Here is a 144,179-nt window from a genome sequence, read left to right as displayed (position 1 = left end):
TTTCAGAAGGGTAATTGGAGACCGGAAACGCAGCTTCACACGGTTTAATAATCAGACTGGGAACAAGTAACTTGACCGTTGGTGTGAATATTTGACATAACTTCTCGTCCAGAACATACCTCATCATCACCATGAGATAAATGTTGCCAGAAAACAGAAATATAAAATAGTCAAACTCAAAGATGTAGTTTGACATGAATTCATTCTAAAAACCTGTAATATTACTATATCTCATAATATCTAAAAACAAGACAACTGTGATTAAAAATAATAATGAATAAAACTAAAATAAACTCTTTGGATAGAGGAGTGCATGGATCAATGTCCTGGAGGAAGCAATGAGCATAGCCTTTGTCTTTAGTAATATAATCTATCCTTCACACAGACAGCTCAGATTAGCTAGCGGAGGATGAGCACAAATTCAATTTTTCAATTGAGGCTATTGGGTGGGGCCTTGCAGCTATGTTCAGTGGCCCAGATCCACAAGGCAGAGGCTGAGACTGCTGACATCCCAGGAAACTCACTTCTGCATTCTAAATGGTACACTATTCCCTTTGTAGTGCACTACTTTTGACCAGGGACCAGAAGTAGTGCATTATGTAATAGGGTTCCATTTGGAATGGAGGGTAATAGACTTTCACATTGGAGAGTATGTCACTTTCAAAGTACTATTGTAGGTGTATTCATTGTCACATTTCACTTCTCTGGGTATTACTTCTGCATCCCATGTGTTATTTCAGTGCAGTTATAATAACTTCAGCATTCCATTGTGTCTTTGTGAAGGGGGATTGCCTCATACAAAACCATGGGGCGATAAAGACAAAGGTATTGGAAGGTATATGAATATTAATAATTGCATTAGGATTCTTTATCTGAAATAATACATTAGCATATGTTCAAAGTGGGAGAGAAAGAGAGAGAGAAAGCAACAGCGAGAGAGAGAGAGAGACAAGGAGACAGAGAGAGACAGAGAGAGAGACATAGGGAGACAGAGAGAGGGAGACAGAGGGATAGAGAGAGACAGAGACAAGGAGACAGAGAGAGAGAGACAGAGACAAGGAGACAGAGAGAGACAGAGAGAGACAAGGAGACAGAGAGAGAAAGACAGAGAGAGTCCCCTCCAGTACTCCCTGTTCACCCACGACTGCGTGGCAAGGCACGACTCCAACACCATCATTAAGTTTGCTGACGATGCAATGGTAGGCCTGACCACCGACAACGACGAGACAGCCTATAGGGAGGTCAGAGACCTGGCCGTGTGGTGCCAGAAAAACAACCTATCCCTCAACATAACCAAGACTAAGGAGATGATTGTGGACTACAGGAAAAGGAGGACTGAGCATGACCTCATTCTTATCCACGGGGCTGTAATGGAGCAGGTTGAGAGCTTCAAGTTCCTTGGTGTCCACATCACCAACAAACTAGAATGGTCCAAAAACACCAAGACAATCGTGAAGAGGGCACGACAAAACCTATTCCCCTCAGGAAACTAAAAGATTTGGTCCTCAGATCCTCAAAAAGTTATACAGCTTCTGTTATCAAGGCAAAGGATGGCTACTTTGAAGAATCTCAAATTTCAAATATATTTTCATTAATTTAACACTTTTTTGGTTACTACATGATTCCATATGTGTTATTTAATAGTTTTGATGTCTTCACTATTATTCTACAATGTAGAAAATATTAAAAATAACTAAAAACCTTGAATGAGTAGGTGTGTCCAAACATTAAGTTGTACTTAAATCAAATCAAAGTTTATTGGTCACATACACATATTTAGCAGATGTTATTACGGGTGTAGCGAACCGCTTGTAAATAAGGCGAGAACCGGGTGCATTTGAATGAATTCAAAGTTTTATGAAAATGTTAGTTTTTCTGTCTTGAATAAAAGTAATAATAGAAACAAATTATGGCTGGATCTTCACTTAATTATTTAATGGTATTATATAGTCCAAGTTTGTGTAGCCAGGAGGCTCACGTTTTATTTATTTTATGCTGTGACATAAATAAACATTTTTAAAACAAGACCTTGAGAGGTAATCATTGATTTTTTTGGCTAGAAATGCCATAGATTTTTAGGCTAATGAATGATAACTGATAAATGTTAGCTTTTACGTAAAATATAGCCTAACTTAGAATGGCACATGATTCACCTCAGGTTTAGATTCGCAGGCAATGATCAACTGCAGTACTATCCATGGTGCTGAATCGCCACAACAGCTTATCTGTTTGATTAGCAGAGAATCAGATATGTTCAGATATGTTCTCTCTGACAGAATCACCACAATAAGCGGGTTAAAAACAACCACAACATTCTGAAATTCTCCCGATAGCCATGTGCAATGGGAGAGAAAAGGACCAAGCTGCATCTTTCAGTCAAAGGTAGGCTAAAACTAAAGTCATTTTCACTAGACTGCAATAACCTCATAATATTTTGAGTCGGCCAACAGGCCAATAAGGCTACGTCAACGAAATAGTTTGGTGACTTTGAGAGAACTTTCAGTTGAGTAAATTGCAACAAATACAGCAAGAAACTGTTGAGATTCATGTGCATATTGTGGCAGCTGGCAGGGAGTGGTGATTGGAGGAAGATATCTTACAGCCCGCTGGCTCCATCCCCAAGCCTTATATGGACTTCCTGACCCAATGAGGCAAGGCGGTGGATCATTAAGCCATTGAGTGCTTGGGGATAAAAGAGGAAGCGGACTGCAGGGGGAAAGGACCGAGAGGGAAACGCCCGTTATGGAGTGTGTGCGGAAAAGGAGAATGATCTGTATGATCACCTGTTGTGAACTGGTTGCTGGAATCTCCCCCTTTCCTACCATGTGCAAATATCCCTAATAAATTCCCCATTTGCATTCTAGTTGTGCTCCCTGTGCGTGTTTGGTTATTGAACTTGGTGATGTGGAAACCCCACACCCTTGAGCCTGCTACATATGGTGGAGAATGCGGGCACCCCAAACCAGGCTCAATAACTAAACAGAAACGGAGCACAATGGAAGCATTTGTGAAACAGCTGGTGGAGGCGAACATAGCGCAGCAGGCTATGCATCTGGAGCCACTGGAGGAACAGCGTCAGCAGCTGCGAGCTGAACTCAACCAGGCGCAGCAGTTTCTCGTCCCTAACTCAGTATGTTTATACTGAAACTGACAGAGGCTGACGACATCGAGGATTACCTCCAAGCCTTCGAGAGGACGGCAGCTAGGGAGAAATGGCCCCATGACCAGTTAGCCAGCTTGCTAGCACCCTTCCTGCCAGGCAAAGAAAACCTATCAGAATCTGACGGCTGACCAGGCGATGCATCCTGCGCTGGGATGGTTACACCCTGATTAGGAGAGCGCAAAGATTCCATTATTGGGCGTATGACACCACAGCGTCCCCCAGATCGCAAATGCATGATCTGATTAGGCTGGCTAATTGCTGAACCACTGATGATCACGGCCATCGAGAAAGTGGTCATAGATACATTTCTACGCTCTCTCCAGTTCGAAGCTAAAACGTTAGCAAGCCAAGCAAACACGCAGAGCGCGGATCAGCTGGTGGAACTGGTGGAAGGTCAACAGGGGGTTTTGGAGGTCCTGCGCAGGGGACAACCACGGAAGGCTGAACCCTCCACTCGCCCAAAAGAGCAAAAAACGACATAGGACCCCGGACAAGGATGGGGGGGACACAAACAGCCAGCTCCCCGAGACGATGCCCCGCCCTGAACCCGGACAGCAGGAAGTGCAACGAGTGTGGCGAGCCGGGACACATTGCCTGGAACTGTCCAAACCTGCGATGTCCCAATGCCTTTGGCCTCAGCCAGTGAGGTTGCCACTGGGCGTCCCTGCGGCTTGCTGATGACAGGCTGGGCTAAGAAGAGTGGTCCTTCCCATCCCCCCAGTAAGAGCCAATGGAAAGGACACCACAACAACTTTCACCCAATCCCAGAAACTGACTGACACTGTGGCCATCACGTGCATACACGGTGAGATCAAGGACTACCCTACCACACTCCTCCACCTACAGACCACAAAGAGACAACACAAGTAGCCAGTGGGAGTCGTCCCGAACCTGCCAGTGCCGGTCCTTATCGGGAGGGATTTCCCAATGTTCTGCCAACTGTGGACCTGTATTTTCGGAGACGAGGGAACCAGAAGGGAAGAGGAGGCCGGAGAGGCGGGCGGGACCCCAGAAGGAGGGATGCTCGGATGTGTGGATTCCAGGAAGTGGACCCACAGGCGTCAACAGAACCCCTTTCTGAGGGTGACTCGGGTGAAGCAAGACTGGAGGAAGGTGAGGCGAGTCTGGGCGGCATGTTCCCGATGGACCATGAGGTGGAGCCAGAGCCCGCCTCTCTTTTGGGCCGGTCCAGCACGGCCCAATTGGAGGATCTCAACCTGGCCAGCGCTCTCCAGCAGGTGACCGTGGTAGATGGAAAGCCCATGGAGGGGGGGGGGTAAGTCAGATCTCCTACCCCCATTTCTTATATAGAAGAAATTGATGTATCAGGTCGTGAAGAAGAATGACGAATGTATGGATTTGTTGTTGGTGCCCCGTCCCGTTGTACAATCTGTCCTGCAGTTGGTGTGCTCCCACCTTCTTGGGGCTCACCTAGGGGTGGAGAAGACCTTTAACAGGATCAAGGCACGATTTTACTAGCTGGGTGTGAAGAGAGCAGTGGAGGATTACTGCCACAGTTGCCCGGAGTGCCAGCAGGTGGTGCCAAAACTGCACTTTCAGTCCCTTTCAGCAGGATCGCAATGGACCTGGTGGGACCTCTACCCAAGAGCTACCGAGGGCACCAATACATCCTGGTGATTCTGGATTATGCCACAGGGTACCCAGAAGCCATTCCCATGTGCAACATGTCTACCAAGGGAATCACATGTGAGTTAGTCATGCTATTCTCCCTAGTCGGCATTCCCGACGAGATATTAACTGACCAAGGAAACCGATTCATGTTGCGAATCATGAATGATCTCTGCAAACTAATGAAAATAACCCAGTTGCGCACCTCAGTGTATCACACACACACCGATGGATTGGTGGAAAGATTCAATAGAAACCTGAAGCAGAAGCTAAAGAAGGTGATGGAGGTGGACTGAGAAGTACCAAAAGCTTCAACAGGGTTCTCTCCCTTTGAATTCCTGTATGGGAGACGACCCCGAGGACTGCTGGCTAAAGAAGCCTTGGGAACAGCAGCCGTTGCCCCATCGAACAATGGTGGAACACATGAGAGACCGGATGGCAACCCTGTGGCCCCTGGTACGGGAAACACATGTTGGAGCCCAGGATGCCCAAGCGTGGGTGTACAACAGAGGGGCCCAACAAAGAAACTTCTAGCCAGGAGACAAAGTGTTGGTGTTTTTATAAACAAGCTTTTTATTTTATTTCACTTCACTAATTTAGATTATTTTGTGTATGTCCATTACATGAAATCCAAATCTAAATCAATTTAAATTACAGGCTGTAATGCAAAATAATAGGAAAAACAGCAATGCGGATTAAACATTTTGTAAGGCACTGTAAGTAGGAGCAAGGAGACAGAAGGAAGAGTAATATAATGTTAGACATGTAAAGTCAGAGGAGCTCTCTCTCGAGACCACAGCGGAATCAACCTTTATAACTAATCTTGATCCTTTAGGCCAGAGGCGTCCATCAACCTCTGTTCTCTGTCAGTACAAAGCATACATAAACTCAGCTAAAAAAAATAAAGGTCCTCTCACTGTCAACTGCATGTATTTTCAGCAAACTTAAAATGTATAAATATTTGTATGAACATAACAAGATTCAACAACTTAGACAAACTAATATGTGACTAACAGAAATTGAATAATGTGTTCCTGAACAAAGTGGGGTGTGAATCAGAAGTAACAGTCAGTATCTGGTGTGGCCACCAGCTGCATTAAGTACTGCAGTGCATCTCCTTCTCATGGACTGCACCAGATTTGCCAGTTCTTGCTGTGAGATGTTACCCCACTCTTCCACCAAGGCACCTGCAAGTTCCCAGACATTTCTGGGGGGAATGGCCCTAGCCCTCACCCTCCGATCCAACAGGTCCCAGACGTGCTCAATGGGATTGAGATCCGGGCTCTTCGCTGGCCATGGCAGAACACTGACATTCCTGTCTTGCAGGAAATCATGAACAGAATGAGAAGTATAGCTGGTGGCATTGTCATGCTGCAGGGTCATGTCAGGATGAGCCTGCAGGAAGGGTACCACATGAGGGAGGAGGATGTCTTCCCTGTAACGCACAGTGTTGAGATTGCCTGCAATGACAACAAGCTCAGACAATGACGGACCCTCCACCTCCAAATCGTTCCCGCTCCAGAGAACAGGCCTCGGTGTAACGCTCAATCCTTCGATAATAAACGCAAATCCGACCATCACCCCTGGTGAGACAACCGCGACTCGTCAGTGAAGAGCACTTTTTGCGAGTCCTGTCTGGTCTAGCGAGGGTGGGTTTGTGCCCATAGGCAATGTTGTTGCTGGTGATTTCTGGTGAGGACCTTCTTTACAACAGGCCTACAAGTCCTCAGTCCAGCCTCTCTCAGCCTATTGCGGACAGTCTGAGCACTGATGGAGAGATTGTCCGTTCCTGGAGTAACTCGGGCAGTTGATGTTGCCATCCTGTACCTGTCCCGCAGGTGTGATGTTCGGATGTACTGATCCTGTGCAGGTGTTGTTACATGTGGTCTGCCACTGCAAGGACGATCAGCTGTCCGTCCTGTCTCCCTGTAGTGCTGTCTTAGGCGTCTCATAATACGTACATTGCAATGTATTGCCCTGGCCACATCTGCAGTCCTCATGCCTCCTTGCACCATGCCTAAGGCACGTTCACGCAGATGAGCAGGGACCCTGGGCATTTTTTTTGTGTTTTTCAGAGTTAGTAGAACGGCCTCTTTAGTGCCCTAAGTTTTCATAACTGTGACCTTAACAGCCTACCGTAGGTAAGCTGTTAGTGTCTTAACGACAGTTCCACAGGTGTATATTCATTTATTGTTTATGGTTCATTGAACAAGCATGGGAAACAATGTTTCTTTTTTTGGTGAGTTTATTATCTCACACATAAATGAACACTCATGCATGTACGCACATACAGTACACGGTCAGTGGGCTGCTTCTGGAGTACCCCACACACTCAAGTATTCTCTTCAATCTATCTACACTACAGGTCAAAAGATTTAGAACACCTACTCATTCAAGTTTTTTTTTTCTACCATTTTCCACATTGTAAAATAATAATGAAGACATCAAAACTATGAAATAACTCATATGGAATCATTTAGTAACCAAAAAAGTGTGAAACAAATCAAAACGTATTCTATATTTGAGATTCGTCAAATAGCCACCCTTTGCCTTGATGACAGCTTTGCACACTCTTGGCATTCTCTCAACCAGCTTCACCTGGAATGCTTTCCTACAGCCTTGAAGGAGTTCCCACATATGCTGAGCACTTGTTGGTTGCTTTTTCTACACTCTGCGGTCCAACTCATCCCAAAACATCTCAATGTGGTTGAGGTTGGGGGATTGTGGAGGCCTGGTCATCTGATGCAGCACTCCATCACTCTAATTATTGGTAAAATAGCTTATACACAGCCTGGAGGTGTGTTGGGTCATTGTCCTGTTGAAAAACAAATGATAGTCCCACTAAGCCAAACCAGATGGAATGGTGTAATGCTGCAGAGTGCTATGGTAGCCATGCTGGTTAAGTGTGCCTTGAATTCTAAATAAATCTCAGACAGTTTCACCAGCAAAGCACCCCCACACCATAACACCTCCTCCATACTTTACAGTGGGAAATATACATACGGAGAGCATCCGTTCACCCACACCACATCTCACAAGGAAAGTTCTTGAAATGTTCCATATTGACTCACCTCATGTCTTAAAGTAATGATGAACTGTCGTTTCTCTTTGCTTATTTGAGCTGTTCTTGCCATAATATGGACTTGTTTTTTTACCAAGTAGGGCTATCTTCTGTATACCCCCCACCTTGTCCCAACACAACCGATTGGCTCAAACGCATTAATTTAATTCCACAAATGAACTTTTAACAAGGCATTCCAGGTGACTACCTCATGAATCTGGTTGAGAGAATGCGAAGACTGCAAAGCTGTTTTCATGGTATTTGATGAATCTCTTGTTTTACACTTTTTTGGTTACTACACGATTCCATATGTGTTATTTCATCGTTTTGATGTCTTCACTATTATTCTACAATGTAGAAAATAGTATAAATAAAGAAAAACCCTTGAATGAGTAGCTGTTCTAAAACTTTTTGACTGGTAGTGTGGTTCTAGTGACACATTCCAAATGCTCTTGTAGACTGTGGTATCCACACTCCAACACCTCCTCTCACAATGATAACTTCAAACTGTGTTGGGTCAGGCAGGGCTTTCTCCTATAGAGCTCCATTTTTATGGAATGGTCCGCCTACCCATGTAAAAGACGCAAACTCGGTCTCAACCTTTAAGTCTTTACTGAAGACTCATCTCTTCAGTGGGTCATATGATTGAGTGTAGTCTGGCCCAGGAGTGGGAAGGTGAACGGAAAGGCTCTCGAGCAACGAAACGCCCTTGCTGTCTCTGCCTGGCCGGTTCCCCTCTTTCCACTGGGATTCTCTGCCTCTAACCCTATTATAGGGGCTGAGTCACTGGCTTACTGGGGCTCTTTCATACCGTCCCTAGGAGGGGTGCGTCACTTGAGTGGGTTGAGTCACTGATGTGATCTTCCTGTCTGGGTTGGCACCCCCCCTTGGGTTGTGCCGTGGCGGAGATCTTTGTGGGCTATACTCGGCCTTGTCTCAGGATGGTAAGTTGGTGGTTGAAGATATCCCTCTAGTGGTGTGGGGGCTGTGCTTTGGCAAAGTGGGTGGGGTTATATCCTTCCTGTTTGGCCCTGTCCGGGGGTGTCCTCGGATGGGGCCACAGTGTCTCCTGACCCCTCCTGTCTCAGCCTCCAGTATTTATGCTGCAGTAGTTCATGTGTCGGGGGCTAGGGTCAGTTTGTTATATCTGGAGTACTTCTCCTGTCCTATTCGGTGTCCTGTGTGAATTTAAGTGTGCTCTCTCTAATTCTCTCTTTCTCTCTTTCTTTCTCTCTCTTGGAGGACCTGAGCCCTAGGACCATGCCTCAGGACTACCTGACATGATGACTCCTTGCTGTCCCCAGTCCACCTGGCCGTGCTGCTGTTCCAGTTTCAACTGTTCTGTTATGAAAAATGAAGAACCTATTTTGTTAAAATAGGAATGTGATTTTAGTCCTCTAACGAGATCATTGTTTTCATGTCCTTTGCAAATTAACCATGCCACGCCCCGAATGAGGTCAGAAGAGCGTGTCAGTGTGATGTAACCGCCCTTTTGACCAGAGTGCTTAAAAGGACTCGCCATGAATGAACATACCAGACCAGCAGACGTGAAGCGTGAGCTAAACTTTACAAATGGTTGAAACTCCCAGACCAGAAACCGTGCAGCTGTGGCTACACGTTAAAATGGTTGGAGACTCTGAAACTCATCATGAGGTGAAGAAGATAAACACACTAGACCAGAACATTTGACAGTCTGCAGCTGTGCATGTAGAGAGATCTAGAACTTTGACTAGCTACCTGAAAAAGAGGCAAAAAGCTAACATCAAACAATCACGGGTGCATCTATGTAACTGCGCTGAAGAAACACTCCACTCCAAGCCAGGGCAACCAGAGCCTTACACCCAACGAGCCCTTCCCATAGAAGGATTGTTTGGTTTCAACAGAGAGACGATGAGCAAAGACATCTACACCTAAATACATTACATTTATTACCCAAATGGGCGGTGGTTGGTGAGCAAAGTTTTATTGTTACTTTGAGGGTAGTTTCCAAATGTACGATTGTCTCTCCCCCTCTTTATCTACCCCTCCCTCTCCATATGTGTAACAAGCCATCATATCTTGTCAGTCCACTAGGGACTTTTGTCTCATGTAAGTGTGTATGTGTATTCTGTGTTATTATTTAGTTAGTAAATAAATCAATGAAATACATTTGTGTAGTACTGAATAATCAGAAAAGGCTGGGGTTCTTGCGGATTCATGAAGTCTGCGACATTCAGAATTGAGACTGAAATGACGTAATGATTAATAAGTGACTTTTATCGATATATAACATATATGCATGTATATCTTTTAGAGTTGAATTCGGGAGATGGTAACTCTATAAAAAACTTCTGTTGTGCCCCAAATTCCTAATGAGCTAATTGTTACATGATTCATTTAAATCAGGTAACAATTAAACATAGTTAGTTGATTAGATAAATAACAGTCATCAGATTAATGAAAGTCCCGACAGTATCAAGCAAACCAGATGGTACAATTTCGTTTAATTTTTTTTTACTAACCGCCAGCAGCACACTCCGACACTCCGACATAGTTTACAAACAAATAATTTGTGTTTAGTGAGTCTGCCAGGCAGTAGGGATGACCAGGGATGTTCTGTTGATAAGTGCGTGAATTAGACCATTTTACTGTCCTGCTAAGCATTCAAAATGTAACAAGTATTTTTGGGTGTCAGGGGAAATGTAGTAAAAATACATTATGTTCAAAAATATAAATAGTAAAGTACCCCCAAAAACTACTTAAGAACTACTTTAAATTATTTTTACTTGAGTGCTTTAAACCACATTGTCACGCCCTGGTCAAAGTATTTTGTGTTCATCTTTATGTATTTGGTCAGGCCAGGGTGTGGCATGGGGTTTTTGTAATTGTGGTGTGTTTGTCTTGGGGTTTTGGTGGTGGTATTGGGATTGTAGCTTAGTGGGTTGTCTAGCAAAGTCTATGGCTGTCTGGAGTGGTTCTCAATCAGAGGCAGATGCTTATCGTTGTCTCTGATTGGGAACCATATTTAGGCAGCCATATTCTTTGAGTTTGTCGTGGGTGATTGTCCTTAGTGTCCTATGTGTACTCGTTGTTAGTTTGCACCAGATAGGCTGTTTCGGTTTCGTTTATTGTTTTTTGTAAGTTCGTGTTTTTTGTTATATTAAACATGGATCGCAATCGACACGCTGCAGTTTGGTCCGACTCTCTTTCATCACCACTAGAAAACCGTTACAGAATCACCCACCACCAACGGACCAAGCGGCGTGTCAACAGGCAGGAGCAGCCGAAAAGGAGATGCTCACCAAGGATTTCTGGTCATGGGAGGAGATCTTCGACGGGAGAGGACCCTGGGCTAAACCAGGGGAGTGTAGCCGCCAAAGGAGCAACAGGAGAAGAGGCAACAGAGGCAGCAGCAGCAGGAGCAGCAGCAGCTACAGTGGGAGAGGTTGCACCACCTGGAGTTATGGACATGGGAGGAGGAATTGGACGGTAAAGGACCCTGGAATGAGCCTGGAGATTATTGTCGCCCCAAAGCCGAGCTGGAGGCAGCAAAAGCAGAGAGGCGGCATTATGAGGAGCTAGCACGGCAGAGCGGATGGAAGCCCGAGAGTCAGCCCCAAAAATTTCTTGGGGGCTTACAGGGAGTATGGCTATGCCAGGTAGGAGACCTGCGCAAACTCCCTGTGCTTACCGGGGGCTGGAGAGACCGGGCAGGCACCGTGTTATGCTGTGGAGCGCACGGTGTCTCCAGTGCGGGTGCACAGCCCGGTTCGGTATATTCCAGCTCCGCGTATCGGCCGGGCTAGATTGAGCGTCGAGCCAAATGCCATGAAGCCGGCTCTACGCATCTGGTCCCCAGTGCGTCTCCTTGGGCCGGCTTACATGGCACCAGCCTTGCGCTCGGTGTCTCCGGTTCGCCTGCATAGCCCAGTGCAGGCTATTCCACCTCGCCGCACTGGCAGGGCAACCGGGAGCATTCAACCAGGTAAGGTTGGGCAGGCTCGGTGCTCAAGAGCTCCAGTGCGCCTGCACGGTCCGGTCTATCCAGTACCACCTCCACACCCCAGCCCTCCGGTAGCAGCTCCCCGCACCAGGCTTCCTGTGCGTGTCCTCGGTCCAGTACCACCAGTACCAGCACCACGCATCAGGCCTACAGTGCGCCTCGCCTCTCCAGCGCTGTCGGAGCCTTTCTCCTGTCCTGCGCTGCCGAAGTCTCCCGCCTATCTAGCGCTGTCGGAGCTTTCCTCATCTCCAGCGCTGCCGGAGTCTCCCGCCTGTTCAGCGCAGCCAGAGCTGCCAGTCTGCATGAAGCAGCCAGAGCTGTCAGTCTACATGAAGCAGCCCGCGCTGCCAGTCTGCATGAAGCAGCCAGTCTACATGGAGCAGCCAGAGCTGTCAGTCTGCATGGAGCAGCCAGAGCTGTCAGTCCCTTTAAATGCATGGAGCAGCCAGAGCTGTCAGTCCGCATGGAGCAGCCAGAGCTGTCAGTCCGCATGGAGCAGCCAGAGCTGTCAGTCCGCATGGAGCAGCCAGAGCTGTCAGTCCGCATGGAGCAGCCAGAGCTGTCAGTCTACATGAAGCAGCCCGAGCTGCCAGTCTGCATGAAGCAGTCAGTCTACATGGAGCAGCCAGAGCTGTCAGTCCGCATGGAGCAGCCAGAGCTGTCAGTCTACATGAAGCAGCCCGAGCTGCCAGTCTGCATGAAGCAGCCAGTCTACATGGAGCAGCCAGAGCTGTCAGTCTGCATGAAGCAGCCAGAGATGTCAGTCTGCATAGAGCAGCCAGTCTGCATGGAGCAGCCAGTCTGCATGGAGCTGCCAGTCTGCATGGAGCTGCCAGTCTGCACGGAGCTGCCAGTCTGCACGGAGCTGTCAGTCTGCACGGAGCTGTCAGTCTGCACGGAGCTGTCAGTCTGTAAGGAGCTGCCAGTCTGCAAGGAGCTGCCAGTCAGCACGGAGCCGCCAGAGCGGTCAGTCTGTAAAAGAGCTGTCAGCCTATATGGGGCAGCTAGTGCCGCCAGTCTGCCCAGCGCCGCCAGTGCCCCCAGTCTGCCCAGCGCCGCCAGTCTGTCCAGCGTCGCCAGTCTGCCCAGCGTCGCCAGTCTGCCCAGCGTCGCCAGTCTGCCCAGCGTCGCCAGTCTGCCCAGCACCGCCAGTCTGCCCAGCACCGCCAGTCTGCCCAGCGCCGCCAGTCTGCCCAGCGCCGTCAGTCTGCCCAGCGCCGCCAGTCTGCCCAGCGCCGCCAGTCTGCCCAGCGCCGCCAGTCTGCCCAGCATCGCCAGTCTGCCCAGCGCCGCCAGTCTGCCCAGCGCCGCCAGATCTGCCAGTCTGCCCAGCGCCGCCAGATCTGCCAGTCAGCCAGACTCTTCCAGATCTGCCAGTCAACCAGACTCTTCCAGATCTGCCAGTCAGCCAGACTCTTCCAGATCTGCCAGTCAGCCAGACTCTTCCAGATCTGCCAGTCAACCAGACTCTTCCAGATCTGCCAGTCAACCAGACTCTTCCAGATCTGCCAGTCAACCAGACTCTTCCAGATCTGCCAGTCAGCCAGGATCTGCCAGTCAGCCAGGATCTGCCAGTCAGCCAGGATCTGCTGAGACCACCAGCCAGCCAGGAGCTGGTAGATCTATTTACCGGCCTGAGCTTCCTCTCACTCCTGAGCTTCCTCTCACTCCTGAGCTTCCTCTCACTCCTGAGCTTCCTCTCACTCCTGAGCTTCCTCTCACTCCTGAGCTTCCTCTCACTCCTGAGCTTCCTCTCACTCCTGAGCTTCCTCTCACTCCTGAGCTTCCTCTCACTCCTGAGCTTTCTCTCACTCCTGAGCTTTCTCTCACTCCCGAGCTTCCCCTCAGTCCCGAGCTGCCTCGGTCCCGAGCTGTCCTTCAGTCCCGATCTGCTCCTCAGTCCAGTGGGGTTCTGGGTGAGGACACTACTAGGCCATGGTCGGCGGCGTTTTTGTGGACTATCCAGGGACGAAGGGAGAGGGGACTAAGACATTAAAGGAGTGGGGTCCACGTCCCGCGCCGGAGCCGCCACCATGGACAGACGCCCACCCGGACCCTCCCTATTGTTTTGAGGTGCGTTCGGGAGTCCGCACCTTAGGGGGGTTCTGTCACGCCCTGGTCAAAGTATTTTGTGTTCATCTTTATGTATTTGGTCAGGCCAGGGTGTGGCATGGGGTTTTTGTAATTGTGGTGTGTTTGTCTTGGGGTTTTGGTGGTGGTATTGGGATTGTAGCTTAGTGGGTTGTCTAGCAAAGTCTATGGCTGTCTGGAGTGGTTCTCAATCAGAGGCAGATGCTTATCGTTGTCTCTGATTGGGAACCATATTTAGGCAGCCATATTCTTGAGTTTGTCGTGGGTGATTGTCCTTAGTGTCCTATGTGTACTCGTTGTTAGTTTGCACCAGATAGGCTGTTTCGGTTTCGTTTATTGTTTTTTGTAAGTTCGTGTTTTTTTGTTATATTAAACATGGATCGCAATCGACACGCTGCAGTTTGGTCCGACTCTCTTTCATCACCACTAGAAAACCGTTACACACATGGCCATTGTAACCCACAGCTCTACTTTACTTCCTTGCTACAGGGAGAAAGATTTCATTCAAGTGTCTCGGTGCCCATTTAACCTCCACATTGTTTCCTCTACCCAAATCCCCACTATATTTCCTCTGTTTAAATTGACTTCGCCAATAGCTGTTTGTTTGAAGGAAGTCTAATCTCTCCACAATGCCTCCCACATGTGGAATAAATGTGTGGGTTTATTTTCCCTCACTGTCTCATTACATGTGGGTGACTTTGATGAGATGAAGAGAAAGAACCTGAGTAACTGGAGATTGGGTGAAGGGAAGCATCCAGGTTGGTCGCTGCATGAGCTGACAAATCACAAAGACAACTTTCTCCATGAGGAACATAACCCATCATTGGTCATCTATTAGCCATATTGCCCAGTCAATACTTATACTTTCATGCACAGATTAACCATGAAAAAAAAAAATAACATTCACTGCTTCAGTGACCCTTTTCCAAAGACATCTAAGCATTGGTGTCGAAGGGTAAAGTAGCAGGAACTCATAGAGTTGGACCCAGTCCCAACAGCTCAGTATAAACTAGTAAAGTGGTTATTTTATCCTGGGGAGGCTGAAACGGCAGTCAGAACACAAATGGAAATAGCTAACCTTTCCTCGCTAATGCATTTCATGTATGCACACACCTCACTACATAATCCCCCAGTGATTTATGGGCTGTTTCCTGGCTGCTGTCGGACCGCTGGGGGCCAGGGAAGGTCACGGAGGGGCGTATCGATCTCCGCCCGGCTCATATTACACCTGCTCAGCACTTGCCATTGGTGGCGACCCCTAACCCTATCATATTACACCTGCTCAGCTCTTCCCTGTGGTGGCGAACCCGACGGTGGTGTGAGGAATACAGTGTCCCCTTTCCCTGTGCTTAACTTTAAAGCAGAAAAGGCAAGCTTTAACATTTTTAAAGACATGCCATATATTGGTGTTTCTTGGGATGGATACATGTGAGTGCTGTGGCAAAGGAGTCCCTTTAAATGGGCAATTTACCACTCAACCAACCACTGGACAGAAGACAAGAGAGGACAAAACCCTACACTCAGGTATGGTCACTGTGCATGCCGCTGGGGCTCCGGATCAACCTATGACACCGGGAAGGAGAACCCTTACCTCCACTTGGTCCGGAAGGATGTCAACACTCAGGTGTGAAGTCCAACCCCTGGCCTGTGCCTTATTGCTACAGCATGTCTGTCAATGGCTATAAGAGGCTATGATGAACATTAGGTAACATAAGGGTAGATGGATTACGGAAGCCTCTTGTTTGCCCTGGTAGTGTCTCCGGCAGACAGCTTATAGCAAGATTTATAATGCATTATAAGTACACTGTATCACTAGGCCTTAAAAATGCATTTATAAAAGGCATTTTGTGTGTGACTTATTTTCCCTTTCCAAGGTATGGCACACGGTCTCCTCTCCTGACCTGAGTGCTCTCAGTAAGAACAGTTTACACAGCTCGCTCCCAAAAGTCTGTGTCCTCTGTAAAAGCAGCTACTGCGTGCCTAGGAATAATTCAGTGTTTTTTTTTTTTACAGAGGCATAATGACCATGTCTTTAAATACATCAAGTTTTATTGGGGTATTTTCTGTCTGAAAGGTTAACCTGTGAATCAAGGACCACAGAGACGATGCTGCAGAAATTTAGTACAATAAAAAACACTGCCAACTTTAGGACTTGAACATTACCAGTGTCAATACCTTAAATGGGTAAATAGTTTGGTTCTAAAGCAATGCAGTTTAAACTTCAAACAGAACAGATTCATGATTGATGCAGACACCAGTGTTAAATGCTACATGTAAAGAGTTGAGCTTATGTTTCCTGAGTCTAAATAAAATATCCCAGAAATGTTCCATACACACAAAAAGCTTATTTTGCTCAAATTTGTTAGTGAGCATTTCTCCTTTGTCAAGATAATCTATCCACCTTACAGATTTGGTATCTCAATAAGCTGATTAAACAACATGATCATTACACAGGTGCACCTTGTGCTGGGTACAATAAAAGGCCACTAAATATGAAGTTTTGTCACACAACATAATGCCACAGATGCCTCAAGTTGAGGGAGCGTGCAATTTGCATGCTGACTTCAGAAATGTCCACCAGGGCTGTTGCCAGAAAATTGAGTGTTCACTTCTCCACCATAAACTGTGTCCAATGTCCAATGTCATTTTAGAGAATTTGTCAGTACAGCCAACCGGCCGCACAACCATAGACCACGTGTAACCACGCCAGCCTAGGACCTCCACATCCATCTTCTCCACCTGCGGGATTGTCTGAGACCAGCCACCTGGACAGCTGATGAAACTGTGGGTTTGCACAAACAAAGAATTTCTGCACAAACTGTCAGAAAGCATCACATGGAAGCTGATCTGCGTGGTCGTCATCCTCACCAGGGTCTTGACCTGACTGCAGTTCGGCGTTGTAACCGACTTCAGTGGGCAAATGCTCACCTTCAATGGTCACTGGCACGCTGGAGAAGTGTGCTCTTCATGGATAAATCCCGGTTTCAACTGTACCGGGGAGATGGCAGACAGCGTGTATGGCGTTGTGTGGGCAAGCGGTTTGCTGATGTCAACATTGTGAACAGAGTGCCCCATGGTCGCTGTGGGGTTATGGTATGAGCAGGCATAAGCTACGGACAACGAACACAATTGCATTTTATCGATGGCAATTTGAATGGACAGAGATACTGTGATGAGATCCTGAGGCCCATTGTCGTGCCATTCATTCGCTGCCATCATCTTGTGTTTCAGCATAATGAATGGCCCCATGTCTCAAGGATCTGTCCACAATTCCTGGAAGCTGAAAATGTTCCTTCCTGGCCTGCATTTATCACCAGACATGTCACACATTGAGCATGTTTGGGTTGTTCTGGATAGACGTGTATGACAGCGTGTTCCAGTTCCCGCCACTATCCAGCAACTTCACACAGGCATTGAAGAGGAGTGGGACAGCATTCTACAGGCCACAGTCAACAGCCTGATCAATTCCATGCAAAGGAGATGTCGCACTCCATGAGGAAAATGATGTTCACACCAGATACGGACTGGTTTTCTGATCCATGCCCCTACTTTTTTTAAAGTACGGTATCTGTGACCAACAGATTCATAATTGTATTCCCAGTCATGTGAAATCCATAGAATGGAGCCTAATGAATGTATTTCAATTCACTGATTTCCTTAAACTGTAACTCAGTAAAATCTGTTAAATTATTGCATATTGTATTTATATATTTGTTCAGCGTACCATCACATCTGTACTAGAAAAGAGGAGGGAATCGTTGTTCTGCTCCTGCTGTGAAAAAATGGCTACATCTGTCATTCCTTTTTCTGGGTTAGTGTGTGTGGGTAGATTATCATCAAAGACGATTCTCCTATTTTTCTTGTGAAATGAGTGTACATGTCATGTTGAAAGCAGATAATGATGTAACAACACACTGTGCACTACAGACAGGCTGTGGTTGGTCATTAGTGCTGGGTTTGGATGTGGTTGATGAGGATGATGGCTACCTACAGATTTGACTAATGACTCATCCTACCACAATCGTCATTGTACTGTTTTTAGAAAGGAGAGAGTGGGTGAGTGAGTGAGGGAGGGACATGGGTTTGTACGGGTGTGGGCACAATGAAAAACACTTTCCGGCAGGCTGACTGATGTAATCTGAGAAGTTTATTCCATTGCGCCAGATGTTATTCATTTCATTGGGGACCGTCCAGAAAAGTGGCATCGCAGCGCACACTTGCTGTTGAAGGTTCCGTTGGGAAACAGATACAGCATCATTTCAAATTTTCCAAACTTTGCGTCATCTTTAGTGCAGCCAGATTCCGTCAACAGAACAGCAAGTTACCAAACCACAGAATGAGATGAAAATTTGTTTCGGCAGAATGGGATAGCTAGCGAGTAATATTTTATATAAATGTCAATACACATTGGCTGTTAAGCCAATTATATATGACTGTTGCTTTCCATTTTTATTTATTTTGATGGTAATGACGTTTGTAACGATAATGGCTCTCCTCCATCTTGTCTTGTGTTGTGAAACCCTCCCTATGCTCTCAATCCAGTAGCGGAAGGAAATGCATGAAGATGACGTATGGTGTAACATGAAGATGACGTGTGGTGTAACATGAAGATGACGTATGGTGTAACATATGGTGTAACATGAAGATGACGTATGGTGTAACATGAAGATGACGTATGGTGTAACATGAAGATGACGTATGGTGTAACATGAAGATGACGTATGGTGTAACATGAAGATGACGTGTGGTGTAACATATGGTGTAACATATGGTGTAACATGAAGATGACGTATGGTGTAACATGAAGATGACGTATGGTGTAACATGAAGATGACGTGTGGTGTAACATATGGTGTAACATATGGTGTAACATGAAGATGACGTATGGTGTAACATGAAGATGACGTATGGTGTAACATGAAGATGACGTGTGGTGTAACATATGGTGTAACATATGGTGTAACATGAAGATGACGTATGGTGTAACATGAAGATGACGTATGGTGTAACATGAAGATGACGTATGGTGTAACATGAAGATGACGTATGGTGTAACATGAAGATGACGTATGGTGTAACATGAAGATGACGTGTGGTGTAACATGAAGATGACATATGGTGTAACATATGGTGTAACATGAAGATGACGTATGGTGTAACATGAAGATGACGTATGGTGTAACATGAAGATGACGTATGGTGTAACATGAAGATGACGTGTGGTGTAACATGAAGATGACGTATGGTGTAACATGAAGATGACGTATGGTGTAACATGAAGATGACGTATGGTGTAACATGAAGAAGACGTGTGGTGTAACATGAAGAAGACGTATGGTGTAACATGAAGAAGACATGTGGTGTAACATGAAGATGGCGTATGGTGTAACATATGGTGTAACATGAAGATGACGTATGGTGTAACATATGGTGTAACATGAAGATGACGTATGGTGTAACATATGGTGTAACATGAAGATGGCGTATGGTGTAACATATGGTGTAACATGAAGATGACGTATGGTGTAACATATGGTGTAACATGAAGATGACGTGTGGTGTAACATATGGTGTAACATGAAGATGGCATATGGTGTAACATGAAGATGACGTATGGTGTAACATATGGTGTAACATGAAGATGGCGTATGGTGTAACGTATGGTGTAACATGAAGATGACGTATGGTGTAACATATGGTGTAACATGAAGATGACGTATGGTGTAACATATGGTGTAACATGAAGATGACGTATGGTGTAACATATGGTGTAACATGAAGATGACGTATGGTGTAACATATGGTGTAACATGAAGATGACGTATGGTAACGTATGGTGTACGTATGGTGTAACATGAAGATGACGTATGGTGTGTAACATGAAGATGACGTATGGTGTAACATGAAGATGACGTGTGGTGTAACATGAAGATGACGTATGGTGTAACATATGGTGTAACATGAAGATGACGTGTGGTGTAACATGAAGATGACGTATGGTGTAACATGAAGATGACGTATGGTGTAACATGAAGATGACGTATGGTGTAACATATGGTGTAACATGAAGATGGCGTATGGTGTAAAAAAATACTTTGCGATGTAAACGGGTCATGACTGATCAGAGCCCATGATCTCCTATTTTAACACAACATGGAGAGTTGTCCTGCTTTGTTCGCGTAAGACCTTCACTTCTCATTATCAAAACACTCACTGGAGCGAAGTGACAATCAATAAACAATAACATAATGGTATTCATTGAGTACATGAGCACCTCTTTAATGCTAAGAGCCTGGATTTGAATCACAAGCGAAAATGGAAACTACACCGAGTGTACAAAATATTAAGAACACCTGCTCTTTCAATGACACTGACCAGGTGAATCCAGGTGAAAGCTATGATTCCTTATTGATGTCACTTGTTAATAACTTATTTGGGATAGGGGGCAGAATTTTCACTTTTGGATGAATAGCGTGCCCAGAGTGAACTGCCTCCTACTCAATCCCAGATGCTAATATATGCATATTATTATTATAATTGGATAGAAAAAACTCTGATGTTCCTAAAACTGTTTGAATGATGTCTGTGAGTATAACAGAACTCATATGGCAGGCAAAAACCTGAGAAAAAAATCAAGGTTTGTAGGTTTTGAACTCACCCCTATTGAATACACAGTGGGATATTGGTTATGTTGCACTTCCTAAGGCTTCCACTAGATGTCAACCGTCATTAGAACGTTGTTTCAGGCTGCTACTGTGATGTGGGACCGAATGGGAGCTCTTTGAGTCAGTGGTCTGCCAACAGCCTCGTTTTCAGTCACGCACGTTCACTTGAGAGGTAGCTCTTGTTCCATTCAAATCAAATCAAATCAAATTGATTTATATAGCCCTTCGTACATCAGCTGATATCTCAAAGTGCTGTACAGAAACCCAGCCTAAAACCCCAAACGTTCCATTGCTTTTCTACAGACAATGGAATTCTCCGGTTGGAACATTGTTTAACTTTTATGATAAAAACATCCTAAAGATTGATTCTATACTTCGTTTTACAAGTTTCTTCGACCTGTAATATAACTTTTTGAACGTGTCGTCCGAATGGACCAGATCTGCCCATTTGGATTTGTTTACCAAACACCCTAACAAAAGAAGCTATTGGACATAAATGGACATAAATGATGGACATTATCTAACAAAACAAGCCTTTATTGTGGAACTGCGATTCCTGGGAGTGCATTCTGATGAAGATCATCAAAGGTAATTGAATATTTATAATGCTATTTATGAATAATGTTGACTACCCAACATGGCAAATATTGCTCTGGCTGGCTTGGGCTCTGAGCGCCGTTCTCAGATTATGCTTTTTCCGTAAAGGTAAAAAAAAATCTGAGACAGCGGGGGCATTAAGGAGAAGTGTATCTATATTTCCATGTCTAACAATTGTATTTTCATCTACATTTATAATGAGTATTTCTGTGAATTCATGTGGCTCTCTGCAATATCACTGCATGTTTTGGAACTACTGAACGTAACACGCCAATGTAAAATAAGATTTTTGGATATAAATATGAACTTTACCGAACAAAACATACATGTATTGTGTAACATGAAGTTCTATGAGTGTCATCTGATGAAGATCATCAAAGGTTAGTGATTCATTTTATCTCTATTTGTGCTTTTTGTGACTCCTCTCTTTGGCTGGAAAAATGGCTGGGTTTTTCTGTGAGTTGGTGGTGACCTAACATAATAGTTTGTGGAGCTTTCGCTGTAAATCATTTTTGAAATTAGACACTGTGGCTGGATTAACGAGAATTTTATCTTTAAAATGGTACCTAATACTTGTATGTTTGAGAATTTTGATTTATGAGATTTCTGTTGATTTGTATTTGGCGCCCTGCAATTTCATTGGCTGTTGGCGAGGGGTTCCGCTAGCGGAATGGGGTTCAGGTTAAAGGATTTTTAAGCCTAGAGGCATGGATTGTGTATTTGTGCCATTCAGAGGGTGAATGGGCCAGACAACATGTTTAAGTGCCTTTGGGGTATGGTAGTAGTTGCCAGGCGCACCGGTTTGTGTCCAGAACTGCAACGCTGCTGAGTTTTTCACACTCCACAATTTCCTGTCTATCAAGAATGGTCCACCACCCAAAGGACATCCAGTCAACTTGACACAACTGTGGGAAGCATTGGAGTCAACATGGGCCAGCATCCCTGTGGAACACTTGACACCTTGTAGAGTGATGAATGAAGTGAGGCTGTTCGGAGGGTAAAAGGGGAGGGGTGCAACTCAATATTAGGAAGGTGTTCTTAATGTTTTGTGAACATTGTATTTATTATGTTTATTCTGATTCCCCTGATAAATACAATCTCTCCACTCTGCTTTGTTATGCTCCATTAAGTGCTGATTCATACTATGGAAATAAACTAAATACTACATTTAGTTCATATCAGGGCTTTGCAAGGATCCAAATAGTCATATTTTGAATAAGGAGGATTACAGTTAGTGGGTTGATACATCTTCGAGAGAAATCTTCCTGACTCTGGTCTCTTTAAGGACACTCTCTGTGTGCGAGTACCTAATCTACCGACTGTCTGATTACCCACTGTCAGCGGTCCAGAGGAACCTTCATTCAGCCACTCTGCACATGGCAGGTAGGGAGACGCGCTGCCAGTGTCATTGTGTGGACAGATAGTCAGCCAGCCAGCCAGTCAATAAATCAGCCAGAAAGCGTGGAGATTAGTACAACACTTAACAGATAAATAGATACCATCTCCTTCAGATGGCCGTGGACAAAGGAGCCACAAAAGGTTGGGGGAATCAGCTCTTTTGGTCAATTAAAACCTTGTCCCCGAGGTTGCAGTGTTGTAAAGAAGTTAAGGTCTACGTGCAGAGGAAGAGAAGGTGTCTGGGTTTATAGTTCTGGGTGTACACCCCTAGTTAAGGAGGCAGTAGCAATGAGAGGAATCTTTCATGGGGAAAGGAAGAAGCTTCGACCCAATGATGGTAAAGTGGATGTCTCAGGCTCAGGCAAGATGGCCGTAGTCCAACTGCTCCATCTGCCTGCTTCAGTACAGCAGTCTCCCCCTCGTTAGAAGAGAGCGTGGGGCGGTACAGCAGTCTCCCCCTCGTTAGAAGACAGAGTGGGGCGGTACAGCAGTCTCCCCCTCGTTAGAAGAGAGCGTGGGGCGGTACAGCAGTCTCCCCCTCGTTAGAAGACAGCGTGGGGCGGTACAGCAGTCTCCCCTCGTTAGAAGAGAGCGTGGGGCGGTACAGCAGTCTCCCCCTCGTTAGAAGACAGCGTGGGGCGGTACAGCAGTCTCCCCCTCGTTAGAAGAGAGCGTGGGGCGGTACAACAGTCTACAGCGTCTATGCCAGCCAGGCCAGAAGTCGGCTGAAGAAGTGCGTGAGAGAAGGGAGGGGAGTTTGTCCAGGCTGCTGACATTCTGACTGCCCTGTCTCTCAGGACACTGACTATCTGACAGCCTATGTTAACATTCTGCTATGGTCGTCACTTTCTATAGCACAGACCTAGTGGACACTAACCAGAGCTAGTGGACACTAACCAGAGCTAGTGGACACTAACCAGAGCTAGTGGACACTAACCAGAGCGAGTAGACACTAACCAGAGCGAGTGGACACTAACCAGAGCTAGTGGACACTAACCAGAGCTAGTGGACACTAACCAGACCTAGTGGACACTAACCAGAGCTAGTGGACACTAACCAGAGCTAGTGGACACTAACCAGAGCTAGTGGACACTAACCAGAGCTAGTGGACACTAACCAAATCAAATCAAATTTTATTTGTCACATACACATGGTTAGCAGATATTAATGCGAGTGTAGCGAAATGCTTGTGCTTCTAGTTCCGACAATGCAGTAATAACGAGCAAGTAATCTAACTAACAATTCCAAAAAAAAAAAAAACTACTGTCTTATACACAGTGTAAGGGGATAAAGAATATGTACATAAGGATATATGAATGAGTGATGGTACAGAGCAGCATAGGCAAGATACAGTAGATGATATCGAGTACAGTATATACATATGAGATAAGTATGTAAACCAAGTGGCATAGTTAAAGTGGCTAGTGATACATGTATTACATAAGGATGCAGTCGATGATATAGAGTACAGTATCAACGTATGCATATGAGATGAACAATGTAGGGTAAGTAACATTATATAAGGTAGCATTGTTTAAAGTGGCTAGTGATATATTTACATCATTTCCCATCAATTCCCATGATTAAAGTGGCTGGAGTAGAGTCAGTGTCATTGACAGTGTGTTGGCAGTAGCCACTCAATGTTAGTGGTGGCTGTTTAACAGTCTGATGGCCTTGAGATAGAAGCTGTTTTTCAGTCTCTCGGTCCCAGCTTTGATGCACCTGTACTGACCTCGCCTTCTGGATGACAGCGGGGTGAACAGGCAGTGGCTCGGGTGGTTGATGTCCTTGATGATCTTTATGGCCTTCCTGTAGCATCGGGTGGTGTAGGTGTCCTGGAGGGCAGGTAGTTTGTCCCCGGTGATGCGTTGTGCAGACCTCACTACCCTCTGGAGAGCCTTACGGTTGAGGGCGGTGCAGTTGCCATACCAGGCGGTGATACAGCCCGCCAGGATGCTCTCGATTGTGCATCTGTAGAAGTTTGTGAGTGCTTTTGGTGACAAGCTGAATTTCTTCAGCCTCCTGAGGTTGAAGAGGCGCTGCTGCGCCTTCCTCACGATGCTGTCTGTGTGAGTGGACCAATTCAGTTTGTCTATGATGTGTATGCCGAGGAACTTAAAACTTGCTACCCTCTCCACTACTGTTCCATCGATGTGGATGGGGGTGTTCCCTCTGCTGTTTCCTGAAGTCCACAATCATCTCCTTAGTTTTGTTGACGTTGAGTGTGAGGTTATTTTCCTGACACCACACTCCGAGGGCCCTCACCTCCTCCCTGTAGGCCGTCTCGTCGTTGTTGGTAATCAAGCCTACCACTGTTGTGTCGTCCGCAAACTTGATGATTGAGCTGGAGGCGTGCATGGCCACGCAGTCGTGGGTGAACAGGGAGTACAGGAGAGGGCTCAGAACGCACCCTTGTGGGGCCCCAGTGTTGAGGATCAGCGGGGAGGAGATGTTGTTGCCTACCCTCACCACCTGGGGGCGGCCCGTCAGGAAGTCCAGTACCCAGTTGCACAGGGCGGGGTCGAGACCCAGGGTCTCGAGCTTGATGACGAGCTTGGAGGGTACTATGGTGTTGAATGCCGAGCTGTAGTCGATGAACAGCATTCTCACATAGGTATTCCTCTTGTCCAGATGGGTTAGGGCAGTGTGCAGTGTGGTTGAGATTGCATCGTCTGTGGACCTATTTGGGCGGTAAGCAAATTGGAGTGGGTCAAGGGTGTCAGGTAGGGTGGAGGTGATATGGTCCTTGACTAGTCTCTCAAAGCACTTCATGATGACGGATGTGAGTGCTACGGGGCGGTAGTCGTTTAGCTCAGTTACCTTAGCTTTCTTGGGAACAGGAACAATGGTGGCCCTCTTGAAGCATGTGGGAACAGCAGACTGGTATAGGGATTGATTGAATATGTCCGTAAACACACCGGCCAGCTGGTCTGCACATGCTCTGAGGGCGCGGATGGGGATGCCGTCTGGGCCTGCAGCCTTGCGAGGGTTAACACGTTTAAATGTCTTACTCACTTCGGCTGCAGTGAAGGAGAGACCGCATGTTTTCGTTGCAGGCCGTGTCAGTGGCACTGTATTGTCCTCAAAGCGGGCAAAAAGTGATTTAGTCTGCCTGGGAGCAAGACATCCTGGTCCGTGACTGGGCTGGGTTTCTTCCTGTAGTCCGTGATTGACTGTAGACCCTGCCACATGCCTCTTGTGTCTGAGCCGTTGAATTGAGATTCTACTTTGTCTCTGTACTGGCGCTTAGCTTGTTTGATAGCCTTGCGGAGGGAATAGCTGCACTGTTTGTATTCAGTCATGTTACCAGACACCTTGCCCTGATTAAAAGCAGTGGTTCGTGCCTTCAGTTTCACACGAATGCTGCCATCAATCCACGGTTTCTGGTTAGGGAATGTTTTAATCGTTGCTATGGGAACGACATCTTCAACGCACGTTCTAATGAACTCGCACACCGTATCAGCGTATTCGTCAATGTTGTTGTCTGACGCAATACGAAACATCTCCCAGTCCACGTGATGGAAGCAGTCTTGGAGTGTGGAGTCAGCTTGGTCGGACCAGCGTTGGACAGACCTCAGCGTGGGAGCTTCTTGTTTTAGTTTCTGTCTGTAGGCAGGGATCAACAAAATGGAGTCGTGGTCAGCTTTTCCGAAAGGGGGGCGGGGCAGGGCCTTATATGCGTCGCGGAAGTTTGAGTAACAATGATCCAGGGTCTTTCCACCCCTGGTTGCGCAATCGATATGCTGATAAAATTTAGGGAGTCTTGTTTTCAGATTAGCCTTGTTAAAATCCCCAGCTACAATGAATGCAGCCTCCGGATAAATCGTTTCCAGTTTGCTGAGAGTTAAATAAAGTTCGTTCAGAGCCATCGATGTGTCTGCTTGGGGGGATATATACGGCTGTGATTATAATCGAAGAGAATTCTCTTGGTAGATAATGCGGTCTACATTTGATTGTGAGGAATTCTAAATCAGGTGAACAGAAGGATTTGAGTTCCTGTATGTTTCTTTCATCACACCATGTCACGTTGGCCATAAGGCATACGCCCCCGCCCGTCTTCTTACCAGAAAGATGTTTGTTTCTGTCGGCGCGATGCGTGGAGAAACCCGCTGGCTGCACCGCTTCGGATAGCGTCTCTCCAGTTAGCCATGTTTCCGTGAAGCAGAGAACGTTACAGTCTCTGATGTCCCTCTGGAATGCTACCCTTGCTCGGATTTCATCAACCTTGTTGTCAAGAGACTGGACATTGGCAAGAAGAATGCTAGGGAGTGGTGCACGATGTGCCCGTCTCCGGAGTCTGACCAGAAGACCGCTTCGTTTCCCTCTTTTTCTGAGTCGTTTTTTTTTTTGGTCGCTGCATGTGATCCACTCGGTTACACTGGTTGTAAGGCAGAACACAGGATCCGCATCGCGAAAAACATATTCTTGGTCGTACTGATGGTGAGTTGACGCTGATCTTATATTCAGTAGTTCTTCTCGGCTGTATGTAATGAAACCTAAGATGACCTGGGGTACTAGTGTAAGAAATAACACGTAAAAAAACAAAAAACCGCATAGTTTCCTAGGAACGCGAAGCTAGGCGGCCATCTCTGTCGGCGCCGGAAGTAACAACAACCAGAGCTAGTGGACACTAACCAGAGCTAGTGGACACTAACCAGAGCTAGTGGACACTAACCAGAGCTAGTGGACACTAACCAGAGCTAGTGGACACTAACCAGTACTGTGTGAGACCTGAGGACTAGTGTACCATGATGAGTAATTAACTTAAAATGTCACATTGTTGTAAATACAGTAATAACATTGTAGTTGAATCAACATTGATGGCAACAATCCCAACCCATGAATATGACAGGGACACTGACTATAGAATAAAATACAGGTTCATTTTCCTTATTACATCCTCTTTAATATATCTTTAAAAACGATATACAATCTGAAAGCAAAGGAGGATTTGAACTGAGGGACAGACCCTCCTGAGCCTCCCAGGAAACTAGGCTAGCTGGGCCAGTAAAACAAGGAGTGTGGGGCTAGGAACCAGAGCATGCTAACAAGTCAAATCTGAACTTGTTCATTTGAAAGCACGCGCACACGCGCTCACACACACTAAAATACACCACCTCCTGATCACATACACTTTGCCTCATGGAAACGTAAATACAATGTTTAATACAGTGATGACACTGAATGTTATGTTCCAATGTGCATACAGGCACAAAGCCAGCCCAGGCAAAGCAACACACACACACACACACACACACACACACACACACACACACACACACACACACACACACACACACACACACACACACACACACACACACACACACACACACACACACACACACACAGGGAGGGTCAGACGAGAGCGAGACCACAGGCCCTCCCTTTAGACAACTAATCAGAGGACTCATACACAACCTAGGAGAGGGAGAGCGCCCTGGTATTCCCCTACCTTGGGGGCAGAGGAGAACACTGAGGTGGGTGGGGCCTAAGAGGTGTGGAGGGAAAAGCAGCAGGATAGAGGGATGAAAAACAGCAGGCTTCGGCCCACGTAGGGTCAGAGTTGAATAACACTGCCCTATATAATGCACTCACTACTTTTGACCAGAGCCTATAGGGTTGGGATTATTGGGATCATTAGGGTGCCTTTTCAGACATATCCAGAGTGAAATGGACAATATGGGGACTGACTGGAATGGGGACTGACTGGAATGGGGACTGACTGGAATGGGGACTGGGTTGGTGGCACTTGTCATTCACATGCTGTCTGGTGAGTTGGGGGTGGGCAGTAACGAGTGACATAACAGATATGTCCTTTTTCCAGCTGTGTGTTTGCATGCACAGCCAAGTGCTGTGTGTTGTGAGCAGCTAGTTGAGTATGTTCGTTTCTCAATGTGCATGAAGGGATTGTGTGTGCGTGTGCGTGTGAGCTCGCGTGCATTTTCTTTACAACACAAACATGGCAGGCACTAGAACTGAGAAAAACTAACAGATCGTCTTTCTCTTTGATTCGCCGATTCATAAATAACAGATAACTGGATTGATTAAATCCCGGGTCCTCACTACCACCGGCGCCCACTCTGATTGGCTCAGACACAACGAGAAGCCCAGTCATTGGACAATCCCTGTTGTGACGGATGATTACTCTGGTCCAATAAACAAGTCCCTCCTCAAACTTTAAAAAAACGTGTTTAATCTTTCCTTCTTCCAGCGACGTCTTATTGCAGTCGGGGGCGTGTCAGCGGTGCGCAGCGGTTAGTTGGTTGATGAGACATTAGGGACGGGGTTCAGCTGCGCAGTCACAGACGGGGGAGGGGGGCAGGCAGCTGGCGCAGCTGATGCAGTCATCACCTGGCGTAGTGCTTGATGTAATCCTGAACCTTATTCCGGAAATCCTCCTAGAGCAAGACACACAAAAAACATCAGTGATCTTTTCTCTATCAATATCCTTGTTTCATTTTTTACAAACATCTAACCCCCAATTGAACTGCTCTGAAAATCCTTAGGCCAATATACAGTGTGTTCATCAGTTGTATTACGTTTATGGAGATATTCAATTTTTAAAAATGCAGTAAGCACCATCAGAGAGTTGATGCCAGTGATACAGTGGGATGAAAACATTACCCATAAACCACGCACACTTCATGACAGCAAAACATGACATCCACTGCTCTGGCATCAGAGAACTATGAAAGAAATGGACCGCAGAGCGTCAGTTCAGCCGGCTAGGGAATACAGTCACCTAGACTGTGGAGATGGAGGTAGATGTGGAGGCCACAAGAGCAGCTCTGGCTCCCTCCGAGTAAACAGCCTCCAGCAACAAGATGTCAGAGCCTGAATGGAACCCAGGAGGACTCGGGATTCTTCACACAGCTCTGCTGGCCCGTTGCTCCATAACAAATACCAGGCTGTAAATAACCCCAGTCTACATGGAGTCCTGAGGCACACAGTGAATGGCCCGCCTTTGCTCTGATCTGTCTGTGACCACCTCTTTTCCCCCAGCTGGCGCATCGGTCTGAATGGTGTTGGACACTTCAGTGAAGTACCTCCATTACAGGTCACGAATGGAGAGCTGAATGGAGAGCTGAATGGAGAGCTGAATGGAGAGCTGAATGGAGTGCTGAATGGAGAGCTGAATGGAGAGCCGGGGAGTTATAGCCTGGGTCCCAGTGAGTGTGTGTGCATGATATAGAGAGAGTGCGTGTACTCTGTGTGTGTGCAGGGTTTAAATAAAATGAAGTCAAATCAATTCCCATGACCCCTCTGGGGACAGTGTTCCATGGCGCAGCTTGATGATGGATGGAGAGCAAAGGTGGAGCCAAGTTGGCATGGATGAAAGGGAGAGAGAGAAGTGGAGGCAGGTTGGCATGGCAGTTTGATGATGGATGAAAGGGAGAGAGAGAAGTGGAGACAGGTTGGCATGGCAGTTTGATGATGGATGAAAGGGAGAGAGAGAAGTGGAGACAGATGGCATGGCAGTTTGATGATGGATGAAAGGGAGAGAGAGTGGAGACAGATGGCATGGCAGTTTGATGATGGATGAAAGGGAGAGAGAGAAGTGGAGACAGGTTGGCATGGCAGTTTGATGATGGATGAAAGGGAGAGAGAGAAGTTGGCATGGCAGTTTGATGATGGATGAAAGGGAGAGAGAGGTTGGCATGGCAGTTTGATGATGGATGAAAGGGAGAGAGAGAAGTGGAGACAGGTTGGCATGGCAGTTTGATGATGGATGAAAGGGAGAGAGAGAAGTGGAGACAGGTTGGCATGGCAGTTTGATGATGGATGAAAGGGAGAGAGAGAAGTGGAGACAGGTTGGCATGGCAGTTTGATGATGGATGAAAGGGAGAGAGAGAAGTGGAGACAGGTTGGCATGGCAGTTTGATGATGGATGAAAGGGAGAGAGAGAAGTGGAGACAGGTTGGCATGGCAGTTTGATGATGGATGAAAGGGAGAGAGAGAAGTGGAGACAGGTTGGCATGGCAGTTTGATGATGGATGAAAGGGTGAGAGAGAAGTGGAGACAGGTTGGCATGGCAGTTTGATGATGGATGAAAGGGAGAGAGAGAAGTGGAGACAGGTTGGCATGGCAGTTTGATGATGGATGAAAGGCAGAGAGAGAAGTGGAGACAGGTTGGCATGGCAGTTTGATGATGGATGAAAGGGAGATAGAGAGAAGTGGAGACAGGTTGGCATGGCAACGTATGTAGTGGATGGCGGCGGGCAGTAACTCAAAGCGGTTGACATACTCTGTTTGTCCCTCCTGTGTCAGCTTGCCCCCTGCCCTTTCCCTTTTCCATGGCCAGCTATACTAAACCACACCAGCACAGCAAAGCTCAGCACAGCAACAAACACATAAAACAAAAGCCTACTTCTTTTCTCACTGGTGGTCCAGGTTTTGGGTTCGATTGGACAGGGGTAGGAAGGGGGTGGAGCCTGCTAAAAGACTACACAGCCCTGGTGTCAGGAGCCAAGGGAAGTGGAGGGAGCAGCAACAGTAAACCCTCCTCCAATCTGCACAGAAACCTCCTATTGACATCAATGCATTATTTACCCATAAGCTTCAGTTTCACAGATGCATGTTTCCCAAGATGGGATTCAGTTCTTAAGAGAATATGCTCAGGAGGAGGCCTGGCCAGGGCTGGAAAAGGTCAGGTGACTCTCAGCCAAGAACAACAAAGATGCCAACCATGACGACAACTTGATGTAAAAAGGGCTTTATAAATACATTTGATCGATGTGATTTAACTTAAGGAGATAAGACCAAGACATACTGCTTTGAAATGGAGACTACTTTAGGACAAATGTGTGTGGCTGACTTAGTTCTTCGCATAGCATATAAAGAGCCTGGGCCTGCTACTCTACAGCTTACTTTACCCTCATGGAAAGTCGATTAGCACTGCAGATCTCTTTCTCTCTCCGTCCAACATTGTTTTTTTTTTAAATTGATTTGAAATGTAACCTTTATTTAACTAGCAAGTTAGTTAAGAACAAATTCCTATTTACAATGACGGCCTACACCGGCCAAACTATCCTATGGGACTCCCAATTACGGCCAGTTGTGATACAGCCTGGAATCGAACCATGGTGTCTGTAGTGACGCCTCTAGCACTGCGATGTAGGGCCTTAGACCGCCCCTCCAAAGGGGAGCTATTGCACAAAAAGCTAATACAGTGCCTACAGAAAGTATTCAAACCACATTTTGTTGTTACGGACTGATTTTAAATATAGATTTTTGGTCACTGCCTACACACAATACCCCATGATGTCAAAGTGGAATTATGATTTTAGATTTTTTTGTAATACAAATTAATAAAAAAATGAAAAGCTGTAATATCTTGAGTCAATAAGTATACAACCTCTTTGTTATGGTAAGCCTAAATAAGTTCAGGAGAAAAATGATAGTGTTAAACATGATTTTTGAATGACTACCTTATTCCTGTACCCCACACATACAATTATCTGAAAGGTCCCCTAGTCGAGCAGTGCATTTCAGACACAGATTCAACCACAAAGACCAGGGACAATTTCCAATGCTCGCAAAGGGCACGTATTGGTAGATCGAAAATTAAAAATGACATTGAATATCCCGTTGAGCATGGTGAAGTTATTAATTACACTTTTGATGGTGTATCAATACACCAAGTCACTACAAAGATACAAATGACACTACATGTTATAGCTGGGACCCTTTGGATGACAATTCAGAGGAAGATTTTCCAAAAGTGAATATTTAAAATCGGTATTAAGAAACCTGTGCCGGTGGAAAAATATTTTGATGTGGGGCTCCGTCCTCAAACAATCACATGGCATGTTTTAGCTGTAATAGCTACTGTAAATGGGACAGTGCAGTTAGATTAACAAGAATTGAAGCTTTCAGCAGATATAAGACCTTTATTTAACCAGGCAAGTCAGTTAAGAACAAATTCTTACTTATATGTACCGAAATGTTTAATATACATCATTTTTATGAGGTAGTTGTTGTGAAATTGTTAGATTACTTGTTAGATATTACTGCACTCTCACAATTATTTGAATTGCGCGCCCTCCAGTTTCACTGGAAGTTGTCCCGCTAGCGGGACGCCTAGCCCTTTAACAAAGTTAACCATTTCCACTGTAGTGTGAAAAGCTGTCAGGTATTCCCTTGGCAGCAAGAGCCTCTCGGTGGATGCTGTAGTGTACCCAAGTGGCGTCGGGAGCAACTGCTTGCACACGCAAGCACTCCACTGTCTCCCTGTCATGGCTTTTGCACTATCAGTACAGATACCAACACATTTTTTTTTAACCTTTATTTAACCAGGCAAGTCAGTTAAGAACAAATTCTTATTTTCAATGACGGCCTAGGAACAGTGGGTTAACTGCCTGTTCAGGGGCAGAACGACAGATTTGTACCTTGTCAGCTCGGGGGTTTGAACTTGCAACCTTCCGGTTACTAGTCCAACGCTCTAACCACTAGGCTACCCTGCCGCCCCTCGACCACCAAAGTCCATTTGACGTCACCAAGTTGTCCAGTACTTCAAAAATATCCTCTCATGTTGTCCTGGCTTCCATTGGATTGCAGAAGAGGAGGTCTTCCTTAATTGACCTCCCATAAACATAAACGGACATATACCAGGAGCTGTGCCAGGCCCGCCACATCTGTTGACTCATCCAGCTGTAACGCATAGCTTGTATGCAAAGCTGGAATTGTTTCAAAACATCTCCTGCCATGTCACTGATGCGTCGTGAAACAGTGTTGTTTGATGAAGTAACTGTCTAACTTTTTTGGGCCTTTTCCCCCAGCATTGTCCCAGCCATATCGGCGGCAGCAGGAATAATTAAGTCCTTCACAATAGTATGGGGCTTGCCTGTCCTGGCCACTCGGGAGCTCACCATACGATGCTTCTAGACCCTTCTTATTAATGGTATCTGTTGATTTTATACGTGTTACTACTCAAAAGTTGTGTAAATTATCGCTCAAAAAACCCCCGTGGCTTATTTTTCTAATTGTCATGTTTAGTTTCTAAATGTCTGCGCAAGAGTGAAGGTTTCCTGCGAGAGAGTAACGGTTAATGTGATTGGATGTTAATTATTTGACAAGACTACCTGTATTTGACATTGTGTTGTTACTTTGCTGAACACTAGATGGTTAAAATTTATTTTTGGCAGTGAAACGAGGCTACTCAGGTGAGAAAAAAACTTCACCCAAATGTATAGCCCCATTGGAAAATATAAATCGACTGTTTGAATATTTTTATGTGAATCACATTTTTATTTGGCGTACCCCTGACGGCATTGCGCGTACCTGTCGTAGAACAAGGAAACTGCTCAGGGATTTCACCATGAGGCCAACGGTGACTTTAAAACAGTTAGAGTTTAATGGCTGTGATAGGAGAGAACTGAGGATGGATCAACAGCATTGTAGTTACTCCACAATACTAACCTCATTGACATAGTGAAAAGGAAGCCTGTACAGAATAATACTATTCCAAAACATACATACTGTTTGTAACAAGGCACTAAAGTAATACTGCAAAAAAAATGTGACAAAGCAATTCACTTTTTGTCCTGAATACAAATCAAATTTTATTTGTCACATACACATGGCTAGTAGATGTTAATGCTAGTGTAGCGAAATGCTTGTGCTTCTACTTCTGAGAATGCAGTAATATCTAACAAGTAATCTAACAATTTCACAACAACTATCGTATACACACAAATGTAAAGGGATGAATAAGAACATGTACATATAAATATAGGGATGAGCGATGGCTGTGCAGCATAGGCAAGATGCAGTAGATGGTATAGAGTACAGTATATACATATCAGATGAGTAATGTAAGATATGTAAACATTATTAAAGCGGCATTGTTTAAAGTGACTAGTGATACCTTTATTAAGTCTGTTTATTTAAGTTGTCAGAGATTTGAGTCTGTATGTTGACAGCATCCTCTCTATGTTAGTGATGGCTGTTTAACAGTCTGATGGCCTTGAGATAGAATCTGTTTTTCAGTCTCTCGGTCCCAGCTTTGATTCACCTGTACTGACCTCGCCTTCTGGATGATAGCGGGGTGAACAGGCAGTGGCTCGGGTGGTTGTAGTCCTTGATGATCTTTTTGGCCTTCCTGTGACATCGGGTGCTGAAGATGTACTGGAGGGCAGGTAGTTTGCACCCGGTGATGCTTTGTGCAGACCCCACTACCCTCTGGAGAGTCTTGCGGTTGAGGGCAGTGCAGTTGCCGTACCAGGCGGTGATACAGCCCGACAGGATGCTCTCGATTGTGCATCTGTAAAAGTTTGTGATTGTTTTAGGTGACAAGCCAAATTTCGTCAGCCTCCTGAGGTTGAAGAGGCGCTGTTGCGCCTTCTTCACGATGCTGTCTGTGTGGGTGGACCATTTCAGTTTGTCCGTGATGTGAACGCAGAGGAACTTAAAACTTTCCACCTTCTCCACTACTATCCTGTCGATGTATGGGGGGGAGTGCTGCATCTGCTGTTTCCTGAAGTCCACGATCATTTCCTTTGTTTTGTTGAGTGAGAGGTTGTTTTCCTGACACCACACTCCGAGGGCCTTCACCTCCTCCCTGTAGGCCGTCTTGTCATTGTTGGTAATCAAGCCTACCACTGTAGTGTCGTCTGCAATCTTGATGATTCAGTTGGAAGCGTGCATGGCCACGTAGTCATGGGTGAACAGGGAGTACAGGAGAGGGCTAAGAACGCACCCTTGTGGGACCCCAGTGTTGAGGATCAGCGGGGTGGAGATGTTGTTTCCGCCCTTCACCACCTGGGTACAGCCTGTCAGAAAGTCCAGGACCCATATGCACAGGGCGGGGTCGAGACCCAGGGTCTCAAGCTTAATGACAGGTTTGGAGGGTACTATGGTATTAAATGTTGAACTGTAGTCAATGAACAGCATTCAAACATAGGTATTCCTCTTGTCCAGGTGGGATAGGGCAGTGTGATGGTGATTGCATCTTCAGTGGACCTATTGGTGCGGTAAGCAAATTGGAGTGGGTCTAGGGTATCAGCAGGTAGGGTGGAGGTGATATGCTCCTTGACTAGTCTCTCAAAGCACTTAATGATGACAGAAGTGAGTGCAACGGGGGCGATAGTCAGTTCAGTTACCTTAGCTTTCTTGGGAACTGGAACAATGGTGACCATCTTGAGGCATGTGGGGACAACACACTGGGCTAGGGATTGACTGAATATGTGCGTAAACACACCAGCCAGCTGGTCTGCGCATACTCTGAGGACGCGGCTCGGGATGCCGTCTAGGCCGGCAGCCTTGCGAGGGTTAACACATTTACATGTTTTACTCACATTGGCCATGGAGAAGGCGATCCCACAGGCTTTGGTAGCGGGCTGTGTCAGTGGCACTGTATTGTCCTCGAAGCGAGCAAAGGAGTTGTTTAATTTGTCTAGGAGCAAGACTTTGATGTCCACGACGGGGCTGGTTTTCTTTTTGTAATCCGTGATTGACTGTAGACTCTGCAACATACGTCTCGTGTTTGAGCCGTTGAATTGCAACTCTACTTTGTCTCCATACTGACGCTTTGCTTGTTTGCTTGCCTTGCGGAGGGAATAGCTGCACTGTGTGTATTCGGTCATGTTTCCAGTCGCCTTGCCATGATTAAAAGCGGTGTTTTGCACTTTCAGTTTTGCACGAATGCTGCCATCAATCCACGGTTTCTGGTTAGGAAATGTTTTAATAGTCACAGTGGGTACGAAATCACCGATGCACTTGCTAATAAACTCGCTCATTGAGTCAGCGTATAGATCAATGTTGTTGTCTGAGGCTATCCAGAACATATCCCAGCTGTGACTATAATCGAAGAGAATTCTCTTGGAAGATAATGCGGTTGCATTTGATTGTAAGAAATTCTAGGTCAGCTGAACAAAAGGACTTAAGTTCCTGTATGTTATTGTGATTGCACCCCCGCCCTTCTTCTTACCAGAGAGATGTTTGTATCTGTCGGCGCGATGCATGAAGAAACCGTATGGCTGTACCGACTCTGACAACATATCCCAAGTGAGCCATTTTTTCTGTGAAACAGAGAATGTTACAATCCCTGATGTCTCTCTGGAAGGCAACTTGTGCCCTAATTTCGTCCACCTTGTTATCTAGAGATTGGACATCGGCGAGTAATATGCTCGGGAGTGGTGGATGGTGTGCTCGCCGTCTGAGTCTGACCAGTAGGCCGCTCCATCTGCCTCTCCTACGGCGACCTCATTGTTTTGGGTTGGCCTCTGGGATAAGATCCCATGTCCAAGGTGGAGGCCCGAACGGGAAAGACGTATCCCTGGTCGTAATGTTGGTAAGTTGTCATCACTTTTATATCCAATAGTTCTTTCCGGCTGTATGTAATAACACTTGATATTTCCTGGGCTAACAATGTAAGAAATAATACATTAAATAATACATTAAAAAATAAAAAATTGGACCTGAAGCGAGGCGACCATCTCTGTCGGCGCCATAACAAGTGTTATGTTTAGGGCAAATCTAATACAACACATTACTGAGTACCACTCTCCATATTTTCCAACATAGTGGTGGCTAAATCATGTTATGGGTATGGTTGTAATGGTTAAGGACTGGGGAATTTTCAGAATAAATGAAGAAATGGAATGGAGCTAAGCACAGGCAAAATCCTAGAGGATAACCTGGTTCAGCCTGCTTTCCACCAGACACTGGGAGATTAATTCACCTTTCAGCAGGACAATAACCTAAAACACAAGGCCAAATCTACACCCTTAGCTTACTAAGTGAATGCTTCTAAGTGGCTCGAGTTACAGTTTTGACTTAAATCTAGGGTTGCACATTTTGGGGAATATTCAAAGGTGGAAACTTTCAGTGGGAATTAACGGGAATATATGCAAATTAATATTAACACAATTTAAATGTAGATGTTTTTTGCATTGGATATATTTACCATATCATATGGAGACAGAAACAAACATTTTATCATAAGTAGACATACTTGCAAATGATTAAATCCTTCCAATATAAATAAAAAAACAATTTAGTTATGAATTGAACTTTAATTAAATGAGTTGACTCTTTACATGGGATGATTTCACTGAACAAAAATGGAATATTGAATGATCCCCAATGATCCATCACATCTCCCAAAAAACGTTTTCAACATACATCTGTAAAATGATAGTCTAGAAACTAAAGCTTTGCTTGTCTTCCTCTCAGGCTTCCATATCTTCTCCCTGGACCTCTGAATATCCACCTCTTGAACATCAGATTCTGAGGCCTCATCTTCACTGTCACTTTCCAACCCTGTTGAGGATGGCTCGTTGTCAGGCTCAAAAAGCCTCAAATTTGCCCAGATGGCCACCAATTTTTCAACCCTTGTATTGGTCAGCCTGTTGCGTACTTTGGTGTGTGTGTTCCCAAACAAGGACCAGTTGCGCTCTGAGGTGGCTGGTGATGGTGGGATTTGGAGGATGATGATGAAGGCAACAGGGGAAAGAGCCTCAGATCCACAAAGTCCCTTCAACCAGGTGTCGGATGAGATATGTTGGCACGACTGTAATATTGCATCTCCATCCCAAAGCCCTTGCTTGGAAGTGTACTTCGCCAGACTGCCAAGAACCTTGCCCTCATCCAGGCCAAGGTAGCGAGACACGGTAGTGATGGCACCATAGGCCTTGTTGATATCTGCATCAGACAGGATGCTCTTGCCAGCATACTTGGGGTCCAACATGTACGCTGCAGCGTGTATTGGGCTTTAGAAAGAAGGCTTCACGCTTTTTGATGTATTTCAGAACTGCAGATTCCTCTGCTTGGAGCAACAATGAAGTAGGCAGGGCAGTATGGATTTCTTCTCTTACATCTACAAGCAGAGACTGAACATCAGACAGGTTGGCATTGTCTCCCTCAATCCGTGCAATGCTACAGCCTTCAGCTCATCTACAATGTAGAGACTGGTGTGTTTGTTGTCCCTTGTGTCTGTGCTCTTGTAGAATACTGGTTGAGGGGTGGAGATGATGTAGTTAATTATTCCTTGCCCACGAACATTCAACCACCCATCAGAGATGATTGCAATACAGTCTGCTTTCTCTATGATTTGCTTGACCTTCACTTGAGCTCTGTTGAACTCTACATCCAGCATATTAGTAGATAAAGCATGTCTGGTTGGAGGGGTGTATGCTGGGCGAAGAACATTCAGACATCTCTTCCTTTACGCATTGCCTACAAGCATCAGAGGTGAACCAGTTGCATACACAGCTCAAGCAAGACATTCATCAGCATTTCTGACTACTTTCCTCCACGGAGTCAAAAAAACATCTGATTCCAGGAGGACCATGAGCTGTTGAACTCTGTTGAACTCTGCATCCAGCAAATGAGTAGATCAGGCATGTCTGCTTGGAGGGCTGTCTGGTTGGAGGGCTGGACCATGAGCTGTTGCTATCGATAATGTGTCTGATTCATCATTTTCACCTCAAATAGAAGTAGAGGGACTTTTGTCAGAGGTTGCTTGTTGTGAGCGAGGAGGGAACTTTATGCACTTGGCCAGATGATTCTGCAGCTTTGTTGCATTCTTCACATATGATTTGGCACAGTATTTGCAAATGTACACAGCGTTTCCTTCTACATTAGCTGCAGTGAAACGTCTCCACAGATCAGATAGTGCCCGTGGCATTTTCCTGTAAAGAATAGAAGAAAAAAAATGTTTAAAAAAACCCAAATACAATTCCATGTACAGATAAATAGTTAAGCAGTTATCTTACAAAGGAGTTGTTTAATCTAAATGTTTTATAATGAAACATGTATGGAACAGGTGAATTAACACTCCTCAGTTAGCAGGCTCAAGCCAGCTAAAACCCACATGGTAGCAAAAAATTAACTAGCAGAAATTGCTAAGTTAGAAATGATTTAAAACACACTTTGCTGTAGGCTACTATTTACTAGTTAACAAGAAATTATGTCATAAAATATATTCACCCCACCCAGTGTTGTAATCAAAACTTACCAGAAAGCATGTAGTCCTTGGCTCAGTGTAGTAGTGTGGGATCAATAGCATCTCATTAGTGTGCAAGATCTTTAGAGATCAGCTGTACATGTGATGGAAGAATGCACTGTGCATGCAGAGGGTTGCATTCCATTGAATTGGGGATAGTTTAACCAAAATACGCCACGAGACCTAGAATTGCCTTGTGTATCCCACAAAAAAGGTTCACTGTTATGAACTACCTTTTTTGAATTATTTAAGCAAAATTTCCGGGCTTAAAAATGACGTAAATTTACTGGAAAGTTTCAGACTCTTTGCAACCCTACTTACAAATCTATGGCAATACCTTAAAATGGTTGTCTAGCAATGATCAACAACAACAACCAATTTGACAGAGCTTGAAGAATTTTGAAAATAATCATGGGCAAATGTTGTACAATCCAGATGTGAAAAGCTCTTAGAGACTTACCCAAAAAGACTCACAGCTGGAATTGCTGCCAAAGGTGCTTCTACAAAGTTGGGCTGTGAATACTTATGGAAATTCGATATTTCTGCATTTAATTTTTAATAAATGAACAAACATTTCTAAAAAAACATGTTTCCACTTCGTCATTATTGGGTAGTGTGTGCATATGGGTGAGAGAATTATTTTTTTGTAATCAATTTTGAATTCAGACTGTAACACAACAACATGTGGAATAAGTCAAGGGGTAGGAATACTTCCTGAAGGCTCTACTCCCTGTAAATCCACTCTAAACTGTGGACGAAAATCACTGTCAGGCGGCTGGTTGGAAACCAGCTATTTGAGTCATAATCTACGGCATCTCATCAGTCCTTAGTGAAAGCCATATAAATTCCCCTTTAAACGGTAATACCTCAAACAATGACTGGGGACCTGACCTCAGGGCGAAACGGAAGGGACCGTTTTACTGAGAGATTATGACGTCTGTCTGTTACGTGGTCATTCCTTAGTGAACTGAACCATGTCACCAATCCTACCCAATTAGCTCATCCTGCCAGCAGGCAGGTACACCAGTGTTCAAAACACCTCTTCTAGAGGTAAATTAATGAATGCAAATGGATGTACTTCTCCTTGGGTGGAACGTGCTACAGCTTTCTAGTCCAACTAGAGCAGCAGAGCAAAGCAAACAGCATTAAGTTAAAGAGCCCTCAGCACAGCTAAGCAGACAGAACAGACAAACTAACAGAACTGGAACCTCGGAACACACTGAGCTCTCCAAGCTGAGACCCCCGGGGATTCCTGTGCTGCACCCCCGTCCTACCCCTGCCCCCTCCAACCCCCCGCTCCCCCTCTTGCATAACATTGCAGCCCGCTAAATATTTTGGCAGTAACTCAGTGAGCCAAGTGCAGCACAGAGTATTAAATAGCCCCATGTAATTATGATTATTAATATGACCCATTATAAATGTGAGGGGTGTCTGGTGGATTGTGGAGCTTTGGCTAAGCTGATTGGGCCATGCCTTTCTTCCCTGGCTAATTGCCTTTTGATTCACCTCCATATGCAGTGTTACAAAGTGTTATACTATTAGGCTTTACTACGACTAATCATCATCATCATCATCATCATCATCATCATAATGGAGATGAATGATGACATTCAGAACAGCTCAGATGTACACTCAGCAGACAGTTTATTAGGTACACCACTCCATTCACTAAAATGTCAATCCGATGTCTGCAGTGTTCGTACAGGATTCACTGTGAAATGGCCTCTGTAAAAGTCAGGGAATTCATACTTCTTGCGCTTCGCAGAGCTGTTGTGAAGGAAGTTGTCAAGAAAGTGAGTGTGTGTTTATACAGGACCTCCTGCCCCCACCTACCGTCAACCAATCATGTCAGTGCGGAGCTACATAGAGCCCTCCGCATTGCTACAAAAATTGGGAGGCGCATGGCAGTAAAGGGCTCGATTTGGCCTCTGCAAGACTCTGGAGGCTCCACAATTGCATCACATCCTCCATGCTGCGCCTCCGGACAACATTACCGGATCAAGCATAAATCAGCTGTGAGTCACATCAGGCATTGAGGCATTCAGTTAGATTAAATGTAAGAATGGGCAACACAAGTGACCTAAGTGACTTTTTAACGTGGTTCTGTATGATAGTACATCAGAAACGGCTGACCTCCTGGGCTTTTCATGCACGACAGTGTCTAGGGTTTACAGAGAATGGTGCGGCAGACAAAAAACATCCAGTCATCGGAAGTCCTGCTTGTTGATGAGAGGTTGAAGGAGAATGGCAATAATTGTGCAAGCTAACAGGCGGGCCACAAACAGACAAATAACGGCGCAGTACAACAGTGGTGTGCAGAACGGCATCTCAGAACGCACAAGTCGTCGGTCCTTGTCACAGTAGGCTATTGCAGCAGATGACCACACCGGGTTCCACTCCTATCAGCTAAAAACAAGAAGAAGCAGCACTGGACAATTGAGGCGTGGAAAAACATTGCCTGGTTCGATGAATCAAGCTGATGGCAGTCAGGATTTGGCGTAAGAGGCCATGGAGCCAACCTGCCTGGTGTCAACGGTACAGGCTGGTGGAGGTGGTGTACTGGTATGGGGAATGTTTTCTTGGCACACGTTAGGTCATTTGATAACAATTTCCATGCCACAAAGATTTCAGGCTGTTCTGGAGGCAAAGGGGGGGGGGTCCGACCCAGTACTAGATTGTACCTAATAAACTGTCCATTGAGAGTACAATGCAATGTCCTCAAACGACTTCAAAAGTAAAACTGAAGTGACTCAACATAATCATGCAGACTTGTAAACCATTTTCCTCAGGGAATAAGTAAAAATGACATACTGTCCCTCCCCTGGTAGAGAATACAGGGAAAGAGACAAGCAGAATTTCCTGTCAGATCTCATCAATGTCAGTGTTCAGACTCCCTGGCTATGATTGAGTGAGCTGTCATTGATAATGCACGTTTGTTTATTAGACTCAGATGGGAGAGATGACATTATTTGGTTTGGCCATATAGAAGTTTTCAGACACAAAAATGACCAATCAATGGCATTCAGTGACCCTGTGACATAATTTCTTACACCAAACAAGGTAACGGCAGGACACAGGCTTGCATGGCTCCTCTTCTCTCCTCCCTAACCAGGCAGAGATAATAGGTGACTTGACCTTTTTACTTAGTGAGGAGCACGTCATCCAGAGATGTTCTATACTCCTCTCTATTTTGGGACAGTTTGAACCATCTGCAGTGAGAGACCCTCAAACACTCACTCCCCCTACAGCCTAAATAGTCTGATAGCCCAAACTGGATGTGTACTGTCCAGATGGGACCAGACAGCCCAGCATTAATATGATTCTGCTGTAAACTGCTCTTCTCTCCTGACGCCACTGTGTACACCACAGGCAGGAAGCAACATATATCATATCAGTGTTGCAACAGGGCTTCCTGGGTAGTGGAACACTACTGTGTCTGGTACACCCTATCAACTCAGAGGCCCAGGCACTACCGTGTCTGGTACGCCCTATCAACTCAGAGGCCCAGGCATGCTGCACACCACTATTGCTGCAGACAGGAGCAGCAGCCTGGTTATGTAACGGTAATCACATCACCTGAACACCATCTCAGTAGAGGCTGTCATGATAGGCAGTGGAAGGAATGGAGGGATGGATGGAGAGGTGGATGGGATGATGAAAAGGAGGGGGTGGCCGATAGAGAGATAGAGCTGTGGTGAGAAAGGAGACCTCACAGCACTCATCTCTCACTTTTATCACTGTTAATCCCCTCAACCGCCACAGCAGGGCTAGTGAGAAAACATTCTGGAGGCCAATGGCTCAGCTGGTAGATAGGATCGATTCAGGTCAGATCTGGTCAGGGTTGAAGGTGGCCTACAGCCACCAAGTTAAACACTAGACAGACAGTATGACATCACACAGGTCAGATAGTGATTTCACAGAATGATTGATAGAACGAAAATAGCTACTTCTGCACCATACAGATTTTCACTTCATGAAACAGACATACATGGCGCAAAATACCACTGTGTAGAACCATGTAGAACCATACAATGCAGAACAATGTAATGCAGAACCATGAAGAACCAGATCGGACATGCAAACAAACAGTTGGCTAATTGGCTATTAATCCACAGTGAGACAAACTGGTCCTGTGCTGGATGGAGATCCATAGACTTGCATTAGGATGCAGTCAGAAGACCACAGGGTTCCTCATGGTTCCTCAGAAGAACCTTGTGTAAAGGCTTGCCTAAGCCATCGGACCGGGGCTCATTAATGGTGCAGAATGGCTGACCATGCTAGAGTGACCTATCACTGGAAATGCTGCTGTTAGTATAAAATCAACCGTTTTCTGTGGCATTGCTATAGCTAGGTGTATACCACATTGACATGTCAACATATAGGTCCAATATTATTCTGTGTTTGTTAAAAAACATACAGTATGAAGGTCAAGACAGACATCTCGCCTGGTTAATCATCGGTTTCTTTCGGTGCTATAGTTTTAAGGTCAACGGTAAAATAGCAGTCTATTCCGTTTTGGTATGTTCCATCTGTCACACAGAACTACTGTATGACCCCCATGGAGGTGTCCTGTCCACTCTGAAAGAGGGAGGTAGAGGGAGAGAGATGAGGGGAGAAAGGAAAGAGAGAGAGTGAAAGAGACAGAGAAAGAGCGCAAGAGAGAGCGAGAGAGTTTGAGTCCCAGCTGCCTGTGAAGAGACACCACAGGGGAGTCAGTAAGCAGGGTAACTGATGCATCAGTATGGTCGTTACATGGTCATTTAGCATTCGTGAGTCAGACGTGCTATGTGGCGTACGTGTGAGTTGTGGTTCCCCAGTTCCCTCCTGCACAGTGACTTGGTGTTCAGTCCGCATGCCACAGCTACAGAGTCAGGGGAGACCCAGAGATTGGACACTCCTCACGTCGAGAACCACAGACCGTGGACATCACACTCGGCAGGGGGTGGGAGAGGCAGCTGGGACAACTACTACAGAGCTGTGGTAGTGTGAGGAAGCGTGTACAATGTTCCCTCTAAGCTGCACGCGCACCCCGAGACTGTCGCGCAGAACAAATACTCTATCAGCCCACAGAGAGAAGCATGATATTGAACTTCACTCAACTTTCTAGAGTTTTCCCTGTTAGTTAACACTATCAATGTTTTCCTTTACTGTGGTAATTGTGATCGAATCCACACAATATTATCCACTTTGAATGCAACATACCGAAACAAAACAAGCTACGCAATAGATTTTCCAGAACGCATCGGAGTAGGATTATATTGCATTAACACACAGGACTCAGCCCGTACTCTACACAGACTGATGTGGCATAACCAATCAGAGCTGCAGTAGGCCTATATGCAAATAGACCATTGCCATATATGGATCTGTGCCATTTACTTTGAACTGGACTGTGTTTACAGCTGTGGTCCTGAGTAGATGTGCTTGTTTTGAGATCAAAGCAGCAACGTGTGCACGTTTTACTAGTTAGTGAGTTATCAGCACAGTTATAGATCATTTGTAGTCAGCAATAGGGGAGGGATTTCTTCCTACAAGAGCACAAACCATGTACATTTCTAGACATCTTTGAATAGTGAGTCAGGTAAAGAACTTTTTTTGTCTTAAAGTAGCAGTGTTGTATTTCGAGACAGGTTTGAATAAGCTAAGTAGCCAATAGGGTAGCATGACTTGTCTGATTCTCTGTAATAATGGTATGTGAATAATAATGCATTTTATTTTGTAAAGTGGTTTCTTTCATCAAATACCATTTTCAGTCACCTTGTCTGAAGGACAAGTGGATAAACAGGTTCATGTCAAGCCCTGCATGTTTCCCCCCCCCCCAAAGCCTCAAGGAATGTGGGCTTACATTGAACACCACACATTGGCTGCTACTGTAGGCTGAATGATAGAACAGCTATTTCCATGTAAAAATGTTATGGGATGCATTTTCTCCATTGTTTTTGATGGTAGGCCACTCTGGTGGGCCACTCTGGTGGGCCTTAGTTATGATCAAATTGCCACAATAGCCTACTCAGTCACTGTTAAAACTAACAGAGCGGGTACAGCCTCAGTGTTCACAGTAAAAGCACACTGGAAGTTGCACAGAATTTTCACAACGTTCAAGTCTTCGCTCAGCAGAATTTACTGAGTGCTGAGAAACATGAGGGAATATTGCATGGGCCACCGTTCCTTTACTTAGCTTTGATTGTGGACCTGACTCGCACCAACACCCGACCTGGCTTCACCAGCTGTTACTAGCGCCACTCAGCCATTTTCAACGCCACAGGGGAGCTGGCTTGAGAATCATTCTGACACAGCAGAAAACTTTTAGTTTCGATAAACATTCCTGCTCATTTTCATTTTCCCATTTCCTGCAGAGTGGTGTGAATCAAATTGACCTTCAAATTCAGTAAATAGGGATGAGGAGACTTCAGGCAAGTGAGTTTTTCCTGATATGAAAAACAAATAGGTGCAACGGTACTGTCCAGGGGAACTCGGCTCCAGCCCACATCCCCAGCTCCAGCCCACATCTCCAGCTCCAGCCCACATCCCCAGCTCCAGCCCACATCCCCAGCTCCATCCCCAGCCCCCAGCTCCATCCCCAGCCCCCAGCTCCATCCCCAGCCCCCAGCTCCATCCCCAGCCCCCAGCTCCAGCCCACATCCCCAGCCCGTTTGGTAGAAAGGCTGAAGTTCACAAAGCTGAGAAATATGAGGTCTGCAGAAGACAGTGTTTTTAAGTGAATATAACTAATTGTATGTAAATAATATGCAAATACATGTCTGAATGCACAGCTCCAGGCATTGTACTATAGAGACCATGCTAGAGGCTAACTGGAAAACACATAAGGAAATGTATGGATAAGTCATATGCAAATGATATTGCATTCATTGAAGATATAAATAAATCTAAGAGCTTTAGGAGTTATTTGAATTAAACATTTTAATACTTAGTTGGCAACTCATCTAAGGATGTTAATAGCGAGGATATTCATATTAAAGAATATATACTTTAAAGTGGATTAATAGTTTTCAAACAAACATCCGGCACATATGCACATACTGCACTGGTTAATAACTACATGTCAACCACTACTCCTACTGTAAAAGGTGGAAGTTTTAGGTGTGTAATGTTGCAGAACACAGATTCACTGCACAGGCTTTGCGACGGTTAAACAGACAGAACTTTAGAGACGAAAGACAACACCGGATCCCTCAGGACTGTAGAGACCAGAGGACACCATCCATTGAAATAAATACTTCCTGTAGGTCCTGCCTCCTCTGCTGTCTCCTGCCTCCTCTCCTGTCTCCCGTCTCCTCTCCCGCCTCCTCTCCCGCCTCCTCTCAGACATCAGTTTAGCATGTTCCTTCCTTCCCTCACATACTGTCTCCCGCCTCCTCTCCCTCCTCCTCTCCCGTCTCCTCTGACATCAGTTTAGCATGGTCCTTCCTTCCCTCACATACTTTCTCCGGCCTCCTCTCCGGCCTCCTCTCCCGCCTCCTCTCCCACCTCCTCTCCCGTCTCCTCTGACATCAGTTTAGCATGGTCCTTCCTTCCCTCACATACTTTCTCCCGCCTCCTCTCCTGTCTCCTCTCCGGCCTCCTCTCCCGCCTCCTCTCCCGCCTCCTCTCCCGCCTCCTCTCCCGCCTCCTCTCCCGTCTCCTCTGACATCAGTTTAGCATGGTCCTTCCTTCCCTCACATACTTTCTCCGGCCTCCTCTCCGGCCTCCTCTCCCGCCTCCTCTCCCTCCTCCTCTGACATCAGTTTAGCATGGTCCTTCCTTCCCTCACATACTTTCTCCCGTCTCCTCTCCCGTCTCCTCTCCCGCCTCCTCTCCCGCCTCCTCTCAGACATCAGTTTAGCATGTTCCTTCCTTCCCTCACATACTTTCTCCCGCCTCCTCTCAGACATCAGTTTAGCATGTTTCTTCCTTCCCTCACATACTGTCTCCCGCCTCCTCTCCCTCCTCCTCTCCCGTCTCCTCTGACATCAGTTTAGCATGGTCCTTCCTTCCCTCACATACTTTCTCCTGTCTCCTCTCCCGCCTCCTCTCCAGTCTCCTCTCCTGCCTCCTCTCCCGCCTCCTCTCAGACATCAGTTTAGCATGTTCCTTCCTTCCCTCACATACTTTCTCCTGCCTCCTCTCCCGCCTCCTCTCAGACATCAGTTTAGCATGTTCCTTCCATCCCTCACATACTTTCTCCTGTCTCCTCTCCAGTCTCCTCTCCCGCCTCCTCTCCCGCCTCCTCTCAGACATCAGTTTAGCATGTTCCTTCCATCCCTCACATACTTTCTCCTGTCTCCTCTCCCGCCTCCTCTCCTGCCTCCTCTCCTGCCTCCTCTCCCGCCTCCTCTCAGACATCAGTTTAGCATGTTCCTTCCTTCCCTCACATACTTTCTCCCGCCTCCTCTCAGACATCAGTTTAGCATGTTTCTTCCTTCCCTCACATACTGTCTCCCGCCTCCTCTCCCGTCTCCTCTGACATCAGTTTAGCATGTTCCTTCCTTCCCTCACATACTTTCTCCCGCCCCCTCTCCCGCCTCCTCTCAGACATCAGTTTAGCATGTTCCTTCCTTCCCTCACATACTTTCTCCCGTCTCCTCCCCTGCCTCCTCTCCCGTCTCCTCTGACATCAGTTTAGCATGTTCCTTCCTTCCCTCACATACTTTCTCCCGTCTCCTCTCCCGCCTCCTCTCAGACATCAGTTTAGCATGTTCCTTCCTTCCCTCACATACTTTCTCCCGCCTCCTCTCAGACATCAGTTTAGCATGTTTCTTCCTTCCCTCACATACTGTCTCCCGCCTCCTCTCCCTCCTCCTCTCCCGTCTCCTCTGACATCAGTTTAGCATGTTCCTTCCTTCCCTCACATACTTTCTCCCGCCCCCTCTCCCGCCTCCTCTCAGACATCAGTTTAGCATGTTCCTTCCTTCCCTCACATACTTTCTCCCGTCTCCTCCCCTGCCTCCTCTCCCGTCTCCTCTGACATCAGTTTAGCATGTTCCTTCCTTCCCTCACATACTTTCTCCCGTCTCCTCTCCTGCCTCCTCTCCCGTCTCCTCTCCTGCCTCCTCTCCCGTCTCCTCTGACATCAGTTTAGCATGTTCCTTCCTTCCCTCACATACTTTCTCCTGTCTCCTCTCCCGCCTCCTCTCAGACATCAGTTTAGCATGTTTCTTCCTTCCCTCACATACTGTCTCCCGCCTCCTCTCCCGCCTCCTCTCCCGCCTCCTCTCAGACATCAGTTTAGCATGTTCCTTCCTTCCCTCACATACTTTCTCCTGTCTCCTCTCCCGCCTCCTCTCCAGTCTCCTCTCCTGCCTCCTCTCCCGCCTCCTCTCAGACATCAGTTTAGCATGTTCCTTCCTTCCCTCACATACTTTCTCCCGCCTCCTCTCAGACATCAGTTTAGCATGTTTCTTCCTTCCCTCACATACTGTCTCCCGCCTCCTCTCCCTCCTCCTCTCCCGTCTCCTCTGACATCAGTTTAGCATGGTCCTTCCTTCCCTAACATACTTTCTCCCATCTCTTTTCCTCTAGTTTGTGTTCCTCAAGCCCAATCTGATTTTTGAACAGGGCTTGGGGTGTTGGTGTGCGAAACCAACCGGTATGAACTGGTCACCAAGCCAGGCAGTCAAAGCCTCCATTCTACACAGGAGGAGACGGTGCCGATATTGACCTGCTGCAAGTGGCCAACAGACTGAAGGCCTGACCTTTCCTGTATTTTATTTTTTATTTCACCTTTATTTAACCAGGTAGGCCAGTTGAGAACAAGTTAACATTTACAACTGCAAGCTGGCCAAGATAAAGCAAAGCAGTGCGACAAAATCAAACAACACAGAGACAAACTCACAGACAATAACACAATAGAAAAATCTATGTACAGTGTGTGCAAATGTAGAAGAGTAGGGAGGTAGGCAATAAATAGGCCATAGAGGCAAAATAATTACAATTTAGCATTAACACTGGTGATGGATGTGCAGATGATGATGTGCAAGTAGAGATACTGGGGTGCAAAAGAGCAAGAGGATAAGTAACAATATGGGGATGAGGTAGTTGGGTGTGCTATTTACAGATTGGCTGTGTACAGGTACAGTGATCGGTAAGCTGCTCTGACAGCTGATGCTTAACGTTAGAGGGAGATATAAAACTCCAGCTTCTGTGATTTTTGCCAGTCGTTCCAGTCATTGGCAGCAGAGAACTGGAAGGAAAGGCGGCCAAAGTAAGTTTTGGCTTTGGGGATGACCAGTGAGATATACCTGCTGGAGCGCGTGCTACGGGTGGATGTTGCTATGGTGACCAGTGAGCTGAGATAAGGTGGGGCATTACCTAGCATAGACTTTTAGATGACCTGGAGTCAGTGGGTTTGGCGACGAATATGTAGTGAGGGCCAGCCAACGAGAGCGTACAGGTCACAGTGGTGGGTAGTATATGGGGCTTTAGTAACAAAACATCCAGTTTGCTGAGTAGAGTGTTGGAAGCTATTTTGTAAATGACATCGCTGAAGTCAAGGATCGGTAGGAAAGTCAGTTTTACGAGGGTATGTTTGGCAACATGAGTGGCTTTGTTGCGAAATAGGAAGCCAATTCTAGACTTAATTTTGGATTGGAGATGCTTAATGTGAGTCTGGAAGGAGAGTTTACAGTCTAACCAGACACCTAGGTATTTGTAGTTGTCCACATATTCTAACCGTCCAGAGTAGTGATGCTAGTCAGGCGGGAGGGTGCGGGAAGCAATTGGTTGAAGAGCATGCACTTAGTTTTACTATCTTTTAAAAGCAGTTGGAGGCCTCGCAAGGAGTGTTGTATGGCATTGAAGCTCGTTTGGAAGTTTGTTAGCACAGTGTCCAAAGAATGGCCAGATGTACACAGAATGGTGTCGGATCAGAGAATCACCAGCAGCAAGAGCGACATCATTGATATATACAGATAACAAAGTCGGCCGAGAATTGAACCCTGTGGCACCCCCATAGAGACTGCCAGAGGTCCGGACAACAGGCCCTCTGATTTGACACACTGAACTATATCAAATCAAATCAAATTTATTTGTCACATACACATGGTTAGCAGATGTTAAAGCGAGTGTAGCGAAATGCTTGTGCTTCTAGTTCCGAAAATGCAGTAATAACCAACGAGTAATATAACCTAACAATTCCAAAACTACGTCCTTATACACACAAGTGTAAAGGGATAAAGAATATGTACATAAAGATATGAATGAGTGATGGTACAGAACGGCATAGGCAAGATGCAGTAGATGGTATCGAGTACAGTATATACATATGAGATGAGTAGTGTAGGGTATGTAAACAAAGTGGCATAGTTTAAAGTGGCTAGTGACACACGTATTACATAAAGATTCAGTAGATGAGAGTACAGTATATACATATACATAGAGCTCCTGTGCTACCACCGAAGCATACTCCTGGGCTACAATATCCGGACCCACGACCGGTCTATCGATGTCACCGCATGAAGAGGCATAAACAGACTCACCCCATCGCGACGCCCCCCAAAGGCTAACTTTCTAGCCCTTGCTATCTCCTTGCTTGCTAATTCGGCCTGCTAACTGCTAGCTTGTTTAGCCCCGGTCCGCTAACTGCTACCTTGTTTAGCCCCGGTCCGCTAACTGCTACCTTGTTTAGCCCCAGCCTACTAACTGTTAGCGTGTTAGCACAGGCCTGCTAACCGTCTGAATCGCCGCGTCCCAAACACTCACTGGACCCATATTTACTTTCAATCTCTTTTCGATTTTTTATTTGTTTATACCTTCCGGTAACCTGCCTCACCCAATGTGATACGGAATCGCTATTATTTTAAATTTTGAGAACACACTCAAGAACCTCCAGAAGCTAACCAGCTAACTAGCTACAAGCTATTTAGTCATTGTTAGCCACTGCTAGCGGCTTTTACCTTACCTGGATAATAAAATGTCAATATGCCTTGTATACTGTTGTTCAGGTTAGTTATCATTGTTTTAGTTTACAATGGAGCCCCTAGTTCCACTCTTCCACTCTTCACTCTTCCCTGATACCTCCTTTGTCCCACCTCCCACACATGCGGTGACCTCACCCATTACAACCAGCATGTCCAGAGATACAACCTCTCTCATCATCACCCAGTGCCTGGGATTACCTCCGCTGTACCCGCACCCCACCATACCCCTGTCTGCGCATTATGCCCTGAATATATTCTACCATGCCCAGAAATCTGCTCCTTTTATTCTCTGTCCCCAACGCTCTAGGCAACCAGTTTTGATAGACTTTAGCCGCACCCTCATTCTACTCCTCCTCTGTTCCGCGGGTGATGTGGAGGTAAACCCAGGCCCTGCATGTCCCCAGGCACCCTCATTTGTTGACTTCTGTGATCGAAAAAGCATTGGTTTCATGCATGTCAACATCAGAAGCCTCCTCCCTAAGTTTGTTTTACTCACTGCTTTAGCACACTCTGCTAACCCTGATGTCCTTGCCGTGTCTGAATCCTGGCTCAGGAAGGCCACCAAAAATTCTGAGATTTCCATACCCAACTATAACATTTTCCATCAAGATAGAACTGCCAAAGGGGGAGAGTTGCAGTTTACTGCAGAGAGAGCCTGCAAAGTAATGTCATACTTTCCAGGTCCATACCCAAACAGTTTGAACTACTAATTTTGAAAATTACTCTTTCCAGAAATAAGTCTCTCACTGTTGCCGCCTGCTACCGACCCCCCTCAGCTCCCAGCTGTGCCCTGGACACCATTTGTGAATTGATCGCCCCCCATCTAGCTTCAGAGTTTGTTCTGTTAGGTGACCTAAACTGGGATATGCTTAACACCTCGGCAGTCCTACAATCTAAGCTAGAAGCCCTCAATCTCACACAGATCATCAAGGAACCCACCAGGTACAACCTTAAATCTGTAAACAATGGCACCCTCATAGACGTCATCCTGACCAACTGGCCCTCCAAATACACCTCTGCTGTCTTCAACCAGGATCTCAGCGATCACTGCCTCATTGCCTGTATCCGCTACGGAGCCGCAGTCAAACTACCACCCCTCATCACTGTCAAACGCTCCCTAAAACACTTCTGTGAGCAGGCCTTTCTAATCGACCTGGCCCGGGTATCCTGGAAGGACATTGACCTCATCCCGTCAGTTGAGGATGCCTGGTCATTCTTTAAAAGTAACTTCCTCACCATTTTAGATAAGCATGCTCCGTTCAGAAAATGCAGAACTAAGAACAGATACAGTCCTTGGTTCACCCCAGACCTGACTGCCCTCGACCAGCACAAAAACATCCTGTGGCGGACTGCAATAGCATCGAATAGTCCCCGGGATATGCAACTGTTCAGGGAAGTCAGGAACCAATACACGCAGTCAGTCAGGAAAGCTAAGGCCAGTTTCTTCAGGCAGAAGTTTGAATCCTGTAGCTCCAACTCCAAAAAGTTCTGGGACACTGAAGTCCATGGAGAACAAGAGCACCTCCTCCCAGCTGCCCACTGCACTGAGGCTAGGTAACACGGTCACCACCGATAAATCCATGATTATCGAAAACTTCAACAAGCATTTCTCAACAGCTGGCCATGCCTTCCGCCTGGCTACTCCAACCTCAGCCAACAGCTCCGCCCCCCCCGCAGCTACTCGCTCAAGCCTCTCCAGGTTCTCCTTTACCCAAATCCAGATAGCAGATGTTCTGAAAGAGCTGCAAAACCTGGACCCGTACAAATCAGCTGGGCTTGACAACCTGGACCCTCTATTTCTGAAACTATCTGCCGCCATTGTCGCAACCCCCATTACCAGCCTGTTCAACCTCTCTTTCATATCGTCTGAGATCCCCAAGGATTGGAAAGCTGCCGCAGTCATCCCCCTCTTCAAAGGGGGAGACACCCTGGACCCAAACTGTTACAGACCTATATCCATCCTGCCCTGCCTATCTAAGGTCTTCGAAAGCCAAGTCAACAAACAGGTCACTGACCATCTCGAATCCCACCGTACCTTCTCCGCTGTGCAATCTGGTTTCCGAGCCGGTCACGGGTGCACCGCAGCGACGCTCAAGGTACTAAACGATATCATAACCGCCATCGATAAAAGACAGTACTGTGCAGCCGTCTTCATCGACCTTGCCAAGGCTTTCGACTCTGTCAATCACCATATTCTTATCGGCAGACTCAGTAGCCTCGGTTTTTCGGATGACTGCCTTGCCTGGTTCACCAATTACTTTGCAGACAGAGTTCAGTGTGTCAAATCGGAGGGCATGCTGTCCGGTCGTCTGGCAGTCTCTATGGGGGTGCCACAGGGTTCAATCCTCGGGCCGACTCTTTTCTCTGTATATATCAATGATGTTGCTCTTGCTGCGGGCGATTCCCTGATCCACCTCTACGCAGACGACACCATTCTATATACTTCCGGCCCGTCCTTGGACACTGTGCTATCTAACCTCCAAACAAGCTTCAATGCCATACAACACTCCTTCCGTGGCCTCCAACTGCTCTTAAACGCTAGTAAAACCAAATGCATGCTTTTCAACCGTTCGCTGCCTGCACCCGCACGCCTGACCAGCATCACCACCCTGGATGGTTCCGACCTTGAATATGTGGACATCTATAAGTACCTAGGTGTCTGGCTAGACTCTAAACTCTCCTTCCAGACTCATATCAAACATCTTCAATCGAAAATCAAATCAAGAATCGGCTTTCTATTCCGCAACAAAGCCTCCTTCACTCACGCCGCCAAACTTACCCTAGTAAAACTGACTATCCTACCGATCCTCGACTTCGGCGATGTCATCTACAAAATTGCTTCCAACACTCTACTCAGCAAACTGGATGCAGTTTATCACAGTGCCATCCGTTTTGTCACTAAAGCACCTTATACCACCCACCACTGCGACTTGTATGCTCTAGTCGGCTGGCCCTCGCTACATATTCGTCGCCAGACCCACTGGCTCCAGGTCATCTACAAGTCCATGCTAGGTAAAGCTCCGCCTTATCTCAGTTCACTGGTCACGATGGCAACACCCATCCGTAGCACGCGCTCCAGCAGGAGTATCTCACTGATCATCCCTAAAGCCAACACCTCATTTGGCCGCCTTTCGTTCCAGTTCTCTGCTGCCTGTGACTGGAACGAATTGCAAAAATCGCTAAAGTTGGAGACTTTTATCTCCCTCACCAACTTCAAACATCTGCTATCTGAGCAGTTAACCGATCGCTGCAGCTGTACATAGTCTATCGGTAAATAGCCCACCCATTTTTACCTACCTCATCCCCATACTGTTTTTATTTATTTACTTTTCTGCTCTTTTGCACACCAATATCTCTACCTGTACATGACCATCTGATCATTTATCACTCCAGTGTTATTAATCTGCAAAATTGTAATTATTTTCCTACCTCCTCATGCCTTTTGCACACAATGTATATAGACTCCCCTTTTTTTCCTACTGTGTTATTGACTTGTTAATTGTTTACTCCATGTGTAACTCTGTGTTGTCTGTTCACACTGCTATGCTTTATCTTGGCCAGGTCGCAGTTGCAAATGAGAACTTGTTCTCAACTAGCCTACCTGGTTAAATAAAGGTGAAACATTTTTTTTTGAAATGAGATGGATATCTGAGAAGTGGTTGGTGAACCAGGCGAGGCAGTCATTTAAGAAGCCAAGGCTATTGAGTTTGCCGATAAGAGTGTGGTGATTGACCGAGTCGAAAGCCTTGGCCAGGTCGATGAAGACGGGTGCACAGTACTGTCTTTTATCAATGGTGGTTATGATACCGTTTAGGACCTTGAACGTGGCTGAGGTGCACCCATGACCAGCACAGAAACCAGATTGCATAGCGGAGAAGGTACGGTGGGATTCGAAATGGTCGGTGATCTGTTTGTTAATTTGACTTTTGAAGATTTTAGAAAGGCAGGGTAGGATGGATATAGGTCTGTAACAGTTTGGGTCTAGAGTGTCTCCCCTTTTGAAGAGAGGGATGACCGCGGCAGCTTTCAATACGAAAGAGAGATTGAACAGGCTAGTAATAGGGGTTGCATCAATTTCGGGCAGATAATTTTAGAAAGAGAGGGTCCAGATTGGACATGGGCAACTTGCTACAGGGGGTGCTGAGATGTTGGCCGGGGTAGGGATAGCCAGGTGGATAGCATGCCGTAGACAAAATGCTTATTGAAATGATCAATTATCGTAGATTTAGCGGTGGTGACAATGTTTTCTATCCTCAGTGCAGTGGGCAGCTGGGAGGAGGTGCTCTTATTCTCCATGGACTTTACAGTGTCCTTTTTGGAATTAGTGCTACAGGATGCAAATTTCTGTTTGAAAAAGCTAGCCTTAGCTTTACCTATTGACTGAGTATATTGGTTCCGGACTTTCCTGAAAAGTTGCATATCGTGGGGGCTATTCGATGCTAATGCAGAATGCCACAGGATGTTTTTGTGTTGGTCAAGTGCAGTCAAATCTGGGGTGAACCAAGGGCTATATCTGTTCTTAGTTCTACATTTTTTGAACGAGGCATGCTTATTTAAGATGGAGAGGAAAGCACTTTTAAAGGGCAACCAGGCATCCTCTACTGGCGGGATGAGGTCACTATCCTTCCAGGATACCCGGGCCAGGTTGATTTGAAAGGCCTGCTCACTGAAGTGTTTTAGGGAGCGTTTGACTGTATACCAACTGTAATAAAGCAGGAGTCCATGGAGACAGTACAGTAGTCTTGCCCTGCTGTTGAGATATTAAGCTGCTCTTTCCGTCTCTCTGCAGTGAAGCACATGCCTGGCTGGGGACTGGGGAGCACCTGGGGAGTACTGCAAACCCCAGCCGAGCACTATTTGGGAGGGAGTGCGAGTGGTCCCACCACAGTTTAATTATAGAGCGGTTGGAACAGCTGCTAGCTCTGTCTCTCTGCAACGGTGCTACTAGGCCAGGCTAGGCCTGCAGTATGGTAGGAGACGCATCACAGTGAATCCAATCACTCATGTCAACAACAGTCTGATCCCAGACCAGCTCTTGGGGGAGCTGGCTGTTCCGGTAGTCAGTGTGTCAGGATGTAAGTTCCTCTGGGATCTGAGGTTCCCAGATCACCTCTTGGGGGGCTGACTTAGGGGCTCGCTGTTCTGGTAGTTAATGTGTCAGGATGTAAGTTCCTCTGGGAACATCTGATCCCAGACCAGCTCTTGGCAGCCTGGTTGGCTGGATGTTTCAGCAGCAGTGTGTACAACAGGATGTAAGTTAATCCACGTCGACACACTGGTCTGTCTCCTGCAGGGAGAATGAGACATAGGGTGCATCCCAAATGGCTCCGTATTTACTATATAGTGCCCTGCTTAGACACACAGAGAGAGACATACACCACAGCCTAGTCCCTAGTGGTTCTGAAAGGTCCATTTGACCCACTCACAGTCCAGTGGTGGTGAGAGAGAGTTCTACAGAACTACCTCACATTCTACTTGTAGAGCTTTCCGACAACAATTCCAACTTCCTGCTGTTCATGTAAGGCCATGTACAGGATAGAGGGAAGATGACCTCCCTCCAGGTGGACTGGTTGGTTTCGTTACCTTATCACGCAGATGATGCTCGGCCGCGTCAATGTTCAACGGGTCATCAAAGTTAAGTAGATCCTGAGGGAAATGAGAGAGACAGCGGAAGTTTACAAAAAAACTGTTTAAATAAACAACAACCTGCTAACCAAGATTAAATCAAAACAACCACTTGCCAGACTATTAGGTTTGTTGTTGTCTGATACTAACTGACAAAGTAGTGTAATAATCCTGTTGCCATAGAGACTGTGCATGGCGAGTGAGGCGCATTGTGTTATTAGGGAGATAAAATGGCGGCTAGGCCTGTGTGGCGAGCTCCTCACTTCCTGATTAAAAGCTAAGCATCAGGGCATGACTGAGCATCAGGCTGCAGCACCACCAGAGTCCGTCCGATATATCGGTTCACCGATATTAGTGGCTGAAATTGGCCTTTTACCGATATATTGGTATCGGACGAAAATGTCACAGATAACAGATTTTCAATAAAAAGGATGAAAAAAGGAAATTTCAGGCTTATCTGATCATGTGCGACCATTCTCGTGATGTGTTATTATTTTACAATATAAGAAACACATTTTAAGCATATTTCTTGAACAATCTCTCTTTTAGATGGCAATTTGACAACACGTGTGACGATATTACACTTTTTCATTTTCGAGCTGTTAAATAAGAGATTTTAACATCCTCAGTCTACCTGTTCCTCATACATGGGCATATGCAGAGCCTTCAGAAGGTATTCACACCCGTTGAGACTTTTTACACATTTTGTTGTTACAGCCTGAACTTAAAATGCATTAAATTCAGTTTTTTTTGTCACTAGACTACACACAACGTGGAATTATGTTTTTAGTCATTTATAAAAATGTATAAATAAATGAAATGTCTTGAGTCAATAAGTATTCAACCACTTGGTAATTGCAAGCCTAAATAAGTTGATGAGTAAAAATGTACTTAACAAGTCACATAATAAGTTGCATGGACTCACTTTGTGTGCAATAACAGTGTTAACATGATTTCTGATTTCTGAATTTCTGACTACCTCATCTCTGCAACCAACACATATAATTATATGTAAGGTCCCTCAGCCCTGCAGTGAATTTTAAACACAGATTCAATCACAAAGACAAGAGGTTTTCTAATGCCTAGCAAAGAAGGGCACCTATTGGTAGATGTATAAAAAAAACTAATTTGAATATCCCTTTGAGCATGGTGAAGTTATTAATTACACTTTGGATGGTGTAACACCCAGTCACTACAAAGATACAGGCGTCCTTCCTAACTCAGTTGCTGGAGAGGAAGCAAACCGCTCAGCGATTTAATCATGAGGCCAATGTTGACTTTCAAACAGTTTTTACTTAAATCGGCCTGAAAAGCTATGTCAAGACTTTAAAATGTCTGTCTCGCGATGATCAACAATGAACTTGCCATTGCTTGAAGAATTTAAATAAGAATAATGTGTACAAGCCCGGTTTGCAAAGCTCTTAGAGACACACCCACAAAGATTCACAGCTGTACTCACTGCCAAAGGTGATTCTAACATGTATTGACTCAGGGGTGTGAATACTTACTGTATGCAAACTAGATATTTCATTTCAAATACATTTGAAAAAAATGTCTAAAAACATGTTTTCACTTTGTCATTATGTGGTATTGAGAGCAGCTGGGCAAGGAAAAAATAATCTATTGAATCCATTTTGAATTCAGGCTGTAACAACAAAATGTGGAATAAGTCAAGGGGTATGAATACTTTCTGAAGGCACTGTATACCCTGTGTGTTATGGTAATTGTTGTGGCACTGATCTGTCACCTCTGTGAGTTGCTGGTGATAGATCACCCATTACAGAAGGCACTGTACACCAAGAACACACACATTTTAAGATAATTTTCAAATCAGTTTATTGATTACAAGGTACTTACGGTAAACAAGGAGTTCAATCCCCAGACTACATCCTGAAAGACACAGAAACAGACAAGAACATAAATAAACATTTATAGACCATCCATAGACCATCCATAGACCATCCATAGACCATCCATATACCCTCCATAGACCATCCATAGACCATCCATAGACCATCCATAGACCATTCATCACATTTTATGTACCATTAAAAGTGAAACTAAACTAGTCATTAATAACCAGGTCATCGTTGAGCATTTTCATTCCAACAAATTAACAAACAAAATTGTTGAATTCCCCAAATAGATTATAAAGCGGGGCCCTCTATCGTCTCTACAGGCACCATTGTATCCAACGAAGACAGGAACCTTCTGTGAATACACAAGTGGATTGTCTCTCAGCGCATATTAGGCAAATTTCCTTGATGTTCAAACACTGTGAAGAAGTGATTATGATGGGTATTAATTAGCATATCTATTTTGAGGACATTATAAAAGGATGCTGGCATTTGTAATTGAGCATCTCAGAGGGGTGTGAATTCATGAATGATAAAGAGATTTGTTAAATTAATTAAACAACGTGTAAACAATTACCCTTAATACAGGTAACTGACAAAATAAAGGAAACACCAACATAAAGTGTCTTAATAGGTTGTTGGGCCACCATGAACAAGAACAGCTCAATGCAGCTTGACATATATTCTACAAGTGTCTGGAACTCTACTGGAGGGATGCCACACCATTCATCAACGAGAATTCCATCATTTGGTGTTTAGTTGATGGTGGTGGAAAACACTGTCTCAGGCACAGCTCCAGAATCTCCCATGTATTTAATTGGGTCTAGATCTGGTGACAGATGGCCATGGCATATCATTTTTTATTTTACCAGGTAAGTTGACTGAGAACACATTCTCATCTACAGCAACGACCTGGGGAATAGTTACAGGGGAGAGGAGGGATGAATGAGCCAATTGGAAGCTGGGGATGATGGCCATCATGGTGGCCATGATAGTATGAAGGCCAGATTGGGAATATAGCCAGGACACACACTGGGGTTAACACCCCTACTCTTACGATAAGTGCCATGGGATCTTTAGTGACCACAGAGTGTCAGGACACCCATTTAATTAATGTCCCATCCAAAAGACGGCACCCTACACAGGGCAATGTCCCCAATCCCTGCCCTGGGGTATTATTTTTTTTAGACCAGAGGAAAGAGTGCCTCCTAGTGGGCCTCCAACACCACTTCCAGCAGCATCTGATCTCCCAACCAGGGACCAACCGTTTTCATCGTTTTCATGCTTATCAAACCATTCAGTGACCACTAATAACCTGTTGATGGGGTCATTGCCATCCTATAGGGACATAGCCATGGTAGCCAAAATAATGGCCTGCCCAGCATTTCTATACATGCATGATGGGATGTTAATTGCTTAATTAACTCAGGAACCATGCCTGTGTGCCTGATTTCAATATACTTTGTATCCATCATTTACTCAAGTGTTTCCATTATTTTGACAGTTACCTGTAGATCTTAACGTATTCATGTATGCTAGCTTCACCTTCAGGATGCCAGCACAGACAGAACAAGAAGCCAGATGTTTCACCGGATGTAGAAATCTCAAGCATCTGGTTGTTATTTCCCCTCCCCACCAAATATGGTGAGGAGAGGAAGCCCAGTGGCCAGCAGTGGGAGAGTATGGAGCGAGATGGAACTGGGCCAACATTCTGCTGATTTTTTTTGTCAAAGAAAAGCCCGATGGCAATACAGTTTTCTGTTCTCAAAGCTAGAATCTGTTACGAACATAGTGCACTAAGTTTTGTATATTTTCCAAAGTAAAAAAAAAAAAAAGGCAAATTAAGTTATTGCACACATGTGGTTCACAGAGAAGAATATTCCCCAAAGGAAATATGTAAATATACATGCTAGAATGCGCCACTAGGATCTCACTAGCGTGTGCTTGTTCTGCCCACTATACTACATTTGCTCCCATTGAAAACAACACGGATGAACCATCTTGGGTTAGTTATAAATATCTTTAACGTCAGTGTGGACATTCAACTCTGTTCCCCTGCCAACTGATAATGTCATAGACTTGTCACACATGCAGGGCAGGATGAGAGTAAGAACAAGAAAACATGACTGTTAATGGATACTATCCCTAATGGGGTTTTCTAATGGTAATAGATACACAATTAAAACAGATATTCGCCTCGCAGAAAACAAAGGCAATGAGCCCAATTTACTCTTATCACTTTGCTATTTCATTATAAAACAAAGTGTGGTCCCATCAAAGAGCAGGACACAGTGAAGATGGGCCTATAAAACAGACATGGAATAAAACAACAAATGTTTTCCAGGGTTGTGATGCAAACTGCTGTCAGGCGCAATGATTGAAAGTTAGTGGAATTGCATTTAAATGAAATAGTCAATACCTTTCTCTACAGGACCTGCCCTCTATCTTATTTCTCTAACGAGAACCTTTTCTTGACCTTGAAAACACCATTGTGCATAATAAACCTGCAGTTTACTTTCCTTCAGTTAAGTCAGTTAAGAACACATTCTTATTTTCAATGACGGCCTAGGAACAGTGGGTTAACTGCTTCGTTCAGGTGCAGAAAGACAGATTTTCACCTTGTCAGCTCAGGGGATCCAATCTTGCAACCTTACAGTTAACTAGTCCAACGCAATAACGACCTACCTCTCTCTCGTTGCACTCCACAAGGAGACTGTTACGCGAATGCAGTAAGCCAAGGTAAGTTGCTAGCTAGCATTAAACTTATCTTGTTAAAAACAATCAATCATAATCACTAACTACACATGGTTGATGATATTACTAGATATTAGATATATCCTGTGTTGCATATAATCTGACTGAGACGAAAAAAACAAGCATACAAGAATCTAAGTATCTGACTGAGCGGTGGTAGGTAGAAGCAGGAGCGTAAACATTCATTCAAACAACACTTTCGTGCGTTTTGCCAGCAGCTCTTCATTGTGCATCAAGCATTGCGCTGTTTATGACTTCAAACCTATCAACTCCCGAGATTAGGCTGGTGTGACAGAAGTGAAATGGCTGGCTAATTAGCACGCGCTAATAGCGTTTCAAACTTCACTTGCTCTGAGCCTTGTGGGGTGGTTGTTTCCCTTGCTCTGCATGGGTAACGCTTCTATGTGGTGGCTGTTGTCGTTGTGTTGCTGGTTCGAGCCCAGGGAGGAGCGAGGAGAGGGACGGAAGCTATACTGTTACACTGGCATACTAATAGCAAATAGTGTTCCATGTAGTCATGGCTCTATGTCGTACTGTGGAATAGTGTTCATGTAGTCATGGCTCTATGTCGTACTGTGCACCTCCCATAGTCTGTTCTGAACTTGGGGACTGTGAAAGAGACCTCTGGTGGCATGTCTTGTGGGGTATGCATGGGTGTCTGAGCTGTGTGCTAGTAGTTCAAAACAGACAGCTCGATGCATTCAACATGTCAACACTGCTCATCAATCCAATTAGTGATGAAGTCAATCTCTCCTCCACGTTGAGCCAGGAGAGGTATTAGTTATCCGTGTACATTCAAGGGACAGCCATGCTGCCCTGTTCTGAGTCAATTGCAATTTTCCTAAATCCGTTTTTAGTCCAGGTGTGACAAAACTAGGGCCTGTAGGACCTGCCTTGTTGATAGTAAGAAGGTAAAGCAGCACTTTATTATGGACTGACTTCTCCCCACTCCATTAGGTACTGAATGATGAATAAGAGAACCAACAACACATGAATAGATAGGAAGACAGACAGTCACCTGTCCTTGCTCTCTATCCTTGACATTACTAAGGTGATATCTGAGGGCTATGGGACCACCAACTAAACTAGATGTTTCAAGCCTTCTCTTGCTTGTGATTGCACTTAGCCTTACTATACCACTCAGTTTGTTAAACAGGACTCTCCACTTGTTCAAAGAGGACTGAATCTATGGATACAGTATGTAACTATTGATCAGATCTGACTGCAACTACCAAAGAGCATCCCTCCCCACAAAGCGATAGCAGTCTATTTTTAAGTGAGTAGTAAGCTTTGTGAGATTGAGGGGGAGAACGTGTGGGGGAGGAAGAATGAACATGTTCTGTTGGTAGAAGTTCATTTTGGGCAAGTCAGTAGGATGTAGGATGGACAGACAAATTATTAAAAACTCCTCTTATGTCAGGCTGCCAATTCAAAATGAGTCAAGCACTGAGTGAGTGAGTGAGTGTGTAAATAGCTAAATATGTAGGTGTGTGCCTATGTTTATCTATTGACACATGTTTTTGTGCCTGAGTGAATGTGTGTTTGGGCTGCCTAGTGGAAGAGGAGAGAGAGATGAGAGGTGACAGTAGCTGTGTGGGTTGGAGCTGTGCTGCACAGTAGAGGTGACAGTAAAGGTGACAGGAGCTGACAGGGAAGATACAGGACATCGTCACACTCTCGAACACACACACGCAATGCACTAATCTACACACCCACTCATTTGACATACACTTATCATAGAGAATGCCCCGGGCCAGGTTCTACCGTACAAAAACAGCTTCACATTTTTTACCTTATCTTATCTAGATCTTGTTTGTTCTTCTTTTTCTTTTTACATTTTTTTTTAAACCTTTTTTTAACTAGGCCAATACTAAAAGTCAGTTAAGAACAAATTCTTATTTTCAATGACAACTGCCTGTTCAGGGGCAGAATGACAGATTTGTACCTTGTCAGCTCGGGGATTCGAACTTGCAACCTTTTGGTTACTAGTCCAACGCTCTAACCACTAGGCTACCCTGCCGTCCCAAAGCAGCCTGTTAAGTATTAACAATATAGGTTGCTTCTGTCTATTGCAACTCACTGCTGAAAGGCACAGTACATTAGGAAATAAAAATGCAGAAAGCTGCATCTGTGGTTGATGCCAGTGATACATTTACCCACAAACCACGCACACTTCATGACAACCACAAATGGACCGCAGGGTGTCCGGCCGGCTAGGGAACACAGTCTCCATTGTCAGACTGTGGAGATGGAGGTACAGTGCATTCGGAAATTATTCAGACCCCTAGACTTTTTCCACAATTTGTTACGTTACAGCCTTATTTTAAAATGGATTAAATCATTTTTTTAAAATCCTCATCGATTTACACACAATACTCCATTATGACAAAGCGAAAACAGGTTTTTAGATTTTTATGTAAATAATTTTTTTAAAACGTATTCACATAAGTATTCAGACCCTTTGCCTTGAGACTCGAAATTGAGCTCAGGTGCATCCTTGAGACATTTCTTCAAATTGATTAGAGTCCACCTGTGATAAAGTCAATTGATTGGACATGATTTGGAAAGGCACACACCTGTCTATATAAGGTCCCACAGTCGACAATATATGTCAGAGCAAAAAACTGAGCCATGAGGAATTGTCTACAGAGCACTGAGACAGGATTGTGTTGAGGCACAGATCTGGGGAAGGGTACCCAACAATCTCTGCAGCACTGCAGGTCCTCAAGAACACAGCAACCTCCATCATTCTCTCTCTAAAGTGTGTAGGCTGGATCAATCCCTCGCAGGTGGGAAAACAAAAGCTTTGTAGCCAGAGAGCGTTTGACATTTGGAGCGATAGTCACTAGATGTTCTTGAATCTTAGGTTCAGAGAGAAGAGCGAGTGCCAGTGATGCATACTGTATTGATTGGTGGGAGCAGGGTTGCAAAGGGAGGGTATTACAACTGTAAACTTTTGAAGTTTACCAGTAACCTACCAGAACTTCGGTAACTTTCAAGGAATATATGCAATTTTATCAGATGGCATCTAGTGGCCTTTTTGAATACTTCAGATTATCACATTTGCCTAATTATCTCTGGCCCTCTGTGTGGCCTTATCACATGTAAAATCTATATTTTAAAATCTAATATGATATATTTTTTTAAAAAGCTTGAGGGTTTCAGCATGAAAAACCCTTTATGTATTTTTTTTACACATTTATTTATATCACTATGTCAATACGTCTTTGATGTAAATGTTAATTTACAGAGTTAATTGAAACATTTATTGAAAATAATGGCATTGTTGAATGCATGTTTTTTTTCATTCATTAGGCCATTCTCTTGAACCATATGGTCTATCCACTAGAAAGTAATGGACAATATGGACACAGATATAAAAAATGAATACTATATATCAGGGGTTGGCAACTAGATTCAGCCGTGGGCCGATTTTTGTCCGAGAGCCGGAACGTAATTACAATAATTTGTACACTGCAAATTGACCACAACTAAGCCCAAAAAGAGATTGCTGAAAGTAAGCTGAGTTTACAAACTTAACATGTGTAAATATTTGTATGAACATAACAAGATTCAACAACTGAGACATAAACTGAACAAGTTCCACAGACATGTGATTAACAGAAATGAGATAATGTGTCCCTGAACAAAAGGAGGGGGGTCAAAATCTAAAGTAACAGTCAGTATCTGATGTGGCCACCAGTTGCATTAAGTACTGCAGTGCAACTCCTCCTCATGGACTGCACCAGATTTACCAGTTCTTGCTGTGAGATGTTACCCCACTCTTCCATCAAGGCACCTGCAAGTTACAGGACATTTCTGGGGGGAATGGCCCTAGCCCTCACTCTCCGATCCAACAGCTTCCAGCATGCCTAAGGCACGTTCATACAGATGAGCAGGGACACTGGGCATCTTTCTTTTGGTGTTTTTCAGAGTCAGTAGAAAGGCCTCTTTAGTGTCCTAAGTTTTCATAACTGTGACCTTAATTGCCTTCCGTCTGTAAGCTGTTAAGTGTCTTAACGACCGTTCCACAGGTGCATGTTCATTAATTGTTTATGGTTCATTGAACAAGCATGGGAAACAGTGTTTAAACCCTTTACAATGAAGATCAGTGAAGTTATTAGGATTTTTACTAATTATCTTTGAAAGACAGGGTCCTGAAAAAGGGTTAATAATAACAATAATTTCATACCTTGATTACACTGAGACAGTCACGTCTATTTTTGTATTTATGTGTGGAATACTTGGTGAACAGATTTCCTAAATGAAACAATTATTTTTGCAGATTTCATGGCGATTTTAGTATTTTTTACCAAAAACAAAACTTTTTTTGTGTGCCAAAAACCACAATGTACCTAACAAGACAATGTTGTTAGTGTATGTGTGTCATCCAACACCAACACCCCACCCACACAGTAGTTAATAGTCAGGTGCTCACTCTTAGCACTAATCGACCAGGGGACCAGGGACGGGGGATATCAATACCCTGATTGATTAGGCAGGAGGCTGAGGGGCCAGGAGATCCTTGGGCCCATCGAAGGACAGAAACATTGGTATCAATTACACCTGCAGATAGAACGAAGGGCTATTTGTCTGTCTGTTATTGTGCAAGGGTAGAAACTGGAGTGTGCAGAGCACAGCCGATAGTCTGGGAACAAGTTTAAGAAATATTTGAGCAGTGCCTTAAGACAATACCTTAAAGAGAAAGGGGGATACCTAGTCAGTTGTACAACTGAATGAGTTCAACTGAAATGTGTCTTCCCGCATTTAACCCAACCCCTCTGAATCAGAGAGGTGCGGGGAAGCTAGCTCCAAAAAATATGTGCTTTTATGTGATGTTGTTCATTTGATAATAAAAGGCAATACAGGTTCCCATTCACATTCCTCTAATGAGACATTTAAGGGAAAAAATTATGAAACTAGCATAGAACTAAAATTACTTCCTGTTTTGGCAAGTACTGTTTGTCATAGGAGGAAGACAGGACAGAGAGAAAAGGAGAGAAGAGGACAGGAGAGAAGAGGAGGACACGAGAGGAGGAGATCCAGACATCTTTATCTATCCAGGCTACAGAAACCAATAACTCTTTATATAGGCTTGTGTTTGAGAGAAGGCTTTCAGAGGCTGATTGGCCATTGGTCAACGTTTGAGGATTGGATGATTGAGTCGCTTTTGTTTTGCTAAACTCCACCTCAAGGTTGATGATAATGAAATCCATAATCCTTCCCCAGCAACAGACTCACATGATGTTCTAGAGGAGTTTGGGAAAAGAAGGACTGGTACAGTCACTTCTCGACTCTGTTTAATGTGTATCCTGTGAGAAAGACGAGAGAGACCGAGCGAGAGAAAGAGAGGCTGTGTCTAGACTTCAGAAAACGGCATGCATCTACATGTAACTGTGTCTACTGTGTCCTGATTCCCTTTTCCCGCGCTATATTCAAATGCCAATATGCAGTCTATAAATGGTGGATTAGGCTAAATATGATAATAACACAACAAAAACTGATGGCAGTAGCTAACTACGGGCGCTAACTATAGGTAGCATACGCAAAGCTAAAAGGGATCGCAAACGGGTCAGCATAACTCTAGCCAAGCAAAAAAAAACCATTTTTTTTCTAAATATTAGCTAGCTGGCTAGCATGTATGGGACAAGCAAACACGTTCCTCACACGCTAGTGGCGTATTTCCTCCAACGTTTTAATGAAAAAGTGCCTCTCAGTCCCAAACCACACGAGGAGACTTGTGGGAGGAGTGCTGATGATGTAGCTGATGACGTAGCCAACTGTATGTGCTTTTGGTAGCCTGATTGTGTCCAGACTGAGGAGACATCCATACACAATGCATCCCTGACCACCTGCTGGCCAGACAGATCTGAACACAATCAGACCACAAAGCAACTTTTGAGCATCTAGACGTGTCTTTTTTCAGTGCGATCTTCGTATTCTGATAGCAGAAGTAGCATGTAGGTATCAAGTGTAGACACAACCACAGAGACAGATGGAGAGAGAGATACAGAGCTACACTTCCGAATCTCCTGCCAAATGTATGAACACATTGGGGACACATATTTCTTACAGATCACACAGATCCACAAATAATTTGAAAACAAATCAAACATTGATAAACTCCCATATCTGTTGAACTATCTGTTGAACTCCCATATCTGGTGAACTACAGTGTGCAGTCACAGCAGAAAGATGTGTGACTCGTTGCCATGAGAAAAGGGCAACCAGTGGAGCACAAACAACATTGTAAATACAACCAATCTGTTTATTTATTTTCCCTTTCATACTTCAACTATACACTGTACATAGCCAATAATATAACATTTGAAATGTCTATATTATTTTAAAACTTGTGAGTGTAATGTTTACTTTTGGCAATGCAATACAATGTTTCCCATGCCAATTAAGCCCTTTCAATTTAATGAGAGAGATAGAGAGAGACACACACACCTGGTAGTCCCATCGACCAAACTCCCAAGTGTGAAACAGAGAATAGACTCAGGGGGTATGCTGATTTGGTATAGAGAAGACCTAACCCACTATATAAAATTAGTCAAACAGGAGCATTTTACCTCTGGCTTGAAATTAAAAAGGAAATTATCTCTACAGAGAAAAATGTCCTCCTGTGTGCTACCTATATCCCCCAATAGAATCCCCATACTTGATGACAGCTTCTCCATCTCCAGATGGGGAGATCATTCACTTCCAGGCCAGAGACATGTACCAGTCTGTGGTGACCTAAATGCCAGAACTGGACAAGAACTTGACACTCTCAGCACACAGGGGACACACACACCTACCTGGAGGTGATAGCATTCCCTCTCCAATGACAAACCAAACAACAAAAACTCCTGCAGCTTTGTCGCACACTTGGTCAAACGTAGGCTTCGAGGGGACTCCTTTGGGAGCTACACCTGCAGCTCATCCCTTCGCAGAAGTAATGTAGATTACTTTATCACTGACCTCAACCCAGAGTCTCCCAGAGGGTTCACAGTGAGCCCACGGACACCTCTATCAGATCACAGCAAAATCACAGTCTACTTGAAGAGAGCAATACTCAATCTTGAGGCTTCAAAGCCAGAGAAATTCCAAAATATTAAGAAATGCTATAGATGGAAGGAAAGTAGTGTAGAAACCTACCCAAAAAACTATTAGTCAACAACAAATTCAATCCGTTTTAGACAACTTCCTAGACAAAACATTTGACTGTAATAGTGAAGGTGTAAACTTAACAGTAGAAAACCTCAACGTAGCCATAGAGTAGACAAACACAGAGCTCCACTGAGATGTAGCCATAGAGTAGACTAACACAGAGCTGCACTGTGACATAGCCATAGAGTAGACCAACACAGAGCTCCACTGTGACGTAGCCATAGAGTAGACCAACAGAGCTCCACTGAGACGTAGCCATAGAGTAGACCAACACAGAGCTCCACTGAGACGTAGCCATAGAGTAGACCAACACAGAGCTCCACTGAGACGTAGCCATAGAGTAGACCAACACAGAGCTCCACTGTGACGTAGCCATAGAGTAGACCAACACAGAGCTCCACTGTGACGTAGCCATAGAGTAGACCAACACAGAGCTCCACTGTGACGTAGCCATAGAGTAGACCAACACAGAGCTCCACTGAGACGTAGCCATAGAGACATTTAACCTGTCAGCTGCCCAATCAAAAACAAATTCAAGCAGACAACCAAAGAAAATGAACATCAATGACGAATGGTTTGATGAAGGCAATAAACTAGAACAAGAAGCTCCCGCGCTGAGGTCTGTTCAACGCTGGTCCGACCAATCTGATTCCACACTCCAAGACTGCTTCCATCACGTGGAATGGGATATGTTTCGTATTGCATCAAATAACAACATTGACGAATACGCTGATTCGGTGAGCGAGTTCATTAGAACGTGCGTTGAAGATGTCGTTCCCATAGCAACGATTAAAACATTCCCAAACCAGAAACCGTGGATTGATGGCAGCATTCGCGTGAAATTGAAAGCGCGAACCACTGCTTTTAATCAGGGCAAGGTGACCGGAAACATGACCGAATACAAACAGTGTAGCTATTCCCTCAACAAGGCAATCAAACAAGCTAAGCGTCAGTATAGAGACAAAGTAGAATCTCAATTCAACGGCTCAGACACAAGAGGTATGTGGCAGGGTCTACAGTCAATCACGGATTACAAAAAGAAAACCAGCCCCGTCACGGACCAGGATGTCTTGCTCCCAGGCAGACTAAATAACTTTTTTGCCCGCTTTGAGGACAATACAGTGCCACTGACACGGCCCACAACCAAAACATGCGGACTCTCCTTCACTGCAGCCGACGTGAGGAAAACATTTAAACGTGTCAACCCTCGCAAGGCTGCAGGCCCAGACGGCATCCCCAGCCGCGCCCTCAGAGCATGCGCAGACCAGCTGGCTGGTGTGTTTACGGACATATTCAATCAATCCCTATCCAAGTCTGTTGTTCCCACATGCTTCAAGAGGGCCACCATTGTTCCCAAGAAAGCTAAACGACTACCGCCCCGTAGCACTCACTTCCGTCATCATGAAGTGCTTTGAGAGACTAGTCAAGGACCATATCACCTCCACCCTACCTGACACCCTAGACCCACTCCAATTTGCTTACCGCCCAAATAGGTCCACAGACGATGCAATCTCAACCACACTGCACACTGCCCTAACCCATCTGGACAAGAGGAATACCTATGTGAGAATGCTGTTCATCGACTACAGCTCGGCATTTAACACCCTAGTGCCCTCCAAGCTCGTCATCAAGCTCGAGACCCTGGGTCTCGACCCCGCCCTGTGCAATTGGGTACTGGACTTCCTGACGGGCCGCTCCCAGGTGGTGAGGGTAGGCAACAACATCTCCTCCCCGCTGATCCTCAACACTGGGGCCCCACAAGGGTGCGTTCTGAGCCCTCTTCTGTACTCCCTGTTCACCCACGACTGCGTGGCCACGCACGCCTCCAACTCAATCATCAAGTTTGCGGACGACACAACAGTGGTAGGCTTGATTACCAACAACGACGAGACGGCCTACAGGGAGGAGGTGAGGGCCCTCAGAGTGTGGTGTCAGGAAAATAACCTCACACTCAACGTCAACAAAACTAAGGAGATGATTGTGGACTTCAGGAAACAGCAGAGGGAACACCCCCCTATCCACATCGATGGAACAGTAGTGGAGAGGGTAGTAAGTTTTAAGTTCCTCTGCGAACCTCAGGAGGCTGAAGAAATTCGGCTTGTCACCAAAAGCACTCACAAACTTCTACAGATGCACAATCGAGAGCATCCTGTCGGGCTGTATCACCGCCTGGTACGGCAACTGCTCCGCCCACAACCGTAAGGGTAGTGAGTAAGGGTAGTCTCCAGAGGGTAGTGAGGTCTGCACAACGCATCACCGGGGGCAAACTACCTGCCCTCCAGGACACCTACACCACCCGATGTCACAGGAAGCCCATAAAGATCATCAAGGACAACAACCACCCGAGTCAATGCCTGTTCAGCCCGCTATCATCCAGAAGGCGAGGTCAGTACAGGTGCATCAAAGCTGGGACCGAGAGACTGAAAAACAGCTTCTATCTCAAGACCATCAGACTGTTAAACAGCCACCACTAACATTGAGTGGCTGCTGCCAACACACTGACTCAACTCCAGCCACTTTAATAATGGGAATTGATGGGAAATGATGTAAAATATATCACTAGCCACTTTAAACAATGCTACCTAATATAATGTTTACATACCCTACATTATTCATCTCATATGTATATACTGTACTCTATATCATCTACTGCATCTTTATGTAATACATGTATCACTAGCCACTTTAACTATGCCACTTTGTTTACATACTCATCTCATATGTATATACTGTACTCAATACCATCTACTGTATCTTGCCTATGCCGCTCTGTGCCATCACTCATTCATATATCTTTATGTACATATTCTTTATCCCCTTACACTTGTGTCTATAAGGTAGTAGTTTTGGAATTGTTAGCTAGATTACTTGTTGGTTTTTACTGCATTGTCGGAACTAGAAGCACAAGCATTTCGCTACACTCGCATTAACATCTGCTAACCATGTGTATGTGACAAATAAAATTTGATTTGATTTGAACTAACATAGAAATGGAAAAATCTATCCAACCAAAAACAGAGACCCAGAAAACTTGGCCTACACCTAAACTATTGTAAAACACAAAACATCACAGAAATACACTAAGAAAAAAGAAGGAACAGTACATCAGAAACCAGCTCAATGTAATTGAAGAAGCCACAGAATTCATAGAAAATCAGAATACACTAAACCAGTGATTTCCCAACCTTTTTATAGTCCCATACCTTTTCAAACATTCAACCTCCAGCTGCATACCCCCTCTAGCACCAGGGTCAGCGCATTCTCAAATGTTGTTATTTGCCATCATTGAAAGCCTGCCACACACACACACACACACACACACACACACACACACACACTATACATTTATTAAAGATAAGAATGTATGAGAGTTTGTCACAACCCGGCTTGTGGGAAGTGACAAAGAGCTCTTATAGGACCAGGGCACAATAAATAATCAATAATATTGCTCTTTATTTAACAATCTTGCATATAAAACCTTATTTGTTCATCAAAAAATTGTGAATAACTCACCACAGGTTAATGAGAAGGGTGTGCTTGAAAGGACGTCCATAACTGCAGTGTTGGGTTGTATTGGAGAGAGTCTCAGTCTTACATCATTATCCACACAGCCTGTGCCTGTATTTAGTTTTCATACTAGTGAGGGCTGAGAATCCACTCTCAGATAGGTACGTGGTGGCAAAGGGCATCAGTGTCTTAACTGCACGATTTGCCAAGGCAGGAAACTCTGAGTGCAGCCCTATCCAGAAATCTGGCAGTGGCTTCTGATCAAATTACAGTTTCACAGAACCGCTTGTTGCAATTTTGATGAGGCTCTCTTGTTCAGATATTGGTAAGTGGACTGGAGGCAGGGCATGAAAGTGTCGTGACGTTGTATTAGTTAATGTGACGACTGCCGCTCATCGAATGATTAAAGGTTTCTAATTGCGTGATTAAATGAATCAAGCAATTATTAAACTCATTAACCTGGGGCACCATGGGACAATTTGTTTTATTGAGTTTCTATTTCCCAAATGAACTCAAAGAATATCAGAATATCCATTTTACAACAGTCGCTAATTAAGCAATTTCCTCTACATTCTCATTCTGAACGTCGCATAATCTGGGAATCTGCACGGACCCGGGTCTCACCAATGAGTTCGTACCACACCAATCTTAGTTGATTATTTATTTACTAGAAAGCTAAAATGATAAAAGATACACAAAAACACAGTCTTGGCTATTGATTAGAACTTAGTACAACGGCCCAACACACTATGGCACCCCCAAAATGGGGTTTTAAAAGAGAGAGAAAAAGAGAAAGTACATGAGAAAAATATACATTTGGGTGCATTTGTCAGCTATGCTTATTTTAACCATAGCCTTGCCCCGAACTGCCGCTCTTATGGGTCAGACTATAAAATGATGTAATTACGTGTTGGAGGTCTCAGAGGGGAAGCTCCGCGTGGGTCGTTTAGGCTTCTCAATGACGCACTTCTCCGACGCAACTCTCTGGTTGTCCTCACGAGGTCAGTGTCCTTTTGGCTTAGTGGTCTGATTCCTCGCCCTTGCTCTGGAAGGGGTCTTCTGAGGACAGACAGCTCTGTAGCTCAGAGCTCACAGCATAGGAATGAAACAGTGTAGATACCACGATTCGATGGAGAGTGGAGGCTAGGTGGTCCGGCTTGAATTCACCCGCTTAGACACAGCTACTCCTCATGGGCATGGGTAGAAAAAAAGATCATCTTCAACCTTGTGTTGCGTTTTGGGTTCGTTGACTTTTTAGACCTTGGCTGCAGCTTGGGCCACTTAGTTTGATATGTCAATTCTTAACTCGCATGTCTTATACCCTCGGGTCAGAAGTGGGCGTAACCGCCTTTAGGGCAATTCTCTGGGCGTACCAAGGTAAGAGGCAAGGTCTAGATTTGACTCAAATCCAATTTTAGACAACTAACTTCACATTTCATCTTTACCAAATCATTCTCTTTGATTTGGACATTTTCCACACAAGTACAATGTATAAACATCAAGCATATACTGGGAAAACTCTTAAAGTTACAATGTTTTCGTAACAACGTCATCTATTAACCTTTTAATAACAAAACAAAAATGACATAACTGTTCAAATTCCATCTATCGTCATGACAACCATTGTGGCTGACGGAAAACATTGTTCCAAAGTCCCTCTATTGCATGTTTAACGTTCTGAGGCTGGTTCTCCATAGTGAGAGGACAATGGAATTTTGTCTGTGGCCTAAGATTTACCATGGGCGTGAGGGGTCATAAAACCCCTCACACCATGGTCATAAAACCCCTCACACCATGGTCATCTTCAGAGCCCTAGATCGCTCCTCCTCTGTTGGGGTTGAGAGATAAATCTGTAGGGTTGTGGTCTCCTGTAACCTGACCTGATCAGGACAGTCATGACAAAAGGGATAACAAATCCAGTTGTTTGTGTCATCCATTTAGGGAAAGTACCTGCGTAATTGCGCACCCAACTCACTCAGGTGCTTTGCTACATCACATTTGACATTGTCCGTTAAGCTTGAGTTCATTTGCACACAAAAAAAAATCATACAATGATGGAAAGACCCATGTGTTGTCCTTGTTAATGCAGACAGAGAAGAGCTCCAACTTCTTAATCATAGCCTCAATTTTGTCCCGCAAATTGAATATAGTTGGAGAGTCCCTGTAATCCTAGATTCAGATCATTCAGGCGGAAAAAAACATCACCCAGAGAGACCAGTCGTGTGAGAAACTCGTCATCATGCAAGCGGTCAGACAAGTGAAAGTTATGGTCAGTAAAAAAAAACTTTAAACTTGTCTCTCAATTAAAACAGACATGTCAATACTTTGCCCCTTGATAACCAGCGCACATGTAAAAGCGTTACATGGTCGCTGCCCATATCATTGCATAATGCAGAAAATACACAAAAGATCAGTGGCCAAGCTTTACAAAGTTAACAATTTTCACTGTAGTGTCCAAAACATCTTTCAACCTGTCAGGTATTCCCTTGGCAGCAAGAGCCTCTCGGTGGATGCTGCAGTGTATCCAAGTGGCGTCGGGAGCAACTGCTTGCACGCACGTTACCACTCCACTATGTCTCCCTGTCATGGCTTTTGCGTCATCAGTACAGATACCAACACATCTTGACCACCAAAGTCCATTTGATGTCACCAAGCTGTACAGTACTTTACAAATATATTCTCCTGTTGTCCTGGTTTGCAGAAGAGGATGTCTTCCTTAATTGACCCCCCATAAACGTAAAGGACATATACGAGCAGCTGTGCCAGGCCCGCCACGTCTGTTGACTCATCCAGCTGTAACGCATATAATTCACTGGCTTGTATGCGAAGCAGTAATTGTTTCAAAACATCTCCTGCCATGTCACTGATAAGTCGTGAAACAGCGTTGTTTGATGAAGGCATTGTTTGTATTGTTTTTTTTTGTCCTTTTCCCCCAGCAGTGTCCCAACCATATCTGCAGAGGCAGGAAAAATTAAGTCCTCCACAATAGTATGGGGCTTGCCTGTCCTAGCCATTCAGTAGCTCACCATATAAGATGCTTCTAGCCCCTTCTTATTAATGATATCTGTCTTACTATTATATGAATGATGTCGCTCTTGCTGCGGAAGATTCCCTGATCCACCTCTAAGCAGACGACACCATTCTGTATACATCTGGCCCTTCTTTGGACACTGTGTTAACTAACCTCCAAACAAGCTTCAATGCCATACAACACTCCTTCCGAGGCCTCCAACTGCTCTTAAACGCTAGTAAAACCAAATGCATGCTTTTCAACCACTCGCTGCCCGCACCCGCCCGCCCGACTAGCATCACTACCCTGGACGGTTCTGATCTGGAATATGCGGACAACTACAAATACCTAGGTGTCTGGCTAGACTGTAAACTCTCCTTCCAGACTCACATTAAACACCTTCAATCCAAAATTAAATCTAGAATTGGCTTCCTATTTCACAACAAAGCATCCTTCACTCACGCCGCCAAACTTACCCTCGTAAAACTGACTATCTGACCGATCCTCGACTTCGGCGATGTCATCTACAAAATAGCTTCCAATACTCCACGCAGCAAACTGAATGCAGTCTATCACAGTGCCATCCGTTTTGTCACCAAAGCCCCATATACCACCCACCACTGCAACCTATATGCTCTAGTCAGCTCGCCATCGCTACATATTCGTCACCAGACCCACTGGCTCCAGGTCATCTACAAGTCTATGCTAGGTAAAGCTCCGCCTTACCTCAGCTCACTGGTCACGATAGCAACACCCACCGAGCTCCAGCAGGCATATCTCACTGGTCATCCCCAAAGCCAACACCTCATTTGGTCGCCTTTCCTTCCAGTTCTCTGCTGCCAGTGACTGGAACGAATTGCAAAAATCGCTGAAGCTGGAGACTTCTATTTCCCTCACTAACTTTTAGCATCAGCTATCTGAGCAGCTAACCGATCGCTGCAGCTGTACATAGCCCATCTGTAAATAGCCACCCAATCTAACTACCTCATCCCCATTTTGTTTTTATTTACTTTTCTGCTCTTTTGCACAACAGTATCTCTACTTGCACATCATCATCTGCTCATTTATCACTCCAGTGTTAATCTGATAAATTGTAATTACTTCGCTACTGTGGCCTATTTATTGCCTACCTCCTCACACCATTTGCACACACTGTATATAGACTTTCTTTTTTTTCTATTGTGTTATTGACTGTACACTTGTTTATTCCATGTGCAACTCTATGTTGTTGTTTGTGTCGCACTGCTTTGCTTTAGCTTGGCCAGGTCGCAGTTGTAAATGAGAACTTGCTCTCAACTAGCTTACCTGGTTAACCTTTCTAGCACAGGGGTTCCACTGGCTAGGCAGCGTGCGAAATTCTAAAATATTTTTTTGAAATATGTAACTTTCACACATTAACAAGTCCAATACAGCAAATGAAAGATAAACATCTTGTTCTTTCTTGACGCTACCCATCCCTTAAGCGGGATAATTGTCATCAGCAACCGCTGAATAGCATAGCGCCCCAGTCAAATAATAGCAATCCAAGCGTTTGTGTAAGTTTATCGATCGCACGACAAAACATTACGTACACTTAGCATCAGGTAGCTTGGTCACGAAAATCAGAAAAGCAAACAAATGAATTGTTTACCTTTGATGATCTTCGGATGTTTTCACTCACGAGACTCCCAGTTACACAACAAATGTTCCTTTTGTTCCATAAAGATTATTTTTATATCTAAAATACCTCCGTTTGTTTGTCGCGTTATGTTCAGAAATCCACAGGAAAGAGCGGTCACGACAATGCAGACGGAAATTCCAAATAATATCCGTAATGTCCACCGAAACATGTCAAACGTTTTTTTATAATCAATCCTCAGGTTGTTTTTAAAATATATAATCGATAATATATCAACCGCAACGGTCTTGTTCTGTAGGAGAGGGAAAGGAAATGGCTGTCCGAACTCTGTTGCGCGAGCAAAGCTCATGTGACCACCTGACGCAATGTTATCTTTCTGGCTCATTTTTCAAAATAAAAGCCTGAAACTATGTCTGAAGACTGTTGACACCTTGAGGAAGCGAAAGGAAAATGAATCTGGTTGATATCCCTTTAAAAGGAGCAATGGGATGCTATGGAACATGGAGTTTTCAAAATAGAAGCCACTTCCGGGATTGATTTTTCTCTGGGTTTCACCTGCAATATCAGTTCTGTTTTACTCACAGACAAAATGTTGACCGTTTTGGAAACTTTAGAGTGTTTTCTATCCTAATCTTTCAATTATATGCATATTCTAGCATCTGGTCCTGAGAAATAGGCCGTTTACTTTGGGAACTTACATTTTTCCAAACATAAAAATAGTGCCCCCTAGCTTCAAGAGGTCTACCCATCGTGTCCGATTTAAAAAATGCTTTACAGCTAAAGCACAACATATGATTATGTTAGGTCAGAGCCAAGTCACAAAAAACAGCCATTTTTCCAGCCAAAGATAGGAGTCACAAAAAGCAGAAATATAGATACAATTAATCACTAACCTTTGATGATCTTTATCAGATGACACTCATATGAAATCATGTTACACAATACATGTATGTTTTGTTCGATAATGTGCATATTTATATCCAAAAATCTCAGTTTACATTGGCGCCTTACGTGCAGTAATGTTTTGATTCCAAAACATCCGGTGATGTTGCGGAAATACTCATAATAAACATTGATAAAAGATACAAGTGTTATTCACAGAATTAAAGATAGACTTCTCCTTAATGCAACCGCTGTGTCAGATTTTAAAAAAACTTGACGGAAAAAGCATAATCTGAGAACGGCACTCAGAGCACAAAACAGCCAGAGGAATATCCGCCATTTTGGAATCAACAAACTTAGAAACACCACCATAAATATTCACTTACCGTTGATGATCTTCATCAGAAGGCACTCCCAGTAAACCCAATTCGACAATAAATGACTGATTTGTTCCATAAAGTTCCATCATTTATGTCCAAATAGCCACTTGTTGTTAGCGTGTTCAGGCCAGTAATCCATTTTCATGAGGCGCGAGCATTTCATCCAGACAAAAACTCGAAAAGTTCCATTACAGGCGTTTAGAAACATGTCAAACGATGTATGGAATCAATCGTTAGGATGTTTTTAACATAAAACATCAATAATATTCCAACCGGAGAATTCCTTTGTCTTCAGAAAAGCATTGGAATGAGAGGTAACTCTGTCGGGAGCGCGCGTCATGAGACCGAGGCTCTCTGCCAGACCACTGACTCAGAGGTCTCATGAGCGCCTCCTTGATCGTAGAATCCTCAAACCAGTTTCTAAAGATGGTTGACATCTAGTGGAAGCCCTAGGAAGTGCAACCTCATCCATATCTCAATGTGTATTCGGTAGGCCAAGCTTTGAAAAACTACAAACCTCAGATGTCCCACTTCCTGGTTGGATTTCTCTCAGGTTTTTGCCTGCCATGAGTTCTGTTATACTCACAGACATCATTCAAACAGTTTTAGAAACTTCAGAGTGTTTTCTATCCAATACTAATAATAATATGCATATATTAGCATCTGGGACAGAGTAGGAGGCAGTTCACTCTGGGCACGCTATTCATCCAAATGTGAAAATGCTGCCCCTATCCCAAAAAGGTTAAATAAAGGTGAAATAAAAATAAATACAAATTTGACTAGGCTACCTGTATTTGACATTGTGTTGTTATTTAGCTGAACACTAAATGGTTTAATTTTAAAATCAAAATGTAACCTTAATTTAAGTCAGTTAAGAACAAATCCTTATTTACAATGACAGCCTACACCAGCCAAACCCAGACAACGCTGGGCCAGTTGTGCACCGCCCTATGGGACTCCCAACCATAGCCGGTTGTGATACAGCCTGGATTTGAACCAGGATGTCTGTAGTGAGGCCTGTGGTGTTGATGGTACCCTAAATTAAATAATAAAATATATAGACCACAAATTCCAATTGGTTATACTCTTTAACATCATCCTCAGCTCTGGCATCTTTGCCAATATTTGGAACCAAGGACTGATCATCCCAATCCACAGAAGTGATTGACTAACAAACCTAAATAAAAGCAAAGTCCTCTCATGCTTTGTTGATTTCTTTCCACATGGCCGTGGGGTGAGACAGGGATGCAGCTTGAGCCCCACCCTCTTCAAGATATATATCAACAAATTGGCGAAGGCACTAGAAGACTGCAGCACCCAGCCTCACCCTACTAGAATCTGAAGTCAAATGTCTACGGTTTGCTGATGATCTGGTTCTTCTGTCCCCAACCAATGAGGGCCGACAGCAGCACCTAGCTCTTCTGAACAGATTCGGTCAGACCTGGGCCCTGACAGTAAATCTCAGTAAGATAAAAATAATGGTGCTCCAAAAAAATGTACAGTTACCAGGACCACAAATACAAATTCCATCTAGACACCGTTTCCTTAGAGCACACAAAAGACTATACCTACCTTGGCCTAAACATCAGCACCACAGGTAACTTCCACAAAGCTGCAAATGATCTGAGAGACAAGGCAAGAAGGGCGTTCTATGCCATCAAAAGTGTAAAACTAACAATGACTCGATAATCCACGCATTCTGGGAATGCTATGAAGTCCAAAAGTTATGGGCGGAGTTAGAAAGTTGGCAGAAGTATTACAATATCAATTTAATTTTAATCTGTCTGCATATTTCAAGACATGACATATGAGTGTGCAGTGAGATACCCGATGGGTTGGACGATACTTTTCTTGTCAATCATCTTGAAAAAACATATACTTTAAAACTGTAAGTCAACCAATACTCCATCATTAACACAATGGAAAGGCCAAATGCTTTATTATGTAAATGTTAAGTGTGTGGGCGGTGGAAAGAAACTAAATAGTGCAGTTTGAGGCCATGTGGCAGAGTGATACGGGAGCTGGAGATGGGGGTGTGAACAGGTGGGTCTGGGCAGCGGTGATGTTGTGGGCTGGTAGCTAACAGAGAGCTTGTTCCTACGGGCCAGCTACTAGGGCTGGGGGCAGGGTAGCCTAGTGGTTAGTGTTGGACTAGTAACCGGAAGGTTGCAAGTTCAAACCCCAGTGCTAACAAGGTACAAATCTGTCGTTCTGTTGTTCTGCCCCTGAACAGGCAGTCATTGAAAATAAGAATTTGTTCTTGACTGACTTGCCTAGTTAAATAAAGGTAAAATAAAAAAGAGAGCTTGTTCCTACGGGCCAGCTACTGGTAGCTAACAGAGAGTGAGATGATACTCAGTCATCGTATTACACCTCCCTCGAGGAGACTGCTGGAGGAAGGCAGCTCAGCGTAATATTAGCAAGTAATGACTCTGATATATGCCTACTGACTAGTGTGTGCAAAAAGAGACAATGGCTATGTCTGAAATCTGTCTTGCATACTATTTACTAAAACATGCTGTGTATTAACTGTACTACATAATATTTAGAAAAGCACTGTTTAGTAAAAACGATAGCAGAAACAAATAACATACTAGGCTCTACTGCCTCATTAATGCACAATTGTGTTGATTCCTTCCATCCGTAAATCCTGGCATATAAAGCAAGCTCAATTTAAACAATTTCACATACTTTAAAAGTCATACCCAAAATCCCTACTATTTAGAACGCAAGTACGAGTATTCGGACACAGCCAGGCTTTCTTCACTTTGCTGTCTCACTATGGCCAATATTAAGTAGGCTAGACCTAGTCTGTGTCCCAAATGGCACCCTATTGGGCCCTGGTAAACAGTAGTGGTCTAAAGGAATAGGCCGTCATTTGGAAAGCAGACCTTGTGCAGCAGCAGATTGCCTCAATTACTAGGCTGGCTAATTTACACGCAAAATCACAGCTGTCCAGTAGAACGAGCCTGAACAGGCCAGGCAGACAACCATCACCTCAGGTACTGACTGACATAAATCATTTCCTCCCTCTGCCTGATAGCAGCAGTACAGGAGCCTAATGCCTAATGATTACAATCTTCTCCTCAGAACTGATATTAGTATTACTCCTCCTGTCAATGGCGTACCACGCCCCCCCTCTCAAGGATGGGGAAACACAGTCTCTTTTTTTGGGATGGGGGTACCCTGGAGGTCAACCCCCTCCCTCCCCACACGAAACAGGTCATAACCCTTGGTAAAATAATATTGAATTACAGGAAATAAGCTGTAAAAATGCCAAATTCTCTCAGCCTCACTGCAAAATGTGTAGAACAGCATGATTAGATTGAAAACTGCAAATATTTCTCTCTACCGCATGGCAGTGTGTGTAGAATAGCTGGAAATTAGCTTTAAACATGTACTATTCTAAATGTGTTGAATATTAATAGATTAGCTATAAAACTGCACATTTCTGTTTAGCCCAATTGCAAAATGTGTAGGATAGAAGGAAGTTAACAGTTTCTCCCCCACAAACAAATCCCTTGCTCAGACAGTGCCTCCTGTCCACCTTATTCTCTTAAATAGCTACTGTACTTTTCAACAATTTCTACAACTACACCAGTGAAAGCATCTTGACTGGCTGCATCACCGCTTGGTATGGCAACGGTTTGGTATCCGACAAGCAAGGCACTACAGATACGAGCTCCCTGCCACCCAGGACCTCTATACCAGGCGGTGTCAGAGGAAGCCCCTACAAATTGATAAAGACTCCAGCCACCCAAGTCAGACTGTTCTCTCTGCTATTCATGGAAAGCGGTACCTATGCATGAAATCTGGAACCAACAGGATCCTGAACAGCTTCTACCCCCAAGCCATTTGAGTGCCATGCCAAATAGCTACCCAGACGAACTGCATTGACCATTTTAACTTCATTGCCTAAAGTCCGATGCTATCCTTCTTACACACCGTAGCTAGGCTGTAGGAGTATACTGCCAGCTATCCAACTGCACTCCATAGTCCAACTACTATTTTACACCAGTATGGGTGAAACCCTTTCCCACAGCTTTGAGACTGCAGAAATATCTGGATGTTATCACAGTATGAAGAACAACAGGTTAATGAGGATACGTTAATATCGATTGCTTTTGAAACAGTCTCACTCCACGCTGTATAGTAACCCTGACTGGCTTGTGGGTGTCATAGTTAGAGCCCGACCAATATGGGATTTTTGGGTCCGATTCCGATTTTAGGGAGGAAAAAGTTACAAATGACCGATATATTTGTTTTTCATAGGTGGACTGAAAAACATACCTTTTGTTGGATCACATGTGCGCCTAAGTTACGCCTAAGCTAGCATCCTTCATTTTCTAGGCATACTGGTGCTCTGAATTACAAGTTCAAGTTACACAGCAAAATATTTAGGCACATATGCAAGTAAAATGGTGGCACTGTGGAGCCCTGTAATGTCACCACTAGATGTCAGCATTTTGTATTAGTAGATTCACAACAGTGCTTTTACAACAGTCAAAGGTCATGTCAAGAAACACTTTATGGCAACATCGCAATGAGAGCCTGTTATGACCATTCTAATTATACCTCAGGTGGTTGTGACCATAATGTAACAACCACACGCAAGCTGCTCATTCTGACAATGTTTTCTTACTGAAACCATAATGTCAATTACAGTGTTATCCAATACAAAATGTACTGGCTATATATTTCAACTGCAAAATGGCATGCGCTGATGACTGAAAATGTTAATGCAGCAAAAATAGAATGTGACGAGGACAGGGCTGCTTGCTTGGTGAGGTGTACTTTTGATTATTTACCTATTGAAATACGCTGTGGCAAGCTACGCACAGTCAAACCATCATGCCCACTCTGGAAGGCTTACATTGCTAGGCCGATAATATTGGACGATTATACTGGTTGATCGATTTATCTAGTCATCGTTCGCCAAGTAAGACATCGGTTAGCTGAGGGCATCACGGGGATATCAGAACTGTTCATTACACAAGGAAGCCCTCTCACAGGAACAGAAGACGAGAGCGAGTCAGGGAGCATGATGTAGTTAGTCGTCGTGAGCGCGTGCCTGTGTATGTGTGTGGACCTGACAGTTGGCTGTATGTAGTGTGGAGATGAGCATGGTGTTGCGTAGCAGGCAAGACGTCCTGGCTAACAAGCTCCTTATTGTGGTCAGTACAGAGGGCTGGTAGTACGGTCTAACTAACAAGCTCCTTATTGTGGTCAGTACAGGGGGCTGGTAGTACGGTCTAACTAACAAGCTCCTTATTGTGGTCAGTACAGAGGGCTGGTAGTACGGTCTAACTAACAAGCTCCTTATTGGGGTCAGTACAGGGGGCTAGGTAGTTCTAACTAACAAGCTCCTTATTGGGGTCAGTACAGGGGGCTGGTAGTACGGCTAACAAGCTGGTGGTCAGTACAGGGGCTGGTAGTACAGTCTAACTAACAAGCTCCTTATTGTGGTCAGTACAGGGGGCTGGTAGTACGGTCTAACTAACAAGCTCCTTATTGTGGTCAGTACAGGGGGCTGGTAGTACAGTCTAACTAACAAGCTCCTTATTGTGGTCAGTACAGGGGCTGGTAGTACGGTCTAACTAACAAGCTCCTTATTGTGGTCAGTCTGGTAGTACGGTCTACAACAAGCTCCTTATTGGGTCAGTACAGGGGCTGGTAGTACGGTCTAACTAACAAGCTCCTTATTGTGGTCAGGACAGGGGGCTGGTAACAACTAACAAGCTCCTTATTGTGGTCAGTACAGGGGGCTGGTGTGGTAACAAGCTATTGTGGTCAGGGGGGCTGGTAGTACGGTCTAACTAACAAGCCCCTTATTGTGGTCAGTACAGGGGGCTGGTAGTACGGTCTAACTAACAAGCCCCTTATTGTGGTCAGTACAGGGGGCTGGTAGTACGGTCTAACTAACAAGCTCCTTATTGTGGTCAGTACAGGGGGCTGGTAGTACGGTCTAACTAACAAGCCCCTTATTGTGGTCAGTACAGGGGGCTGGTAGTACGGTCTAACTAACAAGCTCCTTATTGTGGTCAGTACAGGGGGCTGGTAGTACAGAGGGCTGGTAGGTCTAACTAACAAGCCCCTTATTGTGGTCAGTACAGGGGCTGCTGGTGGTACGGTCTAACTAACAAGCTCCTTATTGTGGTCAGTACAGGGGCTGGTAGTACGGTCTAACTAACAAGCTCCTTATTGTGGTCAGTACAGGGGCTGGTAGTACGGGGGCTGGTAGTCTAACTAACAAGCCCCTTATTGTGGTCAGTACAGGGGTCAGTACAGGGGCTGGTAGTACGGTCTAACTAACAAGCTCCTTATTGTGGTCAGTACAGAGGGCTGGTGGTGGTAACAAGCCCCTTATTGGGGTCAGTACAGAGGGCTGGTGGTACGGTCTAACTAACAAGCCCCTTATTGGGGTCAGTACAGAGGGCTGGTGGTACGGTCTAACTAACAAGCCCCTTATTGTGGTCAGTACAGGGGCTGGTAGTACGGTCTAACTAACAAGCCCCTTATTGTGGTCAGTACAGGGGCTGGTAGTACGGTCTAACTAACAAGCCCCTTATTGTGGTCAGTACAGGGGGCTGGTAGTACGGTCTAACTAACAAGCTCCTTATTGGGGTCAGTACAGAGGGCTGGTAGTACGGTCTAACTAACAAGCTCCTTATTGGGGTCAGTACAGGGGGCTGGTAGTACGGTCTAACTAACAAGCTCCTTATTGGGGTCAGTACAGAGGGCTGGTAGTACGGTCTAACTAACAAGCCCCTTATTGTGGTCAGTACAGAGGGCTGGTGGTACGGCCTAACTAACAAGCTCCTTATTGGGGTCAGTACAGGGGGCTGGTAGTACGGTCTAACTAACAAAGCTCCTTATTGGGGTCAGTACAGGGGCTAGAAGTTCTACCCAACAAGCTACTTATTGGGGTCAGTACAGGGGTCTGGTAGTACATCCCAACTAACTGTGGAAGGAAAGAAGCTTCTAGCGAGAGGAGCTGGTATGACATCACAGCAACCCCTCTGTAATGTGATTAACATAGCATCTTGTGATGGATGTGGTGTGTGTGCGTGTGTGTGTGTATTGTATAGCAACTTGGAGATGAGCAGCAGCACAACAATAACAACAGCTTATTTCAGTGTCACGTCATTTATCTCCAACACCATCTATTTAAATCAACAAAGTTTTGAGCTGAGGGCCTTTAAATAGGCAGTGGCTGTGGCACTACAAACGGAATCCATTTGAATGGGATCTCAGCGTGACAGAGGGGTTTAGAGGAGATCGAGGAGATATACACCCCATCTTCTGGACGGTTAACTGGACTTGTTCTTCTTTTGATTTTGGCTGCCGTGTAGCGCAGCGGTCTAAGGCAGTGGAAGAGGTGTCACTACAGTCCCTGGTTCGAATCCAGGCTGTATCACATCCGGCTGTGATTGGTAGTCCCATAGTGCGGCGCACAATTGGCCCAGCGTCGTCCAGGTTTGGCCAGGTTAGGCCGTCATTATAAATAAGAATTTGATCTTAACTGACTTGCCTAGTATATATATATATATATATATATATAACATAATCATTTCACTGCTGTAACACACCAGCAAATCTGTGTGCGCGACCAATAAAGTTTGATTTGGTATGACGTAGGTGTGACAGGGAGATAGATGGAAGGTAGTTCGTTAGAGAAGGAACAATGGTAGGGGGCTGTTGGTCGGGTTGTGGCTTCTGAGAAGGGTAACACAGCAGTGAGACACAATCAACACAATCAAGGCCTCAGGAGAGCCAGCAGATCCGACCAGCTTGTTTACAATTGCACTATGGCTGATGCTACTTAGCATGAGGAGGAAAAGGACCGTTTTCTTCTCTGTGTAACAGTTGGGATAATGGGACAATTCAGAGTGCATTTATCATCCCTGGATTGAGGTACATATTCCGAGCCATATCTCACGCTAGCGTCTTAATCGACACAGAAAGTCTGTCTGACCCTAGTGTAGCTGTAAGCAAGTGGCTGGACCAGCTGGCTATGCCTCAGGGTTGAGTTTTACCATTAAGATACAGTCTGAGTTTGAACACCAAAAACATTAGTGGTGTGTATTGGTCATAAGTCATACGGACACATCTAATAGATTTAGGCCTAGGTTTGGAGTTTGAAACCCCAAATGACCCTTTTACAAGGGATCGTAAATGTATCTGGAATTCTAAAGCAAGTCCAATGCATAGTACATGTTTAACCCCATTTCTCTGGGGTCAAACGTGTGCTATTTATCAATAACACACACCCCTCAGCAGAGAAAGGTTTAGCAAAGTACCCCAGGTCTACCTGCAGTTCAGTCCCCTTAAAAACCTCTTGATCCTACTTGAGACGCAGACATCCCAACTAGAGCTCTGGAAATGCAAATGCGCTACGCTAAACGCTAATAGTATTAGTTAAAACGCAAACGTTCATTAAAATACACATGCTTGGTATTGAATTAAAGCTACACTCGTTGTGAATCCAGGCACCAAGTCAGATTTTTAAAATGCTTTTCGGCGAAAGCATGAGAAGCTATTATCTGATAGCATGTAACACCCCAAAAGACCCGTAGGGGATGTAAACAAAAGAATTAGCATAGTCGGCGCTACACAAACAGCACAATAAAATATAAAACATTCATTACCTTTGACCATCTTCTTTCTTGGCACTCCTTGATGTCCCATAATCAATACTGGGTCTTTTTTCGATTAAATCGGTCCATATATAGCCTAGATATCGATCTATGAAAACTGTGTGATAAACGGAAAAAAATAGCGTTTCATAACGTAACGTCATTTTTTAAAAGTTAAAAAGTCGACGATAAACTTTCACAAAACACTTCGAAATACCTTTCTAATGCAACTTTAGGTATTACTACACGTTAATAAGCTATAAAAATCATCAGGAGGCGATGTAAATTCGATAGCTGGTCGTCTGGAAAAAATGTCCGGAAAAACACCGAGCCGATGCATCAAGTTGGTGGTCGGAGGGAATCGGTTCCCTTTGGTCGGTTCTACCAAGAATCAAATCAGAATCAAATGAGAAGACTCTATACATCCTGTGGAAGCTGTAGGTACTGCAACCTCGGCCTCATTTAATACGGTTCACCTTTAACAATGGGTTGAAGTGGCGCATGGATATTTTTTTCCATCTCCAGTGATCAGATTTTCCTGCGCTTTTCGATGAAACAGACGTTCTGTTATAGTCACAGCCGTGATTTAAACCGTTTTAGAAACGTCTGAGTGTTTTCTATCCACACATACTAATCATATGCATATACTATATTCCTGGCATGAGTAGCAGGACGCCAAAATGTTGCGCGATTTTTAACAGAATGTTCGAAAAAGTAGGGGGTCGGCTTAAGAGGCCCCTTAAGGCAGTGAGATTTATCCTTCGTTCTCAGTCCGGACATCTATCTACCATGTTTCCCTCCCCTGTAGCAGTATCTATCTACCATATCTACCTGTAGCAGTATCTATCTACCATGTTTCCCTCCCCTGCAGCAGTATCTATCTACCATGTTTCCCTCCCCTGCAGCAGTATCTATCTACCATGTTTCCCTCCCCTGCAGCAGTATCTATCTACCATGTTTCTCTCCCCTGCAGCCGTATCTATCTACCATGTTTCCCTCCCCTGTAGCAGTATCTATCTACCATATCTACCTGTAGCAGTATCTATCTACCATGTTTCCCTCCCCTGCAGCAGCATCTATCTACCATGTTTCCCTCCCCTGCAGCAGTATCTATCTACCATGTTTCCCTCCCCTGCAGCAGTATCTATCTACCATGTTTCCCTCCCCTGCAGCAGTATCTATCTACCATGTTTCCCTCCCCTGCAGCAGTATCTATCTACCATGTTTCCCTCCCCTGCAGCAGTATCTATCTACCATGCTTCCCTCCCCTGCAGCAGTATCTATCTACCATGTTTCCCTCCCCTGCAGCAGTATCTATCTACCATATCTACCTGTAGCAGTATCTATCTACCATGTTTCTCTCCCCTGCAGCAGTATCTATCTACCATGTTTCCCTCCCCTGTAGCAGTATCTATCTACCATGTTTCCCTCCCCTGTAGCAGTATCTATCTACCATGTTTCCCTCCCCTGTAGCAGTATCTATTAGAGGTCAACCGATTAATCGGAATGGCCGATTAATTAGGGCCGATTTCAAGTTTTCATAACAATCGGTAATCTGCATTTTTGGACACCGATCATGGCCGATTACATTACACTCCACGAGGAGATTGAGTGGCAGGCTGAGTACCTGTTATGCGAGTGCAGCAAGGAGCCAAGGTAAGGTGCTCGCCAGCATTAAACGTATCTTATAAAGAACAATCAATCTTAACATAATCAACAGTTAAACTAGTAATATCATCAACCATGTGTAGTTATCTAGCTTGTCCTGCGTTGCATATAATCGATGCGGTGCCTGTTAATTTATCATTGAATCACAGCCTACTTCGCCAAACGGGTGATTTAACAAGCGCATGTGAAAAAAGCACTGTTGTTGCACCAATGTGTACCTAACCATAAAAATCAACACCTTTCTTAAAATCAATAGACAAGTATATATTTTTAAACCTGCATATTTAGTTAATATTGCCTGCTAACATGAATTTCTTTTAACCAGGGAAATTGTGTCACTTCTCTTGCAATCTGTGCAACAGAGTCGGGGTAAATGCAGCAGTTTGGGCCGTCTGGCTCGTTGCGAACTGTGTGAAGACCATTTCTTCCTAACAAAGACAGCCATCTTCGCCAAACGGGGGATAATTTAACAAAATCGCATTTGCGGAAAAAGCACAATCGTGCTTAGTTAAATTTTTTTTATTTTACCTTTATTTAACTAGGCAAGTCAGTTAAGAACAAATTCTTATTTTCAATGATGGCCTAGGAACAGTGGGTTAACTGCCTGTTCAGGGGCAGAACGACAGATTCGTACCTTGTCAGCTCGGGGGTTTGAACTTGCAACCTTCCGGTTACTAGTCCAACGCTCTAACCACTAGGCTACCCTGCCGCCCCTGCAAATGCTTAGTTTAGTTTAAATTAATTCATGGTAGCAGGCAATATTAAACTATGGAAATTGTGTCACTTTTCTTGCGTTCATTGCACGCAGAGTTAGGGTAGTTAGGGTATACGCTACAGTTTGGGCCGCATGGCTCGTTAGAATTTTACGTAATTATGACATAACATTGAAGGTTGTGCAATGTAACAGCAATATTTAGACTTATGGATGCCACCCGTTAGATGAAATACAGAACGGTTCCGTATTTCACTGAAAGAATAACGTTTTGCTTTCGAAATGATAGATCATTAATATGGTCAAATCCGGAAACTAAGGCTCGTATTTCTGTGTGTTAATTATATTACATTTAAGTCTATGATTTGATATAGCAGTCTGACTGAGCGATGGTAGGCAGCAGCTGGCTCGTATTTCTGTGTGTTATTATGGTATAATTAAGTCTATGATTTGATATAGCAGTCTGACTGAGCGGTGGTAGGCAGCAGCTGGCTCGTAAGCATTCATTCAGCACTTTCCTGTGTTTGCCAGAAGCTCTTCGCAATGCTGTTTATGACTTCAAGCCTATCAACTTCCAAGATTAGGCTGGCAATAATAAAGAACCTATTAGAACATACAATAGTCAAAGGTATATGAAATACAAATGGTATAGAGAGAAATAGTCCTATAATAACTACAACCTAAAACCTCTCACCTGGGAATATTGAAGACTCATGTTAAAAGGAACCACGAGCTTTCATATGTTTTCATGTTCGGAGCAAGGAACTTAAACGTTAGCTTTTTTACATGGCACATATTGCACTTTTACTTTCTTCTCCAAAACTTTGTTTTTGCATTATTTAAACCAAATTGAACATGTTTCATTATTTATTTGAGACTAAATTGATTTTATTGATGTATTATATTAAGTTAAAATATTGTTCATTCAGTATTGTTGTAATTGTCATTATTACAAATATATAAAAAGCAACCGATTTTAATTGGTATCGGCCTTCTTTGGTCCTCCAATAATTGGTATCGGCGTTGAAAAATCATAAATCGGTCAACCTCTAGTATCTATCTCCCTCTCAGAGCAGGGGGGAAGAGGGTGAATGGTGCTTCAAAAGGTACATTACTAGTATAAGAGTGGGGCGTTTTGGGACTAGAGAGATTCAATCAGATGGGCACTGATGCCAGAGAGATTAGAGACTTACCTTCAACGTTCTGGTAGGGGCCCAGCCCGTGCCGTCGATAGAGTGCTCCCGCAACAAACTGGGGAAACAGAAACAAGTAGAAATCAAATCTCCATCATCATATTGGAAATCACGGTGGGGGGAAAAAAAATCTACATTTTAAATAGTCTAGTACTACTGCCAGACCTTTTCTTCCATGACACCCTCACTTGTGATAGGTTGCTCTATAAATGATTGGAAATCCCAAAAGAAAGTGAGCCAGCCAAACATCTAGGGGTGTTTCTCAATACGCATACTACCGTGGTCCAAGCACGCAAATTGGAGCACGGGAGGGTCAGAGCGTGAGTCCAAATCAAAGTACGTGAAATGGAGCACAGAGGGCGATTCTCAGATGCGTACTCAGTTTGTACATATTTCAACGAAATGGAAAGTACGCCAAGAAATATGACCTAGCCACATAACAAAACCTTGCAAAATGTATTGAACACAATGGCAGCTATTATTTGAGCTGAAGTGAATTAAATGAAGTGTCAATGAGTGTGTGGCGATGTGAAAAGTGAATTACCTCAAACAGATCTCCCCCGTCTCAGCAATGTTGGGGTGCCATATTCTGGTCTGGCATTTCACTTTGGGAGGCTGGAGAGAAACAAGGGACAACCACCCGTTAGCATAGAATTAAGTCATCCACCAGTTTGCTCTCTCTTGAGGCTGAGGAAGAGTTGAGGACCAATTGTATCGCAAGGTTTGACTAGAATGGAACACATACACTAACCGACAGTTTATCAGGTACACCACTCCGCTCACGAAAATGGATCGCACCTACAAACAGTGAGTCACGTGGTCGTGGCTTGCTATATAAAAGCAGGCAGACAGGCATTCAGTTACTGTTTGATTGAACGTTAGAGTGGGCAAAACTAGTGACCTACGTGACTTTAAGCGTGGTATGATCGTCAGTGCCAGACGCGCCGGTTCCAGTATCTCAGAAACAGCCGACCTCCTGGGGTTTTCACGCACGACAGGGCCAAGAATGGTGCGACAAACAAAAAACATGCAGCCAGTGGCAGTCCTCAGGGTGAAAACAGCTCGTTCATGAGAGAGGTTGAAGAAGAATGGCAGTAATCATGCAAGCTTACAGTCGGGCCAAAAACAGAAATAACGTCTCAGTACAACAGTGGTGTGCAGAACGGCATCTCAGAACGCACAACTTGTCGATCCATGTCACCCAATAGAGAATCTTTGGTCCAATCTGCAGAAATGGCATGATGCCATCGTGTCAGCATGGCAACGTTACTAACACCTTGTAGAATGCCCCAAATAATTCCAGTTGTTCTGGAGGCGAAGGGGGGTCCGACCGGTACTAGATGGGTGTACCTAATAAACTGGAGAGTGAGTGTAGGTTCCCCTGAGGCAAACTATCCTCCACAAAGAAAACACAGCATAGCTGAGGAGAGTAGTACTGAAACTCTTAAAAAAAAGAACCCCTGTATATTTTCTCCCCCAGACAAACAAAAAACAAACAAGAAAAACACACCCAAAAAAGTAGTCTTCTGATTCTTTAACTTTGTTTATTTATATATCATATGTCAGCCTTAGACCTGATTAGTGTTCCTCAGAACTGTGAGATGAGAACGGCAAGGTGGTAGATAAACAAAGCTGTATAATAAACAGTACAGCGAGAGAACTAGACGTGTCAGTCTACCATAGTTGATCAAAGAGGCCTTGTAGCAACTGATCATGTAATAGCTGCTAATAAATGTTCACTTTTGCGTTTATAATGTAATAAAATGCTGATAATGTAATAAATTGCTGATAATGTAATACATATGCTAAACACTTAGCACAATAACGTTTTTGCTTATAATGTAATTATTTACTTTTAAAATACAGAAATACTGCAAAATGCAGCATCATATGATGCAAAATGCATCATTTGGCTGTATTTCTGTATTTTGAAAGTTATATATCTTGAAAACTTGATTGCTGACATGCAAAACAATGGACTGATGAAAAGAACACCAAAAGGTAGAATTTCCTTAAATGGTTCACATTGGACTTTTCCAAAAGCACCACTCTCTCCTCCCGTCAATTTCCCAAACGAAGCCCTTTTTAGAAACATGCACTATCTGAAACATTACATGAAAAAGACATTTCAAAAGACATTTAGGCATAGCAGTACCTACTGGCATGGAATGAAAAACGTGCTGAATCCCAACTCAAGACTAGAGTGCTCTGCATGAAACTTCTGCTCTCTCTTAATATTGTTTATGCTGGGCTGTCAAGCTTTAAGGAGATCTTTTTCTCTAAAGCACACAGTTAAAAATATTCACTAAGGTGAACTGGAGAGAGAAAAAGGAGTGCATTTTTACTCAGTGACTAGAGACACTGACTCAAAACAGAAGACAGTAGAACACTGACTCAAAACCAGAAGACAGTAGAACACTGACTCAAAACCAGAAGACAGTAGAACACTGACTCAAAACCAGAAGACAGTAGAACACTGACTCAAAACCAGAAGACAGTAGAACACTGACTCAAAACCAGAAGACAGTAGAACACTGACTCAAAACCAGAGAACACTGACAAAACCAGAAGACGGTAGAACACTGACTCAAAACCAGAAGACAGTAGAACACTGACTCAAAACCAGAAGACAGAACACTGACTCAAAACAGAAGACAGTAGAACACTGACTCAAAACCAGAAGACAGTAGAACACTGACTCAAAACCAGAAGACAGTAGAACACTGACTCAAAACCAGAAGACAGTAGAACACTGACTCAAAACCAGAAGACAGTAGAACACTGACTCAAAACCAGAAGACAGTAGAACACTGACTCAAAACCAGAAGACAGTAGAACACTGACTCAAAACCAGAAGAACACTGACTCAAAACCAGAAGACAGTAGAACACATTTCAAACGTTGCTTGTTAGGGGGAGGTAGTTTCAGAAACGTTGGAATGGTTTAGTCGGCTTCCTCGCTGGTTGGTCCAGATTTCTTTTTCTTCTTCTCTTCTATAGTCCCAAAATGGATTTGAGATAACCTTATATTTTGTAGTCTGTAACTATGCTCTTTCATTCCCCAGTATTGAGTGAGCGAATGAGGCCAGTCCTGGCTAAGAAGGTCTATATAAATTATAGATTTATACAGTAGAGTATACTGTTCTTTCCATTGCCACCCATACTGTCATCTTATACCATTATCAAATGCTTCAGTTTACTTACTACCTTACCACTTGCTTAGAAGAAAAGAAAAAGCATACTTTACTATTCAAGGATCAAGACATTACACAATTTAGAAAAACTCTAAAATAATCTCATATTGTTTTAACCTCTTTGTACAATATTGCGGTCCAGTTTTCTATGATCAAATAAAATGTTATTCATCACATGCTTGGTGAACAAGAGGTGTGGACTAACAGTGAAATGCTTACTGACTGGCCCAGCCCACCAACACACAGAAAGAAAGACAATAGATCAATAACACAACAGTAAATCACTTAACAATAAAATCTATAATAAAACACACACAGAGTAACGATAACTTGGCTATATATGTAAGGGGTACCAGTACTGAGTATGTGCAGGAGTACAAGGTAATTGAGGTAGTTATGTACATATAACTAGGAATAAAGTGACAGACAGCAGCAGCATGTGATCAAAATAATGCAAAAAGGGTCCATGCAGATAGTTAACCGAGAAGCTACCGGACTAACTATTTAGCAGTCTTATGACCTGGGGGTAAAATCTGTTCAGGGTCCTGTTGGTTCCAGACTTTGCGCATCAGTATCACTTGCCGTACGGTAGCAAAGAGAACAATCTATGACTTGGGTGGATGGAGCCTTTGACAATATTTAGGGCCTTCCTCTGACAACGACTGGTATAGAGGTCCTGGCTGGCAGGAAGCTTGGCACCAGTGATGTACAGGGCTGTACGCACTTCCCTCTGTAGCGCTTTGCGGTCGGATGTCAAGCAGTTGCCATACCGGTGATGCAGCCGGTCAAGATGCTCTCAATGGTGCAGCTGGAGATCTGAGGGCCCGTGCCAAATCTTTTCAGCCTCCTGAGGGGGAAGAGGCGTTGTCGTGCCCTCTTCACGACTGTGTTGGTGTGTTTGATGTATAACGATATAATGGTTAAATGTTCTAATAAACGTAATGTGTTGGGTATGTAGGGCCTAGGCAAAAAAAAAAAGCTGTCAGGTTCTTTATGGGTCTCTTTCAGGCAGTTTACTAGCTCTCATAAAAGCCTGATAAATCCATACAGGCAGGTGGTAAACACAGCCTTTACTGCCTGTCTAATTAACCTCCATTAAGATAAAGCACAGAGCATAAGGTTTTGGTATGAAGCAGGTTGTAAATTCTAATGAAGCCACAAGAGAATGTGTGTGTGTGTACTTGTGTGTGTGTGTGTGTGTGTGTGTGTGTGTGTGTGTGTGTGTGTGTGTGTGTGGACGTGTGTGTGTGTGTGTGTGTGTGTGTGTGTGTGTGTGTGTGTGTGTGTGTGTGTGTGTGTGTGTGTGTGTGTGTGTGTGTGTGTGTGTGTGTGTGTGTGTGTGTGTGTGTGTGTGTGTGTGTGTGTGTGTGTGTGTGTGTGTGTGTGTGTGTGTGTGTGTGTGTGTGTGTGTGTAGATAAAACTGCATCCAGGATGGATGGGTGGCAGATAAAGGAGAATGGAGGGATGGAGAAAAGGAAAGGCTGAGACTCTGTGTGTGGCTGTAACTCACCCTGCTAACTCCACCTAAACCTCCACGCTAGCCTGTTCAGGGAGAGGACTTTAACTCACTTTCTCCTGACAGGGCCGTGGACAGCAGGCAAACTGGGACAGCGTAAATTACCCATGCTGCTGCTGTTCACGGGGTGCTTATCGCCACAAAACTACTGGTGTGCGTCCAAAATGGAGCCCTATTCCGTAAAGTGCACTACTTTTGACAAGAGCTTTAGACATTGTATGTTTTGGCCACGAGGACATTCAAATGGAAGGGAGGATCTGATATGTTTCATAGATCATAGAACTCTATCAGAGTGACCATCGGGTTCTTCCTCCATGACGAAGACACTTCTTCCCGATTACTCAGTTTTCCCGGGCGGCCAGCTCTAGTAAGAGTCTTGGTGGTTCCAAACTTCTTCCATTTAAGAATGATGGAGGCCACTGTGTTCTTGGACCTTCAATGCTGCAGAATGTTTTTGGCTTGCTCAGATCTGTGCCTCGACACAATCCTGTCTCGGAGCTCTACGGACAATTCCTTTGACCTCATGGCTTGATTATTGCTCTGACATGCACTGTCAACTGTGGGACCTTTTATATAGACAGGTGTGTGCCTTTCCAAATCATGTCCAATCAACTGAATTGACCAAAGGTGGCCCCCAATCAAGTTGTAGAAACATCGGAAAGATAGGTCGCAGGTGTAAATGAAAACTTGTTCTCAACTAGCCTACCAGGTGAAATAAAATGAATTAATGGAAACAGGATGCACCTGAGCTCAATTTAGAGTATCATAGCAAAGGTTCTGAATATTTACGTAAATAAGGTATTTCAGTTGATTTATTTTTTACATTTGCCAACATTTCTAAAAACCTGTTTTTGCTTTGTCATTATGGGGTTTTATGTGTAGATTGATGAGGAATAAGGCTGTCATGTTATAAAAAGTGTAAAAAGTCAAGGTGTCGGAATACTTTCCCAATGCACTGTATTACTGTAGGTCCAAGATGGAGGAATATTCTATAAAATGACAACTGAATGTACCACAGGTGGACTCCAATCAAGTTGTAGAAACATCTCAAGGATGATCAATGGAAACAGAATGCAACCAAGTTCAATTGAGTCTCTTAGCAATAAGTTACTTCAGATTTTTATTTTTAATTTAAGGCTGTAACATTTTTGAATAAGGCTGTAACGTAACAAAAACACGCTGACCAGACCGCACGCCAACACGCTGACCAGAACGCACGCCAACACGCTGACCAGAACGCACGCCAACATGCTGACCAGACCGCACGCCAACACGCTGACCAGACCACACGATAACACGCTGACCAGACCGCACGATAACACGCTGACCAGACCACATGCAAACACGCTGACCAGACCGCACGCCAACACGCTGACCAGACCGCACGCTAACAGAATTAGACATGGAAATGTATACCACTTAAGGACCAGGCCTCCTCTGCATCCCTCATCGCCTGTTATCATTAGCACCTCTATCTGACCCCCACACACTAATGAGACATGACAGGACCACTTACCACCATGTTGTAGGCTTCAGGGACGTCTATTTCAAAATGGAATGTTCCACTCTGGTAGTAGCCTTCATCTGCAGATGAAGAGAGAGAAAGATACAGTGAGCAGCAGTGAGGTTTGGCTGGTGGAATTGTCAGCGGTTTCCCGGGGGGGCTGTGTTGTTAGTCTGCAGAAGGATTGATGGCGGGGTCAGGCTCTCAGCGACAGGGACAGCGTTTCAATGAGAAAGTGGTGGAAACATTAAATATGACACTTTGGATCCCCTTGGCTCTCTATGGCCTCTTCCCACCTCTCCATACTGCTGAGGATTGAAAGCAAAAAGCTCAGGCTACAGCCAACTAGCAGGGATACAACAACCTCTCCCCCTAGCGGTTTCCCAAATGGCACCCTATAGGGCCCTGGTCAAACATACTACACTATTAAGGGAATAGGGTCCCATTTGGCATGCAACCGCTCTCTCCCTGTAGCCTGTAGGGGGAGAGGCTCACACCGGGTCACCTGCATGCTCTCTCTGTCAGTCAATGAAGGTGACCTTTCTGATACTTGTGAAAAATCTTCTCGTCTAATGCACTGGTTGAGCAACCATGGCCCAGTAATGAGCTGCTCTCTAGGAACTGTCTACAGCGGATGTGGCTGTCTTAATTGGGATGACGGCCAATAAAATCCTGTGTGATTCCAAGCCTTTATGGGTCTGTTATTGAGAGACGTCTATAAAACCAGAGCTGTTCCCTCCCTCTGGGGAAGGATGTCTCTTAACCCTGAACAGACCTGAGCAGAGGGAAACAGACTGGTCTAATTAGCAGCAGCTTGACACCAGACACACACATTATGAATCAGCCTTGGAACCCCTCTGAGAAAACACTGGTTCTGCTCTGATTAGCGCGGAGCAATCAACCAACGTTTTTGGATTTTAAAAATGTGTTATTAAAACAACGAATTGACTAAGGTCAGTTCAATTACCTGAATTCCATTTAGTTTCTTCTTTTTTTTTGGTAAGCCCAAATGACTTCAGTCACTGAAATCAGCAGATCTGATCCCTTCACTCTCTGCACCAAAGCATGGACACATGCTGAGGAGTCAGAGCAAGCAGGGGTGGAAAGCAGAGGCACCATGTCCTGATTCCAAGGTGGCTAAGTAGCATGCTATTTGCTTGATGTCTACAGAGTGATCGCTGCAGTCAGAAAGAGCTGCGCTAGCCTGGCACATGTTTGCTGGGTACAGGGGGCGGTACAGTTCACAGATGGCACGGCAGAGATCACAACAGTCAATGTGGTCTAGGCAAAATGAGTATTTAGTATTTATTAGGATTCCCATCAGCTGCTGACAAGGCAGCAGCTCCTCTTCCTGGGGTCCAAACAGGAAGAAAATGAACAATACATTGTGCATTATACATATGTACTTCACTCCAAAACTACAAATGTACAACAATAAAAGATTACAATGTGTGGGTGTTTGCACATATGCGTGTGTGTCTCTTCAGTTCGCATTGCACTGTGAGGTGTTGTTTTATCTGCTTTTTAAATCTGATTTATTGCACGCTTGAGTAACTTGATATGGAATAAGAGTTCCATGTGGTCATGGCTCTATGTAGTACTGTGCCTTTCCCAGAGTCTGTTCTGGACTTGGGGACTGTGAAGAGACCCCTGGTGGCATATGCAACAGTATAGCTTCCATCCCTCTCCTCGCCCCAACCTGGGCTCGAACCAGGGACCCTCTGGACACACCAACAACTGACACCCACGAAGCATCGTTACCCATCGCGCCACAAAAGCTGCGTATCAGAGCAAGTGACGTCACCAATTGAAACGCTATTAGCGCGCACCACCACTAACTAGCTAGCCATTTCACATCGGTTACACTCACCCCCCTTTTTTGACCTCCTCCTTTTCCGCAGCAACCAGTGATCCGGGTCAACAGCATCAGTGTAACAGTATAGCTTCCGTCCCTCTCCTCGCCCCTACCTGGGCTCGAACCAGGGACCCTCTGCACACATCGACAACAGCCACCCTCAAAGCATCGTTACCCATCGCTCAACAAAAGCCGCGGCCCTTGCAGTGCAAGGGGAACCACTACTTCAAGGTCGCAAAGCGAGTGACGTCACCAATTGAAACGCTATTAGCGCGCACCACCGCTAGCTGTGTTGCTCTGTTCTGGGCTAACTGTAATTTCCTGTAAATTTAAGGGCTGGCTGTGCTGCTCTGTTCTGGGCTAACTGTAATTTCCTGTAAATTTAAGGGCTGGCTGTGCTGCTCTGTTCTGGGCTAACTGTAATTTCCTGTAAATTTAAGGGCTGGCTGTGCTGCTCTGTTCTGGGCTAACTGTAATTTCCTGTAAATTTAAGGGCTGGCTGTGCTGCTCTGTTCTGGGCTAACTGTAATTTCCTGTAAATTTAAGGGCTGGCTGTGCTGCTCTGTTCTGGGCTAACTGTAATTTCCTGTAAATTTAAGGGCTGGCTGTGCTGCTCTGTTCTGGGCTAACTGTAATTTCCTGTAAATTTAAGGGCTGGCTGTGCTGCTCTGTTCTGGGCTAACTGTAATTCGCTGTAAATTTAAGGGCCAGCTGTGCTGCTCTGTTCTGGGCTAACTGGCACTTGACACATAACAGCAGAAGCCTACCAGATGCCTCCGTTTAATACGCCATACAGTCAAAGATTAGAAATGTCCTGAGATGTTTTAATGACACTAAGCATGTTGTGAGAATGGGATGCTCTACACATTTCACCAACAATGCAGTGGTCTGATTCCTTGCAGTATATTAACATCTCCAGAGAGAGACCGGCTTGCTTGATCTAAAATAAAACCAACCAACGCTGTTAACCAGCTGAATCATCTTTGTGAACATTGACTGTTGTAACTTTTCCATGTCCAGGTATTCCATAGACCTGATACTGTTGCCCGTACTCATTCAAACCTATTTCACTGAGATACAGGGTGGGATGCAGCAGAACCAGAGGGATCTGATGTTCTGAGTGAGCAATCAGCCCCCTAATCCTCCCTGGCCCACTATCAGGACAATAGTCTGTGTAGGCTGTCTACTGAGCCTGTGGAGGTTGAAGGAACTTGCTCTAGTCTCAAGCCTTGCTGAAAGCTGATCTAGTGTAGCACACACACACACACACACACACACGTCCCCCTAATACCTCTATCTGGCATAATACCACTTTCTCTCCCCATTCTCCACACAGATCAAGTTTCCTCACACAACTCAGGATTCTTGGAGAGACTGAATTCCACACACCCATTTCACACCACAACAACAACTGCTAGATGTGTACAGATATGACTGGGTACAGCACCACTCTTTAGGTCTACACCAAGCTACACACTCCACTCCAGCACACTGGGCTTCCAGGTGGCGCTGCGGTCTAAGGCACTGCATCTCAGTGCTAGAGGTGTCACTACAGTCCCTGGTTCGAATCCAGGCTGTATCACATCCGGACATGATTGGGAGTGCCATAGGGTCACGCACAATTGGCCCAGCGTCGTCCGAGTTTGGCCGGGGTAGGCCGTAATTGTAAATAAGAATTTGTTCCTAACAGATTTGCCTAGTTAAATAAAAGTTCAAATCAATAAAAAATAAATATTGTCCCAGTCATCACACAGAGGTTGGAACAAGCCCATCCAATTCCTGGCTTTTGTGCGGGATTCCTGCCTTTCCCTTGCAGATTTAGGCCAATACCCTCATCGCCAGCAGTCGATTTGACACAGCGGGTAAATATTGAATGACAGGCTAAATGTTGCGAGAATGAGGATGGCAAAGCCGCAGGTCAGGCTGGGGGATAACAACACTATGGTACTTCCTCTACTCTGTCAGTGACTACTGTGCACTAATCACGATGTTCCCACCAAAGGACCATTTAGGGCCGGTCTGAGAGACACCGACATGTTCCTCAGAGTACTAGTCAACCAGGACACACCACCATGTTCCTCAGAGTACTAGTCAATGAGGACACACAACCATGTTTCTCAGAGTACTAGTCAACCAGGACACACCACCATGTTTCTCAGAGTACTAGTCAATCAGGACACACCACCATGTTCCTCAGAGTACTAGTTAATCAGGACACACCGACATGTTCCTCAGAGTACTAGTTAATCAGGACACACCACCATGTTCCTCAGAGTACTAGTCAACCAGGACACACCACCATGTTCCTCAGAGTACTAGTCAACCAGGACACACCACAGCTGCCAGATGGGTCTCTCTCTGTTAAGTGGAACAACTTCAGAATGTTCTCTGCTCTGAAAAGTGTCAATTATTCCAGCTGTCATGACTGGCCTGTGAGGATCAGGTTACAGTGGATCACGGTCCTACAGAGATCTCTCTCACCCCCACAGAGGGGGAGGTATAGAGGGATTGATAGGGGGGTTATGACACCTCCATTGTAAATCTTAAGGCAGAATCCTTTTTCCTTTAGTGATTGGGCTTTATGGAAAATCTAGCTCAGAACTGTAACATGCAATAAATTGACTTTTTTTTGGGACATTATATTTCATCAACCAAAATGGTGGTAACAATTATAGATGGAATATGAAAATGAAGGTTGAAGTTATGTTATTAAAAATATTATGAAGACGTTATAACGAAAACATTAACTTGAAGAGTTTTCATAATGTGTATGTGATGTTTACATACTTTATGTTGTGTAGAAAATATCCAGATGAAAGAGAATGTTTTGGTGACGATAAGACTGATTTTAGTTGTCTAAATGAGATCATAGCAATTTATAATACCTTGCCTCGTAACTAGTTACGCCCCAGGGAACCCAGAGAGCGTGTCAAAGACGGGAACGCCCTTTCTACCCTGGGGTATAAAACATGTGAGTTAAGAATTGACATACAAGACTAAGTTGACCGCGCGGTGTAGCTGAGGTCTACCACTAGTCGTGACCCCGGAACGCAACACGAGGAAGAGGACAAAGGAACCTCTTAACAATCAATGCTATGACTGAGTACTGTATCTAAGAAGGTGAATTCAAGAAGGACCAACCGGTTATTCTCTTCAAGTCACCGGTTGTCTACACGGCCCTCCTACCCAAGCTGGGAGCGTCGACACGACTGATTAGCCTCCTAAAAAGACCGCTCTCACAGAACGAGTGCAAGGAAACAGAGAAAGACCATCGCGTGGACAATCAGTGACTTATACCCGATAACGAAGGAGACGCGGCCATCGAAAGAACAGGGCGCCGGCCAAACCTATCCCACTAAGCGGAACTCGGCCCACGAAGAGATACCCAACGTAGACCTTCAACACATAAATACATGCAATATAATTCTGACCCATAAGAGTGGCAGTTCGGGACGTTAGTTAGGGCTAAACTAGAGCATAGTTTACAAATGTATCCAAGTGTTGCTTTTCTCGCACTCTCTCTTTAAATCTCCATCTTGTGTAACACGTGTCATATTGTGTTGGTCTGCTAGGGACCGTTTGCCATTGTATTAAGTTCTAACCAATAACCTGGACTGCTGCGTCTCTCAGACAAAAAAATGTATCAAATATAAATCATGTAGAAGATGTAGCATATGGTAGAAAGAGTATGTGGCCCTTCTCTGTAGCCTACAGGCTGGAGATACAATGTAATGAGACGGACACTTTTTCCGATCAAATAGCCTAACCCAAATGGCACTCAATCAAAAAATATATATAAAAATAAAAATAACATATCCTAAAAACAGGACAGGTCAGAGTAAAATGAACCATAAGGACAATAACAACTGTTGTCTAGGAGTTTCATATGGAAAGGACAATAACAACTGTTGTCTAGGAGTTTCATATGGGATGGACAATAACAACTGTTGTCTAGGAGTTTCATATGGGATGGACAATAACAACTGTTGTCTAGGAGTTTCATATGGAGTAGACAATAACAACTGTTGTCTAGGAGTTTCATATGGAATAGACAATAACAACTGTTGTCTAGGAGTTTCATATGGAATAGACAATAACAACTGTTGTCTAGGAGTTTCATATGGAATAGACAATAACAACTGTTGTCTAGGAGTTTCATATGGGATGGACAATAACAACTGTTGTCTAGGAGTTTCATATGGAATAGACAATAACAACTGTTGTCTAGGAGTTTCATATGGGATGGACAATAACAACTGTTGTCTAGGAGTTTCATATGGAATAGACAATAACAACTGTTGTCTAGGAGTTTCATATGGGATGGACAATAACAACTGTTGTCTAGGAGTTTCATATGGGATGGACAATAACAACTGTTGTCTAGGAGTTTCATATGGAATAGACAATAACAACTGTTGTCTAGGAGTTTCATATGGAGTAGACAATAACAACTGTTGTCTAGGAGTTTCATATGGGATGGACAATAACAACTGTTGTCTAGGAGTTTCATATGGAATAGACAATAACAACTGTTGTCTAGGAGTTTCATATGGAATAGACAATAACAACTATTGTCTAGGAGTTTCATATGGGATGGACAATAACAACTGTTGTCTAGGAGTTTCATATGGAGTAGACAATAACAACTGTTGTCTAGGAGTTTCATATGGGATGGACAATAACAACTGTTGTCTAGGAGTTTCATATGGGATGGACAATAACAACTGTTGTCTAGGAGTTTCATATGGGATGGACAATAACAACTGTTGTCTAGGAGTTTCACCCCATCCTCATGATCAGTGGTTTCAAGTTACCCACTGTGTAAACACATTGCAAATAGGCTCACAATAACTCCTGATAAAGTTGGTCTCGCCTAAAGTAAAGTGAACAAAATGCTTAATAAGCAGTAATACGTGGTCACTCCCATCATGTGACTTAATTGTTTTATTCTGTGTTACAGCGTTCAAACCACATTATGCATTTAAAATGTTTAAAAAACAACAACAAAAAACAAACCGAAACAACCTTAAAAATCACTAATCACTCAGCACTATTATTGGTTAACCGTAAAAGAGGATGAATTGGAAAAGGTGAGCACCAGGCTTATCAATCTTGATCAGTCTTTTCCATTAGGTGTCAGGCCAGGGACAATACTTTGTTAACTATCAGGGCAATCATACAGTGGAATGAGGCTGTAACATAACAAAATGTGGGAAAAGTCAAGGGGTCTGAATACTTTCCGAATGAACTGCATTTTGCAAACCAGTATCTCTACCTGCACATGACCATCTGATCATTTATCACTCCAGTGTTAATCTGCTAAATTGTCATTATTCGCCTACCTCCTCATGCCTTTTGCACACCAATATCTCTACCTGTACATGACCATCTGATCATTTATCACTCCAGTGTTAATCTGCTAAATTGTCATTATTCGCCCACCTCCTCATGCCTTTTGCACACCAGTGTCTCTACCTGCACATGACCATCTGATCATTTATCACTCCAGTGTTAATCTGCTAAATTGTAATTATTCGCCCACCTCCTCATGCCTTTTGCACACCAGTGTCTCTACCTGCACATGACCATCTGATCATTTATCACTCCAGTGTTAATCTGCTAAATTGTAATTATTCGCCCACCTCCTCATGCCTTTTGCACACAATGTATATAGACTCCTTTTTTTCTTTTTTCTGCTGTGTTATTGACTTGTTAATTGTTTACTCCATGTGTAACTCTGTGTTGTTGTCTGTTCACACTGCTATGCTTTATCTTGGCCAGGTAGCAGTTGTAAATGAGAACTTGTGCTCAACTAGCCTACCTGGTTAAATAAAAGGTGAAATAAAAAATAAAAATAAATATACTTCCGGATTAAAAACAGGCTGACACAACAAGATATTGCATACAGCAACCGCTATTGAGAGGAAATGACTGATACTTAGTAAATAAGTCATTTTCTTGTGGACTACTGAATGATAATTCTGGAGGAACTATCTACACAGCCTCAGGTGATATACAATATTGCAATGATAAGTAGTTTACTATTATCATTACAAAGCAGATAGTCAAATCTATTGAGTAACAGGTTGTGTAGCCTAAATGTGCTTTAAAAATGTAAACTTTTTGTTGCAACTATACAGTAGCAAGTCCATTCAGCATGGAGGTGGCATCTATAGATGAACAGATGTTACTAAACAGTCAATGCAAATAATGTATCTCCTTAAACATGCCGGTTTACTTGAAAGGACATGTTGTTGTTTTGGACCATGCAGAGAGTTTGTCTTGCAGCTCTTTGGCTTTGTGGTTTCTCATTACAGAAATAGATACTCAGGTCACAATGTGGAGAGCAGTAGGTAGTAGAGAAAATCTGGCATGAGCTCCATGTTTGAAAATCTAATTTGTGAAACAGTTGGCTCTCGTCCCCTCTCACCTGTGGTCTTTGCTACAAGGCGAAATGCCAGTCATTAGGCCTAAATCAAATGCATCAACAACTTGTTTCCCAGCCTCCCTCCACTGAGACTGTGGATTCTGAACTGACTACAGTCCAGAAAACCGACAGCCAGCCTATCATTCCACTCCCTGTTAAGACATCATTAAAATAACATTTCCTTATCTACAGATAACTCTTCACTCTCTACGTTCCTCAATACCTGAGCTGACCGATTCATTAGAATTCGATCCTAGAGTTCCTACTCTGATACATTATGAACACCCAGAGCTCAACTTCACCATGGTCACATATCAGAAACCCAAACTGGACTGGGCCAATTTAGTCCAGGCATTCCCGGCATGTTGTTCCAATTGTTTAAAGCTACTCTCCTTTATAAACACGCTTGCTGTTCTCTGCTAAAGACTCCATATCCAACCAGGGAAAGTTTCTGACTCATAATGGCCACAAATAACGCAGAACAAAAGTACCAAGTGAACCCAAGCTGTCGGTGTTCTAGTTCTATAGGGAGAGCCTGAGACATAGTGCTGTAAAACGCAGGCAAAATGGGGTGAGTAGGGCCCGAGAACAGTGTGTGGTTCCACTAAGTCTTGCTGAGAGTAGGGGATAGGGGTTGACTGGTGAGTAGGGTTCATTCTGTAGAGACACAAACAGACAGGGTTGTAAGGACACAGGGGACGGAGTGAGTAGGGTTCATTCTGTAGAGACACAGACAGACAGGGTTGTAAGTAGGGCCATGGTCATTGTGATGACGACAACCTTGGAAACTTTTGTGAATGGTGCCAATGTTAGCTAGCTCAAGTACTGCCTTTATTTACAGCAGGACAGGAAAGGTCTTAGGAATGGGTTGCGTGTTATGTTGTGAAGCAAATTGAGTCACTTCCTCTTTAAAAACATGAATGAGGGTTGTAACAAATCAGCCATTCAAGTAAGTGACATTGCCTATATTGCTAAGGCTGAGGCTAACCTATAGATTACTGTGAAAGGTAATACTAAGGTAGTATCATGTAGAACCACAAATTACCCCCAAAAATTGTTCATTCTATTCATCGGATACTAATGGGTTCTGCGACACTCCAATACTGCTTCCTGCCATGTAGCCTCATTTCCTGTCTGTATACAAGGCTAGTCCTCCATGATTACAGTCCCTGCTCAAACCACATTAACTCTCATAGCACAGCACACACTGCAGGTGAATGCAATTACAGCCATCTACCCCCACCCATCATGTACCCATACACGCTAACACATATGAGAAGGGGGTGATCTCTACATGTCTTTCCTCTCTAGCTGCCCTTTTAGTGGGCAAAGCAGCACAGCATCGTCCAATAAGGCTGTCTTAGCAGATGCTTCCTTCCTCATCTCACAACGCTTCTTCTTCTGCTGAAATTGTCATTTTATAGAATATACCTCCATCTTGGACCTACAGTAATACAGTGCATTGGGAAAGTATTCCGACACCTTGACTTTTTACACTTTTTATAACATGACAGCCTTATTCCTCATCAATCTACACACAAATCCCCAAATTGACAAAGCAAAAACAGGTTTTTAGAAATGTTTGCAAATGTAAAAAATAAATCAACTGAAATACCTTATTTACGTAAATATTCAGACCCTTTGCTATGATACATGAAATTGAGCTCAGGTGCATTCTGTTTCCATTGATCATCTTTCCAATGTTTCTACAACTTGATTGGAGGCCACCTTTGGTCAATTCAATTGATTGGACATGATTTCGAAAGGCACACACCTATCTATATAAAAAGGTCGCACAGTTGACAGTGCATGTCAGAGCAAAAACCATGAGGTCTAAGGAATTGTCCGTAGAGCTCTGAGAAAGGATTGTGTCGAGGCACAGATCTGTGGAAGGGTACAAAAACATTTCTGCAGCATTGAAAGTCCCAAAGAACACAGGGGCCTCCATCATTCTGAAATGGAAGAAGTTTGGAACCACTAAGACTCTTCCTAGAGTTGGCCGCCCAGCCAAACTGAGCAAAAAGGGGAGAAGGGCCTTGGTCAGGGAGGTGACCAAGAACCCGATGGTCACTCTGATAAAGCTCTAGTGTTCCTATGTGGAGATGGAAGAACCTTCCAGAAGGAAAACAATCTATGCAGCACTCCACCAATCAGGCCTTTATGGTAGAGTGGCCAGACGGAAGACACTCCTCAGTAAAAGTCACATGACAGCCAGCTTGGAGTTTGGCAAAAGGCACCTGAAGACTCACAGACCATGAGAAACAAGATTCTCTGGTCTGATAAAACCAAGATTGAACTCTTTGGCCTGAATGCCAAGCGTCACGTCTGGGGGAAACCTGGCACCATCCCTATGGTGAAGCATGGTGGTGGCAGCATCATGCTGTGGGGATGTTTTTCAGCGGGACTGGGAGACTAGTTAGGATCGAGGCAAAGATGAACAGAGCAAAGTACAGAGAGATTCTTGATGAAAACATGCTCCAGAGCACTCAGGACCTCAGACTGGGGCAAAGGTCCACTTTCCAACAGGACAACGCCCCTAAGCACACAGCCAAGGCAACGCAGGAGTGTCTACGGGACAAGTCTCTGAATGTCCTTGTTTTGGTTTTTGTCATCCTTATTATTGTGTGTAGAATGATGAGGAAAATGTATTATTTAATCCATTTTAGAATAAAGATGTAACGTAACAAAATGTTGAAAAATTCAAGGGTCTGAAAACTTTCCAAACGCACCCTATAACACGTTCATTTCTCTGTTGGAACCACAGACGTGCTTTACGTGTGTTTTCTGTTAGGCTAAACTTAAAAAATTAGGCCCGTCTGCTCAAAAATCTTTTCTATTTAGTTTACAGAGTTTGTATAAAGTTTGTTTCCAGTTAAAGTCCCTCAGTGTGCAGGTCAACGCTGAAAATAAATACTTGTGTGGGCTGCTAAATAAACAGTCAACAAAATAATGGCAGTGTTAACCTCTGATTTTGCACCATCTCATATTCATACCAGTGCATTTCTAAGTTCCCAAGCATTCCCCTTCCCAGTGACAGAAGGCTACATATCACTACGGCTGCTTCCCTGCAGTTTTATCACTATAAACATCCTTCAAACTGCAGTTTCCAGTCCAGCGACTACCGCCTGCCTGCGTCTTCCTGAGTGATTGACAGAAGCTCACAGAAAAGACGGGGAAGACAGCCACCCACGGCCTGAGAGAAGAGACAGCTACAGTGTTAGAGAAGGGAGGACAAGAGTGGGAAAGATCATGATCATTATTGCTTACATTAAGCTGATGAAGATGATCATTATAGCTAAGGATAGAAAAATGATTGATCAATGAATGACTCATGTTGAAATCTGGAATACAGGTCTAGTTTCTGAGAAGAGAAACACAGTAGGGACTGTGTGTGTGGGACAGCTGTACTGAGGTGAATGAGTTAACCCTCTCTCTCCCTGTGTGTCCTTTAATAATTCCGCGGCTGAGACTACCAGATGGACACTCACCTCTCTGCTCCTCTACTGGTCATTAGAGGTCGACTCCAGAGCAGAGGTGCCATGACTTTAATGATGCAATACAATAGCAGGCTATAAGATGTTTATTTAAAAAAAAATATATATTTTTACCTTTATTTAACTAGGCAAGTCATTCTTATTTTACAATGACGGCCTACCCCGGGCCAAACCCTCCCCTAGCCGGGGCGATGCTGGACCAAATGGGACTCCTGATCACAGCTGGTTGTGATACCGCCCGGGATCGAACCAGGGTCTGTCGTGACACCTCTAGAGAATACACTTAATTCAGAGTTAAAGAGGGCTTAGAGCCTTGGCGGTGGGCACACACAGCACGCACGCACGCACGCACGCACGCATGTTTCATAACAGTTGGGGCTTTGTCCTGAAGACAGGGGCTGAGAGATTTGTGGGTCCCAGAAAAAAAAGGGGACTTTCTGAAATTATTTTCTGCGATTTTACCTGACTGGAGACTAGAGGTCGACCAATTAGGATTTTTCAACACCGATACCGAGTATTGGAGGACCAAAAAAGCAGAAACCGATTAAATAACGGACGGACGCACACACACACACACACACACACACACACACACACACACACACATACATACATACATACATACATACATACATACTGCATTTACTCCAGAAATGTTATGAAGAGTGGTCAGATGAATTGCAAAGTCCCTCTTTGCCATGCAAATGAACTGAATCCCCAAAAAACATTTCCACTGCATTTCAGCCCTGCCACAAAAGGACCAGCTGACATCATGTAAGTGATTCTCTCGTTAACACAGGTGTGAGTGTTGACGAGGACAAGGCTGGAGATCACTCTGTCATGCTGATTGAGTTCGAATAACAGACTGGAAGCTTCAAAAAGGAGGGCGGTGCTTGGAATCATTGTTGTTCAATTGTTGTGAAGAAGGCTTCAGGGCGCCCAAGAAAGTCCAGCAAGTGCCTGGACCGCCTCCTAAAGTTGATTCAGCTGCGGGATCGGGGCACCACCAGTACAGAGCTTGCTCAGGAATGGCAGCAGGCAGGTGTGAGTGCAGCTGCACGCACAGTGAGGCAAAGACTTTTGGAGGATGGCCTGGTGTCAAGAAGGGCAAAGAAGCCACTTCTCTCCAGGAAAAACATCAGGGGCAGACTGACATTCTGCAAAATATACAAGGATTGGACTGCTGAGGACTGGGGTAAAGACATTTTCTCTGATGAATCCCCTTTCCGATTGTTTGGGGCATCCGGAAAAAGCTTGTCCGGAGAAGACAAGGTGAGCGCTACCATCAGTCCTGTGTCATGCCAACAGTAAAACATCCTGAGACCATTCATGTGTGTGGTTGCTTCTCAGCCTGTCTAAGAACACAGCCATGAATAAAGAATGGTACCAACACATCCTCCGAGAGCAACTTCTCCCAACCATCCAGGAACAGTTTGGTGATGAACAATGCCTTTTCCAGCATGATGGAGCACCTTGCCATGAGGCAAAAGTGATAACTAAGTGGCTCGGGGAACAAAACATCAATATTTTGGGTCTATGGCCAGGAAACTCCCCAGACCTTAATCCCATTGAGAACTTGTGGTCAATCCTCAAGAGGCAGGTGGACAAACAAAACCCCACAAATTCTGACTCCAAGCACTGATTATGCAAGAATGGGTTGCAATCAGTCAGTGGCCCAGAGGTTAATTGACAGCATGCCAGGACAGATTGCGGAGGTCTTGAAAAAGAAGGGTCAACAATGCAAATATTGACTCTTGCATCAACTTCATGTAATTGTCAATAAAAGCCTTTGACACTTATGAAATGCTTGTAATTATACTTCAGTATTCCATAGTTACATCTGACAAAAATATCTAAAGACATCATGTTGTGGGGTGCTTTGCTGCAGGGACTGGTGTACTTCACAAAATAGATGGCATCATGAGGATGGAAAATGTGGATATATTGAAGCAGCATCTCAAGACATCAGTCAGGAAGTTAAAGCAAATGGGTCTTCCAAATGGACAATGACCCCAAGCATACTTCCAAAGTTGTGGAAAATGGACAACAAAGTCAAGGTATTGGAGTGGCCATCACAAAGCCCTGACTTCAATCCCATAGAACATTTGTGGGCAGAACTGAAAAAGTGTGTGGGAGCAAGGAGGTCGACAAACCTGACTCAGTTACACCAGCTCTGTCAGGAGGAATGGACCAAAATTCACCCAACTTATTGTGGGAAGCTTGTGGAAGGCTACCCAAAATATTTGACCCAAGTTAAACAATTTAACGGCAATGCTACCAAATATTAATTGAGTGTATGTCATCTTCTGACCCACTGGGAATGTGATAAAAGAAATAAAAGCTGAAATAAATCATTCTCTCTACTATTATTCTGACATTAAATATCAGGAATTGTGAAAAATGTAGTTTAAATGTATTTGGATAAGGTCAACTGACGTCAACTGTACATACTACCTCAACTAACCGGTGCCCCCTGCACATTGACTCTGTACCGGCACCCCCCGTATATATTGTTATTTTTTTACTGCTGCTCTTTAATTACTTGTTACTATTCTCTCTTATTCTTATCCATATTTATTTTTTTAAACTGCACTGGTTGTTCAGGACTTGTAAGTCAACACATGTGACTAATAACATTTGATTTGATCTAAGTACCTGTATCTGAAGACTAAAGGGATTATAAACAGCTTCCAAACTGCCACCATATCATTACTAACACAGTAACTAGCTAACTGCACACTTTTGTTCTAGATTTGTTATTTTATGTGGGTCTCCAAACACACAGGTTGGATATTAGTGAAATGGAGGGTGGCTGGTCTTACCTGGAGAGACAGCCAGCTGAAAGTGGTGTAGCTGGTTCTCATCGGGGAAGCTGGCTTTACACGTACCTGGGATAAGGAGGAGGAAGTGGGAGAAGAGAGAGCGATAAGGGCATTTATAAACTGGGTGGTTTGAGCCCTGAATGCTGATTGGCAGAAAGCAGTGGTATTTCAGACCATATACCATGGGTATGACAAAACATTTATTTGTACTGCTCTAATTACCTTGGTAACCAGTTTCTAATAGCAATAAAGCACCTCAGGGTTTGTGGTATATGGCCAAAGTACCACAACTAATGGCTGTATCGAGAACAGCCCTTAGCCGTGGTATATTGACTATATACCACAAACCCCTGAGGTGACTTATTGCCTTAATATCTCAGTTGTTACTAGCTAACAATTACAGTTGCATTTATCTTCGCTGGGAAATGTAGATGGATTCACATAGTTATCTTAATCTATGTGTGCATTATACATCTAGGTCTAGCTTATCTCATCCGCGTTATGCTAATATGCACTGCGTGTACAAATCATTATGAAAAACTGCTCTTTCCATGACATACACTGACCAGGTGAATCCAGGTGAAAGGTATGATCTCTTATTGATGTCACTTGTTAAATCCAATTCAAATCCGTGTAGATGAAGGGAAGGAGACAGGCTAAATAAGGATTTTTAAGCCTTGAGACATGAATTGTGTGTGTGCCATTCAGAAGGTGAATGGGGAAGACAAAATATTTAAGTGCCTTTGAATAGGGTATGGTAGTAGGTGACAGGTGCACCGGTTTTTGTCAAGAACTGCAACGCTGCTGGGGTTTTCACACTCAACAGTTTCCCATGTGTATCAAGAATGTTCCACCACCGGGGAGTCAGGTAGCCTAGTGGTTAGAACGTTGGACTAGAAACCGAAAGGTTGCAAGATTGAATCCCCGAGCTGACAAGGTAAAAATCTGTCGTTCTGCCCCTGAACAAGGCAATTAAACCCTTTGTTTCTAGGCCGTCATTGAAAATAAGAATTTGACCTTAACTGACTTGCCTAGTTAAAATAAGGTAAAATAAATGTAAACAATTAAATAAAAAAAGGACATCAGCCAACTTCACACAACTGTGGGAGACATTGGAATAAACATGGGCCAGTATCCCTGTGGAACGCTTTAGACACCTGGTGGAGTCCACACCCCTACAAAGTGAGGCTGTTCTGAGGGCAAAAGGGGGGGTGCAACTCAATGGGGTAGCAAACCACCCTGCATACCACTGCTGGCTTGCTTCTGAAGCTAAGCAGGGTTGGTCCTGATCAGTTCCTGGATGGGAGACCAGATGCTGCTGGATGTGGTGTTGGGGGGCCAGTAGGAGGCACACTTTCCTCTGGTCTAAAAAAAATATCCCAATGCTTCAGGGCAGTGATTGGGGACACTGCCCTGTGTAGGGTGCCGTCTTTCGGATGGGACGTTAAACGGGTGTCCTGACTCTCTGAGGTCATTAAAGATCCCATTATCGTAAGGATGTCAACCCCGGTGTCCTGGCTAAATTCCCAATCTGGCCTTCAAACCACCTAATAATCCCCAGTTTACAATTGGCTCATTCATCCCCCTCCTCTCCCCTGTAACTACTCCCCAGGTCGTTGCTGAAAATGAGAACGTGTTCTCAGACAACTTACCTGGTAAAATAACGGATAAATAAAAAAATATATATTTGGCTTTGGAAGTAAGCAGTCACATCATCTGCCAATGGCTCTGAATCCCCCCCTGGTGTTCAGACTGGAGCACTACACTACAGCTGAGCCAGCCACTGCTGTCTGCACATATCTCCCTCTAACACACAGTGAGACTAATGAGCCATCAGAACATTAAAACCACAAATCAACTATTGTATAATGTTACACTGCATAGTGTTAAAAGGTGTATACTTACTAGGGAGGTTGGCTTCAAGTTCTGCAACTTCTGCAATGAGAGAGAAGGGGGGGGGGAGACAAACTAAGAACGCATCCTGCTTGCGTTGGTAGCTAGGAATGAGCAGTCAGTGGTGCGCACCAAATCCTAAAGGAACAACACATCCTCTCCCACACTCCCTTCCCAGTCTCTCCTGTCTCCCTTAGACCTTTGTTGTTTGGATGCTACAAACTAACTAGAGGAGATGCCTAAAATAACCCTGCAAAACAGTTACCTCATCATTAATAGGCTGAGTGTGTCACTAAAACAAATGTTATGAAACTATAGCTACACAGTGTAATTATGCATCTCATAAATCAGGGTGCAAATAACTCAAACAAAAAAACACAATAGGACGGATAGACCAGACTTGCAGACGATTCAGCAAATCATTTGTACCAGGTGGTCTACAGACAGAATCAAGTGGAGCAGACCTAACTCAGCAGGAGGAAAGGTTTGCATTGCAAGCACAAACACTCTCTCTTCACAGTCCCCAAGTGCAGAACAGACTATGGGAGGTGCACAGTACTATAAAGAGCCATGAAAACATGGAACTCTATTTCACATCATTTTAAATGGAGAATTAGATTAAAATACACCTTATGGAACAGCGGGGACTGTGAAGCAACACAAACAGACACATGATAACATACTCACTATACACACACATGTACTTGTATTGTAGATATGTGGTAGTAGAGGCCTGAGGGCACACACTTTATATGTTGTGAAATCTGTTGTGAATGTATAACTGCTTTAATGTTGCTGGACCCCAGGGGATCCATAATAAACACACACACACGAGCTTGAGAATGCTATATTTTTACCCCATTCCAGACAGTCCAGTGTATGACTGTATAGCAACAGTAACACTATGGAGTCCTGTCGGGAGAGAAGGGGTTACACTTTGTGTTCCTCTTTCCGTACAATCCCTGCCGGTGCTCTGGCTACAGTAAATGAGGCTTTGATACAGTGCTGTGCTAGCAATATTAAAACAATAAATCTTGAGAAAACTGAGATTGGAAAGTGCAAACTTTACATGGATTATACAATGACTAGTCTGGTGTAGTTTATGCTCCACACTGCGCAGCATGTTCCCACGCTCAGATCTCAGAGAATGCCGTCAGTAGATGTTGGGGTGGATAATTAAAGTTGCAATATGCAGGAATCGTTCCACCATTTCCTGGCTGCTAAAATTATAATAGTTTGCCTAATTTCAGTATGACATAAAACAAGTGTAGAGAAACATTGTACCCTCTAAACCGCTATAAAATATATTTTCTATAACCAACAGTATTGTATTTTCAGCAGTTTCATGCTGGTGTCCAAAACCAAAAGTAAAATGACTCAAAAATTAAACACAGAAATAGTGCACATCGCACACTTAGAATTGTTTTCAATGAGAATGACAGATCTTCATATTGAATTCATATTTCTATGTGAATTTTGTCAGGTCGCTCAGCCAAAAAGTTTCAGCTTTAAAAGAGGCTGATTGTCCTACCACAATATGGAACAGTGGTAGGACAATAAATAGTGAATATGGCAGTAATAGGGCAGTAATAGAGACTGACAAGGACAGGGGGAGGTCGTGGAAGAGAGGAAAGAATCCGTAAAGGAGTCTAGAGCTGATGATGATGCTACCTCAGAACAACGTTCCGGTCTTGCTAACGTTCAAGCCCACCTCCTCAATCACTTCACTGGACAGATGAGCACCAAAAGAGATGTGACTCTAGCTAGATATTAAAGAAACACTAAAGAGGAAGTGGGCAAAATATAACCTCTCCTATTGTTCCTCTGGAGGACTGACTGCAGGCTAAGAGATGTAACATAACAGCAAACTCAAATGACAGAAAGAACTTAAGAACTTTATTTGACCTGAACTACCCAGGAAGTGATTTTCTTTTGTTGCCATTGGTCTAAAATAAAAACCAATACTTGGAGGAAACACGGGGCAGAGACTGGGGAGAGAACATACCATGTGATTGTGAACAGGAAGACATCCATCTAATTTGCATAAGATAGGCTTTAGACTTGGAATCTGAATGAATATAAAAGATTTAAAAAATAAAAATAAAAACGGGAACTAAAGAGCTTGAGAGAGAAAATGGGAGCATGTAAAGAAAAGGAGAGGAAAGCGGTCTAGGTAGGACGATTAAGGGGAGGGAAACACTATAAAGAGTGAGCAACAGGACAATTGTGATCAATGTACAATTGGACAAATGTAAAGACAGACAGTATGGAAAGAGTATGAAAAAAGAGACACAGAAAGATGGAACCTTTGAAATTCATGAGAAGAGAAATACTGCTTAAGGCCCTGGAAGCTCTCATTCAGGGGCAAGAAGATTGAGATCAGGGGATAAAGCGAGGCAGGAAGGGAGACAAAAAGAGAGAGATATGAGAGCTGGAACGCAGGAGAGGACGAGGGGGACAAAACCCACCCCGACAAACAGTTCCATGGGCCGCTGCATGAATACTAAAACCAAAGGCAGATTAGACAACCCAGACAGACAGTGAAGCCAGACTGCCTATATTCCCTCTATCCCCAATATCACCCTGCCTGTACTGTCTACAGAACAGTCTACACTGACCTCCAGCATTAGTTGAGCTGCGCACTACTGTAGCTCCTTTCATATGTATCTTGTGTTATTTTATGACTGGTTATGACACCTACATAAGATTGTCAAAAACCACCACACAAGGCAAAGCATTCCATTACACAATAGCCTATATGTCAACACTATTTGTATATATTTATTTATTGACCATGTTAAATTATCCTTGTAATTGCACACACATTGATATCAGACACGCACCCACCCCAATGCTCTGTTGCTGATGACTGGGATGATTGCAGGACCAGGGCAAGACACCCTAATTTGCCTGGTGACTGATATAAGGGCATGTCTGAAGTGAAACAGTATGGACATAATGCTTCATGACAGAGTCATAAAGTGTATTTTCTACAAGTTATTTAAAATACGACGAGAAAAAAAAACATGACTAAAGAATTAATTACAACAACTAAAGGATTTAACAAAAAAAAGCTTTCAAACTAAAAGGACATTTCTTGTCAGAGAAAAAACTAATTTGAATAAATGTGGGTTTTGACACTCTTATTTTTGGTATTTTTTATTTTTTATTAGGATTCCCATTTGCTGTTGCAAAATCAGAAGCTACTCTTGCTAGGATCCACACAAAACATGACAATGCAGAACATTAGACAAGAACAGCTCAAGGACAGAACAACATTCATTTTAAAACGGTACACATAGCCTACATATCAAGACATACACACAAAATCTACACTACCAGTCAAAAGTTTGGACATCTACTCATTCAAGGGTTTTTCTTTATTTTTTACTATTTTCTACATTGTAGAATAATAGTGAAGACATCACAACTATGAAATAACACACATGGGATGAGTTGGAGCGCAGAGTGAAGGAAAAGCAGCCAACAAGTGCTAGGCATTATTGGCAACTCCTTCAAGACTGTTGGAAAAGCATTCCAGGTGAAGCTGGTTGAGAGAATGCCAAGAGTGTGCAAAGCTGTCATCAAAAATCTCAAATATTAAATATATTTAGTTTTTTCCCCACACTTTTTGGTTACTACATGATTTCATATGTGTTATTTCATAGTTTTGATGTTTTCACTAGTATTCTACAATGTAAAAAATAGTAAAAATAGAGAAAAACCCTGGAATGAGAAGGTGTGTCCAAACCTTTTACTGGTGCTGTAGGTCAAATAGGGGGGAGGCGTTGTGCCATGTAGATGTCATAACCAGCCATAAAATATTGCAATACATGTTATCACAAGTGTGGTAAAAACGTATGTATTTTTCCACATACACCCGTCCTATGTGTTTTAATCAAATCAAATATATGCACTGAGCTTGTCTGATACTTTAAGCGAACTGTTTGATGAAATAATTAAGACACAATGACTAGAGGGTTAATTGATGAGGGTAAATTGATTTGATTGTGCTGGGCCTGGCTCAGACTTGCTGTGCAGCATAAAAAAATAAAAGAGAGCTAGTGACTGTGTGACTAGTGCCCATTGTCTCACTCTCCTTCCTGCTGCAGCGACCACCACAACAGTATTTATTGTGATGTCTGTGTTGCAGAAGCTGTAACATATTTACAGCCATTTGACTGAAAAGTTTTGCCGAAATCCCTCATTTGTTGAGGAAAAACATTCCTTATTCCCTCAACCCTTGCTCTCTTTACGTGACACACGTATGCACGTGTCAAAGGGCCTGACCTATGACCTATATCATAATCACATCAATAAATTGGTAATAAACTCTGAAAAACGTGACACATGTGAAAGCAAAATGGATACAGAGGACGGACAAATAAACTTGAAAATGGGAGAATGTTTACTAGTTGCTTGGGAGGTAAAGGGGAAGTCAGATGTGTGGAATAAATGTGACTAGTTGTGGAAACCACAGGAGATCAAGAAAAAGAAGGGAAGGAGGGGCTTCCAACTTTGTGGCAACTGTTTGGGGAAGGCAATTTCCTGTTGGGGAAGGCAATTTCCTGTTTCAGCATGACAAAAGCACATTTGTTATAAAATAATCTTATTTTTATTGGTGTTGTTCTTACATAATATAACCATATACAATTTCAGTAGCAAATGTCTTAGACTGATGGACTGTGCCATCCCCACGGCCTCCACAATGGATCAGTCCACTCAGACAGGAGCCAATCAGACAGGTGTCTTGTAAACCATGATCATCATTATTTCTTTATTTTGCTACCACTCGACTAAAGAACTCTTGGTCGACCAACAGCCTAGCGACCAAACAATTGACCAGTCAACTAAATGGGGTCAGCCCTATAATATATATGGACGTGCAGTGCTATGACAGGCTATGACATGTTATGTCAGCTGTTGTGATATGGTTATGGCTGTGTCATAACACTGGGTGTCAAGTGTTACCAACTTTTCTAACTAAAATAAAGAGATATTGGACATCCTTTTACTGTATAATATTCTGTAGTCTACACTAGAGGTCGACCTCTAGTCTACACATTTTGCCATTACTTATGCTGTGTTCTTATGCTATCCGAGTGACTCAAACATTCTAACAAAATCTATACCATGACGTTTAAAAAATCCAAATAAAAAAAGTATTCTCCCCGACTGTCTAGTTTTTATTTGGGAGATTCTTAGTTCTCAAAGATGATCTTATTTTTTTTTTTAAATATAGCTCCATTATTTTTTTCGACATTCTTCATATCTGGTTTTAGTTGTTCAAGTTGATATTGAAAACGTTTAACCATAGCAAAAAAAATAAAAATGGAGATATATTTTTGAGCATGGCAGTGACGATTTAGCAGCAGCGACCCAACTCTGCTAAATGAATATATAGGAAATACTGGCATTACAAAGAAGCACAGCAAGGTCCATCCATATGCTAGTGTGAAAAGAGTTACTGGAGGAGATCCATATATACATGTAGAGAACATTGTGTGTATTGTACCTTTGATGAGCAGTCGGTCCCTGATAGAGACCCTGTGAGAGGAGTCGGAGGGGCCCCCAGGGGGCCGGCCAGTCTTCACCCCCTCGTCCCTCTTCAGCTTACTGGCCAACGTCAGCATGGCTGCCCCGCACTCTCTCCTGAAAAAACACAATGACATGACAGAGCAGTTGATCAGTGACTGTGACACATGTAGTGATATTACAATACAACATGACCAATTAATAATAGCAGTAGGCTATATAGACACACCCAACATGAAAAAAAATAAAGGAAATAACTTAGCACTCAAATCCCTGAATACACTCGTTTGCGGTTCACAAGTTCATTAGACAAAGTAAAGTCCTGCCAGAGCAAGTACAGCAATACTGCCACTCAACAACCACTTTGGCCGCCAGATTGTGACTGAATGTGTTAGTGACAAGTACCCCATTAGATACCCTTTTGTCCCCTGCTGGCTCAGTGGAATTAGGACACCAGTCACCCAGCACCTCCGGGACCCGCCTCATTATCCCAAAAGTCACTGCAGCATCGAAGTTGCTGATAACAACAATGGCTCCTCAACCACATGACCTGGTGACTCCTTCATGCAACTGGAACCTTCGCTGTCAATGGGAATTACATGCGATGTGAAACATGTTTGATAGACTGGCACAGTGGCACAACTAATGGAATGAATCCAAAATCACTTATCTTGACAGTTGGCAGCAAGAATGTTTAGACGGTCATGCTTGACTACAAAATCAGACTTTTTCTAGTTACCTTTCTTCAGTGCATAATGAGTTACCTAAATAGAGTTTTTAGACAGTTTTATAGTGTTTAAATCAGACTTAATTAAAGCATTACTTTAAAACAAAGCCCATGTCTGACAGTGTTTTAATGGGCTGAACTTCTCTGTTCTCCTCAATCACTTGCCCGTGGCTACATTCTAGTCTACCACCACAGGGGAGAGACCAACCAACCCAATTCTAGCTAGCCTATTCCCCCTGGCATTCCCTTTAGGTGTGCATAGGCTAGGTATAAGCAATGTTCCAGTGGCTTGGGCAGGGCCCAGGCTGGGGGATAGGCATAGAGGCCAGGTGGTGTTGTTTTCAGAAAAAGTCCCAACAGGAACCATTTTATAAGTCAGCCCTAATGGACCCAGAATAGAGCTTGTCCTAGCCTAATACAAGTTTGTCCCACACAGACAAATACCATGACAGGAATGCTTAAAACTGTAAGAGGGAGAGGTATTCACTTCCCAGCTGTTCACACCATTGATCAGGATGAGTAGACTAATTACAGCCAGGCTAATTAACGGGAAATAATAAAATAGCTGACGTGATTAGGTGTTCTAATTCCAATTAGGCTGACAATGATTAGGTGTTCTAATTCCAATTAGGCTGACAATGATTAGGTGTTCTAATTCCAATTAGGCTGACATTGAGAGAGCTCATGTACAGCTCTGTAGGCAGTCTTTAGACAGTTTTTCCTTTAATCAGCTTGTTTACTAAGTGTTCCCAGTAGTCAACTTAGTCTGAATATGAGCAGATGGTTGGCATCATGCAGGTTTCAACTCCAGTTCTTCAGTCAACACAACGCAATCAGGGCCAGCTTGGCAGCCAAGGACAAACTGCCAGGAGAGGAGCAAAAGCACAACAGTACACAGTAGTTCAGTCAGACTAGCCTTCTGTATGAGTCATTCACCCGCTGTGAGACTGGCTGTGCGAAGTGGTCATTCCGATGAGGTTATTCTCTCAGTTCAGCTGTGGCCGTCATAGCAAGTGGCCATCATAGCTGGCTAGTGGCTAGGCCAGGGGTACTCAACTCCTACCCTGCGAGGTCCAGAGCCTACTGATTTTCTGTTCTACCTAATAATTAATTGCACCCACCTGGTTTCTTAGGTCTAAAGCAGTCCTTGATTAGTGGGGAACAATGAAGAAATGCAGAGGGAATTTCTGGCTTCGAAGTCCAGAGTTGAGTTTGAGAGGGCTAGGCTGTCATAGCTGGCTAGTGGCTAGAACAGCTATCTACCCAGCCAGAATAATTCAAATAGTTCAGCTTGGCTTGAAGAATCACTGACTGAGTAGCCTACTCAGTTTCATACACAGGACTCTGCATGCATTTATGCTGCAATAATAAGTAAGGACTGCAGTCAAGCCGACTCTTGAAGTTCACAAGTAGGCCAAATTGATACCAGACTCTGATAATGTTGTATTGATCCATCAAATCATGTTCCTTGTTCTGAAAGTAATAGGACCAGAATATCAACCCCAAAATCTTGCCACCCTAGGAAGCCTGCGAGGGAAAATGTGGAGTGAGGGCTTGTGTTCAGAGAAGTGTGTGTGAGAGAGGGTTGCCTGGGTATCAGATATCAATGTTTCCATGAAGTGTGTGCCCAGTTTGACCCCCACCTGTTTCAGTTGACACTGAAAGGTATTCATTTCCCAGCTGTTCACACCTTTGATCAGGATGCAAGTTGCCTGCCAGCCAGCAATACAGGGCATGCTCAGCCTGCACAGAACCGGCATGCATTCAGGCCTTACTCAGAAGAAGCCGATTGCCCTAGCCATGTTTACAGACTGACAATGTAAATAATTCAACAGCTTGGATTGGCAGGTTGTTCATTTCCCCAAATCAATGTCTGGAAACCAGACATAGAATTCTATGTCGGGCAGAAATTATCTTTTGAATCAGGAAAGTTTCCTTCCACGACCTCTACATGCCAGAATGATGAATAAAAGGATTGTGAGACAATATGTCCACATGAAAGTATAATTCCATAAACTTTTCAAAGGACTGGCAGTGCTTTCATCTGAAGCATGGGCAGAACCATGTAAACATTTGGAAGAGCTCAGCAAGTTGCATGCGTCTCGTGCATGTATTTTTAACTGGTGTGTATGCTCAGGTGATAGATGTCTGAATGATAGATGTCTGAATGCACTTCCAGCGCTTTGAATAGCTGATAGAATTATAATACTTTCCTATATCGTCTCACATTCCTACCGCCAAATGGACCGATCACAAGGACAACCGGTAAAGTGGGTTAAAAATGTATTCTAGTCAACATTCTGCCTTGTAGAGGTCGTGAGAGGAAACTTTCCTGATTCAACCGCTAATTTCTGCCAGACATGGTATTCAACGTCGGATTTCCAGGCAAAGGGCAGAGCTGCATTGCACCAATGCAGGAAGTCCGACAAACCGATTTGTTTTCCCATAATAAGCACTGCCAGGATGATGCTGCTTCAGACATCGTTGTCATTTCCCACTTCAATTACAACAACAAAAAGTGAAGTTCAGTTAACAGTTAGGACGTAGCCGGCACGAAGGGAAGATTTGCAACAGATAGCAACCCCCGCAAAATCTGGTTAACTAGTTCATATCTAGAAAATACTGATAGCTAAGAGTAATTAGTTGGGATAAAGATATGAGGTTAGCTACCTATGTGACATCAGTGTGGGAACATTGTTTACCTAGTTAACTACACAACATTGTTTTAGTATAGCTAGCTAGTAAACTACAAAAGCAATGACATAGCAAGCTAACTAACATTTTAAGCTAAATAGTTAACTAGCTAAGTACCTAGACATATGAATAATTAGCTAACTAAATCAGTACAGCAATCCAGTTAACCAGCTCTTAAGCGTGATATAGTCTATCAAATAACAAGTTAGCTACAGCTCAACCACATATAGCAGGCTAGTTATGCCACAATCACAAATAGAACGATGAGATCTTTGGTTATGGTGTTCGCTAGCTACCGTTACCTAGCTAGGTAAGAAGAAAGTTAGCTACCAGCTAGCCGACGTTACAGACATATTCACAAACTTTTAGTTACAAGGTTAGAATGGGATGACAACTGGATACATTCATACAAATACATCAAAAGGGTAACACGTTTCTATCAGAGACATTTAAAAATAAATATGGAATTAAATGTCACTTGGCTAGCTAATGTCTGCCCGTTGTTGTGCTTTACCTGCTGTCTCAGAGAAAAGGGCTCCGTCTAAACCATAATCAACGACGCTCGGAAGCAAAGGCTCTGGCTGCAACAACAGATTGAAAACTGAACTTCGGTCGCCAAATAACCTTACAAATATATAATGAAATGTAAACAAACTGACTTTCAGCTGTAACAACTTCGCTCCCGGTATCATAAACAGAATTGCAGTGATTGTTCCGTTCGTTATTGTTGTCCGAGCAAATATGAAATGAAAACATTTGTTCCGCAGGAGAAAGCAAAGAAAATAGTCAAAGCAGTTTAGCAAAATAAGCAACACATTATTTCGTAGCAAGATGCTGAAATTACTCATTAACATATTTTCTTGTTTTTGATTCAATGTTGGAAAGATAGAAACAGGTTTATCGCTTTTGTCTCACTTGCACAGGCCAATGGACTGGATAAGAATTAATGCAGTGTCAAAACCAGTATGATTATTTTAAAAACACATCATTATGTTGTTATTTTTTGGTACAGGACATCTCAGTAGTAGTATGGTTTCCAGTTACAGCTTGCAGTCACATTTTACAACTACATGCATGAAACAGTATCCAAAAAGTAATTCACAAAAATGTGAACTCTTGAAAATCGAGGTAAAGTGGTCCACCGGCAAACACCCCAAAACCTTGGATGGTGACAGTTCTTGTTTTATTTGTCAGGACCCGGTTACGAACTCAGGTCTCCGGTGTGAGAAACAGTCACTTAGCCACTAATAGTCATCAGAACACAGAAGATGAGACAGACACAGCAGTACTTGAGACGGTGTTTTAAGTAAAAAGGAAAGTTCAGGCAAAAATATAAATCCACAACGTCAAAAGTAATTCCAAGAGAACAAAGGTAATCCTCCAAGTCAAAAAAGTAAATCCACAGGGTGGTAGGTACAGCAGAAAAAGCCTCAAAAGATAATCAAAAATAAAAAGAACAAAAACAGAGTACCACAAGGGAGTCCACCTGGCGCAACAAATGTTCACAGCATCACTGGGGCTGGGTGCTAACATTCAAACAGAGAGCAAAGAACTGAGGAAAACAAAGGGTTTAAATACAATCAGGGGAAATGAGGCACAGGTGCAAATAATAACTGGAAACAAGGGAAAACAAAAGGGTCAAAAAGCACAATGGGGGCATCTAGTGACCAAAGGCCGGAACAACCCTGGTCAAATCCTGACATTATTGGTAATTAATCATCCCAAAGACTATTGAATCACTGTGCATCAATCTAAATGACATAATACAAAAAATCCCCATCCAAATCCGTCAGTTTAAGCTAGAGATATGCATTTCAATCCACTGCATCAGCCTATATCGGCCTTCTGCATATGCTGTGGAAGGTGGCGGAGCTACAGTGTTTGTCAGACAATGAGACACCCCGAAAATAGGTTCTCTCACTAAAATGTCTGTAGTGTCTGAACGGCTGTACGACCCCCACAAATGTTACGGGACTCGTCTGACGTTGGTAGAGCTGATGTGCCAACTTCTGTCTGTAGCGTCGGAACACTATCACGAACACAATGTTTTTTTTGCACTACGACCCAGGAGTCACAGGGCTCGTCTGAAGGTAACCCATACAAACAAATTAAAGTATGGAGGTAGTTTTGTGCCAACAAAAATAAGGGGTTAAATATGTGTCCAAAAAAGTATAATTTCATAAACTTTCTTATATCTCCTAGATAGAGGACAGACACTTCAAAACAACATTCCGTATGATTTCTTTGCCATTTCTAAATGTGTTATTCAATGCATTCAATATTTTAGCAAAGTCTTAGACTTGAACTTGAACTTCTTGGGTTTCACTGTATTTGACATAGTCTTGGAAATCCCATATAATGTGGGAGGCAACCTGTCTGCCTAGGGATTTTGGTCAAGCTGGTTGAGCTAGTAAGACCATACCAGATTGGTCAAGCTGGTGGAAACATGGTTGAGCTAGTAGACCAGCTTGTTCAAGATGGCTATTGTAATGGCATTGCTTGAGCTGATATTGACATTGGCATTAATGTTCATTTATTTTTTCATTCGGAACTCTCATGTAAAATAAACCTATTGAACAAATTTGTATTTGTTTTGTTCATTTTTGTTGGGGGGGGTTACAAGTACATTATCCATTTCAAATGACATGTTTATAAACATGTACCCGTAGAACAAGAAAAAAAAAACAGTAGAAATTACATATAGTTTAAGTGATAATTAATTCAATACAAACAGGAAATGAAAACAAAAAATAATTGGGCCTCCATCCCCAACGTCCCATCCCATTCCCCAAACCCCACCCGGCCAACATGTCTCCAACCAAGCATCCCAGCAGTAATCATCTCTGGTTGCTTGAGAGATTCAAGGAGCCATCATCATTAAGTAACATAATACACTGAACAAAAGTATAGACGCAATATGCAAAGTGATGGTCCCATGTTACATGAGCAAAAATAAAAGATCTCAGAAATGTTCCATATGTACAAAAAGCTTATTTCTCTCACATTTTGTGCACAAATTTGTTTACATCACTGTTAGTGAGCATTTCTCCTTTGCCAAGATAATACATCCACCTGACAGGTGTGGCATACAAAGAAGCTGATTAAACATAATGGTCATTACACAGCTGCACCTTGTGCTGAGGACAATAAAAGTCCACTCTAAAATGTGCAGTTTTGTCACACAATACAAAGCCAGAGATGTCTCAAGTTGAGGGAACGTGAAATTGGAATGCTGACTGCAGTAATGTCCACCAGAGGTGTTGCCAGAGAATTTAATGTTAGCTTATGGTAGAGAAATTACCTCTCCAATGTCGTTTTAGAGAATTTGGCAGTATGTCCAACCGGCCTCTCAACTGCAGACCATGTGTATGGCGAGCGGTTTGCTGATGTCAATGTTGCGAACAGAGTGCCACATGGTGGCGGTGGGGTTATACAGTAGTATGGGCAGGCATAAGCTACGGACAACAAACACATTTGTATTTTATCGATGGAAATTTGAATGCACAGAAATACCGTGACGTGATCCTGAGGCCCATTTTTTTTAAAGGTATCTGTGACCAAAGGATGCATACTGTATCTGTATTCCATGTAAAATATACAGATCTGTGAACAGACCGTATTATGGGATGACAAGGTCATATTTTTCCATATTCTGTTGCAGGTAGAGGGTTTTCCAGATTCAATTATATCTGTTCAACATACTTTTTTAATGGCTAGCTCAGAATATGAACTTTCCAAAAGTTGTTTTACAGTCCATTCGGAAAGTATTCAGAGCCTTTTTCCACATTTTGTTATGTTACAGCCTTATTCTAAAACTGATTCAATTAATTTTCTCCCTCATAAATCGACACACAATACCCCATAATGACAAAGCTAAAACAGGGTTTTAGAAATGTTTGCAAATGTAGTAAAGATAACAAACATAAATCCCTTATTTACATAAGTATTCAGACCCTTTACTATGAGACTCAAGTGAGCTCAGGTGCATCCTGTTTGTATTGATCATCCTTGAGATGTTTCTACATCTTGATTGGAGTCCACCTGTGGTAAATTCATTTGATTGGACATGATTCCGAAAGGCACACACCTGTCTATATAAGGTCCCTTTGGACAACACATGTCAGTCCAAAAACCAAGCCATGAGGTCGAAGGAATTGTCCATAGAGCTTAGAGACAGGATTATGTCGAGGCCGAGATCTGGATACTTTTTTATTTGTAATAAATGTGCGAAAATGTCTAAAAACCTGTTTTTGCTTTGTCATTATGGGGTATTGTGTGTAGATTGATGAGGGTGGAAAACAATTGAATCAATTTTAGAATAAGGCAACATGTGGAAAAATGTAACAACATGTGGAAAAATTCAAAGAGTCAGTTCAGTCCTTTTGGGAGGGCAGAAAATGTATTTATAAATCCCATCATTGAATGGCTCAGTAGTTGGGTTTCTCAAGGGACACCATACACCAGCATACAATGCCTTCACACAAAAACTATACTTTTTCCACATTTTGTAAAAAAAAAGATTTTAAAAAAATAAAGCATGAAACATTAAACACCATATCTTGATTAGATAAGTATTCAACTCCTCATTTAATTAAAAGGTTTACCTCTTTTTCCAGCTACTATTTTTTTTTAATGAATCAGAAGCTATGCCCCTATGGAGCTTGAGTGACAACAATTTCAATGACTTCCCATTCGACAAAAAATTGTCTTGTTAATCTTGGCATAAAAATGTTGAATAATCTTCGCAACCTGTCTATCAGCAACTTTGTACTTGTCCTTCGGGCAGTAACGGAAGACCTCGATAGGTGGATGGACCTGCCATTATCATGGATGTGTAGAATTTGTCTGATTAAAATGAATGTTTCACCCAGACTTTTGTATCCTCTCTAGATGGTCCAATTATATATAACAAAAAATACTTTTAATGAACTCAAGCCCAACAGCAGGACCAAACAGTCCAGGGAAAAGAGTCCACGAGAATCCACACACACATGAACAGAAAAACAAGCCCGCACAAAAGCAGGTGGGCATACCTGGTTTAAATAGCCCAAATGTAACGTTCCCTTCTATCTCCTCCTCTGACTCTGATTAGAACAAGGATCTACAGCAGCCAAGCCTATGCTAGACACACCCCTAATCAGCCACAATCCCAATGCCTACAAAAACCCCAATACGACAACACAATAAACCCATGTCACACCCTGGCCTGAACAAATAATTAAAGAAAACACAAAATACTAAGACCAAGGCGTGACAGAACCCCCAAGGTGCGGACTCCCGGACGCACCTCAAAACCATAGGGAGGGTCCGGGTGGGCGTCTGTCCATGGTGGCGGCTCCGGCTCGGGACGTGGACCCCACTCCATAAATGTCTTAGTTCCTCCCCCTTGCGTCCTGGGATAGTCCACCCTCGCCGCCGACCATGACCTCGTAGTCCTCACCCAGAACCCCACTGGACTGAGGGGCAGCTCGTGACTGAGGCAGCTCGGGACTGAGGGGAAGCTCGGGACTGAGGGGCAGCTCGGGACTGAGGGGCAGCTCGGGACTGAGGGGCAGCTCGGGACTGAGGGGAAGCCCGGGACTGAGGGGAAGCCCGGGACTGAGGGGAAGCCCAGTACTGAGAGGAAGCCCAGTAGTGAGAGGAAGCCCAGTACTGAGATGAAGCTCAGGCAGGTAGTTGGCTCCGGCAGATCCTGGCTGACTGGCGGATCTGGAAGAGTCTGGATGACTGGCAGATCTGGAAGAGTCTGGTTGACTGGCAGATCTGGAAGATCATGGCTGACTGGCGGATCTAGCTGCTCTGGTTGCTCCATGCAGACTGACAGCTCTGGCTGCTCCATGTAGATTGGCAACTTTGGCTGCTCCATGCAGATTGACAGCTCTGGCTTCTCCATGCAGACTGACATCTCTGGCTTCTCCATGCAGACTGGCAGCTCTGGCTGCTCCATGCAGACTGGTAGCTTTGTGCAGACTGACAGTTCTGGCTGCTCCATGCAAACTGACAGCTCAGGCTGCTCCATGCAGACTGACAGCTCTGGCTGCTCCATGTAGACTGGCAGCTCTGGCTGCTCCATGCAGACTGGCAGCTCTGGCTGCGTTGAACAGGCAGGAGGCTCCGGCAGCGCTGTAGAGGAGGAAGGCTCTGGAAGCGCTGAACAGGCGGGAGGCTCCGACAGCGCTAGAGAGAAGGATGGCTCTGGCTGTGCTGAACAGGCGGGAAGCTCCGGCAGCGCTAGAGGGAAGGAAGGCTCTGGCTGTGCTGAACAGGCAAGGCGCACTGAAGGCCTGGTGCGTGGTGCTGGAACTGGTGGTACTGGATCAAGGACACGCACAGGAGGACTGGTGTGTGGAGGTGGCTCTGTATAGACCGGACCGTGCAGGCGCACTGGAGCTCTTGAGCACCGAGCCTGCCCAACCTTACTTGGCTCGATGCCCACTCTAGCCCGGCTAATACGAAGAGCTGGTATGTACCGTACCGGGCTATGCACCCGCACTGTAGACACCATGCGCTCACTAGCATAACACGGTGCCTGCCCGGTCTCTTTAGCCCCCGGTAAGCACAGGGAGTTTGCGCAGGTCTCCTACCTGGCATCGCCATACTCCCTGTGAGCCCCCCCAATACATTTTTGGGGGTGACTCTCAGGCTTCCATCCGCGTCGCCGTGCTGCCTCTTCATACCAGCGCCTGTCCGCTCTCGCCGCCTCCAGTTCTTCTTTGGGGCGTCGATATTCACCAGGCTGTGCCCAGGGTCCTTTTCCGTCCAATATCTCGTCCCAAGTCCAGAAGTCCTTTGATCGCTGCTCCTCACGATTAACAGGGAGAGTTGGCTCAGGTCTGACTCCTGACTCTGCCACTCTCTCCCTGAGCCCCCCAATACATTTTTGGGGCTGACTTTCGGGTTTCTTTCTGCACCGCCGTGTCTTTCTCTTCGACTCCATTCTCCTATAGCCCTCTTCGCACTGCTCCAGCGAATCCCAGGCGGGCTCCGGCACTCTCTCTGGGTCGACCGCCCACCTGTCTATTTCCTCCCAAGTCGTATACTCCATACTCCTGCTGTCCATAACGTCCTCCCATGTCCATTCCTCCTTTCGCTGCTCCTGCTGTCGCTGCCTGTTACCACGCCGCTCGGTCCTGGTGTGGTGGGTGATTCTGTAACGGCTCTCTTCTATCTCCTCCTCTGACGAAGAGGTAGAACAAGGATCGGACCAAAATGCAGCGTGGTGGTTACTCATGTTCTTTAATGAAAAATAGCGATACATGAAATAACTAAATAAATACAAAAACAACAAACGAAACGTGAAAACCTAATTACAGCCTATCTGGTGAACACTACACAGAGACAGGAACAATCACCCACAAAATACACAGTAAAACCCAGGCTACCTAAATATGGTTCCCAATCAGAGACAACGAGAATCACCTGACTCTGATTGAGAACCGCCTCAGGCAGCCAAGCCTATGCTAGACACACCCCTAATCAGCCACAATCCCAATGCCTACAAAAACCCCAATACGACAACACAATAAACCCATGTCACACCCTGGCCTGAACAAATAATTAAAGAAAACACAAAATACTAAGACCAAGGCGTGACACCAAATCAAAACCCAAACAAGAAACAGGTGAGACTAATCAGACAAAACAAACTGAAACAGAAAAGCGGATCGGTGGCAGCTAGTAGGCCGGCGACGACGACCGCAGAGCGCCGCCCGAACAGGAAGAGGAACCACCTTGGGCGGGATTCGTGACATTAGGAACTTACACTGGAGTGATATATATGCAGATGAGGATGTGCAAGTAGATATACTGGTGTGCAAAAAAGCAGAAAAACAAAAACAAATATGGGGATGAGGTAGGTAGTTGGCTGAATGGGCTATTTACAGATGGGCTGTGTACAGCAGCAGCGATCGGTAAGCTGCTCTGACAGTCAGTTAGTGAGGGAAATATAAGTCTCAAACTTCAGTGATTTTTGCAATTCGTTCCAGTCATTGGCATCAGAGAACTGTAAGGAAAGGCGGCCAAAGGAGGTGTTGGCTTTGGGGATGACCAGTGAAATATACGTGCTGGAGCGCGTGCTACGGGTGGGTGTTGCTATGGTGACCAGTGAGCTGAGATAAGGCGGAGCTATACCTAGCAAAGACTTATAGATGACCTGGAGCCAGTGGGTCTGGCGACGAATATGTTTCGAGGGCCAGCCGACTAGAGCATAAAGGTCACAGTGGTGGGTGGCATAAGGCGCTTTGGTAACAAAACGGATGGCACTGTGATAGACTACATCCAATTTGCTGAGTAGAGTATTGGAAGCTTTTTTGTAGATGACATTACTGAAGTCGAGGATCGGTCGGATAGTAAGTTTTACGAGGGTAAGTACTATTTTATAACTGGGCATGTCATGCTCACATCATTTCAGAATTGCTCAGAGATTAACATTGCTCTAATTGGGTCAGTAACAACTCCTGTTTCACATCTCTGTACTCATTAATCAGTGTTATGACTGGTGATATAAACTCAGTCAGCACAGAAGGTAAACATAACTTGATTCTTAACAACACCTATTTTCAAACATCTTAGGAGAAAGGATTACTTTCTCCCCTTATTAATAACAAGGTCGTTTTAGCAAATCCAACAAACATTTGCTGTACCACACAGAACATTTTTGGGGTATCTGCAAGTAAGACATTTAATTGAATCCAAGATGATGTTCAACCCTATACGAACCCCAGTGGACAATCTCCTGTTGAAGCTAAAAGACCTAAACACGTTATCTCTTCATTTTATGCTGCCATACACTCAAATGTTGAAAGTAAGTATTCTGATTAGGGTAATGGAAAGGGAGCTGGGGGGAGGTCCAGAAAATCGTAATTGGACAAAGGCTCGAAGCAAGGCAACTGTTCACCTGCAACACGGTGCAATAGAAGATTTTGCAAAGGATTCATAGGACTCCCATGATAGGTAATACAATTAAAGCAGAATTCTCCGATACCTGTTGTAAGTGTAAGAAGGAAAAGGGCACTCATGTCTGTTTTGGACTTACTCATTCATTAACATTTTTCGGGACAATGTCCAAATGGAGCTGGAGGGCATGTTCATACTGTATGTCCTATACAGGTATTCCCAAACTGGGGTACTCGTGCGCAATGCCGTCGGGAGTACGCCAAATAAAAATTAGATTTTTTTTCCCCTTCACATTTTCAAACAGTCCATTTATATTTTCCAATGGGGCGATACATTTGGGTGAGGTTTTTTTCTCACCTGACTAGCCTCGTTTCACTGCCAAAAATACAATTCAATCCTCTAGTGTTCAGCAAAATAACAACACAATGTCAAATACAGGTAGCCTAGTCAAATATTAATATCCAATCACATTAACCTTTACTCTCTCGCAGGAATTCCACTAATGGTTCGTATGTAGCCTAATGGGTCTGCTGCTCATGTTGGTATCTGTACTGATGGCACAAAAGCCATGACAGGGAGACATAGTGGAGTGGTAACGCTCGTGTAAGCAGTTTCTCCCGACTCCACTTGGGTACACTGCAGCATCCACCGAGAGTCTCTTGCTGCCCAGGGAATGCCTGACAGCTTGCAAGACAATTGGGACACTACAGTGAAAATGGTTAACTTTGTTAAAGCAAGGCCCCTGAGCTCTCTTGTATTTTCTGCACTATGCAATGATATGGGCAGCGACCATGTAACACTTTTACAACATATAGAAGTGCGCTGGTTATCAAGCGGCAAAGTATTTACAATTTTAATTGAGAGATGAGCTTAAAGTTTTCTTTACTGACCATAACTTTCATTTATTCACTTATTTTCACTTTCACCTATCTGGGTGATGTTTTTTCTCGACTGAATGATCTGAATCTAGGATTACTGTCACGTTCTGACCTTAGTTCTTTTGTTATGTCTTTGTTTTAGTATGGTCAGGGCGTTAGTTGGGTGGGTTGTCTATGTTAGTTTTTCTATGATTTGCTTTTTCTGTGTTTGGCCTGGTATGGTTCTCAATCAGAGGCAGCTGTCAATCGTTGTCCCTGATTGAGAACCATACTTAGGTAGCCTGTTTTTCACCCTTGAGTTGTGGGTGATTGTTTTCTGTTGTGTGTCTGCACCAGCCAGAACTGTTTTCGGTTGTCGTTTTAGTGTTTTTGTTCAGTGTTCAAGTTCTTTATTAAAAGATATGGACACATACCACGCTGCACCTTGGTCCTCTTCTTCCACCAACAACGGCCGTAACAATTACAGGGACTCTCCGCAACTATATTCAATTTGCGGGACAAAATTGAGGCTATGATTAAGAAGTTGGAGCTCTTCTCTGTCTGCATTAACAAGAACAACACACAGGTCTTTCCATCATTGTATGATTGTTTTTGTGTGCAAATGAACTCAAGCTAACGGACAATGTCAAATGTGATGTAGCGAAGCACCTGATTGAGCTGGGTGCGCAATTACGCAGGTACTTTCCCTAAATGGATGACACAAACAACTGCATTCGCTATCCCTTTCATGTTCTGCCTCCAGTCCTCTTACTGCTATCTTAACAACCGGTTCTGTGAAAATGTAATTTAATCAGAAGCCACTGCCAGATTTCTAGATTGGGCTGCGCTCAAGAGTATCCTGCCTTGGAAAATTGGCAGTTAAGACACTGATGCCCTTTGCAACCACATAGCTAAGTGAGAGTGGATTCTCAGCCCTCACTAGCATGAAAACTAAATACAGGCAAAGACTGTGACTCTCCAATAAAACTCAACATTGCAGAGTTATGTGCATCCTTTCAAGCACAACCTTCTCATTAACCTGTGGTGAGTTATTCACAATTTTTGATGAACAAATAAGGTTTTATATGTAAGATAGTTAAATAAAGAGCAACATTGATTATTATTATTATATTATTAATTGTGCCCTGGTTTTATAAGAGCTCTTTGTCACTTCCCACAACTCTCACTCATTCTTATGTTTAATTAAATGTATTGCATGGTGTGTGTGTGTGTGTGGCAGGCTTACAATGATGGCAAAAAACAACATTTGCGCTGACCCTGGTGCTAGAGGGGGTACGCAGCTGGAGGTTGAATGTTTGAAGGGGTACGGGACTATAAAAGTTTGGAACCACTGTCTTATAAGAATGGACCCATGGCGATTTGTACTGGCTGTCGTTGGGAACAGGCCCTGACTTACCTTAGCACAGCTCAATCTTCTTAAAAAAATACTATTTGTGGCCCGCAAATGCATTCTTCTTAACTGGATAGAAGACCAGGCCCGAACAATAAATCAGTGGTTGTAACGTTCTGAGTGTAGTGGGTGAGAAGTCAGGCGCAGGAAGCAGAGAGTTCAGGGGAGTGCTACTTTAATGCACAAAACGGCGAACATAAGCCAACCCCACGAAAACACAGGGCGTATAACAAAACAAACGCCCCAAACAGGGGGACTTAAACTGTCCAGCAAAACCCACGAAATGGGAAAACACATAACCCACAGACATGCACACAAGTTTACACAAAACAGAAGTTCACAATAATTAATCCCGCACAAGGAACCAGGCAGGCCGGCTGACTAATAAAGCCTCACTAATTATACCCAACTCAAAACAGGTGCACTCAATAAACACATAAGGAGGGGGAGGAAATAATCAGTGGCAGCTAGTAGGCCGGCGACGACGACCGCCGAGCGCCACCCGAACAGGAAGGGGAGCCACCTTCGGGTCGGAGTCGTGACAGTGGTATTGTGAGATCTTTAAAGTGTTACCACTGGGGAAAATTAGTGCTATATTTAGTAGCAAGGAAGGGGATTTCTATACAATATGGGACACCTTTTTGCTATCTCTTCCCCCTAATCTTGCAGATACCGTAAGAAGTGTCAATATAAAACTTCAATGAATTTAACTGGCCCCTGGTCACTTTCTTGTAGAAAATAAATATCTTGTTGCATAGGCCTCTATACTCTGTTAGAGGTATATTACACACTACAGCCACACATTTTGTGACAGTCAAATTATTAATGGTATGTAAGGAAAATAAAAGATGAATGAGAAAAAAAGTTTATTATTGGAATGAAAAATTAAGAGCAGAGAAGTGAAAGTAAATGTACAGTATAATTCTTATTGCTTCTGTATGTTTTTGTTTCCAGTCATTGTTTTGGTGTTTGTTTGTTATTAAGATATGTTATACATGTATGTTACCTTGTTTCATTTAGAAGTTTAAATATATGTACACTTTGTTTATGTTGACCTGAAACTGATATTATACAAAAAATAGATATATCTAATAAATGTTAGAATCACCATGAGACATTACATGTTAGAATCACCATGAGACATTACATGTTAGAATCACCATGAGACATTACATGTTAGAATCACCATGAGACATTACATGTTAGAATCACCATGAGACATTACATGTTAGAATCATCATGAGACATTACATGTTAGAATCACCATGAGACATTACATGTTAGAATCATCATGAGACATTACATGTTAGAATCACCATGAGACATTACATGTTAGAATCACCATGAGACATTACATGTTAGAATCACCATGAGACATTACATGTTAGAATCACCATGAGACATTACATGTTAGAATCACCATGAGACATTACATGTTAGAATCACCATGAGACATTACATGTTAGAATCACCATGAGACATTACATGTTAGAATCACCATGAGACATTACATGTTAGAATCACCATGAGACATTACATGTTAGAATCACCATGAGACATTACATGTTAGAATCACCATGAGACATTACATGTTAGAATCACCATGAGACATTACATGTTAGAATCCCCATGAGACATTACATGTTAGAATCATCATGAGACATTACATGTTAGAATCATCATGAGACATGTTAGAATCATTGAGGCATGTTAGAATCACCATGAGACATTACATGTTAGAATCATCATGAGACATTACATGTTAGAATCACCATGAGACATTACATGTTAGAATCATCATGAGACATTACATGTTAGAATCATCATGAGACATTACATGTTAGAATCACCATGAGACATTACATGTTAGAATCATCATGAGACATTACATGTTAGAATCATCATGAGACATTACATGTTAGAATCATCATGAGACATTACATGTTAGAATCACCATGAGACATTACATGTTAGAATCATCATGAGACATTACATGTTAGAATCATCATGAGACATTACATGTTAGAATCACCATGAGACATTACATGTTAGAATCATCATGAGACATTACATGTTAGAATCACCATGAGACATTACATGTTAGAATCACCATGAGACATTACATGTTAGAATCATCATGAGACATTACATGTTAGAATCATCATGAGACATTACATGAGAATCATTACATGTTAGAATCATCATGAGACATTACATGTTAGAATCCCCATTTACATGTTAGAATCACCATGAGACATTACATGTTAGAATCACCATGAGACATTACATGTTAGAATCACCATGAGACATTACATGTTAGAATCATGAGACATTACATGTTAGACATTACATGTTAGAATCATCATGAGACATTACATGTTAGAATCCCCATGAGACATTACATGTTAGAATCATCATGAGACATTACATGTTAGAATCACCATGAGACATTACATGTTAGAATCATCATGAGACATTACACGTTAGAATCATCATGAGACATTACATGTTAGAATCACCATGAGACATTACATGTTAGAATCAGAGACATTACACAGAATCACCATGAGACATTACATGTTAGAATCATCATGAGACATTACATGTTAGAATCATCATGAGACATTACATGTTAGAATCATCATGAGACATTACATGTTAGAATCACCATGAGACATTACATGTTAGAATCATCATGAGACATTACATGTTAGAATCATCATGAGACATTACATGTTAGAATCACCATGAGACATTACATGTTAGAATCACCATGAGACATTACATGTTAGAATCACCATGAGACATTACATGTTAGAATCACCATGAGACATTACATGTTAGAATCATCATGAGACATTACATGTTAGAATCCCATGAGACATTACATGTTAGAATCATCATGAGACATTACATGTTAGAATCACCATGAGACATTACATGTTAGAATCACCATGAGACATTACATGTTAGAATCATCATGAGACATTACATGTTAGAATCACCATGAGACATTACATGTTAGAATCACCATGAGACATTACATGTTAGAATCACCATGAGACATTACATGTTAGAATCATCATGAGACATTACATGTTAGAATCACCATGAGACATTACATGTTAGAATCACCATGAGACATTACATGTGAATCACCATGAGACATTACATGTTAGAATCACCATGAGACATTACATGTTAGAATCACCATGAGACATTACATGTTAGAATCATCATGAGACATTACATGTTAGAATCACCATGAGACATTACATGTTAGAATCACCATGAGACATTACATGTTAGAATCATCATGAGACATTACATGTTAGAATCACCATGAGACATTACATGTTAGAATCATCATGAGACATTACATGTTAGAATCACCATGAGACATTACATGTTAGAATCACCATGAGACATTACATGTTAGAATCATCATGAGACATTACACGTTAGAATCACCATGAGACATTACACGTTAGAATCATCATGAGACATTACATGTTAGATTCACCTTTGCCAGTGATTACAGCTGTGAGTATTTGGGGGTAAGTTTCTAAGAGCTTTGCACACCTGTACAATACTTGCCCATTATTCTTTTTTAAATTATTCAAACTGTATCAAGTTGCTTGTTGATCATTGCTAGACAGCCATTTTTAAGTCTTGCCAAATATTTTCAAGCTGTTTTAAGTCAAAACTGTAACTAAGCCACTAAGGAACATTCAATGTCGTTTTGGTAAGCAACTCCAGTATATACTTGTCCTTGTGTTTTAGGTTATTGTAGGTTTAGGTTATCCTACTGAAAGATTAATTTGTCTCCAAGAGTTGGTAGGAAAGCAGTCTGAACCAGGTTTTTCTTTAGGGTTTTTCACGTGCTTAGCTCTATTCCATTTGTATTTATCATAAACTCCCTTGTTCTTGCCGATGACAAGCAAACCCATAACATGATGCAACCACCACCATGCTTGGATATATGAAGAGTGGGAATTGCCCCCAAACATAATGCTTTGTATACTGATGTTTTTTTTTCTGTGCCACATTTTTTGCAGTTTTACTTTAGTGCCTTATTGCAAACAGGATGCATGTTTTGGAATATTTGTATAATGTTCAGGCTTCCTTCATTCCACTCTGTCAATTAGGTTAGTATTTTGTAGTAACTACAATGTTGTTGATCCATTCTCAATCCTCATCCTCCTATCACAGCCATTAAACTCTGTAACTGTTTTAAAGTCACCTAAGCAGTTTCCTTCCTTGAAGGCAACTGAGTTAGGAAGGACACATGCATCTTTGTAGTGACTGGGTGTATTGATACACCATCCAAAATGTAATTAAGAACTTCAACATGCTCAAAGGGATATTCCATGTATGTTTTATTTGTTTACATAAGGGGTATCCTCATCATTGTTTAATGCGGAGGGCAGCATCATAGGCTAGGCTGCATGATTTTGCATGGATAGCATACCTGAACAATAAGCCAGTCAAGGGGTTCCATCTGTTGGCTTGTACCCTTGTGTGTTGGGTTTGATGTTCTTCTCCAAGAAGTCTTGAGCCTCATTGGCAGTGGAAAACGTGTGTATTGTGTTCTGGAAGGTCAAGATTAATTGTATGGACATATTTGACAGGTGAAGACATATGGCTGAACATTATGTAAATGTACTATTTTGAAAATATATGGAAGGAACATGATTTCCATGATTTTCTTGCACATGTGAATATAAAACATGTAAATAGCCTATATTTTGTAAAGTTATGACAGAAATATCCATGCTTCGTCACGGCACACTGAGTTGTCAATCATAATGTTAAATGTTCCCAAGCCCAGCCCCCACAAATGGAATTTACTTAGATGAAGCGGGAGTCACGTGAGCTCCAAAAAAGTCTCATTAAGGCATTTTATTTGAGTCAATATTCATAAATAAAATATTTGGCATGTACGTATAAGCTGTAAGCCAAGGACCTCTCACAAAGCTAATACAACGTGGTGCAGTAGATCTGTCAATGAAAGTCTGTTCTCTCTGGAACAACATGTGTTCACCACCAGGCAGCCTCTGATGGATGGCTCTCCATTTCCACCTTATACATCCACAGAGCAGGCCAGAGGTCGGATTTATTATATCATTTGTGTGTCAGCATTATTGTATAGACTCTGAGGACCCAATAAAATAATAATAATTTAAAAAATAATAATTTCAATAAAAAAATCCCAGGGTGTATCTACACATTCTTTACTCCTGCAGTCTGGTCTTGGTCTGGACTCCTTGTTGTGACAGTGGCTCCAGAAGCGATGTTGTGGTACTGAGGTAAAGGGGTTTAGGGGATACGATCTATGATCCCTTTTTTTCCCCCAGCTTGGCCCCCTTGAAGTATTCACATGTGAAACCGTTGCCCTATATCACACATAAACAAACATACACATTTTCCCTGCTTAGAGCGGGTGGACATGCAGCACAGCAAGCTGCTTATTTTATCTTTTCCATTTCTGGCTTTATTTTTACCAAACACTGTGATGGACTCAAGGGGCATGGAGAGGCATATTTTCCTAAGGCAGGGTAATTTACTGTCTCTGTGATGGTTTTTACAGATGGAGGTAATTATGTCCCCCATGGTGCCCACGCAGTCAGGACAAGCTCATGTGACATCTGCTCTTTCTACATCTGATTACACACACAGATACACAAGTGTTGTCACACACACACACACACACACACACACACACACACACACACACACACACACACACACACACACACACACACACACACACACACACACACACACTGATCTTTTGATCAGATCTTTTTATTGAACCTTTATTTTAACAGGATATATTGAGACCTAGGTCTCTTTTACAAATGTGCCCTGTATAATACAACATACAGTACCTTCCGAAAGTATTCAGACCCCTTTACCTTTATCCACATTTTGTTACATTACAGCCTTTGTCAGATATGTGTAAATGGCTGCAAGGGAGTCAGTCGCAGGAGAGCAGATATTGGGTGGCAAACGGAGCCTTTTATTTAGGCGAACCAAAAGCACACGGCACAACGAACACGAAATACAATGCGGGTTGACATAACCCAGCGCAACCAGTCTAACGTGCGCATACATGAAACAGATAAACAATATCACACAAAGACATGGGGAAAACAGAGGGTTAAATACACAACACATAATGAGGGAAATGAGAACCAGGTGTGTGTGAAAAGGAGACAAAACAAATGGAAAATGAAAAATGGATCGGCGATGGCTAGAAGACCGGCGATGTCTACCGACGAACACCGCCAGAACAAGGAGAGGCATCGACTTCGGCAGAAGTCGTGACAGCCTTATTCTAAAATGTATTACATTTTTTAAAATCCTCATCAATCTACACAGACTACCCCATGACAACAAAGTCAAAACAGGTTTTTAGAAATCTTTGCAAATGTATTAAAAAACAAATACCTTATTTACACAAGTATTCAGACCCTTTGCTATGAGACTCGAAATTGAGCTCAGGTGAATCCTGTTTCCATTGATCATATTTGAGATGTTTCTACAACTAGATTGGAGTCCACCTGTGATAAATTCAATTAATTGGACATGATTTGAAAAGGCACACACCTGTCTATATAAAGGTCCCACGGTTGACAGTGCACGTCAGAGCAAAAACCAAGCCATGAGGTCGAAGGAATTGCCCGTAGAGCTCCGAGACAGGATTGTGTCGAGGCACAGATCTGGTGAAGGGTACCAAAACATTCTGCAGAATTTAAGGTCCTCAAGAACAAAGTGGCCTCCATCATTCTTAAATGGAAGAAGTTTGGAACCACCAACTTTCGTCCTAGATCTGGCCGCCTGGCCAAACTGAGCAATCGGGGCAAAAGGACCTTGGTCAGGGAGGTGACCAAGAACCCGATGGTCATTCTGACAGAGCTCCAGAGTTCTTCTGTGGAGATGGGAGAACCTTCCAGAAGGACAACCATCACTGCAGCACTCCACCAATTAGGCATTTATGGTAGAGTGGCGAGACGGAAGCCACTCTTCAGTAAAAGGCACCTAAAGCCAAAAGGCACCTAAAGGACTCTCAGACCATGGAAACAAGATTTTCTCATCTGATGAAACAAAGCGTCACTTCTGGAGGAAACCTATCCCTACTGTGAATCATGGTGGTGGCAGCATCATGCTGTGGTGATGTTTTTCAACGGCAGGGACTGGGAGACTAGTCAGGATCGAGGGGAAGATGAACAAGGGATAGTACAGAGAGATCCTTAATGAAAACTTGCTCCAGACTGGGCGTAGGTTCAGCTTCCAACAAGAAAACAACCCTAAGCACACAGCCAAGACAACGCAGGAGTGGCTCCGGGACAAGTCTCTGAATGTTCTTGAGTGGCCCAGCCAGAGCCCAGACTTGAACCCGATCGAACATCTCTGGTGAGACCTGAAAATAGCTGTGCAGCGACGCTCCCCATCCAAGCTGACAGAGCTTGAGAGGATCTGCAGAGAAGAATGGTAGAAACTCCCAAAATTCAGGTGTGCCAAGCTCATAGCGTCAAACCCAAGAAGACTTGAGGCTGTAATCGCTTGCAAACGTGCTTCGAAAAGTACTGAGTAAAGGGTTTGAATCCTTATGTAAATGTGATATGTCAGTTTGTTGCTGTAATGTAACAAAATTTGGAAAAAGTCCAGGGGTCTGAATACTTTTCAAATGCACTGTAAATATACACATTATACCTAACCTATATACACGGAATCAATTGAAATACTATTCATTAGGCCCTAATCTATGGATTTCACATGACTACGGATATGGATCTGTTGGTCACAGATACCAACAACAACAAAAAAGTAGGGCCGGGGATCAGAAAACCAGTCAATATCTGGTAAGACCACTATTTGTCTCGTGCAGCACGACACGTCTCCTTTGCATAGAATTGATCAGGCTGTTGATTGTGGCCTGTGGAATGTTGCTGGATATTGGCGGGAACTGGAACATGATGTCGTACTCGTCATTCTAGTCCATCCCAAACATGCTCAAAGGGTGACATGTCTGGTGAGTATTCGGCCATGGAAGAACTGGGACTTTTTCAATTGACAGGAATTATGTACAGATCCTTGCGACATGGGGCTGTGCATTATCATGCTAAAACATGAGGTGATGGCAGCAGATGAATAGCACAACAATGGACCTCAGGATCTCCTCACGGTATCTCTGTGTATTCAAATTGCCATCGATAAATGCAGTTGTGTTTATTGTCCTTAGCTTATGCCTGCCCGTACCATAACCCCAACGCCACCATGGGGCACTCTGTTTACAACATTGTCATCAGCAAACCACACACCTACACTACACCACACAACACCATACATACCAGTGGCCATCGAAGGTGAGCATTTGCCCACTGAAGTTGGTTACGACACCGAACTGCAGTCAGGTCAACACCCTGGTGAGGACGATGAACAAGCAGATGAGCTTCCCTGAGATGGTTTCTGACAGTTTGTGCAGAAATTCTTTGCTTATGCAAACCTACAGTTTCATCAGTTGTCCATGTGGCTCGTCTCAGACAATCCCGTAGGGGAAGAAGCCCAATGTGGAGGTCCTGGGCTGGCATGGTTACACGTGGTCTACGGTTGTGAGGCCGGTTGCAAGTACTGTGTGACTCATGTGACTGTCAGAAACCATCTCAGGGAAGCTCATCTGCTTGTTCATCGTCCTCACCAGGGTGTTGACCTGACTGCAGTTCGGTGTCGTAACCAACTTCAGTGGGCAAATGCTCTAAAATGACGTTGGAGGCGGCTTTTAGTAGAGAAATAAACATTCAATTTTCTAGCAACAGCTTTGTGTGACATTCCTGCAGTCAGCGTGCCAATTGCACCCTCCCTTAAAACATGAGACATCTGTGGTTTTGTGACAAAACTGCACATTTTGTCCTCAGCACAAAATGCACCTGTGTAATAATCATGCTGTTTAATCAGCTTCTTGATATGCCACACCTGTCAGGTGGATGAATTATCTTGACAAAGGAGAAATGTTCACTGACAGGGATCTAAACAGTCCCTGCCCGTCTTCTGAAAACAACACTCTTGAACCAGTATATTAAAGAATCCTCCTTCTCACTTCGAACCCCCCCTTTATGGAACTCGTCCAGCTGGTGAGCAATCAGCCCCTTGACTCACCAACCACAATCATGCCCAATTAGTACTGGTCGGAGAGCCCGTCAAGACCTGGCACGTCCAGCAGAGGGAGCCATCGCTGCGTGATGTAGACTGTCTGCCACCAGGCCTCGACTAGTCTCCCCCTGGTGGCTAACCTGCTGTACGCCAATCTATCTGGGGACGTCGGCGGCGGGTCGGCTCTCCCCCAGCCGTCTCTCCACGGGTCTGTGGCCCCTTTGGCCTCACCGACTGTCGGTTCGGGTATACAGCGGTGAGAGTGTTCTTCCGTCCCCTCGTACGGGCCCCGAATGGGCCCGGCTCCCCTTCAGCAGGGCCTCGGTGTTCTGATGCGTCTCCACTGCTCGCAAGAAGCCCTCCAACATCTGGGGCACGAGTAGACTCACTGCCCTCTTCATGTCGTAGGATAGCGCCCGTAAGAAGCGATCCATGACCACTTTGTCTATGATGGAGAGGGTGGATACATCGGTTAGGAGCCCGCCCTGGAGATGCGCATTAGGTCGCTCATCTGGGCTCGGGGTGAGGCATCGGCCACGATATATACACATATATACACAATATATACACATTAAAATACAAAAATACAGTCATGGGAAGCACAAATAAAACATCACAAATCATCCTGAAACACAGTTACATTCCTCCACCAATAAGTCCCTAATCAATACTTTAAATTGCCTGAACGGAACCAGAACATCGAGATTAAATGTACACTACCATTCAAAAGTTTGGGGTAACTTAGAAATGTCCTTGTTTTTCAACAAAAGTACATTTTTTGTCTATTAAAATAACATCAAATTAATCAGAAATACAGTGTAGATATTGTTAATGTTGTAAATGCCTACTGTAGCTGGAAACGGCTGATTTTTAATGGAATATCTACATAGGTGTACAGAGGCCCATTATCAGCAACCATTTTGTATTTTGAAATGTGCACTAACACGGTGCATTAAAACTAAAAGCAGATAGACCTAGCTCTGTGTAGACCCTAGGAACCTCAAGAGTTACTCAGTCTTGTGAACAGGATAGGCAACTCAGGTGTCTATACTTCAACAGCAAAGTTAGATATTAGATAAGACAGAAGTTTTTTTAAGTTTATGAAGTAGGGCCACTATTTGTATAGAGACTTGGCAATAATGTCAATCTGTGAGAAACCTTCCATGATATTGTATCATTGAAATCAGAGGGAGAAAACTCAACTCAATGCCTAAATAAAGCACTTTGTTTCTAGGTGGAAGAACACCAACACCATTTCTGCTACTGAGTATTCGCTGTGTGTTTTGGATTATGGTAACAGGCAGGGCCACTTATTTCATATTGTATGGGTCCCAAGCAGCACCCTATTTCTAAACAGGTCTAATTTGGGATGCTGCCATAGTCTCTGTCATCCACCAAAAACTCCTCAAGCTTTTGGCAATCAAAAACAGTGTTTTGCCTGAAACTGTTTGCCTAAGGTACTTATGCTGGTCAGTACACCATTGTAACATTTCAGCACACTGTAAGCATGTTGGCAGGCTTGGGAAACGCATTTCTCAGGCTAGATTCATTATTTATACCCCAATCTGGATTTGACCCGTTATATTAGAAACAAGTCCTCCAGTGAGTCAGACAGTCAACACTGCAGCCAAAATCGTTTCCTAGAAATGAAAGCAGTCTCCCAAGCCGCTCTCCATCCATGCCAGGCTTCAGTTTACAGACATTTAAATAGGAGCTTATAGGCCATTGTTGCTTAAGCATTGCTCAATATAAGG

General features: G+C 43.8%; 1 protein-coding gene across 3 annotated transcripts; it reads right to left on the bottom strand.

Annotated features, from left to right (window-relative positions):
* Positions 1-27,470: 27,470 nt before the first annotated feature.
* LOC112225640 (NEDD8-conjugating enzyme UBE2F) lies at positions 27,471-122,859 on the bottom strand. Of its 3 annotated transcripts, XM_042306650.1 has the most exons (11): positions 122,766-122,859; positions 122,621-122,687; positions 118,666-118,802; positions 113,163-113,192; positions 111,258-111,323; positions 96,672-96,739; positions 90,990-91,060; positions 90,446-90,503; positions 58,932-58,964; positions 57,033-57,095; positions 27,471-28,987 (listed from the first exon to the last, which is right to left on the bottom strand). In XM_042306650.1, the coding sequence occupies exons 3-11, from the start codon at positions 118,781-118,783 to the stop codon at positions 28,937-28,939; spliced, it is 558 nt and encodes a 185-aa protein (XP_042162584.1). In that variant the 5' UTR covers positions 118,784-118,802; positions 122,621-122,687; positions 122,766-122,859; the 3' UTR covers positions 27,471-28,936. The 3 variants fall into 3 exon arrangements, with proteins under 3 accessions (XP_042162584.1, XP_042162585.1, XP_042162586.1); XM_042306651.1 differs by lacking the exon at positions 122,621-122,687 and having other exon boundaries at positions 122,766-122,826; XM_042306652.1 differs by lacking the exons at positions 111,258-111,323; positions 113,163-113,192 and having other exon boundaries at positions 122,621-122,850.
* Between the last annotated feature and the right edge of the window lie 21,320 nt (positions 122,860-144,179).

Source organism: Oncorhynchus tshawytscha, linkage group LG26 (assembly GCF_018296145.1).
Source record: "Oncorhynchus tshawytscha isolate Ot180627B linkage group LG26, Otsh_v2.0, whole genome shotgun sequence".
Lineage (NCBI taxonomy): Eukaryota > Metazoa > Chordata > Actinopteri > Salmoniformes > Salmonidae > Oncorhynchus > Oncorhynchus tshawytscha.
This window is presented reverse-complemented; position numbering and strand designations above follow the sequence as displayed.

Bases quoted from the DNA above. Each gene is read 5' to 3' on its own strand.
- LOC112225640 (XM_042306650.1), bottom strand. From the start codon at position 118,783: ATGCTGACGTTGGCCAGTAAGCTGAAGAGGGACGAGGGGGTGAAGACT. The intron at 113,193-118,665 runs GTACAATACACA...CTCTCATTGCAG, and splicing joins GGACCGACTGCTCATCAAAG to AAGTTGCAGAACTTGAAGCC. The intron at 58,965-90,445 runs GTAAGTCTCTAA...TGTGTCTTTCAG, and splicing joins CCCCTACCAGAACGTTGAAG to GATGTAGTCTGGGGATTGAA.